This window comes from Syngnathus floridae, chromosome 3 (assembly GCF_059516105.1).
Source record: "Syngnathus floridae isolate MCC-2025c chromosome 3, RoL_Sflo_1.0, whole genome shotgun sequence".
In the NCBI taxonomy this organism is placed as follows: Eukaryota; Metazoa; Chordata; class Actinopteri; order Syngnathiformes; family Syngnathidae; genus Syngnathus; species Syngnathus floridae.
Window position 1 is genome coordinate 14,236,061 of NC_142415.1, and position 111,125 is coordinate 14,347,185.

The following is a 111,125-nucleotide window of genomic DNA, read 5'->3' on the forward strand; positions in this document are numbered from 1 at the left end:
TTTACATATTTTTTGAGAACATGTCCTTGTTATTCACTGAAAATCTATTTGCCGTTTTGACCTTGACCTGAGGTCAAACATTCATGGCGCCATCTAGTGGAATCTTGAGGTTTGATTAATTTCTATTTAACACCCTTTGTCGTAGAAATTGTTTAGGCTAGTATGCTAGCTCATACCATTGATGAGCCTCTAGTAAAGGTGGTTTGTTTAAATGGAATCATATCCTGAATTCTAAGATGTAACAAAGGCTAATGAAGCTTTACATTAGCTGCACAAAGTAAATGCATTACGGTCTTCTCTCCTATTGTAATCTGGGATAGGCTCCAGCTCACTTGTGACCCTAATGTGGACAATAGCTTTAGAAAATGGTCGGTAGGTTGTACAGTGCAACCGCCAGAGTTGAATGTCAAAAACAAATGATCATCTATGTGAAGTCAGCATTGTCTTAGAGCTCTTGAGAATTACACTCAGTAATTTTTATGGCTAATTAGGAAAAAGAAACAATACGGTATTATCACAACTTGATCGTCAACTCCTGCAAAACATATTCAATGGAGAATTAAAGGTTACACTTTTATTTGTTGACAATTTTTTTCAATGTGGGAAAACAAGACATTATGCGTGCCAATCCTCAACACAATGAGCCATTCAAGTTAATGCAGTGTTTGGAAACAACCGTAACAAGGGAGTGACAAATAAATAGACTTAAAGCAAAACAAATATTTCACTGGCTATTTTCTTTAAAAAAGATATTACGTGCAAACATACTACAGTTAAACATCACTGTATTAACGTAATAAAAGAGAATCAGTTAAAACATTTTTTTCCCCAACATACACTGCCAGACCTAGGCCAAAGCTAAAACGTAAATAAATAAAGTTGTTCTTTGAACTACGGCTTCACATTAACATTTTTTATCAAAATGCTACCCATTAAGCGTCGCATTCGGCTTTGAACACTTCTGAGGCAGCCAAGGCACCATCGATTGGAAGAACGTTGTCTTTCTGCTCCTGAATGTCAGAAACATTTGCTGAAACGTTTTGACCTTTTAGTGTTAGTGGTAGGACTCTTTTTGATCAATGAGTCCTGCAGTGATGGTTCTTAAACCAACACTGACAAAGAGCGCTGGTCTCTTGAGATTCTCTCATATCAATTTAACCTCTTACACAAACACGCATACATTAGAGGTCAACGTGAAGCTCAAAGTTCATCATGGTTACGGGTGAGGTCCTCTCCGTAGTTGGTGGCTTGACTTCCGACAAACATGTTCCAATTCTCCAAGATTTCTTCTTTAGTCAACATCTGGTCCTGAAAAACAATGTCATTCCTGTTAGGCATGCATGATTATCATTACGAATGAGATTTATTATCATGATATTCATAATAAATCTGTACATTCATTTTACTCATTGCAAATGAAATTCACAAACACCATTTGGAACAGCATGACTTCAAAACATAAAATGATGAGTCAAGAAGCTGTACCTTGTCCTGGTCGGACTCGTAGACTAGGTGTCGCGCCTCAGCCTGGGCATGGTCGTAGTTCTGTGGCATTATCCATTGGCGGATTTCCTCTCGGTCCATTTTACCGTCTTTGTTCAAGTCTCTGAAGTCGGAGAACTGATCCCTCTCGGTTTTGAGCCAGTCTGGTTCCGGGCCGCCGTCCTCGTTAGCAAACATGTCAGCTGAAAGCAGACAATGCATTTATGAATATAACCTGCAAGTCAATCCATCCTACAAATAATTTGTCAGCATTTGGTACTAAATTTTCAGCAAAATTATAAAATTGCAATTACCTTGTAATGTAATGTAACACTTTTGTTTCCAATTATTCAACGCAAACAAGCTCTGGTTGAAACGGATTACTTGAACTCACCAACGTACTCGTCTTCGTCTACGAAACCGTCGTCGTTCTTGTCAATGTCCTCCAAGGTTTCCTGCATTTGGCACAACGAGGTGATGTCACTAAGGAGGGTCAACGGCAGCCAGAACTTTCACTTTGACGAATAGAGAAACAAGTTGCCCTGGGCCATGTGACTCAACACGAGGGTCACTTTACAGCTGGGCTGGCACAGTGACACTACAATTACAAGGAGCACTGCTAATGTGGACCAACACACTCCTTGGCCTGTCTTTTACGTTTTGAATTGTTTGTTAGCATTAAGCTAAACTGACTTTTATAAAGCAACGCTGTGTAGTTGTCTTAAATCTATATGTAATGCTCTTTTGTTTTGCAAAATCCGGGTCACTTGTATTTTAACGCACCAGTGAAATACAAAAAAACAGGTTAAGCATGTCGCATAAAATGTTAAAAAAAATGAGGGCGCACATCATTTAATGCTTGAATGATGTTGGAGGTCACAACATTTATCAAGCCATATATTGAAACTAATCTGTCCAATGAATGGATGCAGGAACCAACCGATGGTAGCCTGCAACCAAGTCTTCTCTCAAGTGTCACGTGATGTGATGTGTGAAAGAAGGTGTTGAGTATTTTCCAGCAGGTCAGTGGGACAAACTGACCGCTGATTAACTTCAACCCAAGCCCGATCGGAGAGATGCCAAAGGCTGAACAGTTGCTCAGTACCCGTTTGGTGAAATCATAAAAATGAGCCTTGAATAATTAACTCCGTCAAATGGGTAGTACAACTTTTATGAACACGGCAGCATAGTGCCTTACTGCGAAACATTTCCCACGCAACTGCTCCGCGAGGCCAAATTCATATTTAAAGACAGAGTGTTAAATGGGACAGCCAGTACATCCCTCTGGACCCGCTCCCCCAAAAATATACAAACTATCATTTGAAGGGCAGACTTAAAATTTGATTTGGGAGCAAGCATCAGAATTTTGCATATTTCACTAAGTAGCCCATCTGATGGGACCTGCTGCAAGCTGCACGTGCCTCTTTTTTGGAACAATGTGCTCACAGAAGGCTTACCTGCACCACAATCTCCTTCATGTGGTCAAACTCCTCAGGATGCAGGAAGGCCGTGAACTCTTCCTTATCGGCCGCCTGGTCCCCGTTCAGATCGGCTGTTTTGAACCTCCTCTCGTCACGGGGAAGCATCTTCTTGAAGCTGAACTGGTCTGTCGTATCGTCAAACTCTTCGGGATTGGCTGAGAGCATGAAGATCCAAACATGAACGTTACAAAGTTACAAACGGAAATACACGGCTGCAAAAATGTGATGACATGTTGAGGTGATAAAAGAGGAATTATGTTGCAGATTGAACCCTCGATGGGTGTTTCCTACCAAGGTAGTATCCGTAGGTGGCTTGCTTGTATTCCTCCCATGATATCTTGTCGTCTTTGTTGAGGTCATAATCTGCCCAAACCTTGGCCACATTCTCGTAAACGTAGCGCTTCTGGACACGCTTGATCCACGCTTTGAGCTCATCTGTGGTGATGAGTCCATTGGCGTCGCTGTCGATTCGCCCCACTATTTTACTAGAATGCAAATATCAAGAAAAGTTGAAAACTCCATCACACAAAGGCTTTCCCCCCCCATCTTGGCTCCATTTAGAGAACGCATACTAGTAACTACACATTATTCAGCAGCTCTGATATGTCTCTAAAGTCTGTATATTATTCACAACATGGATTTCAAAACTTTTAATCGTAAGTTATCTGAATTGTATGCTATGAGAGGAAACTGAGCTTCGGTCGAAAAGCTGGCATGGGAGGGGCAGCAGCCCAATTTAAGACTAGTATTCTTAGACTCCAGCTGCCACGTTGTGATGTACAGGGGGTCCTCCCACTCTCACAGCGAGCCCCCTCTAGCCACGTAAGAAGCGTCATAGAGTCAAAAGAACCCATTGCATGCGTTTGAATGAAGAAAGCATGGCGTGTATGTTGCTGCTTTGAGGCAGACATTGAACGTCATCGGCTACAATGCTTCTTTAATGATGATGTATAATTCAAATCAAGTCATTAGGTGTGTGGGAATACGCCGGCAGCACAATGATCAAGTTTGCACATTCTCTGGCGTGCATTGCACATATTTGTCATGCACTCGCGCTTTGTTAGTAAATATTAATGAACAGTTACACGCAAGATACTTGTTCAGCTGGAGTGAGCGTGCGTGATTTACAACAAACACTCACGCTCACACTCGGTGGAGGGTGTGAAACGGCTCAGACATCCTGACTTACCCGAGCCTGTCTTTGCTCTCCTCCTGGGTGAGCTGGTCGAACGTCTTGGCCTCTTCCTTGCCCAGGAAGGCCTCGTGGTCGTACTGGAAGCTGTTGTTGTCTTCTTGGGTCCTCTCATTTAAGTTGGTTTCGTGAATGACTCGCTCTTTTTTCGTGGTGGGCTTCCCGTGGACCGCGCCGGTCCACAGGAGCAGCGTGCACATCAAGATGAACACCTCCATCGTTCAGGAACAAGCACAGGCTTTTGCTTGGAAGCAGGCCACTCGAACTTCGCTTCTTTGCAGTGCTCCTAAAATGGTCCTTCTTTTGCCGTTCAGTGCTAACCACACATCTGCACTAAACTACTTAAATGTCACACCGCGCTAGGGACAGATCGGTCCGTAACGTCACCGTACTTTAAAGTTTTACGTATTCGACGCAACCCTATTTGCTTGTGGAGAGGACAAAACCAGGCGGTGACTTCCGGTTTACTCATATCTAGCCAATCAGAGCGTAGTTTTAGGAGGTGCTCACCGACGCTTTTTTATAACCACACACAGCATTGGTCAGAGGGGCACGAGAGGAATTTCGGCGCCACGTTGCAAGCGGCAGAGCCAGCCGGAAAGGATGTGGCCGCTATCAAACTCAGCAGTCAGCTTCAGCATCAGGTTGCGCAAAACAAATGAAATACGTTCGTGTGTCAAAGATAACGTACGGGTGTTAAACTTGGTTTAAAGCCATATGAATTCATTGCTGTGTGCAAGCCTGCACCAGCATGCTTGTTTATTTTAACTTTATATTATGGAGCACGGACGGCCAGGACTGCATAGCTACAAAGTGCTAAAGTCATAATCAGACATGTGAAAAAGTCATACTGTTTTTGAATTAAATGAATTAAAATAAACAGACACAATAAGACAAACAAGCAGTGAATGTTAACCCATTTTTTGAAATGTGAGTCTCAGAACATGTTTGCTTGGACAGTGGGTGTGATCATATCTTCTCGCAGAAGAATCACATTACTCATCAACATCCCAACATGCTGTAATGAGAAAGAGCAGAGTCCGTAGCCTCCAAACAACTTGCTGACACTGCCATGCCTAATCCTTGGTCGTGGGCAGAAGAAACATGTATTTTGCCATTCGACATTAGCATAATAAGCCAGCACATGGCACATTGCTGTTTTGCATAAATAGTACACCCTAGTTTATAAAAGGGCCCTGAGGCTAACTAGGCTCTTTATTCAATTAATGAATACTTCATGTATTTAAATTAGTCCTGCCTGGTCAATTCAAATTAGTGTGTCGTCAGATGTGAACAAATATAAAACTGTGTGTGCGTGTGTGTTTTTACCCGTGTTGTCAGATGCATCCTTTAAATTTAAAATGGAACCTCTTAAGTTAAGTCTCCAGTGTTGTATCATTTGGAGTTTAGCAAATAATCTAGCGGTGAAGAAGTCCACAATATTCAAGCAAAATTTAATTCAAACTATCATAGTCAGTCAATCTTGTAAAACTTAAACTTAGTGAGCACCTGAAGTATAAAAATGATGTGTTATGAACCACCAAGAACTACCCGCCCCGCTCAAAAATAGTTGGCACGAATAGCATCACCATGAGGATATTGCAATACAGTAGTATACTAGGCCTAAGTCATGATCCAAAATAAGGCAGAAGTTGTATTCATAAAGTTGTATTTTTAATCTTATAGCAAGCCCGTACCTCACCAAGCGGCAAAAGTTGGCGATAGTTTTGGGCACAGCCTGAATGTTGCTTTTTTGTCAGCGTTCATTCAAGGTCACAAAGACATTTAGCAGCAGTTTCATTAGACGCAAACAGTTTTACTTGCCGCAACAAGAAAGACATTGCAATCCTTTGAAATGTTTGCAACCTTTCCGGAACCCTGATGAAAGACCAGAATTCGCAACATGCCCAAACACTCGCGACTTAGTGAGATGCGAATTGTAAGCCACTGTAACATGAAGTTTGAACATCAACACTGGATATAGAAAAGAAATAACTTGAATACTGATTCAATTCATATGTATTGCGCACAAATGCTAAAAAAGTGAAGTACATTTTATTTAACAAACAGTTGTTCTTTTTAAACTCAAACATCGACAACTTGGCAGTCAAGGCTCACAAAGCATGTACATATTCAAAACGAGGAACCACTGTATATTTTTAAAAATTGTTAAAATACAGTTCACCCACCAAAGATGATATCAATATAAATGTTTTAATTTATACCCAAAATGATGTTTGATTATGACCTCCAACCACAGGAAAAGCCAGGCCTTGAAACTTTCCCTCTTATGGAGCACGTTGGTAAATAAGCATCGATGTCAAACAACAGTAACATTGCCCGAAACAACTTTCAAATGTTGCAGGGAGGAAGTAGAAGAGTGGCTTTCAACATGAATATTTCACTGTAGGAAAGCACGGGGAATGTGTGTGTGTATATGTGTGTGTGTGTGTGTGGGGGGGGGGGGGGGGCAGCTACAGGGATGTTCAGTTAACCATGAGATTACACACACACTCCGCAGAAGGCATTTGGTTAATGTAATTAAGAAAACCCTATGGTGGGAGACACACAGCATTAGTGTCCAGGACGTAGACTTCTGTTTTGGCCTCCTCCTGGCCCACGCTCACAACAGCACATTGGCGATTCTATTAATTTCATGTACTAATCATTGTTTCTGCTTCACAAGCTTCAGAGTTAGTTTAAAGCCTGGGTATTTTATCCAAGTATGCGATTATTATAGCTGCATAAATAACTGAGCTTTATGGAAGTGGATGTGATTGAAGTCAGAATACAGAATAAATATGTGCTATGTAAATGTTTTAATTAGCTGCTCACGTGTCATTTCTACATTTGCACACCTCTTGTTAATATATTTGGGAGCAATTCAATACTGTTTCTAGTTTTTGTTTTTATGGTTTGATGGGGCAGCACATGAGCAACTGAGTTGCAAATTTTTCCATGAAAAAATATTTTAGATTTCACTAGGATTTGAACTCGGGTCGTTGGGGCGAGAGTACAGCGAAAGAACCACTACATTATGGAACGCTCGCTTGTCTTGGATGGAAGGTACGTATATGGTTTAATGGTAGTGTTGGCTCGTCAGTGAACGATTCGTTTAAAATAACTATTTTTTTTAGTGAACGAGAGTGAACGAATCATTTCCTAAAGTGATTTTTTTTCATTTCATATGACTTCAACCAGTAGGTGTCGGTAATGCGCATTGAAGCCGGTGCCACCTCGCCGTAAAACAAAACGAAGAAGAAAATGACGTAATTTCCCGGTCACGAGCGAGTCGTGAATTTGCATTTCCCGTTCACCAACGGACGGATCTGTGAGTGAGCCGATTCTAAAGATTCAGTTCACTTAACTGGAATGCACATCACTAGTACAAAAGAGTGCAGACTGGCGAAGGCTTCCAGGTCGAAATAGCGTACTGATTGGTGACACGGGCTCTATCTCGGTAAGACTTTGGTTCGAATCCAGGTGTGAGCATATGCCTGAATATGCTTTTAGAATTGGAACCTCACTTTGTACGCATATGCAAACAAATGCAAGTATTTATGTGTAAATACATAAGGTGGCCCAGCCCCCAAGTTGGCAGCGCAAACCAATGGATCACGGCCACTACCTAGGGGGTCCCCTACACTATTGGATTTCACCCCACCCTCTAGGTCGTGGGCGTGATCCATTGGTTTGCTCTGCCAACTTGGGGGCTGGGCCACCTTATGTATTTATACATAAATACTAGCATTTGTTTGCATATGCATACAATGCGAGGTTCCAATTCTAAAAGCACATTTAGGTATATGCTCATACCTGGGATCGTACCAAGCTCTTACCGAGCGAGAGACCTCCAGTCCTCAAGGGGCCGCATTCCAATATGTTTTCCAAGTTACCCTCGTTAAACACACCTGCGTGAAAAGTTTTAGCTCCTTTTGAACGTGAAAGAAGCTAAAAGTTTTCACGCAGGTGCGCTTAACGAGGATGGCTTGGAAAAAATGTTGGAACGCGGCCCCGAGGACTAAAGCTTGACACCCGTGACCTTTGACCATGATATTTCCCTAATAAAGTGGCCTGTTATTAGGTACACTTGAAAATGGCGGTGTACCTAATAGAATGTCCAAATGACGTCACAGATCAAACAACCCATCAGAAAGTGGGGGTGAGGGCGTGTGTGGCACTTTTCACTTTCATTTAAGCTTTGACCATGGGCTTAAAAAAAAAAAAAAAGAATAAAGGGTTAATTGCACAGTAAAAGCACACGTAGGTATTTTCTCACACCTGGGATCGAACCAAGTCTTCACCGGACGAGAGCCCGTGTCACCAACCAGTCGGCTATTTCGACGTGGTTCCCTTGGTCGTCTGCACTGCTTTGTACTAGCGATGTGCATTCCAGTTTGAACTGAATCTTTAGAATCAGTTCACTCCAAATATTTGTTCAAAAGAATCGTTCACCGAATCGTTCACTACACGTTCTTATTTATTCATTCTTTTTATTCTTTTTTTTTACCTCGTGTAGTGTACCTATTGTAGTGTCCATGAGGTGTACCTAATCACAGGCCACTTCATTAGGGAAAAAGCTTAAGTGAAAGTGAAAAGCGCCGCACCCGCCCTCACCCCCACCTCCTAATTGGCTGTTTGATCTGTGACGTCATTCTGACACTCCATTAGGTACACCGCCATTTTCAGGTGTACCTAATAACTTTATGCATTTTTTGTATGTGTCAAGAATGTGTATTTGACTACTTGCTCTTTATTTTGGGGGACACCAACACATATTACACAACGTAAAACACATATACATAGTCATTTAAAACAGTTAACCAAATGCCAGATTTTTGTTTTCATGCCCAAAAAATTAAAACAAGGAATAAAACACCAGACAAGTTTTAACAGGTTTTAATGTTTATTAAAATAATAATAATAATAATAAAAGTACATTTCAAACCAGCAATCTAATGTGAAATTGCAGTAGATATATTGGATAACAATATTTAGGCGTATATAAGCATACACGTTATTTAAAAACTACTATAAGTTTTATAAAATCAAGATTACCCAAAGAGAAGCATAATCTCCCCGTTGTTGCATATCAGCGCATCCCTTCATGCAATAAAGTTAGCCGTTACCTCGGAGAAAACGCGCATAAAAGAAGTGGTGTTGCAGTGAGTGGTTCTTTCTTTCCTTGACAAATCGTAAATCGACATTCTGGCTTACATGGTTCACGCCAGGAGACGCAACACGTTCACTGACTGATCCGTTAATGCACGGGAAGGCAGTTCACCCATTAACTCGTTCGCGAACGGGAAAGTCAGGATTCGTTCCCTCACTGATCCGTTCTCGCGATGAACTGGAAATGCGAATCACTCACTCACTGATTCGTTCACTCACAGATTTGTTCGTTGGTGAACGGGAAATGCAATTCTCGACTCGTTCATGAACGGGAAGTTACGTCATTTTCTTCTTCGTTTTGTTTTCCGGCGAGGTGGCATCAACTTTAATACGCATTACCGACATCTACTGGTCATATGAACTAAAAAAAGAACAATTCACTCTAGGTAGTGACGTTTTGCGAGTGCCTCCGCCGCTGCGCTCGAACACCTCAGTTTTAGGGTTCGACTCCCCAACCCTGCGGAATGTGCAAAGCATAAAGAACTACCGCTTGTCTTTCTACTTATCTGCATAGCATGTAATTTTTTTTTTTTGTCACAAGTGTTGGTCAGATTTTGAAATAAACAAAAATCATGCCATGGTATTTAATTCGGAGATTCTACTGTACTTTCCATGCATGAACATCTTATTTACTACAACTGTATTTTGTTTAGCCACCCTATTTAGCATTTGTGTTTTCATTCCAGGCTTCTTCTTCTCTACAAATTGGCAGCGTGTTCTTTGGAAGCATTCTCTTCCTGCAGGTTTGGGAGGTCAGCCAAAGAATGTTTATTTGACTGAACAATAACAGCGAATATATGTCTCTCATCACACAATTACCCCTTCGCCATTTGCTCTCTCCCCACCATTCTGACTTTTCATAGTTCTAATAACTCACCACCCCCTCTATTCTGAATAGATTAATAAACTTCTCAGTGCTGCCACGGAGGAGAAAAGAAACCTTTGCTCTGTTTAATGACAACTGTAAAGTGGAGGCAATCATGGGATGCCTCCCGTGACATTTCCCCCGGTTCCTGTTCGCTCCACTTATCTCAGACAAATGGCCGCGCCAGGCCGGGCTGAGGCCGCTATCGAGATGAAGCGTTTTCCCCGAGTCATTACGTCTGTCACTGGGGCCATTTCCATATTGAAAAATCTAAAACAATAAATGACACCCAGGCCTTTAATAACTGTGAGGGAATCATATTTGGAAAATTGCATTGAAGCAATAACCTTTTCTCCCTGTAATTAGATGACAGAGGGGTCCTGGTTTTAATTAAGTCAGCAATTTATAGCCCCGTGGCCATACCTCGGTGTGCTGATTAGTATAGGAGGGATCACAGAACAGCGTTGGCTCAATTTGAGAAGATTTGATCTAGTAATTACTGTGTTATATGGCGAAGTCCGCGCCGAGCCTCAGACTCGAGGCTTGTGTGTCGACGCGCTGCTCCGTGAAGCGTGGCCCTTGCCGTCGTTACTCACGCTGCAAATATGCGGCGAGCAAGTGTCTGTCTGAATAGGCCTTCAAAGGAGGTCATCAACAGCAGACATAATGTTTGAGGAGCTGTATTAAGGTGGAAGTGGCTTTGTGAGACCCCCCACCCCCCATCCCCCGTTTGTCAAGACATGTGTGTTTGTGTGTGCGGGCATCGTTTTTTACGTCTCCTCTTAATTGATTCCCCTGGTCAGTATATTACGCTAACATTTGCACGAGGGGCCACAACAGTTAAGGAAGCTGTTTTAGTGCCATGTTCATAAACGTGGCCATTTACTGTCAATTTATGTCCTGACAGGTCGTAATGAAGACCATGAAAAGAAGATTAGCTGGAGCTGTTGTGCCGAAGCGTCTGGGGACGGCCGTGACGAGACTGCAGGGACTGCCGCCTGTCGTGTGAGCTGGCAGCCTCTGGCGTTCCGCCGCCGTGATTGACATTAATTCCGCTTTTCGGGAAGAATGGTGAATTTGCGCCGTATCTTATGGGAATATGACATTTAGCACATTGTAAGGACGAGCATCTATATAGCCGAACCTGACAATGGTGCACGGCAGTCCCACTTGACATATCAGCACTGACATCAAACAGATGCTCGCGGTCCGTGTCGTTAATTTCATTTGCTCGTCCGACTAACCATAATAATGCCCTCACAAAGGTCTGTGTTACATGTATGGAAGAATTCCACCTGGAGAAAGGTAAGAACCACACGCACAGTTCCTGAGTCTTTTTTTTTTTTCTGCACGTTACATCATTATCACCCTCGTCCTGTACGATCATGGTCGAGCTGCAAAACACAACGGCAAATACGAGTTTCAAAACTTACACCTGGACGTGATCAGAGTGGAAGAGCATGAAGGCTCCCCCCACCCCACCGCAGGACTTCATCCAATCTGAAATGCAAATCCCAGAGGCCTATTGGGAGAATGAGGTTAATTAATCCCACAGGACAAATGAGTGAGCAAGGGGCTGCTCGGCCCCCAAGATCTTCCCTCCATAAAGGTCACACTTCACAGTAGGAACAACGCATGTGTTGGCCCTCTGTGAACTTCTCATCTCTCCCCTCCAAACATCCAATTTGATCTCTTCTTTCAATCAGTGGACAAGCCCTCGGACACGCTAGGACATTAAGTGCTAATACTAAATGCCGTACCCCAGGCTCTGAATAAGGTTTAGATCCTATGACAAGCTGCCCTCTGAGGCTACAGAGACTGGTGCTAAATGTCCGCTGTTGGCTTTTCATCATTTATGTTCTGATGCTAGATTCTGTCTCCAGGCCTCTTTGTGTCATCACTGTGACCTGTGATTTCAGGGTCATCCCTCATTAAACTTCACTGGAAATGTGTGTGATGAGGACCATAGGACCAGAAATGGTGCACTGGAAATAATAAAGATTTGGTTACACCTGAGGACAATTTGGTGTTAACCTCTATTTACTTTTGTAGGACTGTTTAGAGGAGGAGTTTGACATGTTAAAACTGTTAACAAGGGGGGGCAAGGGTTGGCGGGGGTGTGCCAGCTTTGAGTTTGCCCGTGAGTGCACAGCAAATGATGGACTGCTCGTCAGTCACACCATGTGTCTCTTATTGGTTGTTTTTCTTCAGATGCGGTGGTTTATTGAAACTCAAATTAAAGGCACAAGATGGAGGTGGAGAGGGCTGATTGTTTTTTTTTCACAGATCATTTTACTCTTGGAAAACTGTCAGGTCATACTGATACTGATTTGAATATAAATGGAGTACTAAATTGCAGGTTATTCCCCAGACAGCCACTATTGAGTTACCCTTGTGCAAGGCAGCTAAGGCCCTCAATTGCTCCCTGGGCTACGGAAAGTGGCCCTGTGTGTTAATATTGATGCTGTGTTGACTATTACAAGGCGGCTGTTTAATGTTTGCAGTTCCTCATGGGACACTTGTATTGTCACACACTTCAAAATACCTAAATGTCAGCGATAAACGGTCACAAGGCCCCACACATTGGTTCGGTGGCCCGTCTGATGTGTTTCCCCCACCCTCCATCCCGTAGACAGGGCGCAGAGGCGGTTTTGGCTGCCGAGCGAGGGTCTCCCATGGGTTGCCACGCGGCTCCTGTCCTCCCTCTCACTCTGCAGCTGGAGCTAGCAGGGCCAGATGCTTCATGGCTGCACCACCCTCTGTCGCCCCTTCCCTCTTCCAGGAGGATGGTGCCCAGAGAGGAGGATGACAAACGCCTCTGCCTCCTCTTACTGACGGATTTGGACGACCTGACTCCAGCCCCGCTCTGTTCCAACCGCCAGCGCAAGATGTTGACTTAATGGAAAAGGAGTTTGGCTCTTGATGGGCCCATATGCGTTTGTATTGGGGGAAATATGGCAGGCCAGCGTGTCTGTGTATCGCTGTGTATCTCGTGCGCTCAGTAGCATTTGGGATTGTGTCTTGTGTGTCGTTTCACGTAGACCAGACTGCCTACATCCATCATGCCATGGCGCACTGGCAGAGAGCAGTACTCAGACAGCTTCACTAACGCGCAGTCAGTTAAATTGCCTGTTAAATTGTCTCGGTCTGTCGCTATCTTAGGTGTAGGTAAAAACATTGCACTTAAAGGCTGCACTTAATGGCACAAATTGACAAGTAAATGTCAGTCAAAGAGGTGAGCGAGGGTAACATTACAATGCAAAACACCGCATAGGGTGATCTGCAGGACACTTAAAGGCTATTTAGAAACATGATGTTTAATTTTATTTCAGGGTGATCGCTGCATCCTATTATATTGTAATTCCTCAAAAAGATGCATACAAAGCTCAGGCCAAGCTGAATTGTACTATATTCATCAGCCGTCACTTTGCTCCCGTAATAATTAAAACAATAATTTCAGTGCAGCCCGTGTGACATTTCTCCCTATGCAACCAGATGGAAAATTAAGACTCATTCTTTTAACATTATAGTTAATGGCCGGATTCCCCCCGTGTACCAGCGGAACCAGTAGCAGACCAATTTGAAGGACAGTGCCGCCTGTAAGGCGGGAAGTTAGTCAGCCTCATCTTATTATTACGCAAATGGAGCAAGTAATAAGAGAAAAATGATCTGTAAGGAAATGGAACATCCCTCAGAATCAGTTCAATTGTAATAGGTAAACTTTATAGAAGTGTTTAAATCCATTCCCAACATCTGTGTAATGATTAGAAAACGTTTGAGGTTTTTCAAATAAATCCTGCCTGCAGCATAAATTCATAGTCATCATTTCCCCCATTGACACCACACCTCAATATTGTTATGCAAAAGCACCAATATCAATTTCTGAAGCATATACAAATGTTGCGACAGGTGATCCACCATTTATCGATTAAATCTAATCTACTCAATTTGTAAAGATGAAACATTTTAACTGTCACATAGCCAAGTGAATAAAACAGTAAACCTTCTGTCAAGAATATTCTATTTGTTCAGATGACACTTTTATGATTTCACTGCCCCTTACTTTTCCCATTTTCAAGTGCCCTTATAAAGTTTGGATTGTTGGGGGAGGCCTTGGGACTAATTAAATAAAAGCATTGAACCTAACAATAAAGTAAATGCCCTAACTTAACGCCATACAGTGGTTCCTGTTAGTTTGTAAAACGATGCAAGATAATTTTCTTTTCATGCATACAGTATTGGTTAAATTTTGTTGACCGCTAGGGGGCAGAAAAGCTCCATAGGTGGCAACCATGGCGCGCAGTAATGTGTTTGAACCTGACAATTTCATCTCCCTGCCTGATGTCTGAGATGATTTGGCAAATAATATGTGGAATTTTTTGTTCTGGTAATTCATGTTCATCACTGCAACACACGCTGTATCAAAACATTACAAATCCCCAGAAAACCACTTGCTCAGCATTTTAGAGCTATTTTATTTGTGATTGTCATTTTTATCCGTGAATGTTTTTTTTTTCCAACTTTATTTCACTAAACCTCTATTGTGGGTTTTAGGTTATCCGCAGCAAGTCGTGAGTATGTTTGGTGGATCGTTTCATGGTTTGTCGAGGTTAAGAAGCCAAAGTGCAATCTCCTTGGTGTAGCTGAGCAGGAAGGGGACTTTGCAGGGGTTTCTGGCTTATACGTCCCCCCATCTGCTCAGCCATCTGAAGAAAATCTTTCAAAATGTTACAATGCATTTCGTAAGGGCCAATGTTTTGATGCGTAGTGCAGTTTAGTGCAACATAGTGCAACCGAGTGCGCGCGCACACACATGCAACTTTTCTTACACAATAGTCTGACGACGTCTTTATGAGGGCCTCATGTCGGACCAGTGCGCAGGAATTACACTAACGCAGGGTGACCAGGGCCCTTTCATGCGACAACCCCGCCAACAGCTGTCCCAAAATCAATACACGTCAGAGAAATATGAAAACAAACATCCTACACTGCTTGGATTCACTTCCTCACACATGTGCTTGCAATTGGAAATGAAGGGTTAAGTAATGAACTTGAACCTTGCACCTCATCAATGACTGGAATTTACGGAGGAGAATAAGGGCCACGCTGCAAAGTAAAAATTGAAAGAGAATTATGAGACAGGATGAAGTCCTGGAACTATCACGTCATTATGAATGTTGCAATTTAACAAGACAGGGATAGTATAAGAATGAAAGTATATCCATAGTATATTGAGAAAAGCGTTGCAATTTTATGAGTTAGAAGTAATGAATCGGAATTTGACAAGACAAAGGTCGTAATTATCCATGATGTCATAAATATGAGAATAAACAGTTGTTATGCAAAACAGCCATAACTCATACAAGTATTTGTGTGATACAGTAGCAATTATCCAACCCGTGACGTCTTTGTCTTATTTTGCATATATACATAGGTCCATAACATCACAGCATCCTTATTGAATATTCTCCCATACGCATAAACGCCCGGGTTTGTCCAATGGGGATCTTTCTGTTCTGCACCAGCACACGCAGGAGAGAAGCTCTGCATCTGTTGGCTCCAATGTTAGTCTTAATTACTGGCCTTCATGTTCTCCGTGGCCCTCAACCGTCTTTAATTAAAACCTTGATTAGGGGGGAGGAGGTCCCGGGCAAGACTATTACCAGATGGGTTTCCAGCAATCATAATAAAGACTTTATCCGCTGATGCTGCTGCCTGCTTGTGTGCGCCATATCAAAGCGCAGCATATCGGGAAGCTGTTAATTACGACTGCAATTGCTTGTCTAATTAAGGTTCGTTTGTGATTGGTTTTAGAAGTATATACAGTCTGTGTGCACTTGCTGTAGGCTTTACACTCTATAGGCTGGGTACGCGCACAGTGGGGTGCAGATCAATAGTGACGCAATGACCCGGAAATGTTTCTCAAGAGAGAAGTCCTCCGTAATAAGCTCGAGAAGCACATTGGTGCTGCATCATGTTGCCATACATACACATTTTTGTTCCCCGACCTCTTCCCCCACCCCTCCCCACCCACACCACTACCACCCCATACTCCACATCTCCCGAGACCCATTTGCCGTGAGATCACCGTTTATTATTATCATTATTATTAATATCATTTTTTTAAGAGGTAAACTTACGTCACATTTAACAACGAGCTACAGTGTCGGCTCCTCCGAAGCTTAGGTTTTTTTTTCAGACACAACAAGATGACGCGCAAAGAAATAATGCATCATGACACATCCTGCAGAAATGCATCTTCGCGAGTTAGGATCGGGCACATTATGAATATGAATGTGGCCAAATAGGACTGGGAGACACCGTGAATGCGCACTCGCCTTTTATATTCAAGACATAGAAACTTGCAACTAACAATCAGTTCAATTATCCTCAAAATATTTACTTCACCATAGGCTTTGTCATCCAATGAGAGGCAGAGAGGAAAGAAGCAGGATAGGGCGGGAGGAAGGAGTGATTTCTTGCTGCACTATATGTGCGTCCATTTTCCACACGGTTTGTCGTCGTTATTGCCTGATTTAGTGTGCTGCTTTTGCGCCGCCCAGTATTTTTTTTCCCTGCGCATCTCGCAGCGCCGCATCCATTTATACGTATCTCAAAGACACGCGCTCACGTTGTCACATTCTTTTAACGACCGCCCGCGCGTAATCATTTGTACTTATTGTAGTTTTACGCACGAAAATAATAGAGCTGGCTGCTCTGGCCTGTGAGATCGTAACATTAACGCCCTCTTTTTTGTGGTTTTCTTCGTTAAAATTATTTTGGGCTACTGTGACTTGATATAAACACGCACATGCGTTATGATTTTTTAAACTGTTGTTTCTTTACAAAATGTCTGTCGTCGACGGTAATTAAAATTCTTCTCCATCCTAGCCCTAATTTTATAATGAAAATAATGTTTGTGTTTGCTCGTTATTGTATTCTCACTAAAACATCTGTTCTGATTGACAATATACTCATGGCGAGTCCCCCATCCCCAGGTTTACGCAAGAAAATATCTGCGATCAGTCCTCCTCTCTGGAGGCGCTCCTCTGCAGCAGGTGCGCCTTTCTCCCCAAAACACAGAAAGAAAAAGTGCGCAAGAGTGTGTAGGTAACAAACATTAGTGGAATGATGAATATCCTCACGCTCCCTCCAATCAGTGAATGGTGAAAAAAGGCAGAGATCTTTACAAATGCCATCTGGTCACCTGTCATTCACTGTGCTTGTTGAATCGTGTGGAACTGAACCACCATGCGTTTTCTTTAATTACAACGTCCATAGTGTGCGACATAGCCGCAAATTTCTTTTTTCAATTTGCTGTGAGATAAAATACAAATTGTAATAGATAGATTTGTTTTCAACTCAGCATCGTGTAGCCTGACCTGTGCCCGGGGGATAGCGCATCAGGACCGCAACTACCACCGTGATGTTGGCTATCACACACCATGAATTACACACAAGAATGAACAACTTCAGCTTTATTCACGAAAGTCATCCAGCTCGAGTAATAGGGGGAAGCCCCTCCGTGCAAACCGAGCGCCAAGCTTCTAGGTGACTTGCACGTGACTAAAAACAAAACAAAACAAAAAAACGCAAAAAGGGTCAAAATATTAGGTACACCTTCAGAATCCTATAGATTAACATACTTGCCTTTTCTAAGATGACGCTTATACTTTGGAATGATAGTGGAATTAATACACAATGTTTTATTATTGCGGTTGTGGAGCAGCAAAACTTATATTTCCGTTTCCTTGTGACTATACAAATGATATCACTGCAGATGTGATTTTATTGTACAGGTGGATGTTTTGTTTATTTTAAAATCTCACGTTGAAAAATTATTCAACAAGGAGTAAAGCACATTGAAATCGAAATAATATGCTAACAGATTCTTAAAAAAACACAACGTGTGCCAAATATTATTTCTATTTACTTTTAGGGCGGTGAAACTTGTACTATATTTTGCAAATTTGCGAAAGTTTCATGCACAAAAAGCCATGTTCTCTTTAAACAAATTTGACTAGTCAGCATAGTCCTATGAAGAAGTGTATGTGTTTATTAATTGTCTGACCGAATGAAGGTTGGATGCGAGTATAATAAGTGCAAGTTGAATGGATCGGCTCATGTGTGACGGTGCTGGGCACAGGCCAACGCCCTTTAGCTGACGCGCAATTTACCTCGCCGTGCGTAATTAAGCACAGCGCACGTGTGTGTAACACTTTTATTTTTTGAAAGGCTCAATACGCTTCCATTAAACGTTATTAAAGCGCGGTGAGTGACGAGCTCCTATTTGTCTTGTCAGGACAGCTGACAAGCTCGTTAGCTCCCATTTTCCCCTGTCAACTCAGAGCGCGACACGGACACTGACTTCTTCAGCCACTAGTGGCCACGGAGAGTGGCGAATGCGCACAGGAAATAAAAAAATAAATAAAAAAGGAGAGCGAGAGAGAGAAGGGGACGCGTAGACACAATCAAATGTCGTGTCAGGTGTCAGTCATACTTTTGTTTAATCCAGAGCTGTCAATCTTTAATTAATGTAATTTAAAGGGTTGTGGATTTACTGTTTGAGTGGTGCGCATTAGAGGTGTTGTTAATTGAAATTGTTATGCAAATATGTGAATAAAATGAGAAGATCTTGTTATTTGGGAAAAGAAACAAGAATGCGGGGGGATGACACTTAATGGCATGGCATCTTTCCGCTCGCTGCACTTTCAGATGCAATCGTAGATCGAAGTCAGCCTTGTCACGTTGAGCCAAAGTGAATTCCTAACATCCAGGACGTGGCTGTCTACTCCGGACAAATTGCATCCAATCACCCCGGGGGAATTCGGCTAATGTCTCCATCCAGAGCCGCGGGAGCGGGGAGGGAAAACAAATCAAACCGCACACTGGAGAGCGTGGAGGGGCTTATTAAAACATTTCACACACGGGGGGAGAGAGATATAGTCAGGGTGTGTGTGCGGGAGGTAATTAGGCTATGCACACTTTGGACACTGTGTCTTAAACTGAATATATCAGTGGAGCACATTAAATGCATGCCTGTTGTTTTGAGGGGCAAGCAGCAGCAAGCAGCAGCAAGCAGCAGCGAGCAGCAGCAACAGGCCTTCAAAAACTAAAAAAAATCCTATCGTCATTTGCAATTACAGCAAATGAATGCCTAATGACCAGTTAATATAGTTGGCCGTGCGACCTAAAGGTGAACACAAAGATGGTTGACTCACAAATTGTTGTAATTTTAGAATCATTTTTCACGAGAATTCACTTCAGAATTCGCTTTATGGTCGTATACAAACTTTAACGCACTAACTCCAAGTGAGATTTTGATTTCTGACAGATTAATTAAAAAAAAAAGTTAACATGCTCAACTACTGAAGACGACTGACATGGAGAAAGAGCAGTCACTTGCATACTGCATGGAACTCATAAGTGTGTCTAATTTTTGCATCAGGTTCAAATCAACAATCAATATTCATTTTTTGCTTTTGTAATCACGAATGTATTTCTACTTGTCATTACTGTCACGTCTGTGGTGGATGTTACAAAAAGCCAAAGAAGAAACAAAAAAGTAGACGCTCAGTTAGAGGAATTTTTTTTTTTTAGTGTGTAGGTCATGGAACGAAAAAAAAAAAAACTCAATCAAGGCAAGGATAAAATCAAACAAACAATGTAAAGTGCTATTAATCACTGGTAAGACAATCAGGCAGCGTCCATCCTGACGTCATTTGTCTCAAAGTTGATACACGCGAATCAAGAACGAGAGCGCAAAGGCCCACGCGCGTGTAAGTGGTCACCATGGAGACGGGGATGGACATGTGCAGTATAGCTGTAAAATAGTAACCGTAAAGACCCGTTTCTCATAAAACAATGAGTACACGCGTGCTTTTAAGGAGGGCTGGCGGTGTGCAGCGTGGTGACGGTCGAGGGAGAATGGCAGTGGACAGATTTGCGTTCACGCCTGATCAGCTTATGGAGAGCGGTGGGGGTGCAGGGAAAGGCAGCACCTGGCTTTAACCGCTGCAGCCCGTCTCTGTTTATTGACAGCCTGATAAGCAAAGGGTGAGAGTCGAGCACCCTGCTGCGTTGCACGGTACCGCCGCGCCTAATGGACGTCCCTCCAAATAATAATGGAGCAAGCAGACCAGACCTGGCCGGTCCATACCTGTCTGAGCGCCGTCCTTGATGTGTGTCCACTTCCTGGGAGACGCACGGTCGTCACCGTTGTCCATGTATTTACTCGCCGTCTTGTTCAAATTGACACAAAACACATGCGCGTCATCTTGTGAGAGAGACTCGCTGGGCTTTTAGCCTTCCTCGCTAAAAGCCAGAGCCCACTTATAGGACTGTTTTATGGAGCTGAACGCCTTAAAGACACACAAAAAAAAAAAGTTAAAAAAAAAACTCCAACATACCCAACTCACCTTCAATTCACGTTTAGGATTACTTGACACCCGCACTGTCCGCTTGTTGCACACTGAGCATGCGCCAATACAACGACCAGCAGAAATACACTCAACTGGGACCTATCAGTCAGATGGACAGAATAAGAATATATCGTGCTAACTGGTGTGACACCTGAACTTCAAAAGTCGTCGTTTTCTTTGGCTGGCACTTTTTTTTTTAATCTCATCTACCTTTTCGCTCTAGATCTCTTTTAGCCTATTTACTTGCATCCATCCATTCGTCCGTCCGTCCGTCCGTCCGTCCGTCCGTCCGTCCGTCCGTCCGTCCGTCCGTCCGTCCGTCCATCCATCCATCCATCCATCCATCCATCCATCCATCCATCCATCCATCCATCCATCCATCCATCCATCCATCCATCCATCCATCCGTCCATCCATCCATCCATCCATCCATCCATCCATCCATCCATCCATCCATCCATCCATCCATCCATGTGTTTATGTGTTATTAGCTCTACATGATCACGGATGATGATCGCTGTAAAATAGGCTTACATGTCAAAAAGTCAACATGACAAATGTTATCTCGAGACATAAACATTTGAAACAACTAACCAGATAGCAACTTATTCCAGCTTGATTCGTGCAGGGTTCCGCCCACCCCGGGCCGGGCTACCTCGATGAAGCACTTCCCCATTTTCTGCGGCCGGCGTCGCGCCTGAGCTGTGACGCGCCTGCAGCCGCAGCCACTCACAGGAGAGCTCAGCCTGATGCTGACTAGAAAGTTGCGCTGCTAAGGAGCGCACTTTTCCCCCTCCCATCTCGCCACTCTCCCTCATTGACATTTCCACTCGGCTACGGATCTAAAGCTTGGGCACATTTGTTCTATCGGAGGTCCATGCGTGAAACAACCTGGGAGGGTGAAAAAAGAAGAAGCGACTTTACATGAACAGGAAACCGCTTGGACACAACTGCTGCTTGTGAGTTTATTCTTACCTTTAAGTGGTTGTTGTTGTTGTTTTCAAATTTCTCTTTTTCACTTATATTTCGAAAAGCAAGCTGTTTCACGTTTTAGTGTCCTTTATAAGACACAAAAAAGCATGTAATTAGTTGGATCCACCCAGGAATTAGATGCATGTCGCTCCTTGCACGCAGGCGCTTGTCAACTTGTCACTCCGACTCCAACCTGGCAACAGATATAAAATACATTCCGTATGTGATTCTCAAAGAACACATGCACCAGAGCAAAACTCCTCAACAGCAGTGCAGAAAGTCTTTATTAGTCAGCGAGGTCTACAAGTAGCTGCAAGCATGTCCAGCCAGCAGCCAGTGTTAGAGTGTGAGAGTTTGTCAGGTTACTTCAGCGTTTGCTCTTGTCACGCGTGGCGGGCCGGTGCTGTGACAACATTTGCCCCACTCTTGATCCCAGCTAGCCTGCCTTTTGCCAGGAGAAGGCTACTACACACGATACTTTTAAATAATAATAATAATAATAATAATAATAATAATAATAATAATAATAATAATAATAATAATAATAGTAATTCATGTCTGGCACTATGTTTTTCATTTACGCAAAATTAATAACACGAACAGAAAGTCTTCATAAAATAGACCAACTAGCAGGTGATTTTGTTGTAATATTGTTGCTCCGACCTAATTAGTCCTTGTTAAAGAGCAGATGTCCTCATGAAAGCTCCATAGAATTCACAAATGTGACAATGCAGTGATTGACAGGTCATTGGAGCAAACACACACATATAAATGGACATTTCCGAAGTAGATTGTGTTGAATTTATTATAGTATTTATAAAATTGTACTGATAATGTACAATGACAGAAATGCAACATTTTTAACAGTTGCCATTTTATCCTTTAAAAAAGCAAACGAATGTAATAGTAATAGAAAAATAACAAAGCAGTTATATTATGCATTGCTTTTCTTTTTTTAATATACGTATTAAATTGAAATTTAAATATTGATGAAATGTTGTTTGAAATACAATTTAATTGATCTTAATCAGATTTTTCAAATTGTCATTTCACTATATTTTCGAATATGCTGCATCTAAATAATGTTTTCCATTTTCAATTTTAAAGTGTTCAAATTGATGTTTGTTATAAGCATACGACGCTCCAATTATTTTTCCTCTAATATTTATTTATTTATTTATTTATTTATTTATTTATTTATTTATTTATTTATTTATTTATTTATTTATTCATTCATTCATTCATTCATTCATTTGTTTGTTTGTAAAGTTTCCAGATGGGGGCACAAAAAGCACATTGCCCGCGGGAGAAAATAGCGCTGAGATTAGGCTTTCTTTTCAAGGCCTGACATTAGTTGGTGCTAATCCGAATTGGGCTAATTGCTTTCCCAACATCAGACCATACAAGACCCACCCTCCCACCTTCCCCCTCACCTCTCCATTTGCTACCTCAGTATACGTACATGTAGGAAATATTCTGCTCCCACTGTGCTAAGCAGGTGGAGGCCCTATTGGCATGCAAGGTCTCTGAGAGGAGGCGAGAGAGGAGACAAGGATTTAGCCAGTGGGGCGGATTTACAGCTTAACCAGGAGAAATCAATAACATGAGGTATTGTTTCCAAAGAAAACTACTTGACACACTCATGTGGAATTGCAGTATTTGCCAGGGAGGAAGGTTAATAGATGGCTGAGTTTTTGACAGCTGCAGCATGTGACCACATTGAGCCGCAATAACACTTCGCAGACTCTTATTGTTTTTGGATCAGTCTTGACATCAGAAGATGAAATACAACGGCAACTCAGATAATGTCTTTATCTCACGTGATTCTTTATCAGCCTCTTGTCGTCCAGATTTGATTGATAACAGTTCTACAGGTATGAGTTGCTATTAAATGCATAGTGCGGTATCACAATATATGTATGATGTATGTTGCGAAATTGCAGTTGCTATTTAAACTCAAACATTAATTGTATTTCAAGTATAGAAAAAACTATCTATGGGTGCAATTCAAATATGTTGTTAAATCAATGACATCTCAGTTCGTATGAAAGTGCTCCAAACATTCCACATGAGAAGTCATAGTATTCTTAGAACATTGTGTTAAGCGAAAACTTTCTAACCAAATGTGTTCTTAAATGTTAGTTAATAATAATAATAATAATAATAATAATAATAATAATAATAATATCATCATCATTTTTTGATATATTTGAGCTTCTTAGCAATTGTTTTTACAGTTGTAAAAACCACTGTGGCCCGCGAGCCAATCCTAAATGTCACCTGCAGGCTAGCACTTTCAAATCCAGTAAAATTCAGCAAACCTGCAGTGTGTTAACTACATCTTTCAGTGACAATGACCATTTCCCCATGTATTCTAGTTATAGTGTAAAAAATGTTTTTCAATGCAGCTCATTTGTTCTAACCACTTATCTGTTTGACTTATCTCAATTGGCTATTTATTGCAAACATTGAACCTTTTTTAAACAAGTAGCGAGGATCCCATGTGGATAAATTTGTATAAGTGCGTGATGGGATGTGTGTATGTTTGTGTAGGGCGAGTGCTTTCTGTAAGTTGCATGGTCCTAGTTTGAGCCACCAGTCCAAGTGAGGAGAAACAAGGCGGCAAAAGGAAAGAAGCGCCATGAATGTACTCGTTTAGTTTACGGCTTGTTTGATGAAGGAGAATTGGCCAAAGTGTTGTTCCTCGCTGCGGGACCCTCACAGTGACAGTTTGGAGCCGCTCCTCTCAGCTCATTATCTCGCCGGCCCACTGAGGGCCCCCATTCAAGCAAAACCCGCTCTCTCTCTCTCTCTCTCTCTCTCTCTCTCTCTCTCTCTCTCTCTCTCTCTCTCTCTCTCTCTCTCTCTCTCTCTCAGGCTGGGTCGTTTGTCTCCTTATTGAAGGCCCTGCAGTCCGGAATGTGATGGTTGTTAGGGAGCCCTCTTTCACTTCCAAAGTGTTTTATTGATGAGCTCTGACTTCTCCCACTTTTTCACATGTCAAAGAAAGTCAAGTGTAGGCCTCCATGACTTCATTTCATCATGGTATCCCCCCCCCCCACTTTACCAAGAGGAACATTTTCTCCCTTCCCCCTCCTGCATGCTTTGCCCCTTTGCGCACCCCCTCTTTAGTCCATGCAACTCTTCCTTTTAGGGTTCCCCTCTCCGCCATTTTGGGCGCAGAGGGGTTGCTTTTGGGGTGCGATGAGGTGTGCCCTAATAAGGCTGCCATTCACCCAGCGCCGTTTTATTATCAGGGAGCGTGTGGCCATGGCTACACACTCATTTGCTCCACTTTTATTTACGCGTGCTATTTGCTGCACGTCAGGCCGCCGGAGTGACGTCGGCCTTTGCCGCGCAAATGTGTCCATAAAAAGCAGCCGAGCTTGCCTAAAGGCTGCCTCTTGTTGACAGGAGGGGAGGGAAGGGGGAGGAGGAGGTGGGTGGGTTTGGGGGGCTGATACCCAAAAGAGTCAACAAAAGCACGTGGTGGTTATACATGTAGCGTATGCATTTTTTTTTTGCACTGGCAAACAATTAAAAAATGCACTACATTACAAGATATGAAAGCAATTTCCCCAAGAACAACAAAGGAATCACTTTTCATTTTTTCTTTACATGTTATTGATTGTATTTGATTAAAAACTTTTGAGGTTACACGTTAAGAACGCATCTATAGACAATTAAGGAAGTAGTAAAGTAAAAAGTTCTTAAATCAAGGTCAGGAAATTCCCAAATGTGTTTCTTTGGGTTGGTGTACTATATATACTTATCTCAATGGTTTCGTAGCAAACATTAATGCCAAATAGTTCTCAAATATTAATCCATGTTACGAACACTAGTGTGGAACATTGAACTTTTGAAGAACCAGCGTAAACATGCAGCCTGCAGAACATGACAACTAAATTACTTATACATTATTTCAGAAATTATTCAGTGGTTAAAGCAACTGTCAAAATTGCATGACTACAGTACAGTACAATAATGAAACAGCAACCAACACAGATATAATATAACCAAATAAATCACTTGAGCAATGCACTAAAAACCGCATATTGGAAAATTTGTCACTCGCTCCATTTTGTCACCGCGTAGCTGGAGTTTACAGCAAAATAAAGAGATGTGCTCTGTGCAATATTTATACAATACAATCACAAATCTTACTTTATAGGTAAAGATACATTTAAAGAAAATGCACCTTTTTTATTTTACAAAAGAAATTCACAAATGTCCCCATTGTAAGCCTAACAAGCGTAATCAACTTGCTTTTGCATAGAGTTAATTTGGATATTTGTTCTGCATTGCTCATGGTTAATCGCACCATGCTCAGATCAATATACTTATCCTCATAGTCTTATCTTTACAATAATTCATCACTGTTATTGACGAATTTCTGGAGAAAGTGATGAGGTGTTGACTTGATTTTATTTATTTATTTATTTATTTATTTATTTATTTATTGGTTCCCACTCGTGCACTTCAGTGGGCTATATGTATTCATTTATTTATTATACGAAGACGCGCAAACACTGCGTGGTCTCTTAGAAATGCTTGAGCAGTGTTCCACTCCCTTTTCCCCCTAATATTCAGCAAGTGAACGCATCATCCTATTTGCATGCACGGGTCTGATTAGAGGTTTTTTTTTTTTTTTTTTTAGGGGGGGGGGGGGGGGGGGAAGAGGGGCAGTCCCCCCATCTTTTCTCTCGCTGTGACTCGGCCCAGTTTCCCGCTTTTGGCTGTGGCGCAGGGGTGGGGGTCGTGGTGGTGGGGTGGGTTGGTGTTTATGTGTTGGGGGGTTGGGGTGGGGGTAATGATGACAGAGGTCGGGTCGCGCTAATGGGCCAGTGAAGAGCGGCGGAGCAGGAGGAAGGAGCACATACATTAATACACTTGTTCTCCCTTCTCCAATCAGCATAGGTGTGTTCATTCTTTCTCTTACCTCCTCCTTCCTCCACGACGCCCCCTCCCCTCCCTTCTCTCTCTTTCTCTCTCTCCCTCGCCTCCCCACTCTCTCTCTTGCCCACTCTCTCATTCGCTCTCTCCCACGCCAGCGCACATCCACGCCAAACTCGCTGCGTTCTGACATCTGAGTTCACTGTCAATCTCTGTCTCCTTCGCAGGGATATCCCCTCCGTCTCCTTCTCCTCTCCAGCACCCTTTTGGAAACTAATTTTTTTTTTTCACACGGCCTCTCGCTCCTTCACTTCCACGAGAGAAGACCGGTCATCACCGTGGGTTTTTTTTCCTCCCTTATTTTTTTTTCTTTCTCTGTGTGGGCCGTGGACAACACGCTGCATAATTTGGTTTTGACAGCGACAGGATGCCCCAAAAAGGTAAGATTTAAAAAAACGATCTTTTCCCTCTCCTACCTCCGAATGTTTATATTTCTGTTTAATAAGTACTATTTAACCGTAATTTACTTTTTAGATTAGACCAACTTTACGGCTGTTAAAAAGTAGGCAAAGAAATTGCCTCGTACTATTTTGTAACCAATTCAACATGCGCTATTTTGCCGTATTTAGACGGGAGTAAAAAAGTCACGTTGGGCCAGACCAGTGATCATCGTGGAGAATTGGGCGCAATGACCCGTTGAGAAAAGGCGTCAGATTGATTCATGCCGACCACTCAGCCAAGAGGCTTCTTGCAGGAAAAAAGGGCAACGGAGGCCCCCTTTTAGACTAATTAATTACATCAAGAAAATTCACCAGAAATTGTTTTTTTTTTATTTGCTAACTTCATTTCCTAAGAAATTAAAAAATCCAATATTTAATCGAGAGTTTAATGAACATTTTCACCACAAATAGTCATTTTGACAGGGCAATCACGTCCGCAATGAAACTATTTTGTATAACAAGTCAAAAGGAAATAAAAGTATTGCTGCTACAAGACTAATTCATTTTCATTTTTGGTGCGTTTTTAAACAAAACGACAAATCACGACTGTAATTTCTAATAATAAATAAAACAAGTGCAATTTAGTTTTCTTCTAAAAAGGCTGCCTAGCCATGTTGATTTTTACAGGAAGGACCTGCTCATAAAACAGTGTGTCATATTTTATCATTTGAAGCCACTTGCAAAGAAAAAAAAGTGAGGCCTGCGTGTGTATGCGTGTGTTTCAATAAGCATATTGAATTAAGACATTGTTGTTCCGGATTAGCGCAGCAAAAGAAATGCAGATTAGATGGTATGGTTAACCCCGGGAACAACAACGTTTGAGCTTTCGACCTATAATAAATGATTAACCACATACGCCATCCAAGCTTCAAAGCTAAACAAAGTGCACTGTCATCTAAGCTGATCTTTTCAGTTATTTTTTAATAATCAATTTTGATTAATTATGACGTACTTTTATTATATTTTTTCTATTTTTTTCAACGCGCTTCCGTGTGATGGAATTTTAAGTGTGATTAATGACGAGCAAGTGAACTCGGTACGAGGCCATTTTATTCGTGACCACAACACAACTGTGCATGAAAAAAAAAAAAAAAAAAACTTCTCCTCACTGCCCCCCACCTTTTTTCCTCATCTGTCCCCCCAATTGAAAAGCTTCTTCTAATGCATTTGTCTTTCCCCAATTGAGCGCCCTACTGCGCTCTTGTGTCTCTGGACGCGCTTTACAACCGCCACCAAACAAGAACCAAATATTGAACCGCGAGAAATAATTCAGTTTCTCCTATTTACGAATAAAAAAAAAAAACGCGAAACAAAAACAGCATTCACATTCACACTGTGGCTGCACCGGGGTCACGGTCGCATGTGTGTGAGAGAATGTGCGTGTGTGTGAATGGTCCCGAAGGGGGTGGGATGCGTGCCTCCGGCTCTTTGTATTAATGTGAACTTGTTGGTGTGTTTAGTTGGGAAGCTGTGCGTGTTTGTAGCGGCCCAGGGCGAGCTGTCGCCCCGGGTTGGAGGGAGCCCATGAGGGGCTGCATTGTTGACGACTGGACACTCCCACCCTCCCGAGTCCGGACGCTTTATTTTTTTTAGCACTGTCACCGCAGACTTTAAGAGTGGAATGAAGTTAGAAAGCAAATTTAAAAATATATATAAGATCGTGGGTGTCAAACTCAAGGCATTTTGGCTAAATGCGTCGCATCCCGTAAATAATAAGCATCATTTGATACAAAAAAATTATACAATAAATATTGTGCTAATAAAAAAAAAATCGAAATTATTTGAATGACAGTTGCATATTTGACAGTCTTTATCAACCATTCAGCTTTCAAAACGAGTTGGTTAAAAACTGGTCATGAATCCAATCGAGGGGAAATCTGAGCGTTGCGCTCAAGAAGGTGTGGCCGGCAGGGGTGAAAAGGAGTTTGACACTTTGAATTTAATGAAGCGGAATTTAGTACATCAGTATAGCTTTGGCTGTGCTAATGTCTTGTTTTGCTCTGTCCTATAGGGAGGCATTAAGTAGTGAAAACGGCAGATGATTGACTAAATTGTAATACAGTGGACAGTCAACTCTGTTTCCAGGCAAGTTTAAAATACAAATACAAACATACAACACCAACGAGGATGCTAAACTTAAACTGCACTAAATAACTAAATTTTTAAAAAGGAAGGAGATGACAGAAACCTATTTAGAAAATGTGTGTTGTGTGTGTGGTTTTATTTTTATTTTAGTTTTTTGGAGTGTGATGCTAACCTATCTTTATGATTTTCCCTGTGACGCTCAGAGTACCACAATCAAGCCACGTGGGAGTCTGGCGTAGCCTCAATGATGCAGAACAGTAAGTTTGGTTTTTGAATTCTTTATTTGCTGTTTTAATTGTGAGTGTTTGCATGACGTAAGTAACCCACCCTGACATTAGCCCCTGGTTGTACGGTGCATAGGTTAGGAGAAAAAAGGAGGAGGAAACGTATTCTAGGCCCCCATTTGCATGACTGACATTACAAGAAGGGGTATTGTCACTTATTTCAGAGCCATTTCATGCTGTTATTTATTTACGTATTTATTTATTTCGCAATAAAAGTTATTCTTGAAAAAAATAGATCAAATGTGTGTGTGTGTGGGGGGGAGGCTGTGCTATTTTCTTGCTGCCTGAGTTGCTATTAAATAATTGCACAGGCGCCTGCATTAGCGTTAAAGCTGTCTGCAGCTATGCTTGCATGAAACATGAGCGCAAAGAAAGAATGTCTTTTATGCAAACGAGCGCATCATTTTCCAACACACACACACACCGCATACACAAGTGGCTAGACCGGAAGTTGCGCCTTATTGAAGTCGGGTCCCTTGTGCGTTGAATGCTGTCTAATTCCTGGTGACAAACAACAAGCAAAAGGAAAAAAAAAAGGTTAAACATGAACGTTTTCTCTCTTGCTGCTGGACAAGAGGTGTATGACATCTGTGATGAAGGTGTGTGCAATAACTTTATTACATTACATCCTCCATATGCACTCGTGTCTGTGCTGTAATGTGTGCGCAAAATAGTTTGGATGTGAGGAGCGGCGGGGGCAGAAAACGCGTCTTTTACGCACGGACCTAAATGGCTTTGGCGCGTGATGTCTGCCGCGAGGGGGGTCTTCCACGGGCCCACGGGTTGTCCAGAGGTCGCGGCGGGCCTCGCTCGTCTTTTGTGCCTAATAACTCCTGGGTGTACATGGCGGGGAGCGTCCAAAATGACACCATATGCTTTGCCGCAATAGACTCCAAGGCGCGTAATCAGCGCCAGCGGGCACTTGAGGGAATTGAGCCCTGATTAAGACTTGTACGTGACAGCTTTTATCGATCCGGAGTGTTTTTCTTTGGGTGATTTATGTGAAATATGACATTGGTGAAGGCGCCGTATAACGCGGCCTAACAAGTCTATTAATTCCGCCTAATCCTGGAATTAGCAATGAGCAAGAGGGATGATAGTGGATTTAGCATCAATCACATCCACGCATGATGGAAGATTATTACACGGGGCGGTCAAAGGGGGATGCGGGCCCTCTTTTGATCCAATCAAGAAGCACACAAACACGGCTGCAGTGTGCATTTGTTGTCAAATACAAACAGGGATGCGAAGAGCAGAGGGAGGAGGGAGGAGGAGGAGGGGAGGAAAAAAACACTAGATGTCACTTTTAATATGTTAAGATTCCAGGCGCGCCCTCGTTTGTGTGACCGCGCGCAGCCCCCCACCCTCAGGCCACCTTAAAACCAAAGTCTCCCCTCGGAGGGTAAACGAGTAGCGTCCAATTGGGTCTGAGTGATATCCAAATGCAGACAGAAAGGGTCGTTTTTATCATGCTACCATTTGTCGTGACGATGCGATTTCGCAGCGCGGGAGCCGTGTCACAAAGTGACGTGGCTGCCACAAAGTGCTCAAACTGATCTTTTCAATTAGCCTCCCGTGCATGATCCGAGGCGACTTCCGCCCATTCCCAGAAATTAAGCTCAAACTTGACGTGCGGCGAGCTTTATTTTCAAGACAAATGTCAGCCAGGCTCATCATATTTGCTTCCCCCCCTCGTCTATATTTGGAGCTTATTTATTGCTAAGGAGCCCTGGCTCCGCGAGCCAATGTAGCGGGAGGCAGCGTAGGGGAAAGAAGACGGCAGACGCGGACACGGAGCGTGGGGCGGCCACTCGCGGGAGTCCACGCTCCCTTTCGGCTTCAGGTTTGCGGGGCTCCCAACTACTTCCACATCCTTTACAACGAGACATTTCATCCTTAACGCGACACTTTTTGAAAATACTCTTGCATGTGTTTGGACTTGTATCTCTTGTACGAGAGCCTATTCAACCCGTTCGTGTTTGCGTCAGGGATGGATAGAGGTGCCGATGTTATCATACGCTAAACGGCGACTGTGCTATTTGAAAGGCAACATGTGCATGATTTTTTCTGAAGCCAGAGGCGCGCGCGCTCGATAGACGCCGCTGGTGTATTATAATTTAGAAGCTTTTGTGTGCAAGAATAAACTAATACAAATTAGTTTTGTTCTCCGTGCTCGGTGTTATAATTTTTTTTTTTTTAAGTGTGTGATTGGCCTCCCGTGTGCCCACGCAGGTCACAGCGGCGTCAACCAGCTCGGCGGCGTGTTCGTAAACGGTAGACCGCTGCCGGACTCCACCAGGCAGAAAATTGTAGAACTCGCCCACAGCGGTGCTCGACCCTGCGACATCTCCCGAATACTACAGGTGGGCAAGTGGCTTTTCTATCATTCGTTTTATTTTATTTTGTCGATAATTTTATTTTTGTTTTAGCGTCAAAGCAGCTTGTACGCAGGCAGTGCGCACACGCAAGCGTTATGCTATTCTTTGGACACCGGACACAGGAGAAGAAGATTAAAAAAAAGACATGCCTGTTCTAAAAAACTAAAAATAGATTTATTGTAGAAAATGCCTAATGTACCATTCAAGGCATATTTTCTGTGTTTATAGACCCATGATGAAGTCCAAGTGGTGGACAGTGAAAAGGTGATAATGACTTGAACGCCATCACAAAAATTCCCCGGATAGTCCTAAATAATGGATGTGAATTGTGTCTTTTGATCTCCATCCAGGTGTCCAACGGCTGCGTGAGCAAAATTCTGGGCCGCTACTATGAGACCGGCTCCATAAGACCGCGGGCCATCGGCGGGAGCAAGCCCCGGGTCGCCACGCCGGAAGTGGTTGCCAAGATCGCGCAGTACAAGCGAGAGTGTCCGTCAATCTTCGCCTGGGAGATCCGCGACCGTCTTTTATCGGAGGGCATCTGCACCAACGACAACATACCCAGTGTAAGATTACACACACAAGATTACACACACACACACACACACACACGCGCGCGCGCGGGCGCACACACGAGCATAAATTGCGTGCATGATTACATTAGCTCCATCTGATGACTTTTGTTGTGTTTGTGCGCGCAGTGAGCATCCAACCATTCACTCGTATTAATGCGCAATGCAAAGTGCGCGCGCGTCTGCCAATTAAGCGTACTTTACGCACACTTTACGCGCACGTTCCCCTCTCATCCACGCCGTCTCCCCCCCTCCCTTCCAGGTGTCATCGATAAACCGAGTCCTCCGCAACCTGGCGAGTGAGAAGCAACAGATGGGCGCAGATGGCATGTATGACAAGCTGAGGATGCTCAACGGTCAGACAGGAAGTTGGGGGACCCGGCCCGGCTGGTACCCCGGAACATCGGTGCCGGGCCAGCCCAATCAAGGTGAGCCCCCTCCCAAATCAGCAAATGATATTGCGCTGCTTGCGGTTGCAAACAATAGGCCCAAGCCTGCGTACGCGGCCTCAATGCCTCCACTGTCTCTGGCGTGGACGTGCGTGACAGCGGCGAAATGTGCGTGCACAAAGGAATGTTTCCGTCCACACGCAATGACGGCTGATGGGAAAAAGTCCTCCACGCAACGTGTAATTGCTCATTAGCAGGGGCCTTTGTCTAGCGTTCTCTCTGCCTGTCTCCCTCCCTCTTATTTGTGACGAGCGCGGAGGCGCGCAAGAAGGCAAGCCCGACGGCAGGGCCTTCAAATGCAAAGCAAATAAATAGCTTCTATAGATTTAGTAGGCGAAAAGCGGAAGTGGTGCAAGTGAGGCGCAGCAAATAATCATTTGCTTAATTGTTTGAACGTCATTTGGACACGTGGTGGTGGCTATTAACGAGCATTAAAGCGGAAACGATCACATTAGGCACAATTCATTATCATCATCATCATTATTGCTATTTTAAGATGCATATGTTGATATATGGCGACGGTGATTATCAACGCGCAACGTTAATATAATGTTTAATCACAATTATAATGCACTTGTTGGATTCGTTAATGAAAAAATAATTACATTTTAATGATAATAATAATAATAATAATAATAATAATAATAATAATAATAATAATAATAATATTTTTAAAAGCTTTATTACAGAATGCTATAGGGCCTGCCGAAAGGGTCGATAGCTCATACCGACAATAATGATGACGCAATCAATGAGTTGCACGCCCCCTCCCCGAGTACCGTTGAGGACTTCACTCCCAATTTAATTGGAATCGAAGTTCAAAGTTGTTTAATGCAGATGAAAATTCGTATTGCGATCAGTATAAACCGCAGCAATAAAACACACTCCTATGAACATTAACAACAATTAATGACATTAATAACATTATATTATTATCATAAATGTATTATTATATCGTTATAATAACATTTATTATTATTATTATTATTATTACTATTATTATTATAAAATGAACCTGTGCCACTAAAAAGGGTCCTAATACTGTTGTTAAAAAATAAACACAAACAAATAATCAATAAAAACACTATTAACAACTAACAGTATTACATATAATAATAATAATAACAATAATACTAGTCAGTAATAATAATGATAATAATAAAATAATAATATAATAATAATAATAAAATAATAATAATAATATTAATAATACCTTTGTTAAACTAAAAACAAAACCACCAAAACGTCACATATTACTGGTATCTATAATACTGCTCATAAAAGGGTTACAAGTGTCCCTAAAAAGATATTTTTTAATCCCCATAAATCGACCGTCATGTGCTGCCTTTAAATCCCGTCTATCGGATTTAGTCTGTCACTTTCTTTTTCATTTTTAAGCGTTTTCTCAAGTGTTTTGATCGGGCCTCAGCGGCTGAGAGGTGCCGCAATTGTTTTGCTATCTTTATTCTCTTTTTCCCCTGCCTGCTTTTTGTGTTGGAGCGTTTCCGCCTGACTGGCTGAGACATCGCGATACTAAAGAATGCGTTTATTTCCCGATGTTTTTTTTTTTTTTTTGCCCAAAGAAAACAAATCCCATCTTGCATCGTCACCGGGTCTGACCCACGGATAATAGCTGCACAACCACCCAAAGTATTGGGGTGTTGGAGAATATACTTGCGTCTGCTATTTAATTTGATGTGCAGGAACGTTTTCACCCTCACTTTCTCGACGTGATAATGATGTCCAACAAGTGGGACACACATTAGTCGATAAGCCTTTTTATTTAAGGTGGGGGCGGGCGAGGGGCTGCCTTGCCCTCCTCGTGGTGGTGAATAGATTGGCCTTATTTTGGCGTTGTTTGGAGGGGTGAGTGCAAGGGAGGGCTTGCATGCTCTCGCCTCACTCATTTGTTTCCAATTGAGGACAGAAATCCTGAGTGGCGTGGACGTGATTAATGATGCTAGTGGCGAAGGGTTAACACACTGGACTCAAAGCTCTCCCCACGGACACAATGGCAAAAGGACTGCGGCCTGCGCAGCTCCAGTGGGAGAGGATCCTTTTGTCATCCACCCCCTCGAAGCGCACATTACACCCACCACGGACTGGCTGTTCGTCCCTGCCTGTGTCCACAGTTTAATGGTTTCCCTTTACTCCTCAAGCTATTGTATCGTCCTGAAAAGCCTCCTCTGCTATTCAAAATAAAGTTGGTGGTCACCTCAATGGATATACCGACGCCCATATGGGAACCACCATTGAGCCTGTAGGTGCGGGTGGGGGAAGGAGAGAGGAAGGGGGTGCAAGTGAGTTTGGGTTTTTAAAAACATGTCTCTGAAAAGAGGACGGCCACGTCTTGACATTTCTCTTCCCTTTTGACAACATGCGGCATTCTGGTAGCGTTGAGTTGAACATCCCAGCCTGTTGGTGTTCCCACAATATTTTATAAACAATACAGTGAAAGATCTGACACCGTCCAACGCTGGTCAACCTCGGATTTATTCGTTTAAAAAAATGGACTTTAAACTAACCCAACCATTGTAGGGATTACAATAAACATTCTTCATTTGAACTGTTCAGTTACTCCAATCTGATTTTGTCGTCAAATTCACTTTTGAACGTTTATAGAAAACTAGACAAAAAAAAACCCTCCGAAACAAAAACGACCTGCATGACTGCACAGACATGAAGACCCGTCCACTCACCTTCACCCTTAAAATGAAACAAGCACATTGGCATAGTATGTTTAAAATAACCTATAATCGCAACCGGGCTATTAGTTTAACGATGTGTTTTCCCCTACCCCCCTCATAGATGGCTGCCAGCCGCAAGACGGTGTCGGAGAAAACACAAATTCCATCAGCTCAAACGGCGAGGACTCAGAGGAGACTCAGATGCGCCTGCAGCTCAAGAGGAAGCTGCAGAGAAACCGCACCTCCTTCACGCAGGAGCAGATCGAGGCGCTGGAGAAAGGTGCGCACGTCATACATACACGGATGCACTTATGTATGTGCGCATGCACGAGTATGCGTGCACGCACGCACACCAGGCTGCTAAATTTGTTTTTTTATCATTGGAGTTTCATATTGTACAGAAAATGTTTTTATTGTTTTAGTTACGTTGGTTAGCTACACGACAACAAATATTAGACATGGGAATCAAGCATCAATTGAAATTGAGTATTGTTATCTCTGTAAAGGTGGATTTATACGGCATTAGTTTAACATATGTAGTGGTCGGTGAGTCTGAAACACCCTAATCATAAAATGCTGTGGTTACACAGGTTTTACTAATAAAGATCATGTGTAAAATTATTTCTACTGCTTTGGAAAAAAATAAGAGATAAATAAGTTTGGTATTTTAACTTGTTCATGATTTGAAAATAAATGAGTGATTCTCAAACTTCTCACAACAAATACCACATACAAAATATACTCTGCTCTCTACCATCAGGATCAATTTTAATATACATTAGAGGTCGGCCAACAATGTGCATCTATGTAAATAAAAAATGACTTAAATAATGATCAAAAGTAAATATGGTGCATATAAGTTCAAGGAAAGTGTAGTAAATACAAGTTTAAAAACAAACTGTTTTTAAAGATTAAACACAAAGGTACTAAAAAGTTAAATACAAATGAACCGTGGACTTGTGTAGTAATTATTTTGTGTACCACAAGGGGAACATGTACCACAATTTCGAAACACTTGTCCAACTGACAATATTTGTATTTAATATTTTTATGAACTACTGTACTCATATCCAACGTTTATATTGCAGAATTTGAGAGAACTCATTACCCAGACGTATTTGCACGAGAGAGACTAGCGGCCAAAATTGACCTCCCAGAAGCAAGAATACAAGTGAGCATCCGTTTAGTAAGATTTCTTCCTCGATGCTCAAAGGAGTCTTGTCAACTAAGAGGTTGTGTTGCCCTTGCAGGTGTGGTTCTCCAACAGGAGAGCAAAGTGGAGGCGGGAGGAGAAGCTTCGCAACCAGCGTCGACAGGCCAGCAACTCTTCCAGTCACATTCCCATCAGCAGCAGCTTCAGCACTAGCGTGTACCAGGCCATCCCGCAGCCCACCACACCTGGTACGTACACCACTACCGCTAAAATTTCATACAGGTGTTAAAAAAACACCTGTAATATTAAAGTGTACAGGGCAATAAAATAGTCAGATCCCAAGTTTATGACGACGGAGCAATGAGTTGTGTCTCAGATGCGCTTCACACAAATCCCACTTTAACATTCTTGAGTGTAGTGCGAGTGTAAAAATCCACCGGTAAAAGGAATAAAACACTCCAGTCTTCACTTTAATGAGATCAGTGTAATGACTTGCATCCAACGAGTTATATTCAAATGTGCCTCCCGAATCTAACATCTTCAAAATTGAATCCAAATTATTTCATATACTAAAAATGTGGCCCTGACTCTTTAGATTTAAATCCCCAGAATTGTGAGTACAGTAAATGTAAGAAGACCCAGGCCTATTTATACTCATTTTCATTGCAGGAAATATGAACTTCTAAATGTATCAGTCTCACCATATTCTTATACAAAGAGAACAAATTAATGGATAACAAAAACAAAAAAACTAATCTGAGCCATAGTTTTAGTAGTAGGCTTTTTAACAAATCAAAAAAAAGATTTTGCTGCTACCTCTACGTCTATTAGTCTTCTTAGTCTTATTTCTAACATATGGCACCCACACACCCCACTGTATAATATAAATATCCCATACTGAAGCATAAGTTATTTTTTTCAATGTTTTTGGAAAACAAACAAACAAAAAAATAGTCTTGCCTTGATTCATCCTTTACAGATGACTGAAGGACTGACAAAGACAACAAGAAAAGAACAACACGATTTTAAACAGCCACCAGAGGTGGTTCCAGGATTTTTTCTCTCCCGGACCTTAAGGGGGGCTTGACCAATGCATACTGGGGCTGAGATAATAATAATGTATAGATCTATTTTAGAATATTAAAACAAATGCTGGATCAGGTTACCTGTGGTGACACACTTCAAGTACATTAGTTAAAGCCAACACATGACGGAAAAGTTCATAAATGGAATGATGACCACAATCATGTGGCAGTCAGGGCCGCACCTAGTAAACATTTTGTTCATTTCATGACAGTTGTTACTAACTGACGTGTGACCTGCTGCAGTGACACTGATTGAGCCAAACCAAAACAAGTCAACGGTTCTGAAAAACAAAATCACTGTTGTGCACTTGTGGTGGCGACCCAGGTTAAAATTAAAACACAAACTAAGCAGACATATTTGTCTTTCTATTTGTTGAAAATATAATCTGCTTCCTGGCACTTGATGGGTGTCTGCCATCTAGAGGTGAACATTGTTATTACAACTTAAAACGAGTCCACCGCAGTAAATGATTTTATATATAAAAAAAAAAACTGTGTGAGTACAGACCGCCAATTGTTCATTCCTGTTCTAAAGTAGTTTTAATCTCTCCTATCCCTCCAGTGTCGTTCACCTCGGGGTCCATGTTGGGCCGAGCCGACTCAGCCCTCACCAACACCTACAGCGCACTGCCCCCAATGCCCAGCTTCACCATGGCCAACAATCTACCTATGCAAGTAAGTGGATATAAACCTAGCCGGCGCAAGCACGAGCTCACGGGCCCATCAATTGAGTACGATCAGACCCGACTATTGCGCTAATGTCCACATTCTCCCCCCTTCCGTCCACTTTTAGCCCAGCCAGACCTCCTCCTATTCCTGCATGCTGCCTACCAGTCCGCCTGTGAACGGGCGCAGCTACGAAACATACACGCCCCCGCATATGCAGGCACATATGAACAGCCAATCAATGACCGCTTCTGGTACCACCTCAACAGGTAGGCCGACAGTTCATTGTTTACCCAGCATGCTCGGGTGAGGGAAAATAAAGTAGTAGTCGTGGCGGCGCGCCAGTCATCTGCCACCTTTTCTAATTAGGCACTACTACATCATGTGTATTTCATTTGGTTTAGGATTGAGCCCATAGTTTAGTTCCGGTCCATTAAGGGGGGGGCAGTCATATATATACTGCTTATAGACGAGAGCACTTAATGACGCAGAAGCACATTTCCTCTGTGCTAAATTGCTAATTAACGTGATTCATCGGCACTTGTACTCACTATTTAAATGCCAACGCGTGCGCAGCCTCCTTTTTTACAGCGACCGCTCGCTCACCTGTTCGCAAGGCTAACGCCGGCTGACTGGGTGACAGGTAGAGTAAAATCTGGACTGGTCGCCAGACGATTTACAGACATTCACATATATGGACAATTTTGAATCTTGACTAAATTTAACATGCACGAAAAACGACACGCCTTTTTCATGGGAAAGTCTGGCTAAAGAATTTTGAAGATCCATTCATTCATTTTCTAAAGCTTGCCCTTATCTGTACCAATTTCATTCACTAACAGTCTACACTTGCCACTTGGGTGATTGTGAATAGTATGTTATTTTTTTTGAGGAACAACTTCTGGTGAAGAAATGCAGTTCACGCAAGGGGTGTGGCCTACCGGAAGTAGAGCACTGTGTGCAGTGCAGATAAACATGATTTGGGTTGCTGTGTGGTTCCAAATTTTCCAAATTTATATATATATTTTTTAATAGTTTATGCAACATGTTAAGATCATTCAGGAGTTTTCATATCAATACTCGCCACTGAAATGAAAGGGCAAACTGACAATAATAATACAATAATTCATAATTTCAGCCAATGCGTACAATGTTCTCTGCTATGTTCTAGTCCAAATGCAGATTAATACTACCATTTTGGAATGCAAATTAAGCAGAACCCCCCCATGTTTTTATCAGGCTGACAATTTGCCACTTGCTGTCAACTGAAAATCCTCATTAAGGTTGCAAAATGTAATGATGGTCATGGCACACCTGTTTGCTGGGATTGGTCATGTGATACTCGCAAGCTCGTCATTCCACATGATTTTTAGTTGACGGGATAAAAAAAAAAGGTGGATTTTTCTGCTTAATTCAAATTCCACTAAAGAGCTATTAATCAGAATGCCGTGTTTAGACTCGCCTGGGCAAATACCACATTATATTGTAAAGACAATTTTTGACTTGACTCGAATTTTTTTTTAAATTCACAATTATGCATATATTTCATTACATGACCTTTTGAACTGACTCACGTGTGTCTTTGTGCACAGGACTCATCTCTCCTGGAGTGTCTGTCCCAGTGCAAGTCCCCGGGAGCGAGCCTGACATGTCTCAGTACTGGTCTAGACTACAGTAGAGAGAAGAGCTACTTCACCTTGTGAGCTCCAACGCGGACCTCCTCATACACGCACTCCACACACACATATACACAGAAGAGGAGGTGAATGGGGACTTGCGTAGCTCTGGGCACATTCAAACGAGGACAGGATAAAAAAAAGACAAATGGACCTCTGTAAAGTGCCCAGTGTTACATTTTTATGGAACAAACAAACAAACAAAAAAAAAAGAAAGATTTTTTTTTTTTTTTTTTACAATTTCCAGTCATTGTTTCCTCTTTTCTTTCTGGTGTGTTAGTGAATGGCCATTTGTATGTGAATATGAACGATCAAGTGCTGATAGATGGACTACTAGGAAACCATGTTGTCGACACTCTGCCATGACTATCTTTTAATGTGCTTATATCCAGACGCTCTGTGCATGGACGCTGTTGCATATCATGACTGGAGGGAAGACTCTTTGAAAAACTATTTATTGTCCCCACGAGGAAAGAGGCTGCAGTCCAACACACACATGCACACACACAGATTGCTTTGTAAAGCAATCCAAATGGGACCTCTGCCGCATCCCGCGAGGACCACTGTGGAAGCCTGTAGTCTGTAAATGGTAGACTGCGTCTTTGCTCTAATTTCTTTTGTTTCTTGTCCAAATGTAAAGTACTTGTCTTCCCTCGAGAGAGAATGAGAGAGAGAAAATTCTCCAATAAAAGTTGATTTCATTTACAACCCCTTCCTCCTCCCCCCACCAAGAATATTCTATAAATGTTCCATGCATCATCATAAAGTACATTCTTTAGGGTCAGGTACAATTTGTCTCTTAGCTATAGTTGTAATATAGTGTCCTATGGTCAAAAAATTGTGTGCGACTAGAAATATTTAATTCTTATAATTATGATTAAACATTGCTTGACAGAGTTTTAAACTTAAGTGTTTGGCAGTTGTTTACAAGTACATATCAGATTTAATCATTGTTGATTGTAAAACAGACCAAAGCCTTTGTATTTCATCTAGTACACAATGTTTTTTTTCTAAAAGATATTAGTCTTGTGTTGCAACATTTTGTAAACACGTCTTGGGTTCGACGACATCGGCTTCGAGTTTGTACAACTGCGGCAGAGCCCCGCGGTCCTTATTTATAATTGAAGACCATGGGAGGTTTTTTTTTTTCTCCTCGCATCATCTGTCATGCTCTTTTACTTTTGTTCTATTTTATTTTCATGTCGGTGTGTATGTAGAACATGGACACATATGGGGTTTACGTCTGGGCAAATGGAGATAAAAATGTCAACACTGTCTCTTTAAATATTTCAATTTAATTTTATTTAAAATGGAGCTTTCTAAATGTATTTTGTGAAAACTATAAAAAACATTTTGTACAGTAAAAGTGTGTCTGAAATGATTTTTTTTTTAAATGAAATATTTTTTGCATGCATCAGCATTTTTGACACGCTGAAGAGGAATTAGTGAAGCTTGGTGGGTAGTGGCTAATGTCTGCCTGACAGTTCTAAGATTTGGGGTTTGAATCTTGGGTGGAGTTTTCATTCTGTCCCTGTGAGTAATACTGACACTCCATGTTCATAGTGAACACAATACCGCAATGATATTGCCCTACATTGTTTTTATTTCACCACGCTGCCTATGTCTGTCTGTGCTTGTGCTGATTGGAATTTCGTCTCAAATTCACATTTTTAAATCCCGGCAAAATGGGTTAATCTAACTCTAAGTCAAACAAACCTTTGCATCTTTTTTATTTCGTGTCATTATCTTCAGATCTTGAAAAAAGTAATTGCTTATTTTTTTTTTTAAAAGTAAGGAGTAGTAAGCAAATATCGGTTTTAAAAATTCAGCAGAAAAGTAAATATTCAAAGTTACCTGAGAAAATCTACTTAGAGAGATTAATAAAGTATTTGTACTTCACTTCCCACCACTACTGTTCAGGCAGGCAGCACCACACTCCTCACTTAAAATCCGCTGGGATAAGATCCAGCTCACCAGCAACCCTAATGAGCAAAATTGGACGCATACAGTAAGCGGAACAAACTGCTCTGATGATTCAAATCCTTGCCCTTCTGTATGCAAGCCACCACCGAACCCACTCTTCTACCTTCCTTCAAGATTAAAATAAATGTCAGTGCGACACTTCCAATGTGAATAACAAACCGGTCTTGATGTGAGGCGCAACCAATCGCAGCACACAATGAGGAAAAGGTCAAGACAATTCGCCGTCTAGCAGAGTACCACAACTCTGTGCATGGAACAATGACGACAGGAAAGAGGAAGGGGAGGTGAAATAAAGCGGTCGGTGTATTTTGCTTCACTTGACGTGTCTCCATTTGGCAAATGAGATCATGTCAAAAACAGGAGGCCCAGGACAGACAGAGTAAGCTAAGTAATGTTAGTGCTTCTTATTCACTTGTTGCCAGCGATGTTGAAAGTAATTGCAGAGTCCAAGAACAGCCAGTCTGTTGGTCAAGAGACCAAATAAGATTTTAATTTATTTCTTTTCCATCCTACGTTAATTAATTGAATATTTAACGAAATGATCTGCTGTTATCCACCGCTTCCTGCTTTTGATACAAGTGCTACGAAAACCTTATGACTTTTGCTGCCTCTCGGTAGTCAAGATTGATTGTCTTCTTGGCGTTCCCACCCAATTTTGGTTTCCTTTGACCCAGCAAATTGAAAGAGGTTAGTGAAAGAAGTCAACCAGCATAACATGTACCTGATGTTGGCTTTTATTGTCAATAAACACACAGAACAAAATTATGAAATGAAGTGAAACATGTCCATATGAATGGAGGTAATTATGGCGTCGTTGGCTGGCACCGGGGACAACTGGCAGATCCCAAACACCTTGGCAGCAGACGTCCAGCGCGGCATGGCAGAACGTGGGTGGGAGAACAACCTGGTCACCACCGCATTGCAGGTGTTGCTTGCCAAGTAGCCACCAGGATTATAATAGTTTTGGAGTTCTCATTTTAGTTTTATTTCTAGGTCATTTTGAGCTTATTTTGTAAAATTTTTGTTGTTTTTATAAAAAGCATTTTCATTGTTTATTTTGTTTTATCAATAAAAATGTTTTTTCAGTTTGTTATTTTGTTAGTGTTTGTAAACTAAAATAACCTTGGTAGCCACTCCAGCTCTAGAAATCCAGGTGCTTGTTGGCAGAGCCACAGGCAGAACCCCCCGCGGCTGCTCCTGCCAGTTCCCCCCTGCTCACACGACTCACTGTCTCAGATAAGTCGGGAGGCAAATGTAGTCGCTACACAAATGAGAGTTGGAAAGGGGGGGAAGGAGGAAGGGGTGGGGAAGATCATTAGATCGGATGGCAAAAAAAGTGGATCAACATAGAGTAGATCTACCCATTCGATGATGTTTGTTCACAGAGAGCCGTTAAATTACATTAGATGCTTCAGCACTCTGCACAGAACAGCCAGCGTGGAGTAAACCTGCTAGCGTGTTGCTAAATGCTTCGCAGAGCTTTAGGTCTGTTACGACTCAGGGAACCCGTGTGTGTGTGTGTGTGTGTGTGTGTGTGTGTGTGTGTGTGTGTAAGAGAGAGAGAAGCCACATTGTGTGGCCTGTAGCAGGCATTTTCAGACTCTGGGTACGAGGACATGGGGTGACATTTTTCCATGGGCCACTTCGTTATTCTAACGATGATCAAACAACTACAATGCTATAGGATTTTTTTTTTTTTGGGGGGGCAGTTGCTTCAGTCTTAATATTGATGAGTTGTTTGAGAAATTTGCGAGCCCATTTAATACCGTTTTTAACGGAAAATATAAAATTGTTCCACAATGGAAGTTGAACATGCAAACATTTGAAAACAATCATAAAGTAGAGATGAAAAATGTCACTGAACATTCATAAGACAGTGTTGTGTTGTTGAGGCGAAATTCTGCCTGAGTGAAGATATATCGTAGCTATATAAAAACATAGTAAATAGATGTAAATAATTGATTAATCCCAAAGGTCTGCATATATGTAGCTCAACTAAGTTGACATGCTCTTTTTTTAGACAGAAAATAGATTAAATCTATGTCAAGGTGAATGGAACTTTTCGCTAAAGTATAAGTTTTCACCGTGTAAACATACCCCGAGAGAACAGCTGAAATGTACATGAGAAGTATGTGTGAGCTGATTGGGTGTGTAACACAAATGAGAGCCCGAGTCTTTTAACTGAGTTACTCGTTTCACAGAAAAGCTTATCTGGAGAGCAGCCCTGTGCCAACTCAAAGCACAAAGACGTTAAGAGGTTAATGAGGGCCACTCGTGCAAAGCTCCCTAAGACCAACACGCTAACTGCTATAAATCTTAAGCGTGGCTACGCAATGCTGCTTCAGGCTCCGCCAGAAAAGCCGCCTATGGCTCTCCAATGAACAAAGTCTTGAAGAGGCTCTGAGAGTGGGAGAGGAAGCTGAGGTGAAGTGCCTTCAGAGTCGAGTGTGCTCAGGACAATGTCGGGCAGTGTGTTGCTTGAGCACCTCTGAAGGTATCAGAATGAAGGCATTTTGGGTACAAGAGGAGCTAAAGCCTGTAATTTGCCCCTGAAAGAATCTGCCAAGACATTCGAAACCTGGTCAAAGGGTGCACCTCGCCCCCCCAACTCTCCCCCTAGCTCATTCCTGTAAGCCTTCTCTGCCCACTGTATCCTCACCCCCTCCAGACATGCAGCTTTCGTAGAGCCTTCCCACTCCCACAGATACTTATCTGTTTCCTAATGAGTAGGTGTTTTGGTACGGGCTTTAACGGCGTCAATACTAAGAGATAATTCGGTACTACGAAATGCTCTTCACCGCTCTCGGGTAGACCGCTTCCTTTTTTGACTATGTTTTTTTTTTTTTTTTAAAGGATCCGGAGATTCTAAATATCAGAACGTTTGCTGATGTTCACATCTGATGTGGTAGGACATTTTACTCCTGCTACAGTGGCCAACAGATCATTGGGGCGTCAAACCCATAAGATCTCCCGTGAACTCAAGTCCTTTGTGAGATGAAACAAGAGGAGCGGTCTTAATGCTGCACAGCAGATTATCTAAGGCAGGTGAATACTGACCACTGCGAAGGACCTATAATTTTATGTTGGGTGGTTAGGTAAGGTTACATGGGATGGATGGGATTCCCTCTGGGTGGATAGATATAAGATACGTTAGCCACGCTAAGGCTTGGAACGGTGTGTGCAGAAGGGATGGCGATAGCTGCATTACTAAATCAATATGCAGGTTGGGTTGGGTTGTTGTGGTGTGATATTCTACCGGTGGTCCTTAGTTTACAAAGGAGCACGAATCCTTCGGTGGCAACATAAGCCAAATTTGTTGTGCCGTTAACCGCTGCACAAATTAGGTTACTTCGCCTATGTCATCTTAAAATGTTGTAAATTGTGTGCTGTGTTGCTCTTGTTGTTGTGTGGAAGATTTATACAGTTGACTATTTTTCTTAATCATTTCAATTTGGCAGTTTAACATTTTTCTTGTAGTGTGTAAAATGAAGACGTTTATTTTCACTTTTTACACAAGGATTTTAATGTGGCTTCATTTTCAGCATTGAGAAGCTTGCCGAGAATAGCAAGATGACGAAGGGGTCGAAGCGGTCAACTCACACTGAGATATGTTCTTTCTGCGTACACAGACACCTGTGCAAACTCACATATCGGACTTGAGGGGGCTTCCAGACGTTCCGCCTCCACCCCTGCCAAACTTCACCTGCGTAACCTTTCGTGTCGTTCGCTCAGTCAAGTGTAATTGAAAAAGAAAAACAATGCATTGATCAAGCCTGGACTCAGTCCTGCTTAGTGCACTGCAGCGGAAACATACTACTGAGCAGGGGATGGAGGAAAATCAATCACATATACATCATCCTCAGAGGGTAAGTTAAAAAAAAAGAAGAGGAAGATCACACCGTTGTCTGACTGTCACGCATCCACAGCCTTGGCTTGGCTGTGTCTGTTTGGCTCAGGGCTGTGTGGGCACACTGAGCATGTGCGGAGTGAAGGTCAAAGCAATCCAGAAGTTCAGCTCAGCTCCTCTAACCTCCGAGTTCAGGGACACATGAGAACAATCAATGGTAACGCCAAAGTTGGAGGGAGGAGCAGACAAAACCAATCGATTGGCTCCAAACATTCGTCAGAAAGCTACTAAAGCTTTAGTAGGCTAGTTGTTGTCCATCACTCGTGCAACAAGGAGAATGCATACAGGCTAATACAGAAAGTATGTACTTCACTACCATTTAGGTCTTCCGCATTGACACCAAATTACTGGAGACTAGTGGTGGACTTAGAACACACATGGTATGGGACGCTCAAAGTCTGCTTCCCAATGACCTGCACACACTATGGTGTAAACAAGGACATCCGGAAAACCCTCACAGGCATCGTGGGGTGTATGTGTGAGAGAAGTCTTTCCCGGCTGCCTGGCAACCTTCACGAGGTTGTAGAAAGAGGGTAAGAAACAGCAGCAAGTGGGAAAGGGGGGGTCGCCGGATGAGAGAGGATGGCGGGAAATTAGACCATTGGCTGTGGTGCAGAAGGGGGGGGGGGGGGGGGTCGATATGAACGTGAGCCACCATTATAGTGCGACATGTGTGACAGAGCATCCTCCCTGGTGGCGAGCACTATAAAGGTTCGCGGCTCAGCTTCGTTCCGCGGCCAGAGGGGCTGGGAGTTTTTGCTGGCGACAGGCGGAGAGGTGACAAAGCTCCAAACGAGCGTTAAGCACTTGAAATGAGCCCTCGGGGCCAGCCCACAGACTGGCTTTGCCTAAGAGGGTTACTAATATCACCCCACAATAGGCAATTCCATTCGGCTTACCTATCACCCCAAAGACCCTCTTCTCAAACGAATATGACATTACATGCTGCTTGTTATTCCTCGCTTCCCTATATTGGGGGCGGATGTTTATTGGGATTAAATTGTTGTTTAATGCTTTGGAGAAGACATAAAATCACAGTTCATGTTTTTCCTTGCTTATATCATAATCATAGTTTTACTATGTAAATGTGCATACATTATGTTCTGAGGCTTAAGAGTTTTTTTTTTTTTGGCAGGATCTTAACAATGGATAAGCTACAGAAAACAGTGCCTTCAAAGGCATTCCACTAGTGGTAAAAGCTTACCAATGATCCGAGTATTAAGTGCTAATTTTTAACGAGTCATTTATTCCATAGTGTTTTAGCTAGACTTTCAAATGGCCCATGTCACTGTACAGCTTAAAACTATGGGAAACCCAACACCTCGCAGGGAACACATGACAACCGGTCTGGCCGCTGAAATCAGATTACTCGAGGCTGGATCATGCTCATGCAAGTGACACGATATTTACCATTACTTAGGGCAACCATTGATCATTGAATAATGGAAAGTCAGTAAAAAGACAAAAATTCAACAATGTATCTTGAATATGGATTACAAAAAATAAAAGCCAAAATCAACGAAGCAAAAAGGCTGACCACCACACGATAAACCAAAGTGCCCAGAAATCGAAAATAGAGGGAGAACTTTTCACAGTCAACATTGGGGAAACGTTCCCAGAGTTGCTGTTCCATCTGCTGACTAAATCACCTCCCAGTGCCATAATCCCCCACAGCGATAAAATTACACCCTATTGTGTGGGAAAATCATTTGCTGGATCTATAGGAACAAGTGTTAACTTTAACCCAGGAAAACCCAACATAATGAGGTGATGTGATCTTTTCAATTTGACAAGCACAGCATCATCCCATTTACGCCGGCCGTTCCACACAAGACTTCCGCTCCCTTGGCAGGAAAAAAATGCAGCCAGAGCCCCAGTATAAATCCTGTCACTTGGGTAATTCTAGCCCACCTGCAGCAAACAAAAGCTGACGAGCTGCTTGACCTTCCTCTTCTTTTGCTCTAACAAAGACTGCAACATGATCTCTGGCCTCACATAAGGAATAACCTGTTGATCCAGTGTGTTCGTGGTTTTTGATTGTTCAATCGACTTATGTCATTCTCACACTTATTAATGTGCAACTTACTGCTGAATACCTTCCTTGATACTCTTCTGATTCTTCAACTCGAATGCTGATGATTTTCAATCAGTTCGTAAAAACCGTCTTAAGGTGTCAGGAATGAATCAAGCAATGCTTTCTTGCTTAATGGAGACCTGCCCGTCTTATCACCTTGTGCCTGATCCAGGATCATCCAAGAGACATTCATAAAAACAGTCAAGATTGATGCCACACGGGCAAAACATCTTCTGCTTCGTGGCTAATCTCTCTGACAGAAGGATGAGTAAGCATTCTGAGAGTAATTATATTCCCAAACACCGAAAGAATGCGACGCGACTAATAACGTGAGTGATTTTCATTTTAGGCGAGCGTGTCCAAACAGGAAATTGAGTGGCTGACAATATTTCATGTTTATTTTATTTTTCCTAATGGAATGTTTATTCCTGCTCTTTGGGGTAGGTAGCTGGCCCACCATTTACCCTTCACGCTTCACAGACAGCATTTGATAGCATGTGCCATGTTAGTAAACATGACATGCATGGTAATCAGTTAGCTCTGCAGTGCTTCTGAATAAGCAAACGGACAAACAAGGGGCCAAAGTGTAAGTGCGCTGTAACACAACAACTTGACTTGTTATCTCCGTCGTCATCATCTTCAACTGAGGTCCTCTTGGGGCCTCTCCTTGGGCCTGTCAAGGCCTTTGACATGAAGGCGCTGCGTGGGGCCATTTGGTCTCTTTTCAGATCTGTTTTGTTTCTCTTTGCGGGCCTGTGTCGGTATGGACTGTGGGCGTTGTAAGGTTGACAGCGGCGGGGGGCGAGGGCACATTGACCCGAGCGGTGATGGGTTGCAAGAGGGGGGTTTAGATGGTGTTATGGACTTGGGCACAGCCAGGGAGTGCTGGTCCACCCCTGGGGTGACATGGAGCCAAGGGAGAAAGGGAGCGGGATAGAGGGCGAAGAGTACAAACATGTCTAAGTGCTGCCTTCACTACACATAGGCCCATAGCAAAGAGAGCGGCTGCATGGGTTATGACAGCAATATCTGGGGGACCTCTTGCGCCCTCCAACACATATTTTACCCCGCAAACTATGAACGTCCTCAGGTTAAAGCATCGCTGACACGTGGTAGGAGCAGGTTTTCCAGCGCCATACAGAGGTCCCGCTATGATAATCACGCTCCGCCAAAAAGCTAGCATACTTAATATTGCTTCGTCATTGTTGAGACTGCATGACGTCAACAAAGCTTCAAGTAGGATTTGGACGACAGAAGTAATCAAGTAATACGTCTTTTACTACTTTCATGAAGTCTAATTTGATCATACAGTAAATTTGGAAAAAATCTTTTTGTTTGAAAATGTGTTCCTGACTATGTGGAAGCATGAATAGGTGATGAAGGATTACAGAAAAACTGTCTTGAGATTTCTTTCCATTAGTCCCCAAAAAATAAAAGCCAGAGCATTACTGTGGAGCTCTAGTCATGTAATATTGATGCTTATTTCTGGGTTGCTGTGAGTAAAGAACTACACAAACTGATTGTACAAAACACACACCCACACACATGCAGATACACACGCCTCTCTCCAGTGCAAATGTCAGAAACGTGTCCAATACCGGGAAAACACAGCCTAGTTTTACTTAACTGTCTTATGGAAACCAAACAATTTAGTAGACAGAACTAACATTTGACAAATGTTAAGGTCATCTAGAGGTTACTGTGTCAGTCTGAAGAAGTGACTGACCCACTGGGAAGTGTGGAGGTAATCACTCCTGCAGAAGAGTTGTGCCAGCAAAAAAATCAGCACCAAGCAGGTTTGAGGCATCTTTAAGACTGCACCATGCGGCTCACCATTTTAAATATTTCTGATGTCAGTCATGATAAAAATCACAGATTAAATGCAGTGTAAGGACAAAAGAGAAAAGTTGGTTCTTTTGTTGCTGAAGCCTCAGAATGCGGCAGAGGATGTCTGGTGGTTTACAGCAGCTGTATTGTGTCACAAATTATTATTTTTTTTAGTCACACCTAATAAGATTTCATGCATGACAGAAATTTCACTTTCACCCAAGTTGTGCAGCAGTTTAATCTCTCCTCGACACAATTGTTTAAGATAATGTGTCGATGTCCTTCAATGTAAAACCTTTTGGTGTCTTTGTGCGAGCTTGCAAGCGCGGGTGTGTGTATGTTTGCGAGCATCCATGTCTGTTAAGTCTGTCCCAACGAATAAAGAGTGCTGGGTATAATCCATCACCAGTTGATAGTGCTCACAAAAAAGGAGCCCTTTTTGCTGAGAGGACAGCCCTTGTGCGGACAAAGACCACCATACTGGGGACTTCATAGGACCCTGCTGAAAAGGTGTTGCCCAGAGTAACCCCATTCACATTAACAGGCATGCTGGCCAAAGCCAGTCATTACTGCTGACTTGGACCAGCCGGGCCACACATAGACCAGCCTAGAGCCTCGAACGCCATTCACAGCACATCAGTCGACAGGCAAACAGCCTGAACTCTGCCACTGGGAAGCAGCTAGAATTGTTACCATTCTATTGCAGCAGCCGTCTTGAGATTTCTTCTCAAAAGATAGAAAAAAAACTTTGTAAGGCTAGATGAGGATATTCATAGATGTTCTGGGGATATAAAGAACCAGAGTTAATGGCTCATTGGTGTGGTTATACAGTATTATAATGATGGTATTTGAAAAGCAATGATCTGCTTATTCATTGATTTGTAGAATTTTGACGGAAGAATGCACTGATCTGTTTATTCATTTATTTCTACAACTTGGATGGAAAAATGTGATTTTTGGCAAACTTCAAGAACTTGTAACCTGAATTCAGATTTATCTTTGAATACACCATACATGTTTAAAGATAATTGCTGAAAACTTGTGCAAAGATCGGTAATTATACAGGACTGAAATGTGGAGAATATGTGTTGTATAATTTGCTGTATTTTACCATTTCAGTTATCCTCAATTTCTGGCTATGGCTAAAACTGCTCCCGGCAAGAGTTCCCCCTCCACCATTACATTAGAACTTGAGTTTGCTCGTATCTGGCATGATTGTGAGTTAGTTAGTTATTACTAGGCCTAATGCTAACACGACAACATGCTAAAACTTCTTTATATTTTTTTTTAAATTGCCATTGGCACTGTTGTTAAAACTATGTAGTGTGCCAAATTTAGTGGAGTTATTTTCATTTTTCACTTTATTGTATGGGGAGTTTAAAAAGAATAAAAACTTTAAAAAATTGGATGACCAATTTAAGCGATTTATTGTTCATTTTCTCACTTACATATGGGCTTTAAGTGGTAATGATAAAATCGGCATTCCCATCCAGAAACTGTCCCTTTTTGTGCTTCGTTGAAACAACAGCCACCCCGTTCTCAGTGTGGATATTTTCTCTGCAAACCTAGACTGGAATCGCCTGGGGCCGCCATGCTTTGTTCCACTAATCCACTGAACTTTTAAAGCACTCTAGAAAACTAAAATTTGACCCAGAAGCTGTCTCCTCTCTGATATAGATTTACATCAACATGACGGAGCGCGTCAAAACACCAAAACTAGGGACAATTGGAAATGTAAGAGCCAAGACGGTGAAAAATTTTAGTGACTCACACAGTGAGGTGCTAAATAAAGAAATACGATTTAGAAAGTCACTAAAGATTTATTGGGGGTGTTACAGGTTGCTCTTTATATTCTAGCAGGAATTTCAGCATCATCCTAGGGCTGCCACAGAACTCAAGAGGCATTTTTTCTGAAAAAGCTTGATTGTATTCCAAATTTTCTGCAAGGGATCACTATTTACAACCAACCTAAATTCTCACGGCAATACTCATTGACAAACAGTTCTTCTGCTCTTTTTTCCTGGCTCTCTTCATCACACCACCACCTCTGCTCTCATTTCCAGTACAGTGTCCCTGTGGGCAGGTGGTGGTTGTGTAATTTTAGCCACAACTAGGTGAGGTGCTTCCTGGGTAGACTATTGGCCAAACCACCTTTAGGGTGTTCGAGGGTGTCAGAGGCAATGAGACATCACTTCGGCCGGCCTGTCAAAAAATTCACCACCTTCCATTTTCTCCATCACCCCGAGCTTCTTGATACACCGGGGGTGATGGGGATTTTTGTTTGGTGTTTTTATTATTATTATTCTTATTTAGCCTGGAATACAGCAGCCAGCCGCTAACCCAGAGCACTGAATGAGTGTTAATTGTTACGCATTATTAAATCCATTACAAAGTGAGCCAGAGCCTGGGGAGCACACGGGCTGAAGTTAAAAATGGAGGGAGACAGTGCTAAATACCCTCTCTGGAATATGACCCCTATAAGAGGTGACATCTCACCTCAGACATTGTTAGCATTTAAAAAAAAAACAAAAAACATAAAAAATAATGACCACAGAATTAATAACAGAATTTGGATCATGAAAAGCAAAAGCTGTTTGCATGGATACATTTTAAAAATACACACAGAGGCCACAGACCTCTTGCTGCTCATTTTTGATGGGACAGTACTCTGCGTTTCGGTATGAGATTAAATTTGTTTTGTCTCATTTTTCATTTGTTTTTTGTACTGCATGTTAAAAACTAACATGATACTGAACAATCAATAGCTCTCTTTCGAAAAACGTACTATGCAACAACAGTCTGAATGATTGTGCTCTAAATACTCCAATAGCATTTATTTGGCTCAATATAAAGATGAAAGAGAGTGAGTTTAATTGGCTGTTTAAAGTTGCTTTTTTTTAACCACACTTGTTTTTTATCGTGCCGCACTAATATATGGGTTCACAATCCAGTGATAGAACAGATTGTACAGAGGCTAAGAGACTGTAGAGATTGAATAACAACATTGGAAAGAGTTCCAAACGCGGCCATCCGCTTCTTCAGCTAGGCCGAGTTGGGAGTTTTGCTGGGAAATGGGCGGCCTGCCAGATTGGGGCCAAGTCAGAGTGGTCAGGGGATTACAGTTCTGCCGTGCTCACCGCAGGGGGTGCGGAGTGGGCCTCAATTACCCTGGAGCGGCGTGTTTGATTTGGCCCGGCACTTTTGGGGACAGACCAAAAAGCTGAATAATGCACCATTAGCAACTCAAAATCCTGAGCTAAAATGAGTCCACTTATGCGTCGCATACAGTAATTGTGTGTCCATCAAAGACTGGAAGGTCGGCAGCAATTACCCCGATAACAACACAACAACTGATGCGTAACATTAGCTCACAAACACCTTTAAGTCCAAACTTGAATTCACAGTTTCTTAGAGATGATGTGATGGTGGAGCTGTTTGTATTTACAAATGTAGATGGAGAGAGGGAGCAGAGAGAGGGAGGCAAAGGGGGAGAGCCTGCTTCTCTAGCTACAGTTGGTGCTGTGCAATTGAATTTTACAGGATATGAGGCAGCAAATGGCATGTAAAGGCTGAAGCATCAGACGCTTGCAGACACACGGGCCAGACAGATAAGGGAGGTGTAAGTGAAATCATTAGGTAACTCTGCAGGACATCCGGGCCACTTATGGAGGTTGGCAGTGAGCTGGGAAAGCCAAAGGTCCTCTTGAGCTCCACTGAACACACACTCAGCCTCACAGACATTCAATGGTAGAAAACAAAAACACAAGCAAACAACCAACTGTTTGCCCTCCTATGCGTGAATACACACGTGCTAACGCACATATGCACGCACACACAATCTTGATTGAGGTATACCCCAAGCGATTGTGTTTGTCCACCTGAGTATGAAAAAGCCACTTTGGCTTGTGCGGAGAAGATGGTGCTGTTCAAGCCGGAGCTCAGCTCAGCTAAGGAGGGGGAGCAGCCAAGTGTGGATGCACCTCATTACCTCACTCATCCACACACCAATTACCCCTAAATAAATACACCCAGCCCACAGGCGGCAACAATGACATCCGCCCTGAAAAGGAAGAAAGGAAGCCGTTCAGAAAGCATTTGCACGCACAGAAAAGTGCTGCTGGATAATGATGGACAAAAAAGTACAGAGAAAAGAGGCAAAAAGAAGAACATGCAGGGGGGCTTGGAGTTCTTTTGAGAAGCTCAAAGACACGACGGAGGAAGAGAAAGAAAGCAAAAGGCACAAAGCGAGTGCAGTGAAGTGATTCAGAAAATGATCATTTCTTGCTAAATTTCACCCGACACATTCGCAAATGACTGTTGTTGTGAGGGAGGTGACAAAGTTTAATTGTTTTAATGCAAGCAGCCATGACATGACTCCGGCGCATTTAAAACAAGGATGATGGGCTAACACAGATTAGCAAGAAAAGAAACACTACTTGGCGTAAATGCACCGCAAGTTAATCCAAAAGCCTAAGACCGGAAAATAGAAAACAACAAGCGTGCTGCCCAGACAATTTAAATGTGAACTCCAGCCACTCTGTTGCCAATATATGAAGGTGAGCGAAGGATGCACAAAAGGTGTGTGCGGCGGAGAAAGAAGACAGATGTGTTTTCGGGGGAAGCGGGAAAGCCAAGAGTTTCTTCATCACCCTCCTCTTCCACCTCCCTCCATGTGGGATCCTTCTGCATGGCTGACTCGGTCATACCTGGGGGACAAAATGCTCTCTGTCTTTCATTCTCTGACTGTCTCTCGCTCGCTGCCCCACTTTTCTTCCTGCAATGCATGTTGAGCCTGTGCCACGACCAAAAGAGTCAGGTCTGAGCCAACGGTTTTTAAAGGAGTGGTGATGAGGAAATGAAAATAAGAGCTGGGGGAACTTCCTTAGTCAATCAGTCAGTCAGACTTAAAACTAGATTTTACATGTTGAATTGGAATCGTTCTCAGACTTGGTTGAACCTTGTTAAACACCAAATCTAATTCAAACTGAATATGATTCAGCAAGATGTTATTGTCGAATACAGGCATTTTATTTTCATGCAAAAAGTAAATACAGTGCTGCCTTGATTTGAATTATAAGACAACAAAGAGGCATAATCATATCAAAAGTTTGGGTGTTAAAACCCTTTGAGCAAATATTTGCCCGCTCATATATTTTCAAGGAGTCATTTGCATAAAACGACTGATCCAGAATAAAGTACGAGTCTCCAGTCCAGTTCCACTCAGATATCAGCTTTGAGGGGAACTGTAGGATTTGTGTAAGAATTGTACAAGCCCTAAGTCATTAAGAAGAGAGGGTGCGTGAGTCACTTCCTCCTTAGCTACCTGAGAAGTCAGCTGACAGGTGCAGCATCTCGGCACATGGGAGTGGTTGCATTCCGGATAGGCCGTGACAGCATAACCTATGCAGCCAACGCCGGCTGATTCACCTGATTCCTCACTCTCCGAAACAACGTCTAGGAACGTGCCAGGTTTCCACTTCATTGGTTCAATCAACAGAAGGTGATAGATGGAAGTGAAAGGTTTATGGGACCTGATACTAATTGAGCGAGGGCATGACAGCCTAATGTGGTGCCACAGGTGGGTGGAGCAGTATTGGCATGCTATGGGAGCATTGATGGAATTCCTGCTGTTAACACTGGAATTTAGGTCTGTGTGGAATGTGAGACTTTTTTTTTTTTTTTTTAATGAATTAGACACAATGGTCACAAAGTGGTCCTGCAGATGGACTTAAAACAAGAGTGTTCCTTGACACTGCAGGATGCGCACAGACACAGACACAGCAAAATGAAGTGTGTGAATAATTGTGAAAATTCTCAAGGACAGTGAAATACAATTACTAGGTCTTGTCGTGAAAGGCTCGCGTGACCGGAGAGGCGCCACGCAGCACCTTTGCGGAATGCACACGCACACGCACACACTCCATGATCAGGCATTTCCCACAACAAATCACAAGAAAAATACCTTTGCTGCTTTTGTTTGGCGTCATCATGTTCGGTAAGCAAGATGTGACAAGTCAATTAGGTAGTTACATAAACGACTGATTCACAATACAGTATTTATGGCCGTGTGCTGCTTAGAAAAATATTGATAATAAAAATGTAGTCAGGAACCATAACAGTCATAGGTATGTATTCTTCGTCCTCTGCAAAAAACAAAAACAAATATTCCTGCAGTTTACCAAGTCATATGCAGTAGTTGGGAAATTCTACTTCATTTGCGTCTATGTGATTATTAAACTGACCCCCAGCGGCCAAGTCTAGTAGGAGCCAATGAATTATTCTTCCTGTACATTACTATTGCCTTCACAATCATGCTCTCTTACTATTTTCAATTAACTATGGGGCACTTAAACTAGGGACTGTGTTTGGAGGCCAAAACTCACTTCAAAACATCAAATTCGACACCACATACAAAGCACCTACCAATGGTAATGACAGAAAAATAAACAAGAACAAAGAAAATGTCCAATCAAACATCATTCAAATTATTCCAACATTTACATTACACGATTCTAACGTTGAATACAATGATAATGATTGAAATGTCTGAAACTAGTATTTCATTAAATTTGACGTGGAATAATGCTATTATTGGAAAATTAGTTACATGCAACTGTTGGAATTTTCTTTCATCCATCACGGTAATGTTCTATATTGTGTCATCATTGTGTCACTCATACCTCAGCATGGTATCAAATTGACAAGATGACACCGCCTTTGAATGACAAAAAGACACATTGGATTTCTGTGGACACAATACATATTGGCAAACAGACTTATTTCATCTGCCAAATCCCTAAATTAACACCTTTTTGGTGAGAAAGCTCCATTTGGAGCACGTCAAACCAACACCACAGCTGGCATTCAAGGGTAAAATTAATTACTTCAGATACATGTGCTTCCTCTCAAAGTGGACTTATTTGCATTCGGGAACATTCAGCAGAAGTAATCGATGCACACACAAAATACGGCCACCCAATGACCCGGGCCCCCGTCTCAAAGTGCCCCGCCCCTCCCATCCTCGCCCCCTTCCCCAAAAGCCCTGGCTGCTCAGCCATGCATGGGGAAACAAACACAGGTAGCGAGAGCAAATCAGACGGCGACAAAACACAAAAACATGAATGGGGAGAATTACAATGATGTGCCGAGATGAAGGACAATGGGCCTGGCATTAAACAAACGGCAAATCCCAGGATGGGGCTGGCGGGAGTACGATACAGATTACAGGCACCTCGGCCCCTGCCTGGGGACCAGGGGAAAGGCAGAGAAAAGGACACAATATTGCCAACTGACAGCTGACGTCTTCATATAAATGTATGAATTTACATTCCAATTAGAGGAAATTTACATCTTAATCACAGAGAGTAGTGTGTCACTCTCTCGGTTAGTGTGTTGCTACGGTAATGAGGTGGGATGCTGCTGTGCTCCCTCATCCAAACGGTGATCTGTGAGCAGACGACACCTCCCCGTTAGGAGGAAGCTGCGACTGCCTCCGCAATTCAGTAATATTGGTGGAAATCCGTCTTAAATACCAACAAGGCGCGAGCCGGCACCCGAGGATAATGTGCCCAATATGGAGTTTGAAAAACATAAACCCGACCTTAAATACAGTGTGATGAACCCCAATTGTCTCAGACTGTCACTCAAGTGACAAGCTTTCAGGATTCGGAGGCATCCCAGTGGTAATTTCCATACTAATAATGGGTGTATCATCATTAATGATTTCTACTTTGTTTTATGGAATTTAAAATGAATGGGGAAGCCATCTGTGAAATTAGTCAAACATATCGTGATCGGGTGCCAACAAAGGTAAAGTGAGGGGCGACTGTCGATGGACTGTCAATTCATTGTCAACATCCGTCTTGTTATCGCTCAATCAGTAACTATCAAAACTTTTGGCAGCGACGCGTCAGTGTTTGAGGTAAAAAGCAGTCAAGAAGGAATGTTTTGTACAAGTTTGTCAAGTTTACAAGCAAATGAATATGTTGTGCTTACAAGAATTTCTGGTTTGAGGTTTGGCTGCAAAAGTGGCAAGCCTGAGCAAGCGTCTGACATGCTTGCAGAAGGAGCATAATACCAACTTGCTATTCATAGTCATGCCAACATAGTAAAGAAGTCAACATTTAATGAACAGCTCAAAAAAACAACTCAAAATAAGTTTAATGTAAAATGATGCCTTGAGATAAGTATAATTTGTTCTGTGACTATGATAGTAACTCAAAACAATCACATCTGAAATCATCTTTATCCATTGGAAAAATGCCATTCATACTTTCGAGCTGCCCCCAAAAACAAGTTCATTTTTTTTCTTTTTGAATAAGCTTCTAGTGGACAGAAGTAATTAGCAATTCTTTGAAGCTGCTAAAGAATATATGCCCAAGTATTGTTATATTATGTGTGTTGCTCCACCATTTGTGTTCAAGTGTGTTTGGCAAGCGTCTTCTGTTATAAGTAGACATTTGGAAGCATGATAATTATGACATGTCAGATTACACCAGGCCATAACATTCTGACATGATGACTACCCGAAAGCCAAAAACTCAAATGCATATTTACAAAGTACAGAGAAGCACTGAGAGGACAAGCGTGGTAAAAATGAGTAAAACGTTGCGTGCCCAGGGTAGGTGTAGTATGCGTCCCCAAACAACACAACAATGCGCTGATATGTGGGGTGTGGCTGAGACGCTACTTTAGCCTGCAGGCTGTTCGGAGAGGATGCTAGGATGCTGCACATACCCCCTAAGGCACTTATCGTGCATATTCTAACCTCGCAAATTGATTCCCAGAGTACTGCTGCCAAGTCTGTGTACAACTGTGTGTCTGGCAAACCAAACGTCATCCCCACTTTTTGTGTGTACGTGACAGACAAATGAGGCGCACTAAGTTATTCCACGAAGGTTGAAATAACAGTTAGGGGAGTTGGTCCCGGTTTTGGGTACGCAATAAAGACAAAACAACACGTGAAAAGTAACTTCTGATAATTAAATCAAATTTAAAAAAAATGAGAATGAGAATGAACGAGCTTAGTTTGAGAGCAGACTGACCTTGGTCATACTCAGCCTACTCCAGTATTCACCATGACACATGCTTTTGTGCTCTAGCCCTCACGCATCTCCACACGCAACCCTTCCCCCCAATACAGACACTTTTCATTATACAATCAGTTATAAACACTCAAAAGATCCACGATGCAAAACAGGACTTTGGTTTTAATTTAAATTTTTTTACATTAAGTCTTCAAGCTTGCAAGACTTCAAATATATGTAGTTATTATGAAGTTCATCAGATATTGTGAATTGAAGTATTGAGTTGAGTTGGATCTATTTTGTGAAATATATTATGGACAATGCACAATTTTAATATTGGCCAAACACCAGACCTAGGATATTTTCACACTACCAATCACAAGTCAGAGAGCGAGAGAAAAAAAAAAAGAGATGGCGTTAAGAGAGCACAAAATAACCTCAACACCCAAATCGGGACTATCACACAAATGAAGAAAGAAAAAAAAAAAGACTAAGACATACAAAATGTTCTAGACTTGACAGCCATAACACAGCAAAGGGTGTCGATGGGCGTGGGGTGGGGATTCATAAGAATTCGCAGACTAACATATGGAGTAACCTTTGTGGCCTTCCGGGACTTGGGGGCGTGGTGGCGAGGATACATTGGGGGGGTCTAACGCTCCGAGGACCGTAGGCACGCTAGGGAGAGGTGAGCTGTCACCCCCCATTACGATCACTGCCTGTGCTCTGAAAAGGGGGAAGGGAAGGAGGAGAGCAGCCCAAAAAAAAAAGAAAGAAATACAGGTTCCTTGCTAACCGCCATCTAGAGCCATCCACGGGCCTTCAGAAACCTCGGTCTCCAGTTGCCTCCTGGGAAACACTTGCACGCAAGTCCTCCTCAACCTGAGCTAGCAGACGGGCTTGATTGTGTGTGTTAGTGTCCGTGTATTAAGGGGGCCGGTGGCTAAGAGGCAGGCTGTGTGTGTAGCGGAGCTGCATTAGTAAAATGTAAAGCAAGGGGTTTTGCATCACAGTTTGCAAAGCAATATTTGGATTTTGCACCTCATTAGAACACAGTGAATAGCAAAACCGCCGAAACGGTCCCAAAAAGCTACGTTAGGTCAGACCTCGTCTACTGAGGGTGTGAGTGTCAGTTTCAGTTCAGTTTAAATTTCAAAGGTTAGATGTTGTATAGTTCCCGTTACACACTCATCTTAAAACACTGTGTACAGCTGTTGCTCATACCTTTTTGAAGATGGAGGTAGAATGTCCAAAATGGAGGCAAGCAGGCATGCAGGCAGAGGGAGAGAGTTGCAAATCCAAACTGTTTGTAATCCAACTAAGGTTTCAACATAAAGGGTTCCAAGAAGTAAACTAAAGTGTGTTCTCTAAGTTCAAAGTTTTCAAGTTCCAGAAAAATACAAGCTTGGAGCAGGCTTGAAGTAGTTTGAAGCGGCCTTTGAGCGGTAAAAAAAAATATATATCACTACTATCTTCTTTCTTTGTCTAACTGATACTGATTACCAAGTGGGAGCAGCCATCTTTACTTGATCAGGTGACTAACCAGGTGACCAAAGGCTTTGTCAAATAAAAGTTCATGGCCCAAGGCCAGCAAATCTTAAACAAAAATAAGAATTTAAGGAAAATAAATTGGCTCCAACAGAGGGTCTTCTGGTCAATATTTTGGTTGCATTTCTAACATGTATTAATATAATCTTTACAGGTAGAGCTTTCTGGTTTTCATTTTGGTTGGACTTCTAACTAGTCTCCTTACAGATAAAACCCAAATCAAATGACAGTGACGTGACGGGAACCTCCTCATCCTGCGTTCTAGAACTAAGTTGGAAGAGGTTCTGAAGGACGGCTCCATTGGAACCGCGGGGTTGCAAAAAAAGTATCCTGGAAAAGCGACCACACAGTAGATGCAAGGTGTCATGGTTTAGAAGCGGTAAATTGGAAAAGGGCTAAAGATGGTCCAAAGCCTGCCTCTGATTTGACCTTTAGTGTGAGTTCTGGTGAGCACTGCTTAGGCACATTCTGCTTCCCGGATCCCACTCCTAACACCCCTGTCACTCATCATCACTCATCATTGTTAGAGACAAAAGAGGAGTTTGGTTAAGCCACACACTGGAGTACTATCCCACATGGAGGCTCCCCCACCTTCACACGTAGGTAGAAAAGGTTTGCCACATCGCGCGCACAAAGAAAAAACAAGTTCATATTTTTTCCTGGTATAAACACAAAGATCTATGTCACACACTTGGGTCACAGCCATCATCTTGTCTTCTAACTTGCCCTTTGAAGTGCAGACTTGTCTTTCGCGTGGCCCACTGACTTCTCGACGGAGTGTAATTAAAGTCTATTCAGACTTCTATACATGCCCTAACTATCCTCCATCCGCTGGCCTGGCCTTTCACTCGCCACCTGTGAACTCTGAAGGACAGGGCTACTTGCCCTCATAAAATTCATGAGCGCCGCTACATTCATCTGCCAGCCAACATCGCTCAGCGACTGACACTGCTTTAAACAACTCGGTGTTTGACTGTTGTGTGAGTCCTTTTGGAATGGAACCATATTCACAGCGGCAGGGGTTAAGTAGGTCCCGTGATTAGCTGAAACAAATGCCTTTATGGTGTGCTTAGAGATAAAGAGAGAATCAAGAGACCCAATTTGTTTTCATTAAGCGAGGGCTCATTCAGACATTGACAGAGACGGTAGAAAAGGGCTATGAGAGCATCACAAAGCAGTTTCTGTGGATTAAGGCGACACACAGTGAAATCTATTTGTGTCTCAATTTGAGCTTCACATCGAGAGTCATTAAGCTAATCGTCAGGCTTCGTAGCACATGAGAAAGTTGGTTTCTGTCTTTATAAAATCCAACGTTTGCCGTGTGAACAAATATTTAAAGGAAGGTAAAAAAGAAATCTGAGTGGGAACATTTACTTTGATGACACCGCATCAGGTCTTTCCACAAATCTCCTCAAGCATACTTTTTAGATGTCTGGGAGAACTTGTGCCCATTTTGCACCAAATGATTCAGGTTGTTTTCATATTTCGTTCTGTGTCAGCTAGATACATGTTGTGGCATCATAGCAGTGAAACAGCATGTAAACTGCCAATGCAATCAAATGTATTCCTTAAAAGTCATCTTGGTTTTCTTCTCAAAATAATCATAACAAAAAACATAACAGCGTAATCAAATTCTAAAGCGACACAGCAAATACTGCCTCCGCCGCTTGACCCCCTCCCCTTCCAGGACGTTGAGCGTGAGAGTGTGGGAAAGTTATTTTTAGGAGCCAAGCAGAGAGCTTTCCTGAGTTTGATGCTCCTGCTCTGGATCAACATTCCACCTTTGAACCACTCTGACCACAAAACCTTGCGCCCATGATGGCAATTTTCATTTTCTCCGCACGAGTGGGTGTATCATTTTTAATTCACAATAGGGAAACATTTTTGTGTGTGTGTAAAATTAGTGAGTAATTTCACTGCAGAGCAGGCCATTATGATACAAGTAAACTGTAGCATGTTCTAGGGTCTCGAAATGGTCAAGTGTCATGGAACTTTTTTTAAGGTGAAATTACAAAGACAACTTTTCTGTTTTATAATTTCACTACTAATCAGGCATCGTGGTCTTTTATATACAGATATACAATGGGGGTATACATAAACTCCAGCATGTTCTTGGTCTCCAATACAAACCTATCAGAATTCATTTGTGGTAGTGGGGAAATCACATGCACGAGTCAGAACAGCATTTTAAGACCGGAACAAAAAAGGGCAAAGACCTAAGGCAACTTTAGTATTTTGTAAAGGCGAGAAACTAAACAAGATTATTCAGAAGCCAAAAATCTGGCGAGGACCTAGTTTACCACTAGGGGATATGATTCCCCAGTCACTACCATTATGCTAATGGCAAGCCCCCGCTGCACACACTTACACATAGCCTATAGTACTGCAAAACCCCACGGATGCAGGGTGGCGTGCTAGTTACAGTCTTGCCTCGCCTCCAACTCTCTTTAATGGAAGCTGAAGACAAGTGGGGCTACTTTAATCAGGACTGAGCCCAGTGTGGCCAGTCTGGTCTGATGGGGGCTGAGTGGTGCATGGACCACGTTAAGGGTTCACTGGTCACCGATGAAACAGCTTCACTTCCAGGGCGAGTTGAGGCAGACTATACTCTTACACAGTCTGGCAGGAGGAACAAATATGCCCGCTTTTGTTTTGCTTTAACGCTGTCCCTTTGTGAGACACAATCTTTTGCCTTTGTGTTGATTTATTGCAGAAGGCAGCGAATTTGGCAAAGAACCAGATATGTTCCTACTTACTGTTGACTACGCTACTGCAAACGCAACTGCAAAACATTGACCAGCCTTTCTGGATGTTTTGAAAGTAAAATAACTCACTTTAGATTCTCTCTTTTTTTTTTTAAACCCAGTGATCACTAAACTTCAACACTCGTGTTAAATGCATGTTACTATTCTGATTGCTGACTTATATCGGAACGAACTGAACACCAGCTATAAACATTTGGTTGTAAATAGAATCAGATGATTTTAGGAGCAGAAGAAAATGCAAATCAATTAACAAATCATAATGTTGGTATTCCAATAAAAAAACAAACACATTGTCTTTTGGACCCATCAAAAAACCAATTCAGCAGAGTCCTACCAAGCTAGGCCTTTTCAAACACATGTGCACATTTGCAGAATAGATAAAAATCTCCTCTTCAATAATAGATGCACATCGGATGTATGTTGTGAATATTTTTTCGGGCGAGGCGTCCGATCGCGTGCTGCTGGCTGGCCTGCGCAGCGCTCTCTCTCCTTCTCATATATGCACAAACCATAAGCGCACCTCATTCCAAAATGCGGCAGAGGCTGGTGCGCAACCAAGACAGGCGGTATAAATTATTCACAGGGAATATTATTTTAAAGGTCCATTCCCATCTGATTGTGATTCTTAAGGAAAGAAGGTAAGCGGAACACTGACAGAGTCCTGCAAAACCAATTTTGCTTTCTATAAGTAGTTTAATGACATCTAGTAAATCTTAACTTGGTGACCTTACCTCAAACATTATAACAATAATAATAAATGCCTTTTAGTAATGTGTGGGATGCAGATATGAACATGGAATACAAATATACACAAATACAAAAACAAGCCTGGAGGAGTGAGTTTCTGCTTTTTTTGCATTCCATAATTTCTTGTTTTTATTTCTCTCTTAATAAAACGGCTTGGTGCCTCTAAGGAAAAGCCCTCATGTTAATTAGACCTGACCTGAGAATCACTTAACTGCTCCTCAATGCCTCCACCCTCCCTCCTTCACTCCCCTCCCCTCCCCTCTTCTCCAAGCCTTTGCTCTGTTCGCGCTCACATAGGTCCATTAACACCCTTCCCTCGGCACACACTGGCTGCGACGGGGAAGGGGCACACACAGTCATCGTCTTAAAGACATTTTGAGGACATGCCAAGAAACATTAACCTACTCTATACGTTTCCATTCGAGAACCTGCTTTGTACTCCTCCGGAACTATATTATCATTTCTGTCTCCACCCATCTTAATCAGAATTGTCGGTCTTGTCCAGTGAAAACTGTGCCTGACACATTTCTGTTCTCTTCAAAGCAATTAGTTAATAATAATAATAAAAAAACACACCACAAACCCCTTAAATCTCTGTGCTTATGTTCCTTTCAGCCAATTGCAATGTGTAGCAAGTGAAAACAAATCTGTATTGATATTTTACATTTACATATGAAATCAACTTAATTCATAGTTTAATGGAGTGATTCTCATACAGCGTGCTATTGTGACATGAGAGAGTATCAAGGGGTGCTGCAGGAAATGATTTAATTTAATTTGTCCAGAAATTCTTCTCTATTAATGACAAATTTCTTCATTCACGCTTCTATGCCAGTGAAATAATCTTTAGTTTGATGGTAGTAGAAACAATAAACCCAAGAAATGAAAGTGTTGTGGCCTCCTGTGAGTAAATCGGCTTTGTGTTCAATTAAACAGGCCTTAATTTACTAAAGCAAGACACCGATCAGGTCTTACCTTGGCTGAGCTAAGAACCTTCGATTGTCTTTAAAAGAAAGTGAATGGAGATAAGGTCTGTATGTATTGATGCGTTTTGCAGGAGAGGTATGCAGACGTTATTTAAAAACATGTTTAAACATTACATGTTATTATTTTGAATACAGACTAGTAATATGTTGAACAGGGATTGCAACGAATTTCAACAGAAGTTAAAAAACGCACACACACATTCATATGCTTTTTTTTTCTTTTTTCAAAGTGAGAGTTTATGAACGCTGCACTTGCTCCGGATTCAGTTCCCGTGTCTCCATTTTCCATTGTGTAAGTCGTAAATATTTAGTTGTACATTAATATGACATTCTATGATGGTGTCCTTCTATTATTTATAGTTGTGTGTTGTATTGTCTGTGGTCACCCGGTTGTCCCCAAACAGTGACGATTCACTTATATTTCACTTGTTCATGGTCACGTGACTGTAAAACAACTTGTACACCAATGTCAGTCAGGTGAAAAAAACATGACAAAAAAACCATCAACATTCAGTTTGAATATTTGTCTTGAGCTGCAGATAAAATATAACATTCCTTGTCTCCACTTCTCCTTTGCCATGCAAGATGACATCATTTACATGTCAAAAAAGATGCAGTTAGCATAATACGCAAGAAATAAATCCAGCACCTGAACTTTACAAAGACAACACGTGCAAAATCCCATCAATGAAAACCTCAAAAAAACGTGTTCACATCCCAAGTGCTGACGCTTGTCAGTAAAAGAGACACCTCATACGTAGCCTCAAACAGAAGACTAATTTGACACAAATCCCCATCTTACACTGTATTTGACCCCACGACCTGCCTCTGGCACCCCAGTACCCAACAGGCAACTTGCCTGTCAGTTTAAAGGGTCAAACAAAGGTAAGAGCAAATGTAGTCGCATACCACATCAGAGCTTCATCCTTAAAGCATCTTGTGTTGTGAAACCAGTGGCGGAAAGTTCCCATACAGACAGTATGCGCGTTCAAGAAAGTGTCAGTCACAATCACTTTCCCCGCTGGTTTCTCAATCAGTGCGTGGCTGAGACCACCGTATGAATGACAAAATCTGTGAGGGCAGGGGGTGAAGAAGCGTCTGCGTATGCGTGTATGAGAATGTGTTAATCTTGTTTAAACACCTAGCACTCCTCTACCTGCTCAGACAGGGCCACGGGTTAATTCTGTCTTCAGGCATCATGGCTAATAATTGCACATCAACCGGAGTTTGAACTCTCTGACACATCAGTTGCTACCATGGTAACCTTATCACACAAGCAACAGAACCTTGCAAGCTTGCGTTTGTCACAGGAAGCACTAAAACACGTTCAATTGACAAATAGTCAATTAATTCTACTCATTTACTGCCAGCCGGCGACATTTTTGGTAAAACTGCACTGTCAAAGCGATTCTTTTCCGCGTTCTTAAGGTGCTACGTGATGGACGTGTGAGTCGAAAAGCATTTAGGAAATTACCCTGATTATGAGCAGCCGGGGTGACGGGTATCTGTCTCACCAAATTGGTGAGGAGATAATGTCAATTGGTGTCAGTCATTTTTAAAAATTCTATCACCAAAATGTCTATAATGGCATTCCAAACAGGGAGTGAATTAAAAACCATAAATGCTTGAACAGTAGAAGTTTCTGAGGACTATGGTGAAACATAAAAATGTTGCCGCAATGCTGCATGATATGGCCCAGGGCACAGAAGTCTTGCAGCTTGAGTAAATGAGGTGATTAGCAGGGATGGTGTGGGCTGTCACACGTCAGACACTGGGCTTAGAATCCAATTTCAATCCGTGTGTCAATCAGCAGCCCACTGAGGCAGTAGACCAACAGCTCAAACATATTATGAAAGCTAAAACATAAGCAGAGCATACAACCCCAAAAATATACACGCTAATGGTGAAAAACTGACCATGCTAGTCCACACTCAACCAAAATTTCAACTACCTGCATTAAGTCAAGAGAAGGCTGAAGACATTTAGCACTAAAAGATTAATACACTTTGCAGTCTGCATTCAACTTATTGTTTTGAATTTGCCTAAAGCTAATTAGGAGCTAACATGCATTTTAACATTTAACATCATTCTCTTGCTCAAGGATAGTCTGACGTGGTCACAATGGCCGGGGATCAAACCCTCAACCTCTGACTTATACCATATGACCAGCAACCCCCCAGATTTCCCCACATGAGCATTTGTGTGGACAGTGCAAATTTCATAACTTTTCCAATTCTTTTTAAAAATCGACAACAACAGTGGTCCATAAATTAGCAACATTCTTATATCCTACACGGTTGAGGTAAGGTGTCTTGAGTCAGCACAGTTTAACAACATAGGGGGAAAAAAACAGACATGCTTTTGTGAATGTTTAATAATAGTGATCCTGTATAGTTTTAATGTGATTTTAATATGACTGCTCATAAATTTGTTTATACAAGCAGTTTATTGCTTGTTAAATTAAGATGGAACACAACTGAGGTTAGCATGTTGGCGTGGTCCTTGACATCCATTCAGGTTTTTTGTGTGACTCCTAAAAATTGTAATTGCACAACCCTGCTCTTGGCCTTGCCCCTCTTAGCTACGAGAGGCCTAATATAAAGACGACTGAGGATAACCACCTTGACCTTTACAAAATTTATAAATCTAAAGTGGAGAGGACTATTCATGCAGTCAGGAGGGGGTGGATCAATACAGATTGGAAATAGATGATGCATATTAAATGCTGGCAGAAAATGGGAAAGGATTTACTGTAAGGATGTGGGGAATGTCCTCCCCCCCTCACCTCCTGCTTAAAACAAAAAGGCTCACTATGAGCCTGGGACCAGAGGGTGTGATAAGGTAATGATAATGTAATGAGGACCAATCATGGGCCTGAGCTAAAAGGAGGGCCCCTTAATTTGCCTCCAAAGTAGTCTAGTGACAGATTACGCTCATTGCAGTGATGTGACAGTAGAAAAATTTTTGAATCCCTGACAAGAAGAGAAAGACTCAAAGAGAATGAGAAACCATAAATCAAAAGAAATGATGAAACGGAAGGACATAAAATCATCTGTGTTTAGTGTCTCAGAACGGCCACACTAACAAATAGATTTAATATATGAAACATATTTAAATCTTTTAATACATTTAAAGTGATTAGATCACCCCTAATTGTATATAAAGAGTAAACAGGTAAATTTAAAAAAAGAATTGAAGGTAGGATATAGCAACACACAGTGGCCTTGACACATACCTCGATGCTGAACTGTTTCCTTTTGAGCTTAAAGGCCAAGTCCTTGTGGTCAGGCAGTTGACTTGTAAGACAGTTGAGCTGAGGCACCTGGCGTACGTGTAGCAGACCTGTGAACGATTGATTGATTGATGGCATTTGCGTTGAGTGCACAAGCAAAGATTTCCAATGAATTGGAACCTCTCAAATCAAATGTCACTGAGGGCTAACAATTTGAATTTTCACAGTTTTGAGGGAAAATAGGCCTGTAAAAGTTACTCGATTTTTTGTATTTCTTGTTTCTTTTGTGACAAGCAGTATTAAGAGAACAAGGGTTAAAACAAAAAATCATTTGTATTTAACATTCTGCCAATCAAGATGATCCTGATTTTGACCATCACTCATGTGGAAAAAAGGTCACCTCCTCCCAGTGTGAAGTGTGCTCCACCTTACAAGTTCCACTGTACCTCCAAACTTTCATGTGTATATCACATCGGGGGGCAAAATCTGGTTATCTTTTCTCTGCATTTATATTTTGCAGTCATCACTTAATGTGACAAGAGCAGAATTTGTTGATTGGGGAAAAAAAACGCCTTAAGTTCAAAATCAATAACTTTTTACAACTCTGTGCCAACACTTGTCAGCTCTTTTTTTTTTTTCGATTAGTGGAACACAAGCATGCCATAAAGGGAATTCTACCTGGTGTGAAAAAAAGGTGGATAACGTCCACATGGGGAACGTCAAACTGAAAGGAAGCTGTGCTCATCGTTCTCCCGTTCCTTGACCATAAAGTTACATTTATACACAACTGGAAAAGTACTGTACAAGTCGCTTGGTGTAAATGAGCGTGGGAGAGAAGTAGAGGGATCAAGGGAGTAATGGAGAAAGGAATACAAATAGAGAAAGTGGGGGATGGTGAGCTCGGTGCACTTGGGTGAGTTCCCCTTGCCTGATTTGCGGTGACAGGCTTCCCAGCATGCTTTGAGCAGCCCTGAACTGCTGCTGCAAACACACGCGCACACACGCACGCACGTACACTCGCAGTCATCTCGCACTTATACCAGATGAGTCTGCACTCATGAACACACATCAAAACATTCGTACACAATTCATTTTAAAACAATAACAGAATTTATTGGGCTGATTAATCGGACAATTGACTTTTCTGAAACAGGTGCGTATTCTAATAAAAAAAAAAGGAAAATTATGTGGTGTAATGAGGTGGTACAAGACATCTCTGATAAAATCACATCACATCACATCTACTGTTTCACCATGAAGGGATGTTATCACTTTAAAAACAGAAATCTGCTATTCAGTGTTCTTACTTCTTGTCTCTTCATCTGTCTCTATCAAAGCTGTCTAACTCCAGGCAAGGGATGCGGAGAGAGAGAGGGGGGGGGTGAGAGGAAAAGCGCAAAGAGTTCGAGAGGCATGACTAAAAATACCCCAGCCGCTTATTCTGACCTTTATTGCATGGAGAGTGTGATAGAGTGATAGAAAAGAGGAGATGTGCGCAGGAAAAAGAAGAGACGCTGAAACCTCAGTGCCAAAGTGATGGGGAGGTCCGGGATTGCAACCTCCGGCCCCCCTTCCCTTTTCTACACTACGGTCTCTCGGTCGTCCATTACCGACGTCCTTCTCCCCTACTGTAGGCGAGGAAGACATGCCCCCATTTATTAGCAGGGCATGCTGGCCACAGAGACATTGAGTGAGGGATAGAGAGATAGAGGCAGAGAGGAAAAGAGAGTGATGGTGAGAATATCGATTCCCCAGTGTTGGCCAGCTCTGCTCCAGAGCCTCGGGGGTATGGGACTGGGGATGGTGAGGGGGCGAGAGAGGAGAGAGAGAGAGGCTCTGCTGGAGGGAGGGAGGGGAGGCAGGGATGGAGGGGGTGAGGGTGCGAGGAGGAGGGGGTACAGCGTGGCAGCTGAATCCCCCCCGGCCTGTCTACTGAGGAGCACGTCTGATTGAGCAGCAGCACACTAACGCGCACTGACAGCCTGGCCTGCAAGGGGGCTGCCCTGCCTCTATCCACAGCCCAGCCAGAGCCTTAATGCACCGCCTATGTGCATGTGTGTATTTGATGGAGCCGAGACAGAGAGATAAGAGGGAGTGTGTGTTCTTACCATGGTAATCTTTGTAGAGTGGGCTGGTCTCCCTCTCAGAGCCTTTGAATGATTCCAAGGCTATGGCATTGTCACATAACCTGGTTATGCTGCCCATTAGAGAGCTGTTCTGGAGGATTGGAGAGAGAGAGAAACATAAGCAGGTAATTAGCAGCATCCTGACGGGCCACCAGTGTTACTATTAAATTAGGTCATCATTCCCGTGGACAGGTCACTCCAGCCTTTGGGCTCAGGTGAGGGTGATGTGGAATGGAGGGGGTTTAACAGATGAGACCAGGATGGAGAAAAATACATTTATGCTGAGAATACATAGTCACACATGGAGTGATAGAAAAGTCAAAGAGCAAAATTCCAGACTGATTTCATTTCAGTATGTAGGAGAGGACAGAAGGGAAGTGGAAGAAATCATTAGAAGTGCGATGAGGAGAGCTCCCCCTACTGGCTGGGTCAGGGACTTGGAGGGCATGAGAGAGGTGAGCTAGAGAGTGAAAGAATGAGAGCGAGAGAGAAAGAAACAATAAAGGGTGCATACAGTAGTTAAGAAAAAATGTGAACGTGAACTACAAAAAGGGTGGAGGTAGAGAATAACAGGAGTGGAGGAGGGGAGAGCGAGGGACAGTGGGATGGAGGGAGAGAGGGAGTCCTGCATTATTAATCCTTTTGCCTCCTGAATCATTCACATCCTTCTCTCTGTGTTGGCTGCCACAGCCTAATGCAGTTTTCATGCCTTCATGTCCTTTCTCCACTCTTTCTTCAGCCTTTTCATTTTTGTCCTACTTTTAAAGAATGCACATGCCACCAGCCAAGGCTGCTAGCACTTACGGGGTATCTGAGGTCACTTGCACGCACGCAATTAAAAGACCGTGTAAGTTTGGCTACGGCAAATTATTCACAACACTGACTGCGGTCAATAACGATGGACTCAAATTTGTCTATGTAGGCTTTGTCAGGCCACAACCAGAGGTGGGCGGAATAGCCAAAAATTGTATTCAAGAGTATTGTGATTTTAGAATAATACTATTTATTTTATGTGTAACTTAGGAAATTGCCTAACATTACCACTTTAACTACAACAGTAATGAATACAATCATTTATAAAATGAAAAAGCTAAGCAATCAACAATTAAAGTTTACCTCACCAGGTAACAATTGTCAAAAACATGAACAAAGCAGCTCAGCATTTATAATCACGCTCTTTTTTTTTTGGTAGTAAAATATAACATTTACACTTGGCTTTCTGCCATAGATTATTTCAGTCTTGGGGAAAAAAAGTTGTATCACAAAAAAAATATAATATATATATAGTATGTATATATAGTAAGCTGGCAGTGTCAGCCGAACACAATTAAAGCCTTTAAGATGACCAACACTGAATTTTCTCAAAATGAATTTGAATATAATTTATCTGGATATGGCTCATAAATTGGCAAGTGAGTGTCTATGCATGGATCAGAAAATCACTTAGTCTGACAAGGAAGTGAAGTGTACATGGACAAATTTTAAGGGGAAAAGTGTGTGTGTGTTTTTTGTAGGGATGGGTGTGGTAGCAAGCGATAGTAGAATTTAGTACCAGCAGGACAAGCCTAATTAATGTTTCAGATGGACTGAGGCAGCGGGCTGCTTGGAGAAGGCTTTCAGTGAGTGGCTCAGCTTTCCAAACTGCTCAATAATGAATCGCGGGACCATTGCGGTGCCGGTCAGTTAGCTATCACTCGAGACAGTCTTTAAGGGCCAGATTTAGCTGACTAAGCTAATTATAAAACCAAAGACATAAAACCAAAAACAAGAAACTCAGTCAACAAGCATTCACTCTTGTGATTACTAGAAAATTCAAAAGTTGGCATGGTCAACCAGCACCTGATTCGAACCTAAATTTCCCTCCTCCTTTTCTATCTGCAGGGTGGATGATGAGGAGGAGGACATAGATTAAGGGGACGTGGGGTCCAGGCCGGATGGGGGACCGCTCCCACCACAGCTGTCATCTGCTAGTTAGCCAGTATACCTTTTTTGACGAAGCCAAAGCCGTGGAGCGCTGAGCACATAGGCGAGGAGCCAGAGCATGTTGTGACAACACAGCTGTTCTCAAAGTTACGTGTCTCCGCTGATCTTTTAATTGCAAGTTTGATAACGAATATGGACATGAATATGGTTTCTCCAAAGAAAAAGTGCAAGAGTTGGAGATTGAGCGACAAGTCACAAGATGTTAATGGAAGAAGGTCTCAATTGGCTCCTCCGGTGACTGTGCCTCTTTGGTCTACTGTCCGGGGGAGGTCTGTGCTTTGCCATATGCCTCAGCAGATGACTCCACCTTCACACTGAGAGGCCAGACTGGACACAGACTCGTGTAAGCAAACTCCCACAACCCCCTTCTAAAACGCACATGTACACTCAGAGACACAACTACCCGTGGCGATATTAAAGGACAATAAAACACATGCACGTAATTTTCAATACCAGCTCGATATAATGAAATGCAAGCAAGCAAGCAATCATGAATTTAGAGGGCAGTGCATGGGGCAATGGCCTGTTGAAGAACGATGTGGGAAGAATTGTCCTTTTACAGGCCTGAGTTGTCTTGATGTCTTACCTGAATAAGATGTGAAGGCACAGTAACTACCGCGACTGCCAGTGATGACCTCAACAAAGCCCGCAGCCCATAGAGAAAGGTAGTGAGGGCGTGGCTGTGTTTTGGCTTGTCCTGAAAACACAGGTCATCACCCCACAGAGGTGATCCCAGTGAGTGGAGCCCGATACGCAGGATATTCCGTGACTGTGTCTGAAACAAAAATAAGGGAAACATGACAAATAAAAATGAATGAAAATGATGAATGTGGGAAGAGGTCAATATTTCAGTTTTTATCTCTAGGTGATTACATTTAGGTGAGCATCTAATTAAATAGCAAATTTGAAAAATAAATAAATCAATTTCAATCGATACATTCTTTGGCCCATCCTTCTGAAAAATAGAGTAGAAATGGGACATTTTTGATTAATCCCACTCAAAAATAACAAATGATGACGAAAACATTATCAAGTCAGCAGATGAACAAAACAACAATACTGATTCAATTCCAAGTTCACACAGTATATTTGAAGAGTAACAGATTGTCGTTTTTAATTATAGGTGCTGTGTTTTGGGTTGTATCCCCAATCTCCATATGAGTCTGGACAGTCGGCTCAGCAGTACAGACGATGGCAATGCAGTGCCCAAACGTGAGTGGACGCAACTGCCCAATCACAGAGGCCATCTGACAGACGCACAATGGACCTGTCAGACAGGCTTCCAATATGGCCGCCACCCAGAAACCCCAGCACATTCTTGGCACCAAAGCCACGCTCGCCAGCCAAGGGGGCCTTGGTGAGGCTGGAGTGGCTTCCCTTGAAACACCCCACCCCAAAACAAGGGATCAACGGCATCCCACTCCTATGAAGACGGAGAAAAATAGCAGTGGGATATATATCACCGAAAGTGAGAGAATGGAAGAGCCTGTCCAAAACTGTGAGAGGGTTTTAACCTTTAGCACAATTGCCTTTTATTTGGCTTTTTTCAAAATGTCTCCTGATTATTGAGGTGAGAGCCACGAGTGATTTACGAAGCTCAGGCTTAAATCTGCTCGCTATTTCTTTTACGCTTATCCGTGCCCGTTTCAGCCCTCCTCCTCTATTATCTTGACCCTCCCAAAATTGCCACCATCCCACTCGCCATCACTTCCTCTCCTTACAATGTGACCTCAGATTCTTTAGGAGAACTATCACAGGAATCTAAGAAAAATAAACCTTATTGTTGGAATTTTGTTCACAGTTGGCTCATAGTTTCCCTGCAGAGGGACACTGGAAAGCTAAAAAAAAAAAAAAAAAAAAAACTTCCTGTCTTACCATGAGCTTTATTTGTGGTTCTTGTCATAATTAGATATGCCCTCTCTTTGTTACCATGCAAATTCAGGGCATCAAATGAGACTCTAATTTGATGACTTGAGCGCTACAGGGGGGGATCTTTGGTAACATGAACATTGCTATGGCAACATCAGAAAGAGAGCCCAAGCTTACTAAACCCAAGAGTTTAGCCTATAGAAACGTTGAGGGAACCATGCCAGTAAAGTCCAGACAAGGACAAGAGGCCGCCGACCATATAGACGAGAAACAGTATAGGACTGTAAAATAAAAGCAGCCATGCTCACGGTCCAGTTTCTTCCCCCATTCCACTTTTCACAAAAGACCCCTGAAGTTATGTTGGAAGACACTTCCTTGTTAAAGAATTCACAATTATAACCTTTGGGCAGTGAGATGAGTAGAGCTAGCCACTCTCGGTGAAAAGAAGATATAAACAATTAAGAATTTAGCAATTAAAACTCATTTTTACTAAATGCAGATAATAATGCACACTTGCAGCCCATGCCGGGAAAATCTACTGCACGGCAACGTTTCAAATTAAAACGAAAAAAAAAGATAATGCCACAAATATAATAACACATCTTTCTCAATCAATCAGGATACATTTATAATTGACGAAACAAAAGTAAGTTTAATAAAATTGTCTTTGGAGTGAAATAAATTATTCAAATACATCTATTATTTAGTTTTAATTGAGAAGAAAAGAGATTAAGCATGATTTATGTATTGCATATAAAAAATAGGTATTATTTCCCTTGCTATAAATCTCATTGGAAAGCCCAGAATTATTATTAAAAAATCTGTTTGCATCACGGGAAGTGGCCTTTTTTCGCTGCCTCTTACCATGGGGGCTGCCACACTGAAGCCCTCCCTGCTTATGACCTCTTCAATGGATTTCAGCAACGCAGCATAGGGCTCAAGCACTGGACTGGAAATATAGAGCAGAAAGTGGACATGAAGAGAAAAGTAGAAGAGAGACAGCAAAAAGTATAACTTTGCACGGGAAAGCTCTTATTAACGGACACAATCTTGATCAAACCGGGCCAAGCCTGTCAGCGTGGTGGATTAATCCGCTATGATTGCAGCATGCTCCTCCTGACTGTGCTTTTCTGGAGCCACTATCAAGAGATCCAATTAATTTATTTGCTTGATTAAATTACAACATGACTGGTTCTCTGTCAGCTCCCCCGAGGTTTCAATCGTGCCTAGACACACAGAGAAGACAGACGTACGAGACGTGCTTATGCTGATATCTAATACTAAGATTGGACAGCATTTTGGTGTTTAATGAAGGGTAACATCTGCACCACTGACAAAAGAACACACGCCACCGTGGGACCGATGATTCAGCTCACTTTGTGCCTATTGGGCAGCCGACATGAATGTTAACCCCGTCTTTTTACACAGGACCCTCCACTTAAGAACGCCCTGCCATTTTAATGACCAGTCTGCACTGAGTCACAGTGGGCTGCAGTGTCACTTATCAATTTGACCGGCATGCTGCGGAGAGCTGATACACATAGATGGCTCACACACACACACACCAATAGCCCCGCATTAGGAAAAGTAATACGCACTTGTGTCGATTACACTTGTGCCAAGTATATCCATGTACTCCGTTTCATTTATTCAGTGCGACAATGGTGCCTCCTGACCCCGCTGGGACTAATGATAGAGCTGGTTGCGGTGAAAGAGGGACACCTACCCTCACAGGCCTCTCTGCCCATGCCCCTGCTCTGAGGAAGGGGCTTGACGACCACTTGAGTGAAAGGTTGTCTTTGCTTGGCAGCCATTGTATCTGTTGTCATTGTGTGTCAGCTGCCCCTACTGAGCACCCCTCATTCAGGTACCAATAAGGTCTAGGTGCTTAGCTACAGGGGCGAGCACGTCGGCTAATTAGGATCATACATGGGGAAGCTTCTTTATCTCCATGTTCTTCTTTCTTTGAGACGACAGAAGGGGGTAGACAAGAGGGATGCTTAGTCTTAAACAACAGGATCTGTATCACCTAGAGAGCAATTTGTGCCAATTATGCCTTCAAGTGAAACGGAGCAATTTAACAGCTAGGGTAGCGACATGGGGCTGTGGACACGTGCAAGGGGGAGAAGCCTGCTTGGAGTTAGTCTGGCACATGTGTGTGTCTATGTATGTGCAGCGGTGACGGGGCGGGGCTGCGGGCACAATGGTGCTGTGCAGGTGTAGTTTCCTGCGGTATAAATGTCTTCATGATCAAACCCGCAGACTAGCCCAAAAGACAACTGCACGTAAATATAATAACTAGATGACATTATAAACTCTTATAGGTAATATTTATGCGTCTCAAATGCATTTGAAGAACATTTAATGTATTTGCACTGGTGCAAATAATTAACAGTGTTTGCCAAAATAAGGAAAGACTCTATAAAGCCTCCTCCTCATCCTCTGTGTTCCAGATTGCTGTATTTACCCAGTGAGTGAGTGTGCCTCTTCGTGTGCCCTTGTGTGCTCAGCGGCACTCTCTGAGTAAAGAGTCTGCATGACCTCTGAACCCTAAGTACACTCAACGCGGGCGAAATCAAACAGTCGCTGAGCAAACACAACCCTTATTTGAATAGGCATACACAAGTTTTCCAAGAGGCTGAACCTTTTAGACCAGTGGCAAAGCTACTTAGGGCAGATTTTTAGTTATTTGTATCAGCTGCTAAAATTACAATAATCCTCAGTGAATTAGTATGCAGACTTGGGATGCTTAATGTTTGCCAATGTAAGCAAGAATCCCATTCAACGATCGTATAGATATTTTTTTTGTTCAATATGAAATACTGTACATTTGTTCATAGAGTGAACCACATCAGACAACATATGCATCCAAGAAGAGACCTCTTTGTTTATTTTAGCCCTAAAATATTTGTGTCTAATGTGTGAGAACGTGTGTTTTAAATATGTTTTTTAGCATTCGGGAGACCTAAAAATATTGTATATTTTTTTAAATATGTTTTCAAAATCTCACCTCGTGTGTGGGTCTGGAATGTGTCACCGGGCAAATAACTCTCAACAGAAAGGTATTTTTTTATTTTACTTGGCTGCCGAGTTAAATACTTGATTCTTTCGGTCTGCTGACATATCTGGTTTGTAAACAATGCCATGCTTGCTCACCAGTACACTACAGCGATATCTTTGTTGTATAAATGCATTTTGTCAACAACGCCACACGTATTTTGCATGTGTTCTCAGAACGGTCTCATTGGTTTGCTCGTGTTCTGCGGATGATGTCGTGTTGTTTTACCTGTGTGTGGCCGATGGTTGACTGGGATGCTCTGAATGGTAGAAGTGGTGGCACTTGGCTGCCTGGCGCATTTCTGGCTCCATTGTCTTGGAAACGTCATAATAATGGCCGAACCGAGATGAGGACGCAAGACCACTCTGTGGGGAGGGAAAAAAGTCACACGCATGTTGGGATAAAATAACTCTAGAGTGGAACATTTTAAAAAAAGTATTTGAAAATGTAAAAATGCATGGTCATAGATGACTATCGTGTTTATGTTACAATTTTTTCTTCGCATTCAAATAGACGAAAAGCAGGAAAGCAAATTTGAATGTCGTTACTGATTTTGTGAGGAGGATGGTAAATAGTTTTATGGATGTATGAAAAACCTTTGCCAGAAAACAATATTAAATTGTCCAAAATGAAGATCGAGAAACCACTTTCCAAATATAACCGTTAGAAACACACAAAACGGAAATATGGTTTAACAATCTTTTCTACGGACAAAAAAAAAGTCTCAGACAGACAGAAGACAAGTCATCACTTTCAATCCACAGTATGTATTGTGATGGACTACACAAATTCCAAATCCAACTGTGAACAAATGAGAAAGAGGATTCAAAGACAAAATACTTGTCATATTTGTTTTTCTAACATGTTAAACGAGGGTGCTCCACAACACCATGGTAATGCAATTGCATCGTTTATGGGTCATTCCTCAACATTCCTGCAACAGAGAAGTTAAACAACCACTACCAACACACTCTTAATCATTTCTTCACATAAATGTCCACTTCTGGCTGTGAAAGAAAACGTGTCAGGGACGCAGGGGAAGGCGGATGTTTTCCTGCAGCTGAAAGAGAGAGTTTGAGCTCCTCTCTCTCGGTGAAACCAGGGATTCCATTGTTAGAGGCACCCTTAATCTACTCCTAATCTGGATTATGGGCCCCCGGTGTGCCCTTCTCCTAGTGGGACGAGGAGGTCAGCGGGGCAGGAGGGGGGCTCAGGGGCTCATCTTCTTTTTGTGAGCTGGGCAACCCGCTTAGCGTTCCTTCCCCGCCCTGACAGCCTCACCTTTGATCTGATGTCTTCATCGGGAGAGAGGCACAGTAGGCAACGCCGGCAGAGGTGTGTGTAAGGGGAAAGTAAGCGTTGACTCTGGGGGTGAATTTGGGATGCAAATCCTCTGGTGGGGCTTACCAGTGGTTTGTAAAGACGATTTTACAGGGGAAGGGGGAGAGGTGACGAAAGGACACAGATATAAAGAAGTTTCCAGGGAGAGAGAAAGAGCGAGAGAATCCCCAGGGACACACTGTGTGCTGTTAATCCACATAGCGATATGGATTATAGACCAAAAGGGGGGAGAGAGCAGAAAAGTATAAGGGAGAGGCGGGTCACCTCTGCTCAAAGCGGAAGAAAGAGTGTAGAGCCGCCGACCATAGCAGGGGGAAAGGCGGGGATTTGGGAGAAGACAGAGGCACAGGTCTGGGTCGTGGGGTTGAGCGAGCAGACATGTCAATGCGCAGGCTGCAAAGTACCCTTGTTTCCCAGGCTAAGCAGGGGAGCAGGCGTGTGTATATGAAGGCTGGAGACCAGTGAAAAGCCTACCTATTGCCAGCTAAGTGTGAGTAATCTGCTCCAGCTCTCAAAAGAGAAGCTGAGGCCTCATTCACTCTCAAAGAAGTTCAGACTGCTGATGGATTTAGTGGTGGAGACAATTGCAAAACACACCATGTCCAGAAAACCACGACTGTTCTTATCACTCAAAATCACATAATAACCTGGAATATAACGATGATGTAACAAGTTAAAAATGTGAAGAAAAAAAATTTACACTTGATTACCTGTACTTTTGGAAGATTCTGATAACGCCAGGCAATCTTCATGGCATCGAAACTATCCTGAGGGTCACAAGACAGTCTTGGCGGGTCAGCTGGTTTGTGCATGACAACATCATCTAAAATGGGATCAGGAAGCTCCTGCACACAACGATAAAGAGTAAATGTTAAGTTATAGTTAAAATTAGCATTTTATTTGCAGTCACATTTCATTAAATCCACTCTGGAGCCATTTGTTAAGTTTTTCATTTTTTTGCACCCAATTGTACTGTATTGAATTTGTACAGACCTGGTGAAGTTTTTAATGTGTGTACATCACATCTGCCATTATGATACATTCACCTAATTCTCATAATCGTTTAGAAATTTCAATTACCATAAAAATCCCAATATTTTGTAATTAAAAATATCTATACATTATTTGATTAGAAAAATAGATAGTACAGTATATGCAGGGTCAGAACTCAAGATGTACTGTCAACATAAGAATTGCCGCACACTGACTGATGTGGCTGAATTTGCTGTGATTAAAAATTTTAAATGCAGTCGCACAATGTGGCATTGCCACAAATTAAAGTTGTGAAAGAAATAACAACACTTGTGGTGAAAACATACACAAGTAGCGTACGTACAGCGTGTCTTACGTACGACGTGGCTTATGCAATGAGACCTTATGCTAAATCGCCCAATGTGCAGGGGTGAGTGGCCAAATGAAATTTGGCCTATGTTTCTGATATTGATTGCACATTTGACAGCAATTTGAATTTAACATTGTAAATCCCTTTTAACACGCTCCAGAGGCTTATATCTCGGTCAAATCTCCCCAGAGCAGGTGGTAATTTGATAAGCTTATGTAGGATCCTATTACAATGTGTTCTTTTGGATTCATAAAAGATGATGTAGCAAAGTGAATTTGGATCGTTTGAGCGACTAACACCTATGTATACTCAATGAACTAAATTTGGCAGGTTCTCTGGATGTTCTAGTTATTCTTTTTATTTTATTTTAATTATCTTTATGCGTGTGATAACTGGTTCAAATTTATAAACAACACAATGTAAGAAACTGCACTGATGTGACCATTCATTGCATTCCTTTAATCCAGTGGTTCTTAACCGGGGTCCGATCGAACCCTAGGGTTTCAGTGAGTCGGTCTCAGGGGTTCCGCAGAGCCTCCACTGCGGAGGTCCGAACACACCTGATTTCTCGTGTAAATTCGTGATGAGTGGTCCCGCAAAGGCAACAGCAGAAGTCACACTGATTTGCAGGTATGTAATTTGTTGTGAGTTCATGCATTATGTTGGTTTTGTTCTTTGAACAAGGTGATGTTCATGCACGACTCATTTTGTGCACCATGAAAAAATAAACATCTACGTCTTGAATTTGAAAAAAATAATTTCATTTTTCACTAAAGAGGGGTTCAGTGAATGCGCATATAAAACTGGTGGGGTTCAGTACCTCCAACATGGTTAAGAACCACTGCTTTAATTTAAAAATAAACTTGCTGGAAAATTACTACTTTTAACAATTATAGAATAACAACATGTAGAGAAACATGAAACTCGATGAGTTTTGGCTAACTATAGCGATAAAAACACTAAATAATGTGATATATCCCCATTGAGAGTGCCCCTGTCTTAATAAACCTTTGATATGTAAAGAGAGGGTGAGGCTATGACCCCTCCCACTATCAATCAGTGCGAGAGAGGCCCACCTCCCGTATTTTGGGTGGCAGTTAGCTTCTGGGACCACAGGCCTCTTCACACAGCAATGCGTCGGGAAACAGTTCAAACAATGCCACAACCATGCCACCCGCGACCTTTGAGATACCCCCGCTGACCTGTACGCATCTTTGTTCCTACATTATTGTTTAAACTGTACATTGACAGATGATGGATTGCCTTTAATATTATATGTGATTGAATATCATGTTTGCTCTTTGTAATATATTGATAATATAATATATATATATATGTATACACACACACACACACAGTGTATAGATAAAAAAAAGAGCATTATTGCAAAAGCATTCCATATTGAAAGCAATGTTATGCAGTGGAAGCGTTTTTGAGGCCATTTCAACTTTACATTTTGTTTGGTTTATTTCAACTTTCCTGCCAAAACATAAACTGACATTGACTCACACTTACCTGGAAGATGTCATTTGGGTGATCTTGAGCCGCCGCTAGGAAGAGTTGATGTTGACACACTACTCCTTCTGCCAGGAAGTATTTTAGGATCATACGGGAGTAGCTATCATATCGGTCCTCCTCTGGTGAATAGAAACAAGGGTTGGCAACGTTTCAGAACTATGCTTGTTGATCTTATTTCCAATGAAAAACAAAACAAAAGAAATATCAGATCCCATTACAGTGACACACAAAAAGTTGAAGTATGAGGTGCATTCAGGTATGTACCAGAAGAAAAAAAAATGAAGCTAATGACTACAGACCCTAAGGAAACGATTCCCACACCTCACCTTCATGTCACAGAACTAAACCAAGGAGTCCATCATAGCGTATAAAAGACCTTGTCGATCTATCTAGTCTGACCATTCCTTCACATCACATCTTTGAGTTTAGTTCTCCATGTCTACATCACAGTGCCTGACTATAATCGGTGTAAGGATTTGGCTAACTTAGGACTATCGATGGCACTCGATGTGGCACAATGGCACATCGTAGGTGTTACTCCGTGACGATCACAGTGTGCGTCTTTGTTTTCAACTCGCTTGTCAAGGTTTTGACTTATCATTGTACGAGTACAGTATGTGAACAAATGTTTGGCCACTTATAATAAAGCCTCTGAGTTTCATAATTCTGATATATTTTAAGAATGAGTAAATGATTCTGGTGAGGCCACCAGGGAAACTTTTGCATAATAAGGATGCAAGACCAAGGTTATTATGTTTAAAACTAATAATATAAGTATACCGCTAAAATTTAAAATACATTTTTGTTAATGAAATAAAAATGCTTTTTCAACAAAACAAGAATTAAATGGCGCATCTTACATTTATAAAAGTCATTAAAACACAATTGTTTGTTTTATCTTTTATCTTGTACTTGACAAATACTCCATATATTACAAAACTAACACCGAAACAAAATGAACTTAACCACAAAGCATTTATGAAAAAAATAAATATAATAATACCGAACAACATTTCTCTACAAACTAATCGAAAAGAAAATGAAATAAAAAGAAATTATAACACTGCCCAAGATGGTCAAGCCTTGGAGACTTAATTTTGTTTAATCATCAGCCAATAAAGCCTCCAATGGGTGCAGCCCCTCAATTCAGAAACACCAACTGAGTATCATTATCACTGAAGTAAGAAGTCAAGACTGCCATGTTATTTGGAGTCAGAGCACGAGTGACAGGGCAATCACTTGGTCTACCAAATGAGTCCCAAAGGTACACTTGCTTATGCAACACAAAGTGGCCACCAGGCCATACTGAGCCACAAACCAAAAAAAAAAAAAGATAGCATCATCACCGTGACACCCCCCAAGCAGGACACATAACTCTGCCCAGCATGCCACAGCTGCTTCCTGTCACAATCAGCATTTTGTAAAGATTTCATAGGGTTCTCCAAACAATGACAACTTCTGGGCCAGGGTGGGGAGGGCAAAGGCGACAGTGACAGTTAAAGGTAACGGGCATGCAGCCGACAGCTTGGGAATGACATCCTGATGTGTCATCCTCCAGCATCCAGGGAATTCCGCCTCCCACGTTCCCAGTCTATGTCCTCACCTACGGACTGAGGATGGCCCAGGAAATTCCATGGCTCTTCAATTTGTTGTCGGTGGGGCTCCCTGTCCTCTTATTGATGGCTTTCTAGGTCAGCAGGCCTTTGTGGCTTTCAGCAGGCCCCACAAAGACTCCCAGATGGGCCCTCTCAAGATGGGGCCTATTGTGGCTGTGTTTCTATGGGAGCCTTACAAATGGAACCTCCAGGAGTCATTAGGCTGTAGAAGCAGGAGGGGTGTAAAGGGTGGGGCTTGCGCTTCGGGGTATCGGAGCAACAGGGGGGGTTGGGAGGCAAAGTCATATCTTCAAGGTAGATCAGTCACTTTGGACAGTCATGGGATCATTTTGACTCCGTTTCATCGGGTTATGGTGGTAAAGGTTTGGTAAAGTGGGGAAGGCCTCCATCATACTTGCTTTCACGCAGGGGGAGTAGAAGACTCTTGAATCATATTAGCTGAAGCAGCAGTCAGGGGGAAAATATCTAGGTCATTGTTTCCCTCTTGTGAGACCTCACTCAATGTGCTATTACAGTGTGTGTACAGTATATATGATGGGCGATGAGTCTAAGGGCTTTTTTAACCCTATATTGTTTCTAAATGAATCCATATATTTTTTTGCAAACATACTGTGAGCACAAATGTATCATATCTGTTTTATTACAAGCGTTGAGGATCTTATGATTCACCTGTATAAGCATTTGCTTTTACGAGAATGTTGACATTCAGACATTAAATGTAGGATTTTATTGGAGTCATACAAAAAATGTAAAAAAAATAAATAAAAGGACTTTTAATATTAAATGATCTTTTTTATAACATCCAATCTTACAAAAAATATGTAATGAAATTTGCTATCTAACATATTTAAGGTGCAATTGAGCAACGTCCTGTCAAACACCAACACGGTGAAGCATAATTTAAAGGGGCCATCACAAAAGACATATGATTTTTCCTTCTTTGTTTTAAAAGACAAAACTATAAAACATAAAGTAATTAATAATCCAAATTTTAAAAAGTACTTAGGGGAAGCATACTCCTCATACTAATTGTGTGTTGGCACTTCCTGCAGTGTCCTCTTGTGGAACAATGAAGATCTGGAGCTGAGCTGAATAAACAGGAACCAACGTAAGACACACTTAACTTGAAGCTTTGTTGTCCCACAAGCTTCTGCCTTCGAATAATATTGCTACAAATATTTTCAAAGCTTGCCAAAAATGTAGTGTAAAACAACTATGAAAGATCATCATCCCCCTAAGCAAATTCTCAAGATGTAGTAAAGACACACAAGCTTTTGTTCCTTGTCTAACAGAAGCGAAAGAGAGACGCAAGCTCCTCAGACAGCAGCCATACTGCAAAACCCCGCTCGACCCAACCCCCCAAGTTGACAAATCTGGACAGACAGCTCAAGACACTTCAAAGGCAGACAAGAGCGGTCTGATAATTTTATGTCTGACTCTCACAAACAGGCCATCAGAGCTCAAGGGGCAGACTGTAGGAGACGACTGCCTGAAACAAACATAAACAAACACACACTCCAAACTCCGTCTGACCCACCCACACACACAATACACTAAACAAAACAGATGCACACACACACAGCTCTTTTAGAGACAAGCAGAACACACGCACACATACACACATTTCACCTTTACTGTGTCTCTCATTACCAGATGAAACCAACCGTGCATTGATTCACAAAATGGAAGGGAAGAACGCATTAGTGTGTAATCATCGACTCCTGCATCGATTTGGGGGATGAATTAAAGGGCAAAGCAATATCATCAGTTTGGTATAGGTCTTGGATACACACATTTGCAGCTTCAAATGAAAACAAGAATATGGTAACCTTACTGTCTGCCAGCGTCCACAGCCTTGTCTATGTTGAATGATAATAATAATAATAATAATGGGCCACTGGAAGACATTTTTGTTTTAAAAAAAAAAAACACGTGCTTTGATTCTAAAAAGCGCATCTGTTCGGGCAGCATATTTATTAAAGGTTACCGTGAAGGTTTGCACACCTCGGATTCATGAGAAAAAAAGCATCATGTCATTCATCAACTTCCTGTTCCACAGATAAAAATGGCAGTTAATTCTGTCAGGCGAGCAAAATCCCCCAGTGGCCCGATAAAAAAATAACGTGAATCTTTGCTGGTTGCTTCTAAATATTTGTCAAGAAGCAAGCAAGGTGGCATCGGCAATCTCTCTTAAGCATGAAGTCAAAGGCATTATTATTTGTAGAACACTGAGACAGGATTCTTTAGAGCAGGGGTGTCAAACTCATTTTTTTTGGCGGGCCGCATTGTAGTCATAGCTTCTTTCGGAGGGCCATTATGACTGTCAACCCAAATACATGTATGAACACCTCATATTATACACAATAAAAGCTACAAAACAAACTGACAAATAACTCGCTTTCAAATCAGAAGAGTAAAAACTGGTCAAATATTATTAAAAGTGAAGTCAATTTGCAATTCTAGTAATGACACGAATCTGATGCACAATTTGATGTGGCGGGACGTATCTGGCCCCCGGGCCTTAAGTTTGACACATGTGCTTTAGAGGCACAAACCTTGGAAAGGGTAGCGGAAAAAAAAGGTCCAATAGGTTACTCCCAACCACCAAGAGACTTCCGTTTATCGTGAGCAATTTGGAGGGATGCACCCAAACAATTAATTGCACTTGCAATTACAATACAAGAAACAAAAATATCTTATAATCATAACATTTGTGATTTCACAGTTGTCGTTTGATATGTGTGCCAAAGAGTAGAACATTGGTTAAAATCACCCGTCCTGAACACAGTTAAGAAGACAATAGGAGGAGGACATGACAAAGGTCTCACCTATGAGGAGCACTGTTCCAACTGCCAGACCACCACCTGGTAAAAAAAAAAAAAAAAAGGTTAGGGTATGCATAATAAAAGGAACATACATTTAGGAGATAGTCTCATTCACAATAAAACTGGAAAACACTTTTATTTATTTGTTTGTAATATCTGCAACAGTGATCATTAATGTGGTACACCAGATTCACCAGTGATGGGACATTGTGATTTTCTAGGAAGGTTTCTCATCATTTTTAAGATGTGAACACTGGCAGAGGTGATGACTGCCTTTTACTTATTCTCAAGCCAACAACAGTAGAACAATTGTGGTTTGATTTACAAAATGTACTGGGCAGGATTTTGGTGTTAAATCCCATGAAGTAACTAATCACAAGTAAAATCATGTTAAGTGCAGTCGTTTATATCCAAGCAAGTCATCACATACACGGATGGAAAACGATCAAACTGTCGAAACATGTCGAAAAACACGAGAGAAAAGCTTTACTTGTCAAACCGGACTTCAGGCAAGCGAATGCCCAACATAAAAAACCTACAGCCATGCATGCAAAACATTGTTTGGTCCTAGGTGCAAGCTGAAATGACATCTCAGCACACTGACCGAGCAGATAGTCGAGGGATGTGACACCGGTCGAAACTAGAAGCTGTCCGTTTTGCACCGAGAGTCTTGTACCAGGTATGCTTAATAACTTGTTCCTTGTCTTCTTTTGAAAACTCGTAGTGTTCAACGGTGCACGTTTGACAGACTGTTTACACGCATCGCTGACGGAGGCTGCCATACTGCTTTGAATCGCGGTGACAGCTTCCGCGTTTTGAAACACGTTAACCAATCACAGAAGACTTTAGTAGCTGTGACAAATGAAAGTTGCTCTTGTTGCGGTGTGACAGCAGCTCCATAATAACAAATGCATCGTCTGAGCATTGACGCTGTCAGTTTATCCAGGTGAGCCAACCGACATTTACTCATTTCATTCAGTGGTAAATTTTCTTTCTCCCCTCTAATTTATTGCAACCAGTAATTATTAAACTATTTGTGAATGATCCTGTCGTGTCGTATCGCTATGCTCAAATATGACCTTGTCGGTCCATGCATTTCTTCTGACTATTCTGCAGCGCTCGGCACATCCAGAATAAAACATTTTGGATTTGTAGATTTGATTCCTGCTCAAGTGACAGTTTGAAGTGAGGTTTTAACTATTGCATATCATGCGTATATGAATTTTAACGATTAGATATGGAACCACCTTGTGTCTGAACATGTGGGTACTTTATCCCCTTAAGAGCCAGCTATTCACTGTATAACATACATATGTTAATTTCCGATTTTATATATAAGTATGGTAAAGTATGTAAAAGCAGCCATTTCTGGACATCTTAATATATTTCTAATAATATTTCAACTAAAATATTTCTCATTTAATCATTTTGGAAGTTCAAAATATTAGGAACATATTATTGTAAAGTCTCCTACACATCAATATGATTAGACATGATATATTTTCTCTTGCTGTTATCAAGAATAAATCTGACAAAATTTAGGCTTATGTATAAATTAGTATTCATGAGGCTGTACAGTGTGGTGGTTATCAAATTTCGATTGTTTTGCTTGGAGCAGGTCCATGCTCAACTAAGAATTAATACCATTGCTAATTTATTTGTAAAGAATGGTCTATTGATTTAGCTTTTGCATTGGATATTCTTTGATACTACTTGTGGAAGTGAATAATCTGTCCTATTAAAGTGCAGTTTTAATTTGTAACTCAAGTTACAAAATGTTCATTGGCGATAACTTGCACAGCTTTAAACTTGAAATCAAGTCCAAATTTTCTTAACAAGGGATAGGTTCCAGCACACCCGCGATCTTTGTGAGAATAAACCGGTTCAGAAAATGAATAGATGGATAATATGTTTGACAGGCCTCCAGTAGTCTATACACCACATTTTGATTAATATTGCATTTGCGAAATGCAAATGTGAACTCCACCTGTTTTTATCCATCTCAGCGGGTGGCCATTTTTCACATACTGGCGCCTGAAAATGACATCCCAGTTACTCAGGTGACGACCAATCAGTTTTTAGGCTAGTGGGGTTGCAATAACCATAATATTGTCAAGAAAGTATTTTACATGACTTTCTCTTCAAGAACCTTGGTGTCATACAAGGCAATACCAATCATTGGTGTGGGCAATAAGGTGGGTTTTAACACTTTTAACACTGATTAAGTGACAAGTGATGAGTGTAATCTTTAAGACAGCTGAAGAATAGCTTTGTGTGTCAAATAGAGGCCACAGGCAGCATAAGATCACAGGATACTGTACGGCTCCAGAGGAAACTATTGCCCAACTGCTCACTTTATAAGCGCTCTCAGCAAAGGCAGCCCCGCTGTTTTGACAGCGACACTGAGATTTATATGTCCTGACAGAGGGCCAAGGGAATATATCATGACTGACGACACTAGCCCCATTTGAGTCGAATAAGATGCTCTAACTGACCTGCTTCTCAGCAGGAAGGCCCACTTGCAGTTCAACATGCAGGAATATGAATTGAGAGCTGTAGGACTCCATCAAGCCGCAATCAGTTGCTGAAAGACCAAATGTTAGAATGTACAGTACAGATACGGCTACAGTCAGTTGGTTTGTAAGTTGGTGCCAAAGCTCTCCGCACAATGCAACTAATATTAATAAAATGAGAAAAAAGCATACATTGGAAAGTAAGCTAGGTTTAGTCATAATAAGGATCCCCTCCAAAGCAGAAATCTTGTAATACTTGTAAGGTATTATACCATGCATGAGCATGGCCATTTAACATCTCGTCTTCCACTAGAGCCGGTTGTCGGTCAAATTGTATTTTTTATCATAGTCCCAAAAAGCACACACGATAATGCAAATGATTTTGCACTTTTTCATTCTCTAAAAATGCCCTGTACAGTACAAAATTATTGTAAACAAATCTAAAAAAAGCTTGAAACTGGAAGGTTTATTCAAACTTACATTGATTGTTCTGGAGGGGGAGATAATGTACATGAAATATATTATTCTAAGGTTTATTCAAACTTACATTGATTGTTCTGGAGGGGGAGATAATGTACATGAAATATATTATTCAATACATAAGATACATATGAATAAAATGATAAGTACAGCTGATCGCACGAGCCGTGATCTTAGTGCGCTTCCTATTTTACACCTAGCTGCGACACTCCTTTGACCTGCGTGCCGATGTTGATGCTAAGGTAATGTCCATGCCTTTTAGATTTGATTGAATATTCATCTAAAAATTCAACATTTATTACACGACAAATTATGGTACAGATGTTAGCAAATGTTATGGAAGTGGATAGACATGATTTGCTCTCATGGGCCTCATAAAATGATGTGGCGGGCCGAATCTGGACCCCTAGCCTTGAGTTTGACACCTATAATTTAAGCTATTATCTCTATTATCTGGTTAGGTAAAGGTCTAATTGCTGTAAAATCAAACAAAATAACTGAAGTAGCAAACCTATCAATTTGAAGTGGTCTGTGAAACAAGACAATGTAGCAGAAGTCTCACAGTACGACAACTAGGTAGGTGACTCGTGTTATTGAATGACATCTCATAAAATATGACAAAATTAGTATCATAGTGTTGCGGGGTGGTTGACAGTAATGTTTAACTTAATAGAATCATTAATCTACATGTAACCCTACCTATTACCTGTGATGTATTGTTTTAATTATACAGTTTTTATAGTTTTGCTTGTTTTCTGCGACATCTGTAACCTAATTTTACTGAATCTCTTGAATCCTATTCCAACCACCGTGGGTGTCGTGGTGAAAGGACTGCGGTTTAATTGTGCAAAAATAATAACATTTTTCCATGTGTCCTTGGTACATGTGTGTGTTTATTTTGTTGTTAGTATTATCCAGGGGCTGTATCTGATTGCACTATATAATGGTAGTAGTCATAACATGTCAGACTTTTCCTGGTTCTACTGTTTTGGTTTCTTCACTCTATCTTTGCAATTTGCTAGAGGTTTTTGTGTTTGAAGAATGCAAGATTATCATCAACATGCACCATATTTGTGTTGGTAACCATGGAAGGAAACAAATATTCCAAGCACAAAAGAGTGCTACTATGTAGTAGCGTCTAATTTAGTTTTAAGTGTTGACCTCTTCATATCATCCGAATATCTTCAACTCCCTGTAGATATTTAATTAACTGCGGAAACCACATTTATTTTGATACATTTGCGGGAAAAGGGAAATCCTCTTTGGAAAAGCCAAGATTTGTGTTGTGGTTGGGTTATCTGTCATTCACTAGTGTTAAAATATCATAGTCTTTGTCAGGAGCAGGTCATAGCAAAACATAGACGCCTTTGTCAATGTGATCCAACACTAGATAAGATCTATCCGCTCTCTCAGCACCAGGCCACCAGCCACATATATGCTTGCGGTCAATACAATAAGGCTTAGTGGCTACTTTTTCCATTCAGTGTAATTGGCTGGGGACTCTGTCAAATCACACTTCCTTTCAGTTCATAGCAGTTGTATTCATATCACTTGGCTATTATTTGCTCTGGCTTGACCCATTGATTGTGGGTTTAAACCCTCGGCTCCTCAAATAGTAGCCTCGCTCAGCTGTTTCACGGCTGTGTTGCTGTTAGCGACAATGAAAAGAGCAATATGGAGATCAGTGGTTTCAATTAAGCCTTGAATACAAGGCATACCTAGAAGAGATGGGGGTTGGACCAACAACTCTGCGACTGTGACTTTCGCATCTGTCACTCTCCGTCCAGCCAGGTGTCTGTGTCTAAATCAGCAGGATTAACTCCGATTGCACCGATAGTAGAAACAGACCCCCCTCACTGCCAAACCACCTCCCTTTTATTGTTCACATTAAGATCAAATTAAGCTTTGCGCAATAGGACTAAAGCCCCACCCTCTTCTGCCTTCTGCTGCCCAGAGGAAGACATCAGAGGTGCGATTGGTTGCCTCTCTGATGCTCCCTGCTCCTCCAGACTCCCTTCCATCTGGGATCCTCAGGGAGAAGAATATCTGACAAGGGGCTTGTAAGCCTCTTAGCCCCCCTGTTGCCTGGCTCTCTCTCAGCCCATGTTTCCCTAATTTAGTTGTGTAAGGAGTCCAGCGCTAGGCCCTTGTGTGCTGTTTGGATTGAGATTGTCTTTGTGGCTCTAATAGACTGGCCATGTATATCAATTAACACTACTCAGCCAATGGCAGGTTCCAGTCCCTGGAGATCAGTAGCTGTAATTCCTATTGGAATATTTCCTCATGGCCCCAATAATGTCCAAATTAAATCACCATTTTAAATTAGTAGTTGTGTATGGAGGGGTGTTAGGGTCACACTGAGAGTAAATAAGTAATACTCGAAAAATGAAATAATGGAAATACAATATTACATGGCAATTGGTTCTTTTGTGAGAATTGTGTACTCATTTACCAGCATTAAAAAAAATGATAATATATGGCACGTGTCTTAAAGAGCCTTCTGTCTTCTTTATCTTTACTATTTTAACAGTGACATTTGTCGTCATTTTAATGACTTTTAAGAATGGAACATGTTAGCTGTAAGCTGTTGGTGTGATTTTTCATCATTGCAAGTCACCTCATTTTCTAAGACACGGCACAATTAGACATGTCAGTGCGTATCACTTCCACTTCATTGTCACTTACGTCATAGTGACATTCAAAATGTCAGCCCAGGTGACACGTACGCCTGATTGTGTCCTTCACTCACTTTTGACAGTTGGATGGATGGACGCGATGTAATCAACATTCATTGCATTTGATTTACATGTGTCATTTGTCTTCTTTGAGTTACTTGTGTTTCTTTGCTAAGAGGATCACAGAGTTAAACACACAATGAGGTGTTGTCACCGACTGCTATTCAGCTATTCATTTGGGATCCCCTTCTTTTCTGCGCTGTGGTACTGTGCCATGACTGTGGGAGACCATTGGCCGCAGATGGTTCTGCAGAGAGGGCTGCGCTGACTTTCTTTGTTTTCCCATGAACGTGTTTAGCGTGTAATCCTGGATTAGCGGGGAGACTTTGTGTTAATTTACAGCTGTAAATCAGTATTCGATTAATGTCGGAGCTGACACATACGTGCTGGGTATTAAAGGGCAAGACAGTGTGGCTTTGCTGACTCTAGGGAATCTGAGGTAATAGAGGTCCACGTCACATCTCTGCGATGTCCACCTTGTGATGCATCCCAAAGGAGTGACTGCAGCTCCTATGTACACATCATATGAGCCACGTAGGTAATGTTATTGTGTGTGCACATTCACACCACATGCATGCACACATGGCACACACTATCAATGACAGAGGGTGCCTCAGAAAACCAGGCGGCTGCATATGGACTCTCTTGATATCAACCACTGGCTGTGTGATCTTGTTATGCAAAGTCCCTTAATCCCCACCTTTGCTGAATGCACACTGGAATGGAGGAGGAGTGGTTGCGGGCGGGGGGAGGCGTCACACACTGATATGAAGGCAGCTGTACGGCAGCCGTGTTACTGTAGCAAAAAAAAAAATTTGATCCTCATCCTAGCAGGAGAAAGAGCTCATGTGAGATGTTATGCAAGTGCCATGAGGCACCAAGTTGACAAAGATGGAGGTTCATAGAGTTTAAAATCAGCCCTTATTGATGACTTGTGTGGGAAAAACTTGATGGGCCCTGACCTCAACTCCATATACATTTAGGTTGAAATGGAACTGGAAAATGGATAGTGGGCACCCGGACCTTTCATCCATCAACAAAGACCTTTGACCTAAAAGAAATAATCCAGCAGACCAACATCTTTCTAGAGACAAAGTGGAGAATATCTTCAGGTGTAATTTATAACTGAAAGCTGAATTGGTGGAATGAAGTTGACATGAACGAGACAGCATTGTGTCTGTTTTGTGTGCGTGTATGTTCGAATATTTGAGTGGGGGTTATGGGATTACGGGTAACACCTTTGGAAGGGCTGGGAGAGCCACCTGACGCTCGGTCTGTCGGGAGCCTGGGGAGAAAGTGGGGTGGCGGTGGCCGAGCAGAGAAGAAATTGGGGGTCTAATCCCTGTCCATCTATGGGAAGTCATTCCCTGAGCTCTGAGGATTTGGGGCTTTGGTTTCCGCTCTGCTTGCTTTGGTTAATAATACCCTGGGAGGGGACGAAGACACAAGGGAACGAGACAGAAGGAGTCAGGGTGATGGAGAAAAAAAGATTTCTTTACCCTGTGGTGAACTGGCAGGACAGCGGCCTGAGCTGAAATTGTTTGAAGAGGAGACAAAGCTTAAAGCCAAGCTGTGGCCGTTCTTTTCTGTTTTATCTGTTGGGAGAGGTGAAGTGTATATCCAATGTGCAGGACTTGTGTACAAATGCTCTTTGCCCTCTGTCCGTGCAGCAGCTTGAGTAAAAGTCAATACGCTAAGTGTGACTGAGGTGTTTGCTCACAAGCCACATATATCTTGTGTGTGTGTGTGTTTGTGTCAGTGTTTTTCAGGACACACTGATGGCACCTTGTGTTTCTATGTTCCTGAGAGAAGCCGATAACTGCTCTAAACATTAGTAGCGATGGTGTGACGGTCATGGTGCAGAGGTGCCTTGTGTGCAAGTGTCACAGCTTCTATGTTTTGTCCATCACCTGAGCTCAAGGTGTTGATTGGTCTGTCATACAACGGGTCAAGGTTCGGGGCAGTTTTGTGGTGTGAACTGACTTCTGAGAATGAAACACCAGGGAACGTGTGCCATCTTAGCCAACTGTGACAACCTTTTCTACACCCTTAAGAAATTAAGCCCCAAATGGCTTGTGGCTTTAGAAGGTCGAGATAAGCGTGACGTAACGTGGACTTAAGGCTGTTTATGCTCCAACGTCTTTTGCTGGAAATGGTTAAAAAAGCTGGAAATGGTTAAAAAAAAATTGTTAGTTTTGTAATTTTCACAATGGCGTTTTGAAAGTTAAAAAGTGGACATCTTTGAGTGTGATACCGTTTTACGGATCTGGAAAAAATGACAACATATTAGGGAACAGTTTTTTTCTAGGCTATCACCGTCAAAACAAAAACTGTCGACCATTGGGCTTGTGCGTACTGCGTAGTGTTAAAAACTCAAAAGAGAACCTATTCAGTCTTTACTTGATTGTTGCCACCATGTTTTTGTAACTTTTGATGTCTAAGAAATTGCACCCATACTTTGTAGGTGGAGATGATCCGCCGTGTGCTCGGGAAGACCTTGGGGTTTGTAGGCTACACCATCCAGTATGGCTGCATTGCACATTGCACCTTCGAGTACATCGGAGAGATTGTGGTGGTTTGTATAATCACAGCAACGACGACAACAATGTTGTCATGTGCGCAGGCTTGTTAACTGTTGTTGTTTTGCAGTGCTCCGGCCCATCAATGGAGCCTACCATTGTCAACAAAGATGTTGTTTTCTCAGAGCGAGTGACACGGCATCTTTGCAAAATACAAAAGTGGGTAGCAGTCTTACACTATGCATGTACATTTTGCAAATTTGTGCTGAATACCTTGAGCAAGATTGTTAGAAAATGAATTGATGAAATGTACTCATGTCTTATCTCATATCAAAAAAACAAATCCTAAATGACTTTGTATGTTTTCTTCCAGGGGTGATATTGTGATTGCGAAAAGCCTATTTGACCCCAATATGAATATTTGTAAAAGGGTAATTGGGTTGGAAGGTGACAAAGTCTGCACGAGTGGTCCCTCAGATCTTTTTAACACCCACACATTTGTAAGTATATCTACACTATTTAATGTATTTGTAAAAATATGGTTGTAATTATAGGAAAACAATCTCTACATAATGGAAAAACTTCACCTTTTTCTTTGTGTACTCCGACCTCTGTAATTGTTCATGTTTCAGTGTCACGGGCCAATTTTGTGGTTTTGGTCAAAGTGTCCGCTTTTGACAACAGCTACTATGTTTTGTCAGTGAGAAGGCCAGAAAGTGAGCAGAGGCTCTGTTGGTGAAACGACTGTCATTGCTTTTCTATTACTGATCTCCCCAACACCCACAGCTCAGGCCTGCAATCTCTCTGAAGCCTGCTAGAGTTAGTGCCAGCTGAATGGTCAGACTGATGGGTGGGTGGAGGTGGAGGTGTGTGTGCGTGTGCGCGTGTTTAAGTATGCACATTGTTCTGTAAACCAAATATTGCATTTATGTTGCATATCTTTGAATTTATTGTGCTTTATGGATAAAGGGGCATCTGGCCTGGATCAAGTCATGTTTAGTATATGGAATGGGCAAGTGGCTTGCTGTTGGTTTCGCGTCACTGAAACGTACAGAGAATTTAAATTGCATTCGGCGTCATCCTTGCATTTTATTTTATGTTTTCAGAATGAAGCAGCATGCTCAGCTGCTTTCAGGTTTTGGTAAATTTGAATTTAACACCTGAAGGATAGCTAAAATATAGTGTAGCTTTCAGATTTTACCATATGTCCTCACTCTTTCCCTTTGATTACTGATTCATATTAAATACATTTCTTAACTCACTATAAAATAGTGGCACACTGATTACTCTGTTGACTTTTTAACCAGATGATATTCCCTCTGTATCATAAAGTCTTTATTTTGGCGTCCTGCTTCGCCTGTACTGTCTCTGATGCAGCAGCTCAGATTTAAAATTTTAAGAGACCAGAAGGCCATTGTTCAAATAAAAGTTTGGCCTTCCTTCAGGGTGACATAAAGATGATGAGCATGAGTGTATGTGTGCAATGATGTTAGGCATTATGGGACCTGTAAAGATGAGTTTCACAAGGCGGTCGCTGTCATCGCCTCTTTTTTTGCACAGACAGGCTGGCATGTCGTCTCCATCCTGAGAGATCCAACTGCAGGCTAATTGCTCTGTCACCTTTTTAGAAATGATCTCTGTGTCTGAGCTATTGTGTCAAAACAATGACACTTGATCCCTAATATTACTGCGCACAGGGAAAGAGAGAGAGGAGGACAGGCTGGTGAAGTGACAGAAAGATTAACCCCCCTCCCTCCATACGATGCCTTCTATGCACTTTAGATTGACAGAGCAAGATAGTGAAAGATGAACTCTGGCTCCATGCATGTATTTAATTTGGCACCTCAATCATGTTAACATAATGAGCACGGTAATAATGTGGACATTTAACAAAACACGCCCACTCACTGAGAGGAGCTCCACTTTCAGTCCTCGACAGGTACACAAATGCTTCCTATCAATTCAGCCTGTTCGACAGCGGGCTGGATGCTGCTGTCCATCATGCCACACATGCTGGCAGTGTATTTGACTGTATTATTACAAGTCAGGTTATTCCATTGCCGCTGTAAAGTACAACAAATTTCATCGCTTAAAATTACGCCTCCATCTTTTCTTTTCTTGGAAAATGAGAGGAGAATGGATAAAATAAGATTATGATGCCACATGTGGCCCACTGGTGTCTATTCGTGGCCCCTGAACTTGTCAGGAATATTTGGGTTGGGTCAGCACATGCATAACGGTGATCTGGCTTCAAGTGGCATTTTGACAGCTCCACTTACCTGAACTAGCAACAGTGGCAAATTCCTCCACCGTGCTGTCTGTTACACGGCCACTTAGAGTTAACTGCTTCGAGTACAACTTTTGTTTTTGGAGAAGTTTGCGTATTGACACTTTGGTAGCTGAAGGAGCCTAGATGCAATGAAAATGGGGTCATTTTTTTAAATTATGTTCATTTTAATCAATGTCGAAACGGGAATGGTATCTAATTGTAGTTCTTATTTTAGTTTTAAATAAGAAAAGGACATTGTGTCATATATATAGTATATAGTATTTTTTTTTTAAAGTCACACCTCTTAATAGCCTTAACCTCACCAAGTGGTTTGGCTCAGTTAGATACAGTACTGATTTTACTATTATATTCCCATTGTATAGTGTATGGCCCCTGTTTCACTTTTCAGCACCCATTTGATTGTGTGTTGCTTGCATTGCATATTACCATTTACACCCAGTGGTGGAGCTGCAACAGTGCTGTGATTAACTACAGAAGAAAATATTTAAGATAAAAATACTTGGGTAGAAATATTTTCTTCTGCCCCTAAAATCTGTCGCACTCTCAGAATCCTGCATAACTTTTATGCTTCCTTGTGCTTCAAAGTCTTGGATTTCTCTAGCAATGGGACATAATGCCAAAATGTTTCATGCGCCTCACATCAGTGAGTTTTAGTTTTATAGAACCAGGAGTTGAGTGGAAACAAGGTTCTGGCTTGTCAGATGACAAACGACGTTGCGTCTTTTGCCTTTGCTTGGGAGCCAGCATATGTTACCATGTTAATGAGGTGTAATGGTGGGAATCCAGCATGCTGACATATGCTTCTCCGATGACTCCTTTAATGATATTCATTTGCGTCAACGTTATTCACCGAGTTGTTTACCCCATGTTAGGTCAACACGTCAGTGCCTCGAGATTATGTCACGTCATCTGTCTCAATTATGAAAAATGAAACAAAACAAACCATCCCCTCTGTCGGATGGACAATCAGATCGGCCGAGTGGTGCCGGTGAAGGAATCAATGTTGTTTAGCTTTACCCGTGCTATCATTCCAGAGCACATTTGCCATTAAAAAGTTAGGCAACGCCAAAATAGACTTGCCGATTGTGATGCCCATTATGACAATATAATGTGTTGTTGATCCTGTCTGCACATATAGGGGGGACAGCGCACTTAATTAGGGCCTTGACAAGCCTACTCTCCTAAAGTGATGAGATTAATCATAATTGGTGTCATTGTGAATTAGAGCCTGCTTGGATGACCACCCCACTGGCAGGTCGGACCGCGATGGAGACCCTTGGACACTGCTGCTAGCAGTAGTTTAAAACTCTCTCTCTCTCTCTCTCTCTCTTGCTCTCGCTCGCTCTCTCTCTCGCACTCTCTCTCTCTCTCTCTCTCTCTCTCTCCCCCTCCCACTCTCTCTCTCTCTCGCTCTCTTGCACTCTCTCCCCCACTCTCTCTCTCTGCCCAGCTAACTCAAGCCACTCTCCTGCTTTGAGGGGTGCAAATCTCAGCCAACAGACTAATGACCCCCGTTTGAAGTTTTCCTAAATCCTACTCCGACCCTGCCCGTTACCCATGACCTCTCTCCTAATAAAGTATGGGGTTAAAGAGGGACTGGCAGATTGACGTTAAGATGAGGGACTGATCGCTGAAGCAACTCACCAGAAGGGTAGTGGAGCGGGTGTATCCAGAGGTCAGGGAGATCTTGATTTTTGTTTTTGTTTTTTACAAAAAACAGAAATCACGTAATATCTCATAAAATTATACTGTATATATTCACTGGTTTTGCCCTGTGTTTAGGCATCTGCTGTATGTTTTTAGGTGCCAAAAGGTCATGTATGGCTAGAGGGCGATAACCTCACGAACTCCACTGACTCAAGGAGCTATGGCCCAGTTCCTTATGCCCTCATTCGAGGGCGTGTTTGCTTGAAGGTAATACAGAATCATGGTGTCATATACAGTGTGCTGTACATTTAAATGTCATATACAGCTCTAGAAAAAAATATCAGTTTATGCCAAGAAATGGCATGCTAACAAATTCTCTACCTAATAGCAAGATTGCCAAAGTCAGTTATGAATTAGACCTTAAAAGATTATCATAACCCGGATGATTAAGAGTAGACACAAAAAGGAAAGGAAAATATTTTTTAGCAAGCATTTTAGTTGATATTGTACTGCAAGCAATTTTGATATCAAGCTAACAAAATCTTTGTTGGGATTCAACGAAAGTGAAATGTTTGTCATTTTCTGTAAATTTCTATCTGTGCCCAAATTCTATCCTTCAAGTCATCTTATTTTTCTTTGAGTTGTTTAAAATATTTATCCTATAAATGTGTCAGACTCACTAATATGAGATGCAATTTAAATTTTAAATACAATGGTTTAGTTTTAGTCTGGTATTGATTTTATTTGAGTTTTTTTCAAGCCACAATGGCCACTTTAAGCCCCCTTAGAAGATATGAGTCAGTTGGAAGTTCAAAGCAAGTGTGTCCGATTGACCAAAGCCTGGACAACATATTGTCTAGCTTTCCATTCTGCTATGTTGTCATGTCACTGGATGTCATACCAACCACGACCCCGGAAACGGGTCAGCCAACCTTCTGTCCATCTGATTGGACAGCGGCACTCCACTGGAGGGCTTACTGAGACAGCTGATGAAATAACAAGATCTTGCTTAAAGTCTCACACGTCATTAAGTGCCATATTAACAAACGCGTCGAGCAACTTGTAATGATAATAAGTTTCCCATTGAATATTTTTTCTTCTCTTTGCCCCAAACAGATCTGGCCCCCAGATGCTTTTGGAAGCCTTAGTGAAAGTCCAACCAGACGGATCGTTAAAGATCAGGATGATTGTGGTTCACATTGACATGACTTTCTCTCATTTTTAAATAAATTTCTAAAAGAAAAACCATATTGTGTGGTAAGTAATTTTGGTCATTTTTTTTACTGTACTGACTACTTAACCAGGTAATTATCATCATATTTATTTATTTTCTTTTTTTCCACATACATCACTAATTACTGTGAATTGATTTTCACTTCTGTAATATTAAATACAATCTTAGAGTGTTTACCTCTGTTCGGGTATATCATCCAAAGTATTAAAGCTTTACATGCGGACAATGAATTAAAAATCATGAGGGAATTTATGCAATCTTGTTTACTGTTGATGTAAAACAGCTTTTAAAATGCAACTTAACTATATTTTCATTTTAGATGCCATTATCCTGGAGAATGAACTATTCATTTCATGTTTACTCTTTCTTAGAGTGGCCAAACAAAAGCCCCATTGTTTAATTATTTGTTAGGCTACTGAGGCAATTGAAAATATGTTAACATTTGCCATTGAAGCATACAATATTAATAAGCACTTAGTGAGGACTTTGTTCATCACCGAATAGAACAATATAAAAAAATACTTCTGAGGTTCACTGAGTACATTAGCATTTCTTTTCTTTTTTTTTTTTTTTTTTTTAAATCTGCAGTAAAATTAATAATTCTTTGGATTTATTTCGCTGAGTGTATGTGCATCATTATGCGCTTCTGTGTTTTCTATTAAGTTACCAGACATATTTAATATTACTATATCACTCTTATCTTACGTCAGTGTTTTCTGAAAATTGGTTTATTGGACTAATTCAGGTTCAACATTCAGCAGGAGCTGACTGAAGAGTTTCTGAACAGTAACAAAAAAAAGAACCCTTCATGTTTTGATATCATAATGCATTCATCAGTCTGCTGACTGCTGCAAAATGTTTTTGCTGTACTGCTGCTGTCATTTCTTAAAGGCCCTACTGCTCTTCAGAGTACATTCACATAGTGAGCTGCTGAAGCTCAGCTGGTCAGTCTCCAAGGCAGAGAGGGACACTTCTTCGTCCCAGCTCCCTAAGGGAAGTGTGTTCCAGGCAGCCGTGGGTCCCTGTCCAGCTGCTTCCTCTGTCTGGAGGGGGGCCAGAGGGTCAGCGACAAGGCTCCGTGTGACACTGAATTATCTGCCTGAGTGTGATTGTGCCTGCTGGGAGGGATGCTCAAGATTGTGAGAGAGCGTGCGTGTGTGTTTGCAGCTGAGAAAAAAAAAAATCTTTATGTGGGCTTTTTGCTTCAAGCATATCTTTGTTTCTCAAGGTTTAATATTCATCTGCTGCGTGTCAACACAGTGCCAGCGTTGGGCTGAAATGCTGACACAAGTAGTCTTGGTGAGTCCGTTTGCCCTATTGCTGGAGCCCTTTCTTCCAATATTTAGATGAACACCATTTCTATGGTTGAAGGGATGACAAAGATTGTGAATAACTCATTTCAGTTGAGTACCTACAAAATAATGCCGGGACTTTATCGTAACAATATTAACTAGGTAGCGTTATAAGGCCACACACACATTTGAGTGACAGCAGTGTGTCAGCCAGGACAAGGCTGGCAAAATTTTGTGAATTTTCAAATTTGGAAACCTTTCATTGGATTTAACAGGAATCTTAATCCATGAATATACTGAAGGTTGACTCTTAACAGGGTATTTCAAATATAGTTGAGGAAAACATCCATTTAGTATGCCTGTTAATATTCTTACAAGTAATTTCATTTTTATGGCATTGAACTGACAATTCTTTGTTTTGTTTAACTTCATGTTGCAATGTTCATTAATTTTAGAAACCCACTATTAGCTTCAAGAATATGCAAGCATTTTTTTGTTATCATATCAGCGTACAATTGTTTCTATAATCCTAGGTCATAAGGTAATCACTAATTATATTACAGTGGTTGTGCCTCACTATACAGGATCGCTGATGTCTCACTGCCATAAAAGTTGTAACTAGTCATTGGAACTATGGTACCAATGCTGAGTAATTCTAATATCCTTTCCAAATGCTTGCAGTTGTGCAAGCTGTTCCAAAGGACTTAAGCAACGGAGACACCAAATGGGACAATTGGGGTGGAAAAATGTTGGACACAGAATCCAAATCCTTCAGAAGTACAGACGTGAAGTAAAAGAGCATATGGGTAAAGAGTGTCTCGCCTTTGGCAACGGCCTGCTTTGTTTGTTTTTGTATCCACAACGCAGAATATAAAAGCTTGAAAAAGTTGATGATGTTTTTTCAACCTAAGGCGTTTGCCATCCTGTTCAGTGCAGCATGCAAAAAAATCCCGATGATATTTGTCATTTAATACTGATGATTCAAAATTGCATATCTGAAGAGCTTTGACTGGAAATGTATTTGCATGCCATTGCTGCATAAATCCAATCACCCTTTAATCGCCCTTCCCGCTGTCTTTCCATTGATGCTCTCATCTGTTTACGTCCTTTGCGATTTCATGTCCCCCCCGTCCCATGTGAGAGCGTTTCTCCTTTCATTGACAACACCCTTCTGATCACCCTCTCCTTTTAATCAAGCCCGATAGTACTTTTTAATTAAGACATCAGTTGTTGTTTGATCACTCTTGATTTTCTGAGAGAACACGAGGAGGTATGGGGGAAAAAAAGAGGCACTCTGGGCTCTTAGAGGGTGTGTGAACATGACTGAACGACTTCAATTGGGCCTGTTACGTATTCGTCAACTCTGCTCCCTCAGCTACTGTGGTATGAGGTGAGTACTTCACTCCTGATCCAACACACATCCACCTCCAGAGATCCATACTAGGCAGATTGTATTGGAGGCCTATTGAGCGCCCTACTGTCAATAACCTGGGATGAACACACATAGACACACACACACAGTAAAAACATCCAACAGTAAAACTGCCCAAACTTAACTTTGTTTTTAGAGTTTCAGTTTCTGTCAAAGCCTTGACATCAAGTGTTTTCCCTAAGACACTTGATGTGCTTGGGTGCTTATTTTTAAGATAATAAAATGAGCAATGAATTGTATTTCTTTTCCCTTCACACCATCAGGCTCTTTCAGTGGTTATTAAAAGTCCTTAGAGTAAGTTCATGAATAATATAAATACATGAATTATGCATTATGACTATTAGTAGGGTAAGAAGATGTTAGGTTAAAAAAATCTAAAGTAAAATGTGTTGATCATTCTATCAACTAATATACTGTAGCTAATAAACACTGGATTTTTTTAATTCAAGTGTTTGTTATTGTTAATGCTGAAACATTTAAAACCTTCCTTTTGGATAGTGCTGAAACATACTTTAAGAATTTTCAGGATAACTTATTGACTATATCTGACTGAAATTTAGCTTGTTAAATAGTTAAACCAAACACAAATTTTAAAATTTGCATACATTTGTATAGTCATGTTTTTCCTTTTACAATACTCTCCAAGATGTAATACAATGAAGCTTTTTATATTTCTATGTATGTATGTATCTACATTTTATAATTACTGTAGTCTTAGGGTGCCAGGAACAACTGATAATTTCTCTTGAATGTGCTTGGAAAGTCTATAAATTCTGAAGGGAGATAAATATCGGCCTATCTATAGTGTTGTTCTCGCCAAAGGCACTAAACGTCTAATACTTATTCGCACTAATGGTGTGGGTGGATGGAGTTATGTATGTGTACGTGCAGGGTGGTGATGGTGTAGGGGGTTGGGGGCTTTGCTGTATGGACTCATTGAGGGTCCTAATGGAAAGCTATGGGACCTGTATCCTCAGGCAAAGAGTGATTCACAGGATGACAGAGGCCTCAGTCCGACAGGCCTGACCTATATCCCTATTTGCATAATAGCGAGCTGGAAAGAAGAATTGACAGATAAACTTTTTTTTTTTCTCCAAGTGCCACCTTGACATGTTTTTGGTGTCTTTGTCCAAAGTGATTTGTGTGCTTTATCGTTAAAAGCAACACTGCATTAATGTGTATGTTTTTCGTTTTGTACTGTTTGGCCAATTAGTTTGTTGATGTATGTGAGTCACGGGGAAGAGGTACTGTGTGTGTACGTGTGTGTGCGGTCCCCCTGGCATGTCCTGGATCCTGTAGCGGGATAGCGAGGCCTTTCTGCCTGGTTTACTGATGAGGCCTGTTGTGCTTCCAGACAATTTAGCAAAGGAAACTGCACAACAAACATAAACAGACAGCGAGCGAGCCAGGCAATAAAAGAGAGCGCACACACACAATCGAAAACAAAACGTGCATGGCTGCTGATTTTAGTGTTGCTTTTGTATATCAAGACATGCATGCTAGTCATTGTATAAGGAATTTCTTGGTGTTACGTTCTTGAAGTACAGTATGTTGAAATATTGAAGTTTCAAGAAATACTAAGATCTATTGAATTGTACATCAGAATCAAAGTTGCCACTGCCAACTTGTTCAAAACATCCACCTTGAACGGAGAGGTAGTCAGCAAACTGATGGACAAATTTATCTCATCTTTCTCCATTGTGCCATTGTAGTTTTTCTGTCATCGCAAGACAATGGAGGTCACTTGACTACTGTGCTGCTCAGGTGATGATGGCTGGGTCACTAAATGAATGTTGAGGAGAAGAGAAAAAAAGGACGAAAAACAAGTTTTGGGATCTTGGACCAGGCCCCGCTGTTGATGGAGCGCTGGCACGGGCAAGCAGAGCATTGCGTGCATGTTTGTTTGTGTTCCTCTTTGGTCATCGTAGTTCAAAAGCTGAACTGCACCCCAAGCTTTGGTAATGATGCAGCCTGCCACAAAAGACTACAATAACCAACAGTCTGCGGCCAGCCAATTACTGTCTGCTGCAATTATATTTCCAATTCACAAGTAACAGAGGGAAAGTGGCCCAACTCAACTAATCATTTCGAGCAATTACTTTTAAAATTAATTAGAAAGTTTTTTTTGCTGTGCGTGTCTGAGTTTGGGAGAAGTTTTTGTTTTAGTGTTTTGTTGCCATTTCACTTTGTCAACTAACTTGAATAGAAAAAGCAGGGGGAGAGGTAACGGCGAGTTTCTATCAGTATCGGGGCAAGCAAAACATCCAGCACAGCCGCAGAATTGAGGAACTTGGTCATTATAAATGTCTGGCAAGTTTTGAGTTAATCCGTTGTATGAGAGAGAATGCCGTTTTCATTGAGCGGGTGTCTGAAACGCTGGCTCAAGTGATCAAATAGATTCTTGGCGATGTCAGCTTGACCGCCGTGAGAGAGTTTGTGAACTCGTGACGAGTGTGGGATGTGACTCGATTGTAGGATTCTGGGATGTTGGATACTTTCCATGGGAAGAAGAACAAACAGTCTGAAAAATCCTCGAGCCATTTATTATGTTTCTGTACCCCTTGTTTTTAAGGTCATGGTGAGTTTTCGGTGAGAGGTCAGACCTACCCTGGATTGGCCACCAGTCTGTACAATAGACAACTATTAACACTCAAGTGCTCAAGAAAGCATGTTTTCAGGATGTGGCAGGGGCAGGCGGCCCTACGCCAGAGTTCAGGGGTGGGGGGGTGCTTTAGCCCCGTCAGAAATCTGTATAGTCCAACCCAGTTAAGCCGCTCCAGCAATTAATTTCATATTCAAAAACATATTCCTTGATGATGTTCTCAGCCCCCCATGTATTGGTGAAGTCCCTTTGTATCGCCGAGAAAAAATCCTGGAGCCGTCTCTGATGTGAATAGTGGAGTGCCCAGCAAAAATCCACACAATCTTAGGGTGAACACATAGTTGTTTCATGTTCCAACATGAGATTCAAACTCAGATTTGCTGACTGAGGCAGATGTACTAGCCACAAGTAGAGAAGTGTAGAACAACAAAGTTGTATTTTTGTAGGGGTTATGTTATTATAATTATTTCTTATTCTTATTTATTATTCCAATTGTTTTTGTGTTATAATTCATAAAAATGATATAAATTAAGTATTTCACTTTAAAAGCATATGCAAAAAAATCTATATAGGATTCGTGTGTGCGGCCAGCTGCAAGTGGGGTGTGTTTTTGTTTCAGTGTGTGTGACAATGTTTCCAATCGTAAGATCAGCAAGATGGTCTGTTTTATATTTCATGAGTCTTGGGGTTTCTTTTTATACCGTCCAACCTTCGACACGCAAATACCTGCTATACATACAGCTGGTTAAGACACGCACTCGCGTACAGAGACTTGCAAATGTAAAAAGTGTGTTGTAAAGACAAATGGGCGGTCTCTCTCTGAGACTAATACCACCTAATAATGTGCAATGGCATCACTGAGATTTGCATAATTCTCGTTGACATGCTTCGCTAAAACACATGCAAATAAAGTATGCTTTGTCTTAACCATTAATTTGATGGGGAAAAAATAGAATTAGATAAATACAATACCAGTTTTTCAAATTAACTGCCAAATTCCCAAAACTTTTTTTAGGGTGATTTATAGAGCAGTCATAAATGAATAACTTCTACACTCCAACCTTTGAAATGCTATCTCAAAGTCTTTATTTAATTTCTAATTCCTGGCCTGCAGTGTCACCCATGGTTTCTTACTTGGTCCACTTTTTTTTAAAAAAAATTTAAATCACAAATGTAAATTAAAATGAATGATTTGAAAAATGCATTTCTAATATATATACAATACAAATAGCTTCTTGATCTTAAGCATATGACAAGATGTTTAATTATGTAGTGATTATTATCATTACATGTAATCCTCAACCATAGATTAAGCCCATTTCTTTCTAGATAATATAAAACGGTGATTCTCAACCTGTGGGTGCTGAAATAAAAGCTAATTTTGGTTAATATAATACGTCACTTTCAGGTTTTCTGACTTTTTTGACATCAGGTAAACTGGCGAACATAATGTGTTACTGAGCTTTGTATTCAGTCTTTATTTCTATGCAGATTGTGTTGTTGTATTTTTCTTAAGCATTGATGCATGGGTGCTTGAGACTCAAAGCAACAAATTAAAATTAGAGGAGAATGCACCTCACTCACAGCAATTACTTTTATGCCACTGCTCAGCCACCAAGTATTATTATTATCATCGTATTGGTAATTGCTAATTATGTACAAAAAAAGGAATCCACAATTTGTGATTGTTCCAATCTAATGTGCTAATGGGAATGAATATTTCAAATCTTTGTTTATCTGCTGCTAATAGGATTGAATTTGAGATGCTGAATGCTTCACAAGCACACTTCTCGATTTGATGTTTGTCTTCATCTGTGCCCTGACCCGTTCTTGTCGGAGCACCATGGCCATTATGTTCACTGCGAGGGTCTCTGAGCTGGAGATTTCTCTAGAGTGTGCAAACTGTAAAGGAAAGGAAATCTGAGAAAGGGAGAAGCATGGGGAGAGGGGGTTGAAGGGGCACGGCTACAAAAAAATGGGACATAGAGGAGTGGTAGTTTGATTGAAAGTTGTCTGGCCTGATGCCCACTGAGGTTGTTCCCCCTGTGAACTGTTATTATCAGCGGAGGGACTTCCCCATCGCCTTGGCAGGGAGTGTCTCAGTTCTCTCCCCTGGAGGATGCTATCCCATTTTGGAGGCCTTGAATAGGGGTCCCCGCATCCTGCGTGAGTTCTTTTCAGAGGGGAACTCATTGGCGTAAACAGTCTTCATGTCAACATCAGCATCTCAGACTTCTCAGTACGAAATTCGTCGGCCCTGTGACCTTGTCCCCTGACCCCCTCCCTCCTCAAAGAAACATTGCTGTGGGCAGGAATTTGATTTGAATAGTCAGCCTTTAGAAATTCTAATCTCTATTCAGCGGAACGTTTAAGGTCAAACGCAATGTGTCGATCTCCACTTTGTCTGGATTTTTAACCATTTTCCCCCCTAGAATATAATGGCATTAATAAGCCTGTGATTTTTAACATGCAGCTCAAGCATGAGCTTTTTGGTATTATTTATACCCACTTTGCCATTACTGTGTTTCAGGTGCGTGGTTGCGATGTTCGGTGATTGGCATGTTCAATGTGCTGTGTGTAATGCAAGTAAATCCACTGTAGTGTGTGTGCACTACAGACAAAATTTCAAGACACACAAAGACGGAAACAGGGAGCATGCAGGTGTCACGGATGGGTTTATTAAATTTTGGTTTCTTTTGTATTCTCATTATGTTTTCTGAAGGGTACCAAAATTATTCCGTTTGACTATTTTGGGTACCCCTTTTGTTGATATGCCACCTTGAGTCGTATGTATGTTAAATGTGGGGCTCGCCATTGCAATTTGGAGGATCTGAGTTCATCATCCATTTCGCACAGCATAGATTGCAGTCAGCTAAAAAAGTGTTGTCATTCTTTAAGTATCTCCACATGGCTGACATGGCTCTTGCAGTCATGTGGTATCAGTGTGTTAGTATTGGAACATTTTCTCAAGTGAAAGTACAAGGACAGACATATACGTATATCGACACCAGTTTCAGTTTTGGTGCATCCCTAATTCCAACTAGGGGATTAAACAAAACTGAAAATGAACATAAACTTATAGGACTCTCGATGTCAACCATTCCACATACCGAGAGAACAGACCCAAAATACCAGATGTCCTTCGTTGTTGTCCTCTTTCTACTTTTCCATTTGTCTCCAGTTCATTGGCGGGTTACATTGCTATCATGTCACACAACCAGATAAGGGTTTCTGAACTGTACCCTTCCAAGCTGAAAGTGGTCACACCTGGAGCCCAGGTGCCACCTATGCAGCCATCTGGGTAAATAGTTGCTTTTGTAAGTGCTGCATTGTGTCTTAATGTGGTAAGTGAGTGGGATAAACACAGAGCACAGCTTCCCCTGGTGAGGAGCTGTAGTTGGGCTGTATTGTAGGCCTGGTGTTTACCGCCCATCTTTTAGTTTCTGCAGCCAATAGATGGCCATGTGTGGATCATGCAGCAACCATTACCCCTTCACACACACAAACTCGGGCACACGCACGCAGTTCACTTCTTCACTCTCAATTTAACCCTGGTGTGTGATGGGGCCCACACTTAGGCTCCTTGCGGGTGTTAATGGCCAATGGAGCAGATATCGTAATGAGTGATCAATCTAGTTGCTTGCCGTCACGGCAACACATTAGCCATTCATACAGATTCAGTCCACTCGCCCAAGCAGAAGATCTGGATGCATATTTTATGTTTATCTATTACCCATCTCGTCTAATCGGACCCGCTCATAAAGCAAAGAACTTGAAAAGGTGGCAAAGTTGACCGCCAGATGCCCGGCAAAGGCGATTTTATCTATAAATGATAATGAAGTGATTATTGAAATCTTTTGATACTTCCTTACAATTAGGTTGCATTGTAAAAGCTCACCTTTGGAAAAAAGCGTGGCGAGAGATGAAAGTGAGCATATAATGTGCATTGGGAAAAAGACAGCGGCAACCCTGGGAGATGAGCAGAGTGTCTGCTTTTAAGTAGCTCAATCATGCACCTGTCACCCCGCTTCCTCATGTCCACATCCGTGTTTACCAAAATGAGCTCTGACAGAAGACATCAGCGCTGGCTTGTGTGCAAACAGCTTACGTGGACAGCCTCATGGAGCCTGCCACGTCTTGCACTCTAATGCATTTTTTAGCTTTTGCCTTCATGCAAGATCTCATTTGAGGCTATTTGAAGCCGGAGGAACTTACACTCTTCCGGATGAGGGGGGTGGTAATTTGGTGTCACTTTGCTGAGACAGCATGAGAACAAGATGTAGCGCATGTAGGCTAATATGGCAGCACCGTAGCATGTCACCGTGGCATTTGTCATTATTACCTGAATACATTTGCCGCGGAACCCTGCTCTCGCACCCACCGGTGAACTCTGGAGCGGCGCCGTACGTTTCGAACCGCCCGAGCAAAGTCTGAATCAGGTTTCAGGCAAGGCTGGTTCCAATTCAACTGTGATAAATGGGCAGATAAGACAATCGGTGCGCGTGCTGACATGGTGCAGTGTTACCTTGTCACACCAGTTGCAGCCATGATAGCTTGAAGTAAAAAAAAAAAAAAAAAAAGAAGCTCAACAGGGAGTCCTTCAATATCAAATATACAGTTTGAAGGACGACTTACATATTAGGCCCTGTTAGCTATTAAGGATCTGCTGCACATATGGCGTGAGCTGCTCTTTCTGTAAATGTGAGCATGTTTCTCCACAGCAGTCAAGTGCCCATGTTCCTGCAGCTCCAGGATGCAACAATGAGTCTAATTGTTGTTCCTCTCACTTGTACAGTGCACATCATGTAGCTATTATTGCATCCCTCCCTCATTTCAAACACCCTCCACCCCACCAACCTAGCCAGCTTTTCAGTGTTGGAACAAGTTCCACTCTGCACGCAAAGCTTCCCAACAAGCCCAAACTAAAAGCACTGATGTTCTTTACATGTGCTTGTCAGCCAAAAACACACCTATGAATTCTATAGAATATACGTATGTCTCTATATTTTTAAATATGTTTCAAGTTGAAGTTTGCAGAGATATAAAATTGAGTGCTTTCTAATATTTTGGCCATCTGGGTAGCTAGTTCAGGTGACCTATGAGAAACAGCTAACAGTAAGGAGGAATGCAGTTCTGCACTAATGATATATGTAACATATTGTCAATTGCAAACTTTATTATCATTATTTAACTTAAATAGGGAAAACATTGCCAATGATAGCCAGTCACTGTACATAAAATGCATGTGGATTATAGCAATTTGGGCATTTTCTTTTCACATCTTTACATCTTAAACAGTTTTGATATAGAATATATTTGATGTACTGTATAATTTAATAATGCATTTGATATATAATATGAAATTTCACAAAACATTACTTTTGCACTTTAAGATTGAATAATCTTCCATTTTAAATCATTTTCCATCAAACCGACAAAAATGCTTTATCCTTGTACTGTAATCTGAAATGTAATTTATATAAAAGAAATCAAGTTAATATTTTTTGTATTAGATTTATATTCTTTCTTTTATACAAAAACCCCCCACATCTTTAAAGACGACAGATAGATTAAAAACAACATTTCTAAGCAGCTGCAGAGGTACATGTGACAATACTTCCACCTAGAGGCATGAGGAGGAAGGGTAGGGACTAAGTTGACAAGTCTTGAAGTCCAGTTCACTACAGAATCAGCACATACACACATACAGAGTCATTATCACAACTAAAACATAAATTACATCTATGTCGACCTTGTCAAAAAGCTCTATTGTGCTTACACCAGGTGGGACATCATCCACCACATTCCCAGCTGGCCCAGCAGAAGCAAGCCAGCACATGCTGCTCTTATGTGCTTTCACAGGGACCGAACCGCGGGACTGGACTTTAAAGACTGGAAATTGCCGAGGCCAAGCGAGGACTCACCTGTGAACCAGAAAGGCCTCGTTCAGGTGGGACCCGTTTCGACCTGCTGCCACATGGATTCTAATGCAGGAGGAGGTGAGGGGGTGCATGGGAACAAAGTGGCCATCTGCTGTGTATGTGTGTATTGTTTATGGACTTACCTACAACCTTAATAGACTTATGGGAATTGTACTGCACATTGTGACCCCGTTTAGCAGTGTGTTTAATGATTTACATACAATGTACAGTATTTACAAATGAGTCTGTATATGCAGTATGGAATGACATGATTCCAATAATTCAGAAGTTCATACATCCTGATATTGAAACATGTTTGTTTCTTTTTAAGATACGACAATTTTGACATGATGTGTTTTAGATAAGATGTAGGGCCCTTTTCAATTTATTGTACACGTCACGTAATCGTGCAGTGTTGGATTAATTATTTTCAGCATTTATAGGTGTTTTTATTAGCGTCAGCCCTTTATATAGATGCGCTTATTCATTGGCCTTAGATAAGTATTATTTTTCTAAACTAGTGCCTGTCAAATAAAAGCTGTTTGTGTTTAGATTGTATGCCAATTAAAGCCATAATATGCACCAATTTCAGTTTAATACATGAAGCAGCAGCATACTAAAAATTTTTATAGTTTTTTCCAATTGTCACAGTGGATTCATGACTTGCGTATTGA

General features: G+C 41.7%; 4 protein-coding genes and 1 long non-coding RNA gene across 12 annotated transcripts; 2 read left to right on the forward strand and 3 right to left on the reverse strand.

Moving 5' to 3' along the window:
* Positions 1 to 559: 559 nt before the first annotated feature.
* On the reverse strand, positions 560 to 4,625 carry rcn1 (reticulocalbin 1, EF-hand calcium binding domain). The gene is made up of 6 exons (XM_088371873.1): positions 4,153 to 4,625; positions 3,255 to 3,448; positions 2,940 to 3,118; positions 1,877 to 1,937; positions 1,486 to 1,685; positions 560 to 1,308 (listed from the first exon to the last, which is right to left on the reverse strand). Exons 1-6 carry the CDS (start codon positions 4,371 to 4,373, stop codon positions 1,201 to 1,203), a joined length of 963 nt encoding a protein of 320 aa, XP_088227999.1. The 5' UTR covers positions 4,374 to 4,625; the 3' UTR covers positions 560 to 1,200.
* A 13,213-nt stretch (positions 4,626 to 17,838) lies between these two features.
* LOC148400698 (uncharacterized) lies at positions 17,839 to 21,842 on the reverse strand. Of its 2 annotated transcripts, XR_015857439.1 has the most exons (4): positions 21,589 to 21,842; positions 21,208 to 21,504; positions 20,611 to 20,712; positions 17,839 to 20,433 (listed from the first exon to the last, which is right to left on the reverse strand). It is a non-coding gene; the product is annotated as an uncharacterized LOC148400698 (long non-coding RNA). The 2 variants fall into 2 exon arrangements; XR_015857438.1 differs by lacking the exon at positions 20,611 to 20,712 and having other exon boundaries at positions 17,839 to 20,553.
* pax6b (paired box 6b) lies at positions 21,406 to 41,394 on the forward strand. 7 transcript variants are annotated; one of them, XM_088370631.1, is made up of 15 exons: positions 21,407 to 21,572; positions 26,706 to 26,918; positions 28,990 to 29,063; positions 29,267 to 29,320; positions 29,923 to 29,946; positions 31,580 to 31,710; positions 31,954 to 31,989; positions 32,076 to 32,291; positions 32,560 to 32,725; positions 35,555 to 35,713; positions 36,522 to 36,604; positions 36,684 to 36,834; positions 38,234 to 38,346; positions 38,465 to 38,606; positions 39,930 to 41,394. In XM_088370631.1, the coding sequence occupies exons 4-15, from the start codon at positions 29,308 to 29,310 to the stop codon at positions 40,013 to 40,015; spliced, it is 1,320 nt and encodes a 439-aa protein (XP_088226757.1). In that variant the 5' UTR covers positions 21,407 to 21,572; positions 26,706 to 26,918; positions 28,990 to 29,063; positions 29,267 to 29,307; the 3' UTR covers positions 40,016 to 41,394. The 7 variants fall into 7 exon arrangements, with proteins under 7 accessions (XP_088226753.1, XP_088226757.1, XP_088226756.1 ...); XM_088370627.1 differs by lacking the exon at positions 28,990 to 29,063 and having other exon boundaries at positions 21,406 to 21,572; XM_088370634.1 differs by lacking the exon at positions 29,923 to 29,946 and having other exon boundaries at positions 21,408 to 21,572.
* Positions 41,395 to 42,707: 1,313 nt separating this feature from the next.
* Positions 42,708 to 86,587, reverse strand: elp4 (elongator acetyltransferase complex subunit 4). Its single transcript, XM_088370635.1, has 10 exons — positions 86,391 to 86,587; positions 85,790 to 85,825; positions 81,343 to 81,464; positions 79,196 to 79,330; positions 77,373 to 77,509; positions 74,951 to 75,035; positions 72,804 to 72,992; positions 70,217 to 70,325; positions 68,112 to 68,218; positions 42,708 to 43,257 (listed from the first exon to the last, which is right to left on the reverse strand). The coding sequence occupies exons 1-10, from the start codon at positions 86,566 to 86,568 to the stop codon at positions 43,138 to 43,140; spliced, it is 1,218 nt and encodes a 405-aa protein (XP_088226761.1). The 5' UTR covers positions 86,569 to 86,587; the 3' UTR covers positions 42,708 to 43,137.
* Positions 86,588 to 86,596: 9 nt separating this feature from the next.
* immp1l (inner mitochondrial membrane peptidase subunit 1) lies at positions 86,597 to 99,218 on the forward strand. The gene is made up of 6 exons (XM_088370636.1): positions 86,597 to 86,732; positions 93,979 to 94,089; positions 94,164 to 94,252; positions 94,407 to 94,533; positions 98,127 to 98,237; positions 99,087 to 99,218. Exons 2-6 carry the CDS (start codon positions 93,985 to 93,987, stop codon positions 99,171 to 99,173), a joined length of 519 nt encoding a protein of 172 aa, XP_088226762.1. The 5' UTR covers positions 86,597 to 86,732; positions 93,979 to 93,984; the 3' UTR covers positions 99,174 to 99,218.
* Positions 99,219 to 111,125: the final 11,907 nt, after the last annotated feature.

What these genes read in the sequence shown, in the direction of transcription:
- rcn1 (XM_088371873.1), bottom strand. Translation starts at nt 4,373, where the DNA reads ATGGAGGTGTTCATCTTGATGTGCACGCTGCTCCTGTGGACCGGCGCG. An exon ending in TGAAGGAGATTGTGGTGCAG is followed by an intron (nt 1,938 to 2,939) that starts GTAAGCCTTCTG and finishes TGCCAAATGCAG; the next exon opens with GAAACCTTGGAGGACATTGA. An exon ending in AGACGAAGACGAGTACGTTG is followed by an intron (nt 1,686 to 1,876) that starts GTGAGTTCAAGT and finishes GTCTGCTTTCAG; the next exon opens with CTGACATGTTTGCTAACGAG.
- pax6b (XM_088370627.1), top strand. An exon ending in GTATGACATCTGTGATGAAG is followed by an intron (nt 29,947 to 31,579) that starts GTGTGTGCAATA and finishes GTGCCCACGCAG; the next exon opens with GTCACAGCGGCGTCAACCAG. An exon ending in AAGTGGTGGACAGTGAAAAG is followed by an intron (nt 31,990 to 32,075) that starts GTGATAATGACT and finishes ATCTCCATCCAG; the next exon opens with GTGTCCAACGGCTGCGTGAG.
- elp4 (XM_088370635.1), bottom strand. Translation starts at nt 86,568, where the DNA reads ATGGCAGCCTCCGTCAGCGATGCGTGTAAACAGTCTGTCAAACGTGCA. An exon ending in TCAGTGTGGCAGCCCCCATG is followed by an intron (nt 72,993 to 74,950) that starts GTAAGAGGCAGC and finishes TTTTTGTTTCAG; the next exon opens with ACACAGTCACGGAATATCCT. An exon ending in ACTCTACAAAGATTACCATG is followed by an intron (nt 68,219 to 70,216) that starts GTAAGAACACAC and finishes AATCGTTCACAG; the next exon opens with GTCTGCTACACGTACGCCAG.
- immp1l (XM_088370636.1), top strand. Translation starts at nt 93,985, where the DNA reads ATGATCCGCCGTGTGCTCGGGAAGACCTTGGGGTTTGTAGGCTACACC. An exon ending in CATCTTTGCAAAATACAAAA is followed by an intron (nt 94,253 to 94,406) that starts GTGGGTAGCAGT and finishes GTTTTCTTCCAG; the next exon opens with GGGTGATATTGTGATTGCGA. An exon ending in GAGGGCGTGTTTGCTTGAAG is followed by an intron (nt 98,238 to 99,086) that starts GTAATACAGAAT and finishes TGCCCCAAACAG; the next exon opens with ATCTGGCCCCCAGATGCTTT.